General features: G+C 42.9%; 2 protein-coding genes across 2 annotated transcripts; one reads left to right on the forward strand and one right to left on the reverse strand.

Annotated features, from left to right (window-relative positions):
- Positions 1 to 849: 849 nt before the first annotated feature.
- Positions 850 to 38,132, reverse strand: DPCD (deleted in primary ciliary dyskinesia homolog (mouse)). Its single transcript, XM_089683271.1, has 6 exons — positions 37,920 to 38,132; positions 28,439 to 28,519; positions 26,336 to 26,460; positions 25,206 to 25,339; positions 3,048 to 3,150; positions 850 to 1,044 (listed from the first exon to the last, which is right to left on the reverse strand). The coding sequence occupies exons 1-6, from the start codon at positions 37,981 to 37,983 to the stop codon at positions 940 to 942; spliced, it is 612 nt and encodes a 203-aa protein (XP_089539397.1). The 5' UTR covers positions 37,984 to 38,132; the 3' UTR covers positions 850 to 939.
- On the forward strand, positions 38,035 to 95,062 carry POLL (DNA polymerase lambda). The gene is made up of 9 exons (XM_089683270.1): positions 38,035 to 38,180; positions 45,680 to 45,797; positions 48,910 to 49,207; positions 53,026 to 53,191; positions 60,954 to 61,268; positions 62,688 to 62,861; positions 66,929 to 67,057; positions 70,955 to 71,123; positions 90,317 to 95,062. The coding sequence occupies exons 2-9, from the start codon at positions 45,689 to 45,691 to the stop codon at positions 90,676 to 90,678; spliced, it is 1,722 nt and encodes a 573-aa protein (XP_089539396.1). The 5' UTR covers positions 38,035 to 38,180; positions 45,680 to 45,688; the 3' UTR covers positions 90,679 to 95,062.
- Positions 95,063 to 115,213: the final 20,151 nt, after the last annotated feature.

A 115,213-nucleotide genomic window follows, 5' to 3' on the forward strand; every position in this document is an offset into this window, starting at 1 on the left:
GGCAAGTCTTATAAGGATAAAGCACTATGTCCACATTTCTTTTTTGCTTCATGACACTGAGGAACATCTAAGAGGAGTGAGTAGGGGATCCTGAGCAGCTGAAGGAGGGAGAGATCCCTTCAGGGATAACGAGTGTATAAGGAGAGAAGCATTGTGGAGTACATAGGAGGTATCCAACATCCATTCCATGCTGCAGCAAATTCTAGCAGGTTCCATGTATGTGAACAAAAAGTGTATTAAGCCTGTTAGGCTTGTAAGGAGGTGAGCGCACATCTTTAATGATTTAAGGATTCACGAAAAGTCACAATTGGTGTGTTTTGGATGACGTCATCACAAATCCTTTTTTGGACTATTATTTGAATAATGGGACTGTTTATTTTATTCGATTCACATCACATTTAACTTGATATTCATTTATTTATGTATGGTATATTGTTTGTTTTTCATGGATATATAATTTGAAGTCACTAATTTATAAGTTTGTTAGAGATTGGGAGCGCAACATTTTTTAGTTATATGGTCTTTTATACACAGTTTGAGTATGTGATAAATGTTAGCGATCCAGAGGAATATTTTAGTGGCTCGCAAGTTACACACACATTTTTTATTTACTTAGGGATGAAATGTTTTTTATACTGTAGAATGTGTACTGCAGTAAATATTTATATGATGTGTAAGTTATTAAAAATAGTTGGTATAATGTTTTTCTATTTTTCAGTGTAAATAATATAGTGAGATTAATATGAAGTTCTTAGTAATGAATGACTATTCCATTGTTTATATTGGTAAACTGTTTAAACTTATTTCACAATCAATAAAAATATTTTTAACACAAAAATAGGCACATAATCATTATACTAAGTACATAAGTATTTATTTTTTTTTTTTTTTGTAGAAAAAAAACTATAGACATAAATTAGAATTCAGCTCATTTTCAGGTCATTGAGTCTTACACTCCACATCACCCTCCGAATTGGTCTTCAATGAGTTGAGCTCCTTCTGCAGCTCTTCTTCCACTGCCAGGATTTCCTTTGGTTTCTGATACTATATGATGAGACAACAGTTACTAAATGTTATCCAAAACGCATAACATGCTCAGGCATTAAGTCCCTAATCCAAAAAGTTGCTCATATAGTTAAATGCTGTCATACAAACCGACATGATCAGAAGGCGATCTTGTGCATTTCCAAATGGGTCAGTTTATGAGTGCATTTTAAAATGTTTTACAGGCAGCACTATGAATTCCAGCTATAACCATTATCTGGAAAGTCCTAGTCTCTGCAACATGCCGTTGTTGAGCAGCTGCACATCTCTGTAAGACAGGGGTAGGCAACCTTGGTACTCTAGCTGCTGTGGAACTACAAGTCACATGCAAGACTAGCAGCCACAATAATGACTCCCAGAAGCATGGTGGGATTTGTATTTTCACCACAACTGAAGTGCCAAGGTTGCCCTGCTCTAAACTGCACACTTATAATCAAAGCAGTTAGAGATCAATCATACGTTTGCGTGCTTTTGTACGTACAGATGCATTGCATTAATCCAACCACTCACTTTAAATGAACTCTCAACACACAGAAAAATGCACCAGTGCTATATTTGAAACCACAGCACACAACCAGCATTTCCATCTGTGTGTTGTGGTGTTATGTTTTCATTATACATGCTATGGGGTGCCATTCAGAGTGATAGGCAATGCACTAAATTGTACAGCAATGCAAGTATGATAATATATTACCACAAAGCAAAAGTGTGAATTTCCCCATGTACCATGTGGTGGGACTAACAATTAGCCATTTCACATACAAAAATACCAGCTTGGATGTGAATATCGACAAACTCTATTTAAAGGAACTTGTTGAGGATGGAGACTGCCATTGTTTAGCTCTCCTTTGAAAATGCCTCAGTGAGGGACTCAGAAAATATTAAAGTGACTGCCACTTCCGGTGTATCCCTGTGTGGACAAACAAAGCCCTTGCACAGGTATGTTGTATGTTGTAGTACACCCATGTTAATGAGGCTTAACAGCCAATGAATGAGAATTTGCAGAAGGAGGCCAGCACTGATAGCCCTGTATTCTCTTCATGACAGATTTACCTTTTTTGGGCTAATATATATATATATATATATATATATATATATATATATATATATATTAAAAAAAAAAAAACTTATTAAAAATACTTAAAGCGGAATTTCAGTCTACAACTAACCAATTCTAAAGCTGCTTCCACCCCCTTAAAACTCCTATTATAACTACCTTGTAGAAGGAAGATGTATATACTTACCTATTCTCAGGGCGCTCCAGTCTGGTCACATGATCACAAGACAGCTGCAGGGAAGAAGAGGGACAGCTGACAACGAATGTCCCATAGTAAGCCTATGGGTGACATCAACACCCAGACATTTCAACCTTTGTCAGGGATCTCTCCTCTCCTCTAAAGCTGGCTGCTAGGGATCAAGTGACCGGGCCGAAGTTCCCTGAGAATGGGCAAGTATAGGTATCTTCAGGGGCGGACTGACCATTTGGAAACCCGGGCACTGCCCGAGAGCCCAGGGTCAGTAGGGGGCCCCATGAGATGCTCCTGGTACCTTTTTCATAGGCTATTTTGAGTTTGGGCAAGGACACGGGCTCCATGATCCCCTATTGCCCGGGGGCCTCATGAGTCGTCAGTCCACCCCTGGGTATCTTCCTTCTACAGGGTAGTTGGAATAGAATAGGAGTTGGAGGGGTGCGAGCAGATTTGACTGTAGAGTCTGGAATTCCACTTTAAGTCTTTTTTTAATAGTATATTTTTATATACTGTCCTGGAAACCTGCTATGTGTAGAATCTGTATAGTTTCAAAACACATTTTCTAATTTAAAAATTCATGGTCAATTGTGTCTAAACTGCCTTTGCTTTTTTCTACCAACCCCTATTAATTCACCCAAGCACTTCGATCCTACTGGCAAATTCCAGAATTGTGGTTTTGACCCGGTTTGAACATCTGATAACATGTGCGTGTGCGTATATATACAGTATCTGGTTACCATAATCCAAACTTACTGTTATAATTAGAGTGTTGTTTGCATGGGCAAAACTTAGAGCGCTCTCATTCAGTTCCAAGTGACATCGATCCAGGTCTGGAATGGTGAACTTTTTATAATACCTGCAACAGAAATACAGAAGTAGGAGAGATTCAGCAAGAATACTGACAGAGGTGAATAGGTGGCTTAGTAATTAGCAGCAGATACGTGTAACACCCACAGCTTTATTACAAGACTAAACAGCAATCTGTATAGCTGCCTGGCTGCTCCCTCACATTTGTGGTATCAGACGTGGAGGCAGATATTTTAGACAGAGAAGAAGTCTGTGATTTCTCAAACAGAGAAGAAGGGGGAGAGTGGTCGTGTGGCAGGAATTTGTACTCACTGACACAGCATTACACAGAGAACAGCACAGTGGGGAGCAGAACACAGACAGAGGACTGATCAGCAAAATCTAGTACTGGGACTTGTAGTTCTTAAATAGGCTGCAGCCTGCTCTACCTTGGAGTTTATTCACTATAAGCTGCTGCTTACAATTACATTCAACAAATTTAGACAATTTCTTATTAGATTTTCTGAATCTTCATCTGTTGAAGAAAAAAATATCATGCATGAGAAATGGCTTTTATTGTATCGTTCCTCTTTTCAGGCAAGGATGACAGAATGGGATATAGGATGAGGGAAAAGACAGATAAAATGTGTACAGTACACCAGGTGAATTAATGTACCATGAACACAGCTAACGTATGCATATAGAATAGAACATACAACTGCTTGCATTCTAAAAGAGCCATTAAAGGTGACCAGTTATTTTCATCATTAGTTTCAGTGGGGGGAATAGTGCCCCATCATTGGTGTCAGTGGGAAGAATCGTGCCCCATCATTGGTGTCAGTGGGAGGAATAGTGCCCCATCATTGGTGTCAGTGGGGGGAGGAATAGTGCCCCATCATTGGTGTCAGTGGGGGGAGGAATAGTGCCCCATCATTGGTGTCAGTGGGGGGAGGAATAGTGCCCCATCATTGGTGTCAGTGGGGGGAGGAATAGTGCCCCATCATTGGTGTCAGTGGGGGGAGGAATAGTGCCCCATCATTGGTGTCAGTGGGGGGAGGAATAGTGCCCCATCATTGGTGTCAGTGGGGGGAGGAATAGTGCCCCATCATTGGTGTCAGTGGGGGGAGGAATAGTGCCCCATTGTTGGTGTCAGTGGGGGGAGGAATAGTGCCCCATTGTTGGTGTCAGTAGGGGGAGGAAAGTGCCCCATCGTTGGTGTCAGTGTGGGGGGGGGGAGAAATAGTGCCCCATCATTGGTGTCAGTGGGAAGAAACGTGCCCCATCATTGGTGTCACTGGGAGGAATAGTGCCACATCATTGGTGTCAGTGGGGGGAGGAATAGTGCCACATCATTGGTGTCACTGGGGGTAGGAATAGTGCCCCATCATTAGTGTCAGTGGGGGGAGGAATAGTGCCCCATCATTAGTGTCAGTGGGGGGAGGAATAGTGCCCCATCATTAGTGTCATTGGGGGAGGAATAGTGCCCCATCATTAGTGTCAGTGGGGGAGGAATAGTGCCCCATCATTAGTGTCAGTGGGGGGAGGAATAGTGCCCCATCATTGGTGTCAGTGGGGGAAGGGGATAGTGTCCCAACATTGGTGTCAGTGGGAAGAATAGTGTCCCATCATTGGTGTCAGTGGGAGGAATAGTACATCATTGGTGTCAGTGGGGGGGAATAGTGCCCCGTCATTGGTGTCCGTGGGGGGGGAGATAGTGTCCCGTCATTGGTGTCCGTGGGGGGGGAGATAGTGTCCCAACATTGTCAGTGGGGGGTGGAATAGTGCCCCATCGTTGGTGTCAGTGGGGGGGGAGGAATAGTGCCCCATCGTTGAAGTCAGTGGGGGGGGAGGAATAGTGCCCCATCGTTGAAGTCAGTGGGGGGGAGGAATAGTGCCCCATCGTTGAAGTCAGTGGGGGGGAGGAATAGTGCCCCATCGTTGAAGTCAGTGGGGGGGAGGAATAGTGCCCCATCGTTGAAGTCAGTGGGGGGGAGGAATAGTGCCCCATCGTTGAAGTCAGTGGGGGGGAGGAATAGTGCCCCATCGTTGAAGTCAGTGGGGGAGTGGCTGGAGTGAATGAAGGAGCAGCGCTTCCTGGACTGGATCGTCGTGGGACTGGGACCGGAGCAAGGTAAGGTACAGCAGCCCCCTGCCCACCCCTGTACTTAGTGTCCCTTCCTTGCGGAAAATACGCCCCTGCCGGTTGGCCGGATAAATGGCCTTGGCGGGCCGCATGTGGCCCATGGGTCGTAGTTTGAGGACCCCTGAGCTAGTGCAATAGATACAGGAAAAACCGAAACCAGCATTACACCGAGTGTGTACTACATCCAAGGAGGTATTCCCATGTTTTGTAAAAAGCACATTAACCGACAAAAGGAAGTCTAAGGTATAAGTAAATACAAAAATGATGTTTCTGTAGCAAATGCAGAGCAGCACACTGGCATCCAAGCAATGCTGCCAATGGAAGAGTTTTACAAACACTTGTTTTTTGTCAGTAGAAGGCTGCATGTACACTATCCTAACAGCGTTTGCATGCATTGTTGCCACATTTTGCGCTTTCCCATGGCCGGCGTTCAAAACGTTCCTATCCTGGACGCAATTCTTCAGCATTCAGGAAAAGGGAGGTTTAACCTCACCTAAACTTTGCTAAAAGCTTAATTGTACAGGGATAGACACATAGGCTTTTATGGAGTTGGGTGTAAAAGCTTTGACAAAAAGGCACAAGGTTCTAAACTCAAGTTTAGGAGCTGCCAGTGTACATGAAGCCTTACTGGTGGACACATGACCACTATAGCTCTGTTTACATCCAGTACCACAGTGGCTGGGGATGGTTCTAGACAAAGCCCAGCACTCTCTAAATGCTGACACTGCCTGGGCAATAGCATACCCATGCTGAAGAGAGAGGGTAACAATTCTTCTGGAATTTCAGCAGTGACCAGGAAATACTTTCAGCTCTCTTCCAGAAATGTCTAAGTAGGCTTAAAACTGGCAGGAACAGCAGACTGAATCAAGCAAAAATATGGGGACATCATAATATAAATGGGTTCACTTTAACACATGCCAGATAAGGAATTGTGTATTCATTTTCAGAACTCCAGGAGTGATCTTTTTTAGAAGTTACATTGGGCCAGCCTATAATTATTAATTTGTCATATCCAGAGGGCTACAAGGGAGTCTCAAAATCACAACAGTAATCTGTGCCACATACAAGAAGCACTTTCCTGTTCCGGCAGTGCTGGAGAGACTTCCCATGTGGTACACTGAACATAAGGGCACCTCCTCTATTGAGAAAATGTGTTGGATGCTTTTTATCAAATACAAAGCGTTCTCTTTTTACAAGGGTAGATTGCAACATCTTCAGCCCCTTCTCTCCACCTCGTCCAATGCAATTACACATTACTTTCTGGTTTTATTGAGACAATTTCATTAATGGAAGATATTTCAGGTAAGCATAAGATCCAAAAAAGAAAAGAAATCATGAACATTATTTATAAAGGCATGGAGTAGAATGTAAATGAGCCAACACATAAATGTAGGTACACGGTTACCAAATATAGTTTAGTGACTTAAGAATTAAGACAGGAGGCTGGGTGCAGAATGTGCTCTGACAGAGATTAAAGTCTTCTGTGATGTAGCTGCTTTTGGTATTTGGCAAAGGTGGCAGACATGGATAATAAGGGAGATGTCAAAGGTTAAACAGCAGAGATTAGATGAACACAAAGACATGTTAAAGAAGTGTTAACTCCTCAATGATAGATAAAAAAAGACTATACAAAGCAGGGAACTCTGCTTGGGACAGGGAGGAACTGAGCAAGTAATCCAATGAATGAGTGTTTCTTACGAAATCATATATCCCATACATTGTTCAAGCTGATAACTTGCAGCAGAGCAGAGGTGCTGAGACATGCCATATCCTCATCTTGAACCATCCTGTATTAGACCTGGTTTATTTTCCTTTGAAAACCTGTTCTAGCAGGCGTGTAAAAGACAAAACCGGATAAAGGCAGAGCTTTGACATGGAAGGATGTAGCTGGCAGTTTACATAGCCAAGTGTGAAGTCTAGAAAGACAAGGTGGCAGGATGGTATAAAACACACTAAATGCCAGACATATACATATGAAAACGTCATGCAGTTAATATGATTTGTAATAGATACTGTAGTTCGTGATTATGAACATTAGGGTTGTATTGAAAACTAGTATATATTTTAATGGGGGAATTAAAGCAGTTGTAAAGGCTCAAGGTTTTGTACCTTCATGCATTCTATAAACCTTCTGTGTGCAGTAGTGCCCCCAGCCCCCCAATATTTACCTGAGATCCAGTGATGTGCACGACGGCCTCGGCTATCCCAGGTCTCTGCCTCCTCATTGGCTGAGACAGCAAGCAGGAACCATTGGCTCCTGCTGCTATCAATCACTGCCAGTTAGGAGAGAGAGAGGGGGTGGGGCCAAGCCACGGCTCCGTGTGTGAATGGACACAAATCAAAGCAATTGGACAGCACAGCGGCTAAATGGTTAGCACTTCCGCCTGGCAGTACTTGGGTCGTTGGTTCGAATCCCAACCACGGCACCACCTGCCTGGAGTTTGCATGTTCTCCCTGTGCCTGCGTGGGTTTCCTCCGGGTACTCCGGTTTCCTCCGACATTCCAAAGACATGCTGGTAGGTTAATTGACCCTAGTATGTGTATTTATGAATGTGAGTTAGGGACCTTAGATTGTACACCCCTTGAGGGTTAGGGACTGATGTGAATGTACAATATATATGTAAAGCGCTGTGTAAATTGACGGCACTATACAAGTACCTGTAATAAAAAATAATATTTATTTTCTAGGAGACAATATTCCTTTTAAAATGTATGGTCACTGTAAATAATAACAAAACTCATTGGCTTGTCTCAGGAAATCCCTGCTTAAAGAATTCATTGAGGATCGCTGGGGAAAAAGCCCCTTACACTGAGAGTCAGTGGGAAGAATGCCCCCCTTACAAACAGATAAAAAGATCATTGTAGTCAAGTGGCGTTAGCCCTGGGACTATGCAGGCAGCACAAGAGGGGAGGTCAGACATCTGCAACTCAAGGAACCCCTGGAAACCTCTGGAGGAATCTTAGTTGACTATGTCTGGTCTATACTAAAAATTCAGATTTTCTAATTATCTTCCTTAATAAGCAGTAAAACCTGTACAATTGTGCCCTACAAAGTAATGTACAGTTGTGTCCAAAATTATTCAACCCCCACTGAAATTGAGTGTTTTGGCCAGTTTGACATTGCTTTTGATCATTCAGTCATCTTGCTTACATTTACATTAAAGAGGCACTTGTAGGTCAGACAAATATAACATAACAGTTATAATGAAATAACCACAAATGTCTTTTCTGTGCTCACAGCATTATCAGTTTTATTCAACCCCCAAGTGACATTCAATCTTAGTACTTAGTACAGCATCCTTTTACAGTTATAACAGCTTTTAAACGTGAAGCATAGCTTGACACAAGTGTCTTGCAGCGATCTACGGGTATCTTCGCCCATTCTTCATGGGCAAAGGCCTCCAGTTCAGTCACATTCTTAGGCTTGCGCACTGCAACTGCTTTCTTTAAGTCCCACCAGAGGTTCTCAATCGGATTTAAGTCTGGTGACTGCGATGGCCACTCCAAAATGTTCCAGCCTTTCCTCTGCAACCATGCTCTAGTGGACTTGGAGGTATGCTTGGGATCATTGTCCTGTTGAAAGGTCCAACGTCTCCCAAGCCTCAGGTGTGTGACGGACTGCATCACGTTTCCATCCAATATCTCCTGGTACTGAAGAGAATTCATGGTACCTTGCACACGCTGAAGCTTCCCTGTACCTGCAGAAGCAAAACAGCCCCAAAGCATGATTGACCCTCCACCATGCTTCACAGTAGGCAAGGTGTTCTTTTCATCATAGGCCTTGTTCTTCCTCCTCCAAACATAGCGTTGATCCATGGGCCCAAACAGTTCTAATTTTGTTTCATCAGTCCACAGAACACTATCCCACAACTTTTGTGGTTTGTCCACATGGCTTTTGGCATACTGCAGTCGACTCTTCTTATTCTTTGGAGACAGCAAGGGGGTACGCCTGGGAGTTCTGGCACGGAGGCCTTCATTACGCAGTGTGCGTCTTATTGTCTGGGCTGAAACTTCTGTACCCACATCTGACAAATCTTTTCTCAGTTCCTCAGCAGTCACACGGGGACTTCTCTCCACTCTACGCTTCAGGTAGCGCACAGCAGTCGAAGTCAGCATCTTCTTTCTGCCACGACCAGGTAGCGTTTCAACAGTGCCCTTTGCCTTGAATTTGCGAATGATGCTTCCTAAGGTGTCTCTTGGTATGTTTAACATCTTTGCAATCTTCTTATAGCCATTGCCCTTCCTGTGAAGAGAAATCACCTCTTCTCTTGTCTTCCTGGACCATTCTCTTGCCTTCACCATGTTTGTAACCACACCAGTAAATGTCTAGAAGGAGCTGAGTATCACAGTCATTTTAAAGCTGCCTAATTGGTGCTTATTATGCTTGATTGCTGCTCGGTGACATCCACAGGTGTTTTCAATACCTGATGGAAAGCACCTGTATGAACCTCTGTTCTTCAGAGTGGTAGTCTTTAAGGGGTTGAATAATTGTGGCAATGAAGAAACCACATAAGAACCATTTACTACTGTATTACATAAACAATTGATGTCATTTTAGTTGCATTTGGGTAGTTACAACGTCCTTGTAGGATTTGATTCTGAATACAATTCCAAATGTACACTATAGTCCCTAAACCCCTTTACAGCATTGGGGGTTGAATAATTTTGGACACAACTGTATATATTAAAAATAAAAAAATAAAAAACACAAAGTGCCCAATTTTTAGTCAGTTTGTGGTATCCTTAGAAAACCAGCAGTTACCCAAACTGGACTACCGACAAGCTCCTAGTGAATGCTTTGATGTCCTGGACGTTCTTTTCTGCTTCAAATCTATCTATTCAGGAAAATCTCCCTATACTTATAAGCTCTACAAAACAAATTGGTCTGCATGTATTTTCTGTAGTAAAAGTCACATTGAGCTATTTTTTCCCCTCTCCCAACTAAATCTTTTATTTCCCCAGAGTAATAACCTGAATTAACATAGAAGAGAATTCTCTGCTGGTGTTGTATGTGTTTATCAGGATGTCTGTAGAATGACAATGTGCTAATGTGACTTATCTAGTCAGGATTCATGAACTGCAAGAAATGAGACACTTCAATGCTGGCTATGTGGGATCCACTCCAACAGCGCCCTCTCTTGGTCTTGGATGCAGAATACATAACATTGCTGAAAACAACTTTAGATAAACTGTTAGGCGATAAAATACAAAGATAAATTTGAATGTATGCAATTCATGCAAGACAGGAAAACCTATAACCATTCTTCTACTAGTCAACAGTGGTTATATTACTCTTGTACAGTAGATTTGCAAACAATGAACCTTTTTTTGGCAGTTTTTCTTATTACTATGTTTTGGCCAGAACACCAGACAGCTGATGTTACTGGTGCCACATTCAGTCCTTTTCCCAGTTACTGCCAGACAAAAACAGAAGATCCAATATATGGGCTCTCATTGATGACCTCTTATTGGAAATACTAGCCGTCTGTCTGTCTCATCAGGTGATGTCAGAACTCCTATTTGTTCCAGCTTGGTGATGTAAATTATTGACACCACTGGATTATTCGAACATGCAGGATACAACATCTTCTAAGTGAGTCAACAGCTGAAGCCTCTCACTGTACAAGTTTCAGTTAATATCACGAGAAAATAAGCAGTGTTGTGTTTTACGAGAGAAGACAGAGAAGCCCCATGAAAGCCATCATTTTGTTGTTATGAATAAAGCGGCCCATAAACATTAGTTGCTCAAGGCAAGTACAGACACAACAAGCCCTCAACCAATAGCAGAAGAGTGCTTTAATTGTTCAAAAAATAATCGCACAATAGCCAACACATTTCGGGGACAAACAAGCTGTTCACTGGCACAATTCTGCTCCATCTCATTGCCTTTAGTGCAGTACACTAGCCTTGCTTCCCGAATCCTTTCAAACATTTGCTAATATCGTTGAGCCCTGATGAAGGGGGAGCATGTTTGCCCAGAAATGGGTTGGCTGTTGTATGATCATTTTATGAACAATTAAAGCACTTCTGGGTTCTTCCACCATTGATCTGGTACTTGTTAAGTTTGTACATGCCGGGGGGGCGCATGCACGACCAGGGATGAAGACGGACATGCAGCCCTACAGCTCCGCTCATCCCCAGCCTTTCCGGCTCTCCCGCACAGCATTCTCAGCTTCCACCGACATTCAGGTGAGCCGCATAAGCTCTGCATCCGGCCCGGCACTTGGGGGGAGGAAAAATGGGGAAGATTGGGCGCTGGAAGCCCCCTTTCCCGCCGCCACAAGACCCGCGGCCTTCTCCGCTCCCGCGGTTCCTTTCTAGGCTTCAATCTCTGGCCTGGAGTCCGAGGAATGGTTCCGGACCCCCATAGGCGATGGGAGGTACTGCAACTCCCTCCACTATGGAGCAGCCAGCATCCCCAGCTTCTACATATCCCCAGATAGAAGATCCCGAGCCCCTGGCACTGGTAGGGGGGTGCAATAGACCACCCTTCTTCAGGACATCATTCTGCATTATTATCTTCTAAACCTGTGTCTCAGCATGCATCGTCTTCTCTCACAGTCTCTGCGCTAGATAACAAATTGCAAGTATTTCTATGCAACATTACCGCTTCTATATCAGCTGAAGTTGGCAAATTGGCTTTAGATCTTAGAGGGGAAATAGCTCAGATCGGAGATCGTGCAGATCAATTAGAGAATATGTTTGATGAACTGGTGTAATACGTTCATGTTTTGGAGGAAGACAACGCGTATCTGAAGAATTCTATGTCCCAAATGCAGCTGCAACAAGAAGATTTGGAAAACAGGGAACGCTGCCAGAACATCCGTATTCGCGGTATGTCCGAATCAATTCCTGATTCTCAACTCCACCGACATCTCTTATCCTTCATCGCAACCGCCCCCATGGTTCCAGAAGCAGATTGGCAGCTGGAGAGGGCTCATCGATCTCTGGGCCCGAAACCTGTTGACGGCACCAGACCATGCGACGTCATAATCCACTTCCATTTTTTTAAAGCAAAGAAGCCTTGTTATCCTCAGTACGCAACAAACCTTCCTTGGAATTTAAAGGGGACAGACTCCATCTCTTCTGTGATCTCTCTCCAATTACCCTGGCTAAACGGCGGGCACTGAAACCGATCACCATACAACTTCAGCATCACCGCGTCCCTTATCGCTGGGGTTTTCCCTTCAAGCTGGTCGTCTCTAAAGATAACTCCCAAGTTATTTTATGTGACCTTCATGAGGCGGACTCTTTTCTAAAGCAGCTGGGACTCCCACTTTTAATCGGAAGACGCATCGTCATTGCCACCTACTCCATCTCGTCCTTCCGCCACCCCCAACAAGATTTGGGCACCAGTTTGTGGGGGCCGGAAGCGACTTTCACATACCCCACAATGCCCACGTCCTCCTCGATCCAGCAATGTGCCTACCTGATATCCTTCTGGGGTGTTCTCCCGTGGATACTCCGGGGTTGACCCCTCCCCCTTTTTTTTGCTGGCCAAGCCCTCATTGGGTGCACTCATCTCTTTTGGTTTTTTTTTTTCCCTGGCCGGGTTTGACGACTGTTATGTGTCGGTTGTCGTGTTGCCCCTGATCCCGTATAGCCATTGGCCTAGACGACTTGGGTATAGTTATTACCATTATTATTATTACACAGTGTTTATATAGCGTCAAAAAGTTTGCTCAGCGCTGTACAATATAGTGGGGGACAGTACATGAGACAATACAGTAACAAAACAATATACAAGAGGTTCGAGGGCCTTGCTCTTTCGAGCTTACAATCTAGGAGATGTCACCACCATATACTAAGGCAAAATGAAGGGAGGGAATATGGCAATAAAAAAAACATGTGATAAGAGACTGCAGCCCTTTCTAGAAGTTTTACAGCACTGTATTTTATACAGTTTTAAAACTTTTTTTTTTTTTTAATAAATCCAAGATTAAAAGGGGCAGTTCTCTTTAAAAGCATATCTAAATTTTCAGATAATGAAAAGTTAAAAAAAAAAAAAAAAAGTGAAAAGTTCCTTTTAAACTTGTGGGACTGACTCCATTGGGGAGATATCTTCCCTTCTGTTCCCTGATCTATACACTTGCTGTGACCAATATGATGGGCTCCCACATTACCCATTTGATTTACATTTACTTTATATCATGAACAATGGAAAATCAGTGGCTGGAATGTACAAGGTAGGCGGAACCACCCAAATCTCCAAGGTGGCCAGAGGTTGGAGAACCTGCAGCAAAAAGGGCTCTATAAGCCAGAGGTACAAGGTACATGGTATTGCCCAGCCAGATGACAGTACATACAAGGATTGCACCTGATGTACCATCAAATGCAACATTTCTGTCCACATTCTGAGCATGCCAGAATTAGACTGTACTTACACTGGTCCCCCTCAACTGCAGGAAGCACTGCAATAGATAAAGGCTTTGGATCCTATAACGGATCTGCACTTTGAGGACCAGGCTAATGCCCATTACATACAATGTAATACACACATATATATTATGTGTGATTATAATATATGTTATTATACACATAGTGAGCTGCATAGATTAGAAGGGTCCTTTGCCTTGTTACTGGCCTCCCCCTGCTCCGACAGACCTTCCTAGCCACCCACCACCCTCGGTGGCGACTCTGTTTGTAGGGTAGCGGGGGCCCCTCCCTTGGTCCGGTCAAGCTGATGTCCCCTCACAGCCGCAGTGGATCCAGGAACGGCTGTGGCATGGGGCGAGTGTATGGATCGCTGCCCATTACCAAGATGGCAGCGATCCCCTTCCTGTTGCCCGAATGCCATCTGCGCACGGAAGCGACATCACATGTGGCCAATGCACCTGGAAGTGACGCTTGTTCCGGAGGTCGGCTACTCCAGCTTCGAGAAATGACGTCACCACCACGAGACATGTAAATTAGGAAATGTTGGTGTCATGCTTTCACCAATAGGAGGTTACATAGTTACAGTTAGTCTGGGTGAAAAAAACAAAACAAAAGTCCATCCAGTTCAACCATAAAAAAAAAAAAAAAAAAAAAAAAAAAGTTATAATCCTATACCCACAGTTGATCCAGAGGAAGGCAAAAAAAAGAAAACAAACCATGATCCAATCTGCTCCTGCAGGGGAAAAATAAAAATTCCTTCCTGATCCCTCGAGAGGCAATCAGATATTCCCTGGATCAACTTTACCTATAAATGTTAGTATCCAGTTATATTCTGTGTATCTAGGAAGAAGCCAGGCCTTTTTTAAAGCAATTTACTGAACTGGCCAGAACCAACTCTTGAGGGAGTCTATTCCGCATTTTCACAGCTCTTACTGTCAAGAAACCTTTCCATATTTGGAGATTAAATCTCTTTTTTCCCCAGACGTAGAGTGTCCCCTTGTCCTCTGTGATGACCTCAGGATGAATAACGCTACACCGAGTTCACTATATGAACCACTGATGTATTTATACATGTTGATCATATCCCCCCTTAATCTCCTCTTCTCAAGAGAGAATACATTAATTTAATCTTTCCTCATAGCTGAGCTCCTCCATGCCTCTGATCAGTTTGGTTGCCCTTCTCTGTACTTTCTCCAGTTCCCCAATATTCTTTTTGTGAATTGGTGCCCAAAACTGGACTGCATATTCCAGATGAGGTATTACTTATGATTAGTACAGGGGTAATATGATATCTCTCCCTCTGGAGTCTATACCTCTTAACCTCCCTAGTGGTCTGATTATGTCAGTATTTCTGTGCTCAAAGTGGCACATTGTTTTCAATGGAAATATGTTGTTTTTTTATTGTAGGCCTGTAATTCTTAGGAATAACGAACTCACTGAAATCTGTCCGAACAAGAGTCTAGTAAACATCCCGGGTATGATAAAATTTGAAAAACATATGATAAAACATGAAATCATAAATAATATAATAATCATAAAAAAATATTATAAGAATAATAAATTTAATTCAATAATGTAATCAAACCAAAAACACTGAAATTTGAAATAGAGCGCCAAGTTCGCATATCACTAAGCTTAGTCACAAAATCATTTTCAGTGTCTGATGACGAATTTCCCCACGAATCATCACCCTGTGCCTGCGTGGGTTTCCTCCGGGTACTCTGGTTTCCTCCCACACTCCAAAGACATGCTGGTAGGTTAGTTGGTTCCTGTCTAAATTGGCCCTAGTATGTGTATGTATGAATGGGAGTTAGGGACCTTAGATTGTATGCCCCTTGACGGTTAGGGACTGATGTGAATGTACTATATATATATATATGTGTAAAGCGCTGCATACATTAATGGCGCTATACAAGTACCTGAAATAAATCATAATAAATAATCACTTAATTCTGCAAGTGGTTCTAATTTACTATCGCTGTTCTCTAGCTGGTCTAAAACCACTTTTGACCTAAAGGGACACTTTTTGGACGCCATGGACATTTCTCAGTTTCCAGGCAGAAAGAATAGTAAAAATGCAGGCAGGGCACAGGACAAAGCACTCGGGACAAAATGTATGTGAAATGGTTTGATACAGTAATGTAATACTATCAGATTTTAGTGTATTGAGTGAATGTCAAATTTTTACATTTTTTAAAATTTCCGCCGGTTCCGTCCCGACGCTCGCAGGGAACGGAACCCGGAAGACAGATGCCGGCATCAGCCGGAGGACATGGCCGGGGACGTTGCGGGGGGGGGAACATCGCGGGAGCGAAGGACAAGGTAAGTGCTTGAGGCATCCCAGAGCAACGCTGCAGTGTATTCCTGAGTGTAGCTCGGGGTTACCGCTTCCGGTACTGAAAGTTAACCCCGAGCTACACTTGGGAATACCACCAGGGAGGTTAATACAAGAGAAGATTTTGCCTGCTCAGCTTGGCATTGCATGTCATTATTAAGCATATGATCTACCAGAACTCTCAGATCTTTCTCCACCATTGTTTTCCCTCAGTAGTACTCCCCCTAGTATGTACGATGCATGCATATTCTTAACCCCCAAGTGTACAACTTTACATTTATCAACATTAAACCTCATTTGCCACATAGTTACCCATTTAAACAGTGCATTGAGGTCGTAAGCTGGAGACATCCTGTAAGGACGTTATTCCACTTCACACCTTGGTGTCATCTGCAAAGACTGAAATGGGATTTTTAATCCCAGACCCTATATCGCTTATAAATATATTAAAATGTAAGGGTCCCAACACTGAACCTTGGGGTACACCACTAACAACCCTAGACCATTCAGAGTATGAATTATTAACCACTACTCTGTGAATACGATCTTTTAGCCAGTTTTCTATCCATTTACATATGGATTTTTTGGACTTTACCTTACATATTAGCCGTGTGTGGGGAACTGTGTCAAACGCTTTTGCAAAATCCAAATATACCACGTCCACCGCCACCCCTCTGTCCAAGGTTTTGCTCACCTCCTCATAAAAATAAATCAGATTTGTTTGACAACTTCTGTCTTTCATGAATCTATGATGTCTGTTGCTTAAAATATTTTTTTCCAGCAAGAACTCATCTATGTGGTATTTTATTAAAGTCTCCAGTATCTTCCCAACTATAGAAGTTAAACTAACAGGTCTATAATTACCTGGTAAAGATTTTGATCCTTTTTTAAATATAGGTACTACATTGGCCTTCTGCCAATCCAGTGGTACTATGCCAGATATTAAAGAGTCCCTAAAAATTAGAAACAATGGCTTTGAAATGACAGAGCTAAAATTCATTAAGGACCCGTGGGTTTATGCCATCCGGTCCAGGTGCTTTATTCACCTTTTGGTACCAAAAATACTTTATTGAAGACTGCTCCAGAGGTTCAAAAGGGACAAAGGACCAAAGCTTTTAGAACCAAAGACAGATCCCAAACTAGACAGGACCTGACCACCGCTGGTCTGGACCTGGAAAGGGCCCTGAAAAATATAAAAAGGGACCCTGCTGGAGGGGGACTTGAAGGAAAACACTAAGGGCCAAGGCTTGCACCTTTAAAGTGCTAACCGAAAGGCCATGATCTGCCCCATCCTGGAAGATATCTAACACCGCTGGGATATCTGGAGGGCTCCACCCCTTATCAGACAACCAGCGGTTAAATCTTTTCCAGACCTTAGTATAAACAGCTCTGGTTACTGGTTTTCGGCAGTTCACCAAAGTCCTTACAACTCTGTCTGAAAACCCCATAGCTTTCAAGAGTCGTTCTTCAGTAGCCAAGCTGTCAACTTCAAAGTCTTCCCCTGAGGGTGCAGCACCGGACCCTGAGAGACCAGATCCTCCTTCTCTGGAAGAGGGAACGGGGGAACAGAGCCCAGGTTCCACAGCAGAGAGAACCATGGTTTCTTCAGCCAAAACGAGGCCACCAGAATGAGGTTTGTCCTTTGCAACAAAAATGTCTGCTATACTGCTGGAATCAGCCTCACTGGAGGCAATGCATAACAGAGATTGAATTCCCACACGTTTGCGAAGGCATCTACACCCAAGGCCTGATCCCATGGATTTAGAGAGAAGAACCGGCTGACTTTCCTGTTTTCCTGGGAAGCGAAGAGATTGGCTTCTGGCATGCCCCATCTCAAAAGTGATGGTAACAAACACTTCCTGGTTGAGAGACCATTCGTCATGTTTGACTGGATACCGACTTAGGAAGTCTACCAGGGAATTCTGCACTCCTTTCAGATGGATGGCAGATATCAAACAAGTTTTGTTCGGCCTAAAACAGTATGCTGTCTGCGATTGCTTGGAGAGGGATTCTTGTACCCCCGTTTTTTGATGTATGCCACCGTAGCCATATTGTTGGAACGGATCTGCAGGTGATGGTCTATTAGATCTGCTTGAAAGGCATCCAGCGCTTGCTGGACTGCAAGAAACTCTCTCATTCGAGGATCTCCAAGCTTCCCCCAAAGACCACAGACCCCTGGGCCATTCTGTTGCCTAGATGGGCTTCCCAACCAAAGCTGCTGGCATCGGACGCAGTGATAACCGGATAAGGAGGGGTCCATTTCAGACCCTTGGCTAGATTGTACAGTATTTGTCGCCACCAAACGGATCTCTTGATCCTGGACGGGAGCCGGACTGCAAGATCTAGAGCAGACCTGTCCCTGTTCCAAACCCTCAGAAGAAAAGACTGCAGTGGACACTGGTGGAATCTTTCCCAGGGGACAGCCGGGAAGCATGATGTCATGAGACCCACTGCCCTCATTATATCCCTTATTGTAATGGACAAATTGTTCTGCAGCTCTACCAGCATCTAAAAATTCTCATCTATCCTGAGAATTTTTTCCCGTGGAAGGAAGATCTTTCTTTCTACCAAAGAAATCTTGTACTCCAGATAAGCAACTCTCTGGGAGGGAGCTAAACAGGACTGGTCTCTGTTTATGAGCTACTCCAGACTCTGAAGGAAGTCCTGGACAATCCACAGATCCTCTGTCAACTGTTAGTGAGACCAGGCCACGAAGAGGAGATCGTCCAGATAGGGAATGATTGTAATAGACCTCATTCTTAGGGGAGCCAAGGCCTCCGCAAGCACTTTTGTAAAACTGCTTGATGCTGAGGCCAGACCAAAAAGGTAGAACCCAACACTGCCAGTGGTGGATCTCTGTACCAATCCTTACCACTATTCTTAGATATTTCTGAGACACATGTTAAATGGGGATGTGAAGATACACATCCCTCAGATCTAGCGTAGCCATGAAACAATCTGGGTAAAGGATATTTTTTACAGAAAAGATCGATTCCATCCTGAAGTGGTTGTATCTTAAAGATGGATTGAGAGGGCACAGGTTTAAGATAAGGTAAAACTTGCCTGAGGGCTTTTTTCACTACGAAAACATGGGAATGAAATCCCATCTCCTGCTTGTTCCGAGGAACCCGAGTAAGGACCCATTGATCCACTAGGTCTCCAATTAGGCCACACAGAGCCTGTGCTTTCTCCTGATCCCTGGGAAGGTTGGTTACCAGAGATCTGGTGGGGGGACTGGAGTTGAACTCCAATCTGTACCCTTTTTCTATCAAGTCCAGAATGTACAGGTTCGAGGAGAAGCCCACTGTGGGAAAAAGGTCCCCAGTCTTCCTTTCACTGGGACGCTTGAGTCATTGAGACTTGGAGGTGCCCTGAGGAGGATTGAATAAGATCCCCCCCCCTTACCCTTGTTCTTGTGCCCCATCCAATGTTTCTTGGACTGAACATCCTTACTTTGCTGGACCTGCGTTTTCTGACGGAAAATCCACCTAGAGTAAGATCTCTTTTTACTCTCTGGAAACGCCCTCTTTTTATCAGCTGTACGTTCCAATGCCTCCTGGAGACCTGGACCGAAAAGGTTATCGCTTGTAAAGGGTAAGGCACAAGGGCGTAGCTTGGACGCCGAGTCTCCTGCCCAGGTCTTAACCATAATGCCCTTCTAGCTGAATTCACCAGGGCAGATGTTCTCGCAGCTAGTTTAACTGATTCGGCCGAGGAATCCGTGACGAAACCTACCACTTTAAACAGCAAAGGAAAGGACTTTAGTATCTGCTGCCTGGAAGTCCCTGCCAAGAGATGCGTCTGTAACTGGGTAAGCCAGCATTCCAGATTTCTGGCGACGCAGGTGGCCGATAAAGCTGGCTTAAAGCGGATAGAGGTAGAATCCCAGGCCCTCTGGAGCAAGATTTCTCCTCTCTTATCCATAGGATCCTTTAGCGCCCCCATATCTTCAAATGCTAGGTCTGTCTTTTTAGAGACATTAGATAAGGGGGCGTCCAACTTTGGAACTTTGTTCCATGGCTGGGATCCGTCTTCCTCAAAAAGGAAATCTCCTTTTAAGATTACCAGGAAAAAAAGGGCTTCCTTGCAGGGTTTTCCCGCTCCAGCTTAATGGTATCAACCAGGGAGCTATGGACTGGAAAGACCCGTGTCTTTTTAGCATGTAGACCCTTATACAGGATGTCATGCTTAGACAGACATAAGTCCTCCTCCTCAATCTCTAAGATTTCATAGATAGCCTTAAGGAGGTCATCTACATCATCAAGGGGCAATTTGTACTTGGAACCCCTGGAGGAGCAACCTTCTCCGTCGTCCTCCTCTGAGCCTGACCCTGCCTGTGAGGAAACAAGGGACCTAGGATCTTCTTCTGGGTTCTCCTCCCTTCTCAATGCCTCCAATACCGCAGTTCCCGCAGACTGGGTCCAAGGCCCCAGCAGAGTCTGCCTTCTATCCAGCAGGGATCTAAATGACTGAAATGTAGTCGTCATGTCATCTTTAATGGAGGTGAGAACCCTATGGCTGGCTGTAAATGACTCATCCTTAATTAGACTATCCACACAATTGCGGCACAAGGGCTTTTCCCAAGCTGAACCCAATTTTCCCACACAAACTGCACATTTCCTGTTGGGGGCCTGATTCGGTGTCTTGTCCTGGGTTTTAACCTACAACAAGCAGAAAAACAACACAGAAGATATAATCATTCCGGGCTCTTCGTTCCAAACACCACTGTGCTGGGGGAGAAAACGGGAGTGTGCCCCACCATCACCTGAGACTCAGAGACTGGGAGAAAAGATCACCCCCAGGAATCAGCAAGAGGGAGCCAAAAGTCCCCAAGCTTACCTGAGGGTAGCTGTTTTTTGTTTTTTTTAATAGAAAAAATGCTATTTAAAAAGTGCCAGAAAAGGGAATTTAAAAAAGTAAAAGCTGCTAGCGAGACCCCAAAGAAAACAAAACAACTACAAGCACCAGTAATCACCAGCAGTCAAAAGCAAAACTGTTTTTCACTCTCCACTCAAATTTCCCACTCATTTTAGCCTCCATCCAGCAAAAATGTGCCAAAAAGCAGGTAAGCTGCTTGCCCCAAAGGGTTGTGATCACCCGGTCATGTGTGTAGGTCTCTGCCCCTTGTCCTAGCCCGACATTTGCAAAATAAGGAGTTCTGCCTCCCCCAATTCTTACTCAGTTATTGGGAATAAGTCCCTAGGGAACAGTTCTGAATGAAGCCAACAGGAAAGTCCCCTGCGTTGCTTGGCAAAAGGGTAGCTGCATCCAGGAGACCTCTGTACCCCGCCAGACAGCCTGACCAAAATAACAAAAAATGGGGGTAAGTGTCTGTACTTGCCAGAGGAAACACCAACACTGAGGACCCAAAGGATGGAGAGGCTATTTATTAAAGAAATGTGGATCAGGTGTTTCCTGGTGAGAGGAGCCCCTCTCTCATGTGAAGCTGTCCTGGAAGATGACTTGGGAAAATCAGATGAACAATTGTCAGATTTTCCACAAAGGTGCATATCATGATGTAACCGAGAATGGTATAAACTTGTATGAAAATTCTTGACTGACAAAGGCAAGCGTAGGCAAGCTACTAGCATAGTAGAAGAGAAAGTGTATGGTCATACGTTGCTCTTGATCATGAATGTACTTTTCGAATTGATATTTTCCATACTATTACTGTACACATTGAATGAAAATCTGATGTTGTGAGCACTATAATAACAAATAGATAATTGACTGATCCTTCCTCGTACAGAAAATTTTCATACAATTTTCTTATGTGTACAGCTGTAAAAAGGACAAGTTCACTTTTCATAACACGTTACGTTATATTCACATTCAGGGTGAAACACTTTACTGTAGACCGGCCCCCCCCCCCCCCCCCCGATAGCTCTAATAAATAAAAATAAATAATAAATGCAGCTGTGCCTGGCCGTGTCATTCATTCACAGAGTTCTGTGAATTGGAAACCAAAAGTCCCAACAGCCTTTGAGCTGTCAGCTTGTAGTTCTCAATGAACTAACATGGTGCTGTTGATGATTCTTCCTGTCACTGTAAAACTACTTGCCCATACAAGGTACAAGCAGACAGATTACACTGACAGTCTGCAGAAGACCTGCATGGCACTCATGATCAGCAATGCTTTGCAGGCTCCTAAAACAAATAGTAAAACTGTAAAATTTTTTTTACCTGCAAAAAAAAATTGTCCATTTAATTTTTTTTGTCAAAAGGTGAACTTATCCTTTAACACAGAGGCTGTACAGTGTCAGGCTGGAGGGAGAGTGCAGACCGCCGACCGGAGAGGGAAGCTTCCCATCACCACAAATGAGATGGCTACGCTGCAGCCACAGTGACAGAATCAGTCCCTCTGCTTTTCTGAGCACCTTTGGATGTGGGCCATGCAGTCAAAGTTACAGTCATGGAGAAGGACAGTGGTATGGACATAAAAATGGTAAGCCACCTATGCACTGCATTATGACAGTGGGCTAAAGGACTAAATAGAGATTCCATGGGAATGGAATGAGAGAGGCTGGGATGAGATTGCCACATCACAGTGCTTCTAGGCGCAAAACCCATACTATATGCCTTGTGATGACACCCAGGTTTCACCAACTGGACCCTCCAGACATACCAAGGTACCTTGTAAAGACGTGGGTTTCACACCGGGACAACTTGGAGGAAAAGAAGAAGTTGGGAGGAGGTGCACAGTAATAGTTGAATCTGATGACAGTGTATTGCTGATGTTAGCCGTCACTTGTAGTGCTGTAAAGGCTGCTAAGGTACAGTCTCTGGTTATATAGAGCACGGTTATGACACCCATAACCCCTTTCTTTGTGCTGACCCAGTGTTGTTATTGCTTGCCACAGATCAGTTGTCTGGGAATTCTAGTGCCACCTCTGAGCAAGCACCATTGCACGCAGAGCAAGTGGCTTGCTATGGGAGCACTTGGCAGGGGGCTGGAGGCCAGAGCGCTGGCAGGGTATCCGAGAAGATACATTTTGGGAGTGTTATCAAACGTGGGGTGCCATTAAGAATTAATGGCGCTATAAGAATGAATGGCACCCCTGCATGTGGATTTTGCCTGTGGGTCGGGAACATGTACGTTTTTTGAGGGTTCCTGACCCCCACCAACTATGAACCTAGCCCTAATGTTGCTTTTGTGTGTTTTGTAATTTTTAAGAACTATTTTCTTTCACTGTTTTTTCATTTCGTTTATTAAAAGGATATTTAAAAACTGCTAAGATGAATTTCTGAATGCTCTAAATAAATTACATCCCTGCTGGGCGTGACAGCAAGCAATACAGATGATTTTTTTTTTTTTTTTTTAAGGTCAGATTTAAAAACAGCAGATGCTGTAATTGGTGTTTCTGTTAATACATGTGTTGGGACAGTCACCATGTACGTGTGTGTATAAAGGGTCAACTGCACAGTTAACCTGCTCCAGTATTGAATACCCTCAGTCTGTTGGTGTTTAGATTGTTGTTCCAGAGCAGGAAAATCTCTACACACTACACAATAGAAGCCACGGTTTACATACACTGTACTAATAATAAAACAAAACGTCTGAAATTACTGTATGCAGTTTGGAATAAATGGTGCTATAATAATGAGCTATCTGCATTATACATCAGCGGTTCCCCACACAGATGAGTACTGCAGCCTATTGCCTGCAGCACAGATTGAGTGGCTTCTGACAGGGCCGTTGTACAGAAGTCAAAAGATAGATCAACTTCTGTTCAACTGCAGTAGCCACACACAGATCAATATTCAGCCAGTCCCTCTCTGCTGAACGTTGACGCAGGTTTAGGGGTTGACTCGACCAATCAGGCTCCAATTATTAAAATATTTCTGCTCTTCTCTAACACTAGACCGCCCCACAGACTTAGAGAGGATAGCTGCTAAAAGGTCCCTCCCAACAACATCTTATTACCTCTTTATATAAACTACTCCTCAATACAGGTTCCCTTGTTGAGAACCCTCACTGTTATATGAAGAGATAGGAAGAAGAACTTCAATGTCCAATCTCTTTGCAATGTTGGCAGATGATTTGGGACTCTGTTACGAAGACCTCTCGTTGTGTACAAAGAAAATCTATATAAGATATTGATGCATTGGTAGAAGATCCCTGTAGTGCTTCATGCGTTCAACCCAAACCTGTCTGACAGGTGCGGGAAGGTGCATGGGAGGAGTAGGCACCTTGGAGCACATTTTTTGGTTTTCTCCACAGATTATGGGTTATTGGGTCATGGTTAAGATGGTCTTGGAGCAAGTGCTCAATGTTAACCTTCCCCTAGACCCATTACACTACCTTTTGGGACTAAATATTCTGACGGCTGCTACACGGGTGATACCACGACATTGGAAATCAGTCGATATCCCCACACTAAATCATCTCTCAAGAGCAATCTCTGACATCAGAGAAATGGAATATCTTACAGCTCTAGTGGGGGATTACTCAGGTCATTTTCGATCTTCTTGGGAACCATGGGATCACTCTCTCTTTAGTAGACTTCCTCCCCCCCCTTTATATAGCTCAGACACATTTCTACTTGTTAAGCCTCTGACAAATAATGTAACCCAACAATGTACAAGTTTATGTCGTTTTGTGCTTATGCATTGTACATTTTACCATGCTGTCTAATTATTTTACGTTCACATTTCTTTTGTTTATGTTCTTCTTTATATTGATTGTGATTTTCTATTAATGCAATGTTTACACCTAAAGTGTTGTTGTAACTTTGTCTTGAAAAATGGGCTTTGGCCGTTAATAAAAATTTACAATATTTAAAAAATATATAATTTCTGAACCTAACAACAGCTGCGATGTTTCCTACTTGATTTTACTCACCAAATTTGCACTGCATTCAGCATACAAAAAAAAAATTGGCTCACAAGATATTTAAAGTAATATAGTTCTTAGTACCCAAAGAAGGCAGGTGTGAGACAACCAATTCATAGAATAAAAGGGACTGGCACATTTCCAGGAAAAATCAATAGTGTGGCCTTCAATATTTTAAGCATAAGTCACCTAACCATTGACTCATGGAGACTTCTAATTATCCATTACAGTTCTGACCCTTTGAAAAGGTATATCACACTGACATGCAGGGAAGAGTAATATAGGGCCTCATGTATCAGAATGTCAGGGTTACGAACTGGAACCACTAATCAGATTTATCCAGTCACAAAAGTCTGGACCCAATTCCTCGCTGTGGGGAAAGAAAAAAAACTAAACGCATTGATACATCAGGCTATGGTGAGCAGTATATCAGCTTACTTCTTGTTGGTTGTCCGTATAATACAGCAACGCTCAGTCTTGTCTACCGTTACACTATATACATCTTTGGGGTAAGGCAGATTACGGATTCTCCACTGAAAGCTTGTTTTGGTGTCCTTCCGCATAAAAACAGGCTGGGAAAAAAGAAAGACACATATACATGAAATAGACAATTTAACTCAACATACCAACAATAACAGGTAACAACTTTTATTAATAAACTGATAGAACATATATAAATAGTCACACAAGTTTTTTTTCCTTTTATTTGGTCTTTTCTTTTTTTAAAATAGAAGTAACAAAATTCACCTTTCAAGTTGATCTGACATTTTCTAAAACTGCCAAAAAATGCAAATGTCACTTCCTTGCATAATGGAAAACTGGAAGTATTTTATACATTACTAGGAGCATTATGTACAGTAGTGTACTTCATTTCCCCAAAAATCTGATTTCCTGCCTGTGTGATTGGCTTATTGGTTTAAGTCAGGACTGAAATAAAAGTCAAATTTCAGCCATCTCCTGCAAGAAGAACTTTTTGTTTTTGTTAACTGAGGATTATCAGGGGATGCAATGGTATTGTACTGGATAGATACAGTAAAGTGAAGGCCATCCCAATCAGAAATCAGTTTGCAAAAAAAGTAAGGATTTGCAAAAGTTTTGTAGGCACAGCAGAGTCTTTTAACAGGGCATACAATGTGAAGCATGTCTTCTTCAATATTCACAGCAGAAGCACTGACATTCTTCCTATTCAGCCCCCACCTGCTCTGTTGACATTTATATGGGGTGCCAGGAGTAGCCGGGTAAGCTGAGCTGCTGGGAGATCGAGATTTCAGTGCTTCTGCTGAAGAAATGTTCAACAAAATCTGCAGCTAAAAAGGTCAGTGAGGTCTTCTTTAAAAACCAATTTACTGCTTATTAAGAATATGTAAATATTTAAATGGGTGTTCACTTTAAATTTGCAGTATTTAGGATGTGGTTTTCATGTCATCAAGTCACATAGTAACTACATAGGAAAATACACAATGTAAGTCATAAATAACATAGGAACAGTTTGAGAAATTATGCAATAAAACGAACACATCTAAAACAGTATGACAAGATTAAGGTCAGCGGTTATGCTACATACATACATTGGAACTGTCTTCTTTTAAGAAATCATTTTGTAGCACTCCGACCACTGGTGGTGGCGTTTCCCCAACTTCTGTCTGCCATTCACCATGGGCACCCAGAGCTGATTTCTGTCTCCATTTTCTTACTGGAAGCAAGATTAGAAAGCAAATGCTATTAAGACTGCTGTTATTGAAAAGAGAACCAATTGCAGTATCTACCTAGCAATGTTCACTCTGAACAATGCTGATTAGAGGAGAAAATGGTGACAAGCAGCTCATCAGTTTATAGCAAGCAATATGACACATGTAGGAGAGCAAATACAGCCTGTTTCATGGATATGCAGAATATAGCTGGCTGCTATTGGCATCACTTTAAGTTTCCAGTACCAATTTACTTTTGTTTCTTTTTTTAAATTTAAGAATGAGCTAACTTGTCACCATGACACAAAGGCCTTGTTCACACAGGTGTAATTAAGCATACACTCTTGTTAGAGCCATGTTTGCCTGCACATGATGCACAGGTGTTCCGTGCATCTGCATGCAGACAGTCCCATTCAAGTCAATTGGGACGCATGTGTGCAATTTGACGTCGGTGTGGGTGCGAATCCACAAACTCACACTGTCTCCACATCCTCATACACCCGCACCCACCTGGATGTCAAACTGGGAGTAGCAGCTATGTCCATGTAGCACTGCGCCCCAATTGACAAGAATGGGACCGACCTGCAGGCAGATGCACCGGAACACATGTGCAGCTCGTGCAGGCAAACGGGGTGTACGCTTAAGTATGCTTGTGTGAATGAGGTATTTTATTGATTTAATTTTTATTTTTTTAACTGGTTTTGTACTGGCAACAAAGTGGTGGGGGAACAGCAGATTTGGGGGTTTATATTTCCTTTGCATTGGATTGTCAAAGTGAGTGATTCTCTCTAAAGCCAAAATATTCCTTTCATTGAACGTTTAGAATCTTAAGGGCTCATGCAGCTTTTATAGGTGTTTGGGCATTTTTTATTCCTGCCTGTAAATGTGTGTGTGTGTGTGTGCGCACACACACACACACACACAGGCGTACTAGAGGAGGAGAACTTACAGGCAGAAGTTAAACGATCACTAGTGCGTTCAGGAGAGGGGTTTTTGGGTAGAAAAAAACATAGAACTCGTCTATGCATAAGCATACTAATGCACTGGCCAAAATAAATTAATGTTCTGGCTAGGAATGCACCAATACTGGTATCAGCATGAGTGCCGACACCGAGTGTTTTCATGAGTACTCGTGAAAATGTTCCTGATGCCTGAAACCGATACTCTGACGTGCAATTTGCATCCATACAAAAATGTATGGATGCAAATTGCACTGCAAAGAAAAGCATGCGATTTGAACAGGAATGCAATTCCTGTCCAAATCGCATGTGGTTTCCCCACTGCTCCTGTGTCAACCCAGGCATGTCAGTCATGAACCCAGCCTAAGTTCACACAAGAGCGGTGCAGGAAACCTATCTGCAGCAAATTCATGTGGTCACAGAAGGAAAAGCCAGATATTTGAAATTCCTACAGCTTTCTCTTCTCTAAGTGCAGAGATGACAGTATGGACTAGACAGCTTTTAATTGGCAAGCACCGTCACAGCTGCTTGCTATGAGAGCACCAGCAGGAGGGAGGAGCCAGCAGCTCTGACGATGGACCCTAGAAGAGGAGGATCCAGGCTGCACTGTGCAAAACCACTGCAAAGCGCAGGTAAGTATATGTTTGTTATTAAAAAAAAAAAAAAAAAAAAAAAAAACACACACACACACACCACACAAGACTTTAGTATCACTTTAACTTAAATTTTATTCATTCACTTTTTTTTATTAAAAAAACAAAACAAAAAAAATAATTTCTTTTGGCCTGCAGATATTTGTAAAAATATTAAATGTGGCCCTTGGACTAAGTTTGGAGACCTCTACATGAATATGGTGGAACATGGTGATTCCTGCGCAGAGCTCCAACTCGCTAGGTAGCACACCTGTCCTCTGCAGTGCTAGAATAATGTATGTAACTGCGCTGTGGACTGTTTGTGGTCCAGAATAACATATCTTTATTATACCAGTATGATTTGATGATGTACAGCTATGTACTTTCCTTACCCAATAGCTCATGTGTCTTGTGGTCATACTCTTCCACCATCTCCTTGCCATCTGAAAATAGATAATGTATTTTTCTTCTGCCTAGAAATAAAATTTAAAAAAAAAAGTGTTTAAACAGGAATGATCTGTAATATGTTTAGCAGTTCCTAAAGTGTACCCAAGCCCCAAACCAAATGTTACTGTGCCTTGCCAGTCCCAAGATGCAGTGGCCACATTCGTTGTATTTTTGTCCGATTTATTTTCCCCTGGTAATCCTACCAGTAACCCACTTCCAGTCCTAGCAGGGCAATATTCACTCACTGTGCTGTATCTTTGAAGAAAGCAGCTTTGTCACCCTAAGACAGGGAGTGTGTTAAGAATACAGAGCACCTCCCCCTCTCCACAGAGGGATGATGTATTTTTTCACTTCTTGAACAGGTAACAAAAATATTTCATACAGACCAAAGAAGTGAAAGCAAAATCAAACCTCTAAAAAAACAATGCATGCTGAGGTGCACATGCGTGGCTCAGTGCACACAAACACTGACAGATGGAAAGAAGTAGTTATAACAGAGGAGACCAACAGGGTCTCCTCTGTCATTAAAATCTTACTGGTCAGCCATTTTTTAATTTTTAAGTTTATTTTTGCTTGAAGTTCACCATTAGGGCTTATATACACTTCAAATGTATGGATGGTATATGCCTCCATACTGCGGATACATGGGAAATCCTGCAGATATCCATCTCTCATCACCAAAATGGTGGCCATCCTTGATGAGGATGGTGCTGATCCAGCTCAGCACCTCCAGCAGAATAATAAGAGCAAGCAATAGATCACCATTCCTGTTGCTGCAGACTTGCCATCTGCACTGCAAGGTTAATTGCTCGTTATGTCTAGGGATCAAGAATTAAATAGAAAATACCTTATTCCTTGCTCCTGCAGTGTCCCCCTAGTGCTGTGACCGGTCTCCTGTAGCCCCTCCGTAAGCTGTGACTGCCTCCCATCACACTCCAGCCTCCAAGTACCAGGGGCATCTCATGGGGCCCACTACTGACCCCGGACTTCGGGCAGTGCCCGAGTTTTCAAATGGTCAGTCCGCCCCTGTTTAAGTGTTAAACAGAGTTGGGTGTAAAGTGTTACATGACTCCAAAATGGAAAAAGAGGGAAGGTACTTTATTAGGTACCAATAATCGAAAAAGATTGTAATAAAAATACATTGCTTTATTAACAAAGTTTAAAAAGAGTTATCATACAGAAAGCAATAAATAACCCTGTACATCAATGGTTATCTGCATTATAGAAGTACTATCTAACAGGGATCTTCAGATGGCAATTTGAGACCTCAACGAGTTTCAACTCAGAAAGTCTTCATCGAGAGGAAAGCAGCATACGTATGGGTTTGTCCCTCCCTCTACTCTACTATAGGACCCCACTCCCATAAATCTTTGCTGCTCGTCAGAGGCTGTGTTCCTTTTTTGTCCTCCTCCTATGGACCTAGTGCAAGTCTTACCTGGTTCTCACATGCAAGATGGTCTGCGACCAAGGCCTGGCAAGCCTCTCCGGGAGATGTGAAGTGCCGCGCCATGCCACTTGCCAATTCCATGGGTCCCTAGCAAAAGGCAAGGTATTGGACGTGGCAGATGGATGCGGTGCCGGGAGTGGTGAAGATGCGTCACCTCATTAAATTCCAGCATTCCCCAGCTAATAGCGGGGTGGAAATGGGCGAGCAGGAGACAGTGCCTGAAAGAGCTGAGGTCTGCCAATGGCGGGCGAGCAGCAACTTGGGCCGGATAGCTTGCTAACAGCAGGCGGCCATGTTTCGCCCCAAACGGAAAAGGTGGCCTCCAAAGTAGGAGGTCGTGGAAGTGCGGGGTCGGCAAGTGCTCTCTGTGCCCCCGTTCGTGTCTCATTTTCCTCCTTTTTTCTTTGCTTTCCCTTGTGCTAGTGGGTGGCTGAAGTGCCATGCTGCTCTCCAGGCTGCCGCTTCCTGGTCTGCGGTCCTCCAGGGCACTGCACATGCGCAAGCTGGCCTCAGGACAAAGCTTGACTTTGCACTCACGCAGTACGGCAAGATGGCACTCGCGTATGGGCGTCATGGGGGTTCCGGCGCATGCGCAGTACAGCGGAACAGCAGTGAAAGCGGTTTGCATTAGGAAATCCTGCAGGCTGAATACGGCAGCTTCCCCAAGCACTGTGGTCCACTGTGAAGGTCAGTACCTATTCCCTCCTGCCTCCCTGGTGGTCTACTGGGATTCTGCATGTCATGTTTTTGTTTTTTTAACAGCTTGATTGTCTTCGCAGCTGACCCAGCATGGATGTGTCACCGCCTCCTTGTGGCTAGTACCTGCGCAGTAGGTACAGACATGCAGCTTTATCCACTTGATCCCCCACTGATGCCTTTTTGAGGCTTTTAACTATTCCCTGTTTTTTTTTCTTCTTTAGCCCTTCTAGGTCTGATCTGCACTATACGGCACACGATGACAGAAGTGCTTCCAGGTCTCGATGCAATCACTCTTCCTCTAGATCCGGACACCACAGGTCTCCTTCCAGCTCCAGGCATCATAGGAGGTGTTCTCCTTCCTCCTCAAAGCATCACGTTAACAGGCTCTCCAGCCACTCCAGCCGGAACTCAGGTTCCCGATGACAGGTCATTATGTGACTATTTTACACAGGCGACTGGCGAGAGAGAAAGTGCCAACCAACAGGTAGAGGCTTTGGTCAGACAGGTCGTTCAAGAGTCCCTGAAGCAAATTGGGACTAGTTGCGCCCGCAGGCCACTGGTTGGGGTGTGCTCCCCTCCCAAAGAGCCTTCACAACCTAGTCACTTGTCAGCCGGAGCCTCAGACAATGAGGCAGAGAGTGAGGATCCGTGTGTGGGCTTCAACTTCGCTTCGGTCTTGCCCATAGTCAAAGCAGTCATATAGGCCCTGAAGTGGGAAGAAGCCGTGGAGTCTCCTCCTAAAACAAAACAAATTCATTAAACATCTAAGGAAGGATCGTCCAAACTTTTCATTCCTGGAGGAACTTGGGGAAATTTTCACCGAGGAGTGGAGCAATGTTGATAAGAGGGCCTCCTTGCTGAACAAAGCAGCCAAGCTTTATTCATTAAAATCAGAGGACATCTAAGCAGGCATGGTGCAAGATCCCCTTTAATGGTTCCTCCCGGTTTGAGAACATACTGGACAGCACTATAGCCTGGGCTACAGGTGGGAGTATCTGGTTTCCTATCCCAGGATCGGCGTCTGCTAGGCCAGAAGAGGGCTCAGCCCAGAAGTCAAGGCTCAGAACGAGCTAGGGACACGCACCTCTACAAGCCAGGATGTGAATTCAAGAGGAGCTGGAGGAGAAGCCGGCCATCTTTTCAGAAGTCCTCCAAGGGCTCGACCTCTGGAGGTCATGAGGTCACAAAGTCCTTTTGAGATTGGACCAGCTCAGGCAGGCCAGGTGGGGACACATCTTCGCCATTTTCTGTGTGTCTGGGCAGCTTCAATCCGAGACATCTGGGCCGTCAGCATGGTATCTTTAGGGCATGCTTGGGCGTTCAAGAGCCCTCCTCATCTCAAGTTAACCCCTACGACCCTTCCACATTCCGGAGAAAGGAGGAAGATCCTGCTGTCCTATGTGGACTTTCTGCTGGCGCAGGGTGCTGTCGTGCCAGTTCCGGAGGGTGAAGAATTTGAGAGCATGTACTCCCCCTCTTTTTAGTCCAGAAAAGAAACGGGGTCTGGAGGCCGGTCATAGATCTTACCCATCTAAACTTCTATCAGGAAGTCAAAATTCAAGATGGAGACGCTGTTCACAATTCAACAAATTCAACCAGGCAACTGGCTCCTGTCTATTGATCTGAAGGATGCCTAACTTTCATGTGCCCATTGCAAGAGATTTTCAGACATTTCTCCGGTTTGCTGTGGACCATCAGCATCTCCAGTTTGTAGGTCTTCCCTTTGGGCTTTCGACGTTGCCTCGTGTGTTTTTAAAAGTCTTGTTGGCAGTCGTGGCCCTGTTCAGAACCAGAGGCATTCACCTGCACCATTACCTAGACTACCTGCTCCTACTATCCCAGGACAGAGGAAAGCTATTACTGCACAGGGCTCATGTCATCTCGACCCTTCTCAAGTTTGGGGGTTGCTAAATACGGAGAAGAGCCAGTTGGAGCCCATGCAGTCTCTAATATTCTTCGGGGCTCATTTCTACACGGTCAGTGCCACCATCTCCCTGCCCGTGGAGAAGATTCTGGTAATCCAGAGCCGAATACTACCTGCCCTGTCTTCCTCGCATCTTTGGGCCCTCCAATGCTTGAACGTCATTGGCACCATGGTGTCTACATGGTGAAGTGGGCACAGTGGAGAATGCGACCCTTTCAGAAGGGTTTTCTTCAACAGTGGAATCAAGGCAACATGGGCAAGGTCATTTACATATCTCCGTCCATGAAGGAGAACCTTCCTTGGTGGCTACAGTGGAAGAATCTGATCAGCTGCCACTCCATTGCCCCCATCTCCTGGGTCACACTCACAGCGGATGCCAGCAACTTTTGCGAGAGGTACAGTCAATGATGGCATGAGCTCAGAGAAACGTGTCCAACATATCGTCAGTATACGTCCCCAGAGTCCAGAACTCGCAAGCAGACTTCCTTATCCAGGGTTCAATTAGACGAGTGGTCTCTCAACACAGAGGTTTTTAAGTAGATACTGACCCTCGGGATCAGTCTGGAAGTTGACCTGTTTGCCTCTTCGTGCAATAGCAAAATGAAGATGTACTACCCCAGGAATCGCTGTCCCCATGCTTTCGGAGTGGATGCTCTGACGAATCAGTGGAGGATTCGCACAGCTTATGCTGTTGCAGGGGCCCATTCTTCACCCTTGCCCAGCCCGGCTTCATCTAATGGTCTGGTTCTTGAGAGGGAAAGGTTTGAGGCCTTATACTGCCCTAAAGTCATCCCTACCCTGATGAATGGCAAAAGACCAAGTACCAACAGGGTCTATGGAAGAGTCTGGTCTAAGTTCGTGGACTATATCTGGACCATGGGCAGATCCTTTAGTAATTTGAGGGTTCAGGATGTCCAGGGACGCCTACAGTCAGGCCTGGACTTGCCTCTGTTGGTCAGTACCCTCAGGGTTCAAGCACAAGCCATCTCGGCCTTCACTGGAGTATCATGGGCCGACCACTCTCTGGTCTAGCAATTCTTCAAAAGGGGCAGTAAGGTTGAGGCCCCAGAGGAAGCCGAGGTTCCCGAAATGGGACCTTCCGCTTGTCCTACACTTCTTCCCTGGAAGTGTTCCTGAATCAGCTGGTCCACCCATAGCGAGGGAGCTCTCCATCAAAGTGGCCTTTCTGGTGGTGGTTACATCAGCAAAAAAGTCTCTGAAATCGGGAACCTTGGCTGCAAAGAACAGTTTTTGACATTCTTCCCAGATCAAGTGGTCCTCATCCCTATGCTAGGCTCTAATCCTAAAGTGACCTTGATCTTCCCTGAGAAACAGGAGATTGTCTTGCCAAGGTTTAGAGCCTCGGGAGTCGATGACATTCACCCCCTGGATGTGAGACCTTAAGGCTATACTTGCAGGTCACAGCATCCTTTGGTAGGTCAGACCATCTATTCATCCTTTTCCATGGGAAGAGTAAAGGAGACAGGGCTTCTCCCAGATCAATTGCGGCCTGGATCATCCAGGCCATCCAAATGACCTACAGAGCTAAGGGCTTGGCGCCTCCAGAGGCAGTGACTGCACACTCAACCAGAAGTGTGGCTAAGTCCTGGGCAGCTTCCCAGCATGTCACCCCTGACATCTGCAGAGCAGGATCATGGTCCTCAATCAACACTTTTATGGCTCATTACTGTATAGATCCTGCCTCCTTATCCTCTGTTAATTTTGGTTTGAAAGTCCTGTCAGTTGATGGGGCAAATTAAAGTCTTTGTTTGAGTAACTGCCCACCCGTGTGTGTATGGTTAGTTATTTCCCATACGTATGCTGCCATGGAGTATATTGGGAAAACAGAAAATTTCCTATCAAATACTTACCGTAATTTTCCTTTCCTGATGGACTCCATGGCAGCAGGAGTACTCTCCCAATGCCATGAGTAGGCTAATTATGGAACATTGCCTCTGGCAAGGAGCAAACATTTATGGGAGTGGGGTCCTATAGGAGAGGAGAGGGTGGGACTAACCCATACGTATGCTGCCATGGAGTCAATCAGGAAAGGAAAATTATGGTGTTTGATTGGAAATTTTCCGTTATTCCAAAGATGCAAAGTAAAAGCAGCTAGATGAATGCATGCCGCAAAAAGAGAGGCCCTTAGGGTGGGATCGGATAGAGTGCAAGGGAGAAAGACCCAGCTGAAAAAAACCTGTCACCAATAAATCATCAAACACCAGGGCTTCTGGGATCACCTCAATAGCATCAAATAGACCCACAGCAAGGACAGCACTGGGTTTTAAGTGTTAGGGTTGCCGCACACACTACAACCTGATTTCAATTTAACAAAACTATATAATATGAGAACAAACCTAAACAATCCAATCAATTTTTATCACAAAGCACAGATCTTTACATTACACACTTTTTGGTAGATCTAAAGGAGATTGTACAATCAGATTGCATAGTGTATAGTTTCACTTACAAACCTGAACAGACCAATCAGAATTCACTGCGCTGAAGCCAGCTAGATTCTGACTGGTTGCTCTGAGTTGCTGCTCTAGTTACACCTATAGGGGTAGCCGCTGAAAGCGTAAGAGGATCTGTATATGTTACGGAGCAATCAATGCCAACTTGTCCAAGCACCAGTTCTGTCACACACAGTTGATTGCATGTAAAGTTGAAACCTTTTTTTTAATTATTATTAGATAAAGTGGAAAAAGATTAGACCCTCTGCAAAGTTTTCGTTGTGTTCTGGGTCTAGGAGTGAGGCAGCGGACAGAAATGACACTTAGTGCTCTGAATTGAGCCTAGGTTCACATATGTGCAGGCTTGCAGTCTATTTATTTTAATGGGCTGCCGTGCCTGCGTTTCCTGCAAAAAAAAGCTGCTTGCACCTTTTTAAAAACACAGCTGCAGGGAAAACGGGTTTACAACCACTTTAAGGCAGCCCATACATGGGTAATTTTTTTCGTTCAACCAGCAGGCTGAAGGAAAAAAACAAATATGACTTGATGAGCCTTTGCATTCTGATAGCAGGGAGAGTTCCCCGCCATCATAATATATTGCTGGCTACAGCTGGTGGTGCTGGCTGAGCAGGGAAAATCAAGCAGGCTGACTATAGAGAAGTTGATCAGTAGGATTGATATCTCTGCAAGCAGCCTGCCTATACATGGACATGACATTTGGCTGGTCCTTGCTGAACCAGCTGAATTTTGATCCATGTATGGCCGGCTTAAGATGTGCTGGTTACATTGAGCTGGGTAAACACTGTAAGAAAATTGACAGAAACATTCTGCAAATCGGTTGATTTTCGGTTTGTTAGTATAGTGCTTTTGACAGCCGGCTCTGACTGTTCACACAAAAGTTCAGACGGTTTTTGTAGCTGCTTTTTTTAGCTTTGACTGGAGCTCCACTTTAATGCCATTATCGGTTACATCATGACTTGTACCTTTCTGAAAATTGGATGATGGTTCATCAGATTTTCTCATTGTGTGTACCCCACTTTAGTCTTCATATTTTAGGCCTTTTCCGTATTTAATCCTGTGGTCTGGCCAGTAATGCTGTTATTTTTAAATGTTCTTTAAAGCTGAACTATACCCATCGATTTAGGCTTGGTTTTCAACTGGGTGTTTTGTATTGTGGACGGAATTGCTGCGATTCTGCCCACGATCCCAAAATGGTGAGCAAAAATGACAAATCGCACCATGCATGTTCAGGCGCCATTCATTTTCAATGGCGCCTACAACGCAGTGCAATTCTGCCGTGACAAATCACTCTTCAATTGCACAAACTGTATCGCGCGAAGCTTGTCGACCCAAATAAAGCTGCTCCTTTTTGGCCGACAAGATTTGGCACGACAATACTGCACCACATTTTTGATGCCATTGAAAATGAATGGCACCTGAACACGCGTGATGTGATTTGTCATTCTTGCAACAGCGTTTTGGGATTGTGGGCAAAATCGTGACAATTCTGCCAGTGATGCAAAACACCCAGATGTGAACAAGAACCTTAGGGTCCATTCACACTTGTGCGACTTCAAATTCGTGTGATTTTCAGTGCGACTTGATATGAGTTTGATGCAACTTTGGACAAGGGCGATTTTGGCTTTCACCAAGGATGATGGTTTGTGCTGTACAAAGTCGCACACAAGTCGCATGTACAACATTCAGGTGCGATTTTCATGGGACTTTGGAGGGTTTACATTGAAGTCTATGGCCCTCAAGTCGCATGAAAGTCAGACCAAAGTAGTGCAGGAGCTACTTTGAAGTCACACAGATATGAATGGTACTCATTGGGAAGCTCGGGGTGCGACTTGTCATGTGCATTTGGACCCCAAAGTCACAGGACAAGTCACACAAATGTGAATGGGCTCTTCATGGTTTCTCAAAACAGTTACATTCCAGGCATTCCATGAATGATAACTGTCACAGTTGCCTGTGCTCTCAGCTGAACTGTCACGCCATCAACTGGCTGGTGTCATAACTGGTGCAGCACCATGCAGCAAGCGCAGATCAAACAAGAGGCCAAGATGGCAGCTCCCTTAGGTGGAAAGGATAAGAGGGTTTAGTTCCAATTTTAGTCCATCTTACTCTGCCCTCTCTCCAGACTGACAATGCTGCTTTCCACAGGTGTCTCCACTGCTCCCCCATCCACAATGCAGACACCCCAAGACAGGAAGTGTGTTACTGGATATATCACCAGGTGAAAACCAAGAAAACAAATGCAGCCACCACATTAAGGCTAGGCTCACACCTATGCACTTTGCGTTTCATCCGTTTCTGTGGTGCGTTTTTGCCGAGTTTTGCGGGTTTTCTTGTTGCTATGCAGATTAAAATACAAAACGCATCAAAAACGCACTACAAGCTTTTCTGCAGCGTTTCCATTGAACTCTATAGAACCAAAAACACACCTTTTTGCGTTTAGAAAAGTCCCTGACCCTTTCCAAAGACGGCACCAGGTGAAAACGCGAGATGTGAATGTGTCCCATAAGAAATCATGTTAAATGGGCTGTACTGCGCTTCTGAACCCACACTTAGGGATTGGCAAACTGCAATATATTACACATCACAGAACACACGATAATATGGAATTGCCAGGAAAAAAAATAACTTGTGAGGTCACAGTCCTGTAGCTCTGGTGTGGGGGCTCAGTCCCCACCAAGTACAATATATGTCAATGATAATGAATGGATGTGAGGATTGTATGCCTGCCAGTGCTGGACATAGAATGCTCGGTCTGATGACAGCCAGACAGCATGGAGTCCTGTACAGGCATCTCAGAGGAACACCTGTGCGCCCTCCATGCTGCCGCAGCCACGTGACCCCGGTCCGCAGCCCTATGGAGGGAGGACACACACAAGCATTACCGTCCTGCAGGATACAGGTCTTCTTAGCCGCCCTCAGGCTCTCCAGCCACAGCTGCACCGCCATTGTTCCCGGTCCCTTCTCTGTCCCTATAACAGCCAGGGAGTCACCATAACAACCCGCACCGGCCTCTGCTTGTTACTATGACAACCCTGTCCGGGCCCTTCCTGTCAGCGGACTGATACGGCCTCAGAGCAGACCGCGTGACCCACAACAACATCCGGGTCAGCCGGAAGCGGTAGTGACCCAGACAAGTCCGGGCAGTAAGTGGGGCAAATATTAATATAATTACTACCGCTCATGTAATAGTAATGATTATTATACCGGTCTGCTCTGTGTGCACCTTGTATGGGGGGAGAGGAGAGGATGTGTGTTCTCCTCGTACACGGGGCTTCCCACAGTTCTGTCCAGGGTCACAGCTTCTATCAGACCAGACCTGTATGTGGTGTGAATTGTATGGACTGGTCCACTTTAGGGCTCATTTAAACCAGCCTGGGAAGAGGTGTGTTCTGTTGCAGTGTTGGTCAGTTGCGTAGCCATGCGTCAGTAGGCATTTTTTTTGTGCGTTTTCAGGCTCCATGCACATTAGTGGTTTTTTTTAACCCCCTGCCCACCGAGCACTTTTACCCCCTTCCTGCCCAGGCCAATTTTCAGCTTTCAGCGCTGTCGCACTTTGAGTGACAATTGCGTGGTCATGCAACACTGTACTCATATGACATTTTTATCAATTTGTCCACACAAATAGAGCTTTCTTTTGGTGGTATTTAATCGCCGCTGGGTGTTTTATTTTTTGCACTATAAACAAAAAAATAGCAAAAAAATTAGAAAATAAAAAAAATTTTCCTTCTCTCTATTATAAAATTTAGCAAACAGGTAACTTTTCTCCTTCACTGATGTGCATTGATGAGGCTCCACTGGTAGGCAGCACTGATGGGCACTGGTGAGGTGGCATGGATAGGCAGCACTGATGGCCACTGGTGAGGTGGCATGGGTAGGCAGCACTGATGGGCACTGGTGAGGTGGCATGGGTAGGCAGCACTGATGGGCACTGGTGAGGTGGCATGGATAGGCAGCACTGATGGCCACTGGTGAGGTGGCATGGGTAGGCAGCACTGGTGAGGTGGCATGGGTAGGCAGTATTGATGGGCACTGGTGAGGTGGCATGGGTAGGCAGCACTGATGGCCACTGGTGGGGTGGCTTGGGTAGGCAGCACTGGTGAGGTGGCATGGGTAGGCAGCACTGATGGCTACTGGTGAGGTGGCATGGGTAGGCAGCACTAGTGAGGTGTCATGGGTAGGCAGCACTGGTGAGGTGGCATGGGTAGGCAGCACTGATGGCCACTGGTGAGGTGGCATGGGTAGGCAGCATTGATGGGCACTGGTGAGGTGGCATGGGTAGGCAGCACTGATGGCCACTGGTGAGGTGGCATGGGTAGGCAGCACTGGTGAGGTGGCATGGGTAGGCAGCACTGATGGCTACTGGTGAGGTGGCATGGGTAGGCAGCACTGGTGAGGTGGCATGGGTAGGCAGCACTGATGGGCACTGGTGAGGTGGCATGGATAGGCAGCACTGATGGGCAGTGGTGAGGTGGCATGGGTAGGCAGCACTGATGACCACTGGTGAGGTGGCATGGGTAGGCAGCACTGGTGAGGTGGCGTGGGTAGGCAGCACTGATCGCTACTGGTGAGGTGGCATGGGTAGGCAGCACTGGTGAGGTGGCATGGGTAGGCAGCACTGATGGGCACTGGTGAGGTGGCATGGATAGGCAGCACCGATGGGCACTGGTGAGGTGGCATGGGTAGGCAGCACTGATGGCCACTGGTGAGGTGGCATGGGTAGGCAGCACTGGCCACTGGTGAGGTGGCATGAATAGGCAGCACTGATTGGCACTGGTGAGGTGGCACGGATAGGCAGCACTGGTGAGATGGCACTGGTGGTGGCACAGATAGGCAGCACTGGTGAGGTGGCACGGGTAGGCAGCTCTGGTGAGGTGGCACGGGTAGGCAGCTCTGGTGAGGTGGCACGGGTAGGAAGCACTGGTGAGGTGGCACAGATAGGCAGCACTGTTGAGGTGGCACAGATAGGCAGCACTGGTGAGGTGGCACAGATAGACAGCACTTGTGAGGTGGCACAGATAGACAGCACTTGTGAGGTGGCACGGGTAGGCAGCACTGGTGAGGTGGCACAGATAGACAGCACTTGTGAGGTGGCACGGGTAGGCAGCACTGGTGAGGTGGCACAGATAGGCAGCACTGATGGGCATTGATAGGCTGCACTGAAGAGGCACTAGTGGGCATTGATGAGGAGGAACTGATGCTGCTGCACTGATATGCAGCATTGGTGAGTGACACTGGTGGGTAGCACTGCTTGGCACTGATCATCAGTGCTGACCTGCTCTGTGATAATCAGGTTATCAGTTATCTGTTATCAGTAGTACTTTCCTTACACTGTGACAGCATGAGGAATGTGCAGCCAATAGCCGGCAACTGCATTTACTCTGTGATATGCTGTGTCATTGGACACAACTGATCACGTGGTAAAAGGCCACTGCAATTGGCCTTTTACCTCATCATGGGATCAGCTGTGTCCATAGGACACGGAGAACATGGGGGGCGTGTTCTGGGAGGACATCATATGACACCCTCCCAAAACTGGACAAGCGCTCTGTAGCCGTCATTTGGCTGTAGCGTGGTTATGAAGTGGTTAAGCTCCTAGAAGCCAATAGTGTTATCCTATGTGTCCAGGCACACTACTTTAGGCTATTAACATTTTTTTGAGCTTCAGCGTATAGGAGCAGAAAAAAATTGTTTTTGTAGAGTTTTTTGGAGTGTTTTTCCAGCAGAAAAAATACTAAATGCTACCAAAATGCTCCTAACAGCTTTTTTCCCCCTCTATATGTACTGTAAAAAAGCTAATAAAATGCTTATGTTTGTAAATGCTACTAAAAATTGCTATTACCAGAGTTTTTTCCAGCCTTTTTGTGAGCTAAAAAAATATGTTAGTGTGCATGGAGCCTAAGGGCTTGTTCACAGCAGAACATGTGTGGCTTTGCTCATTTGCAGCGGACCATTCTTTTCATCGGGCTACCAAATGCACGGGAATGTGCAAAAAAGTGAGGCAGACACAATTTGTAAAATCAAACCAAGCCGCATGATTCTGTGGTCCCTTGCAGTTTAGTGGCTGTGAATGTACCCACGTTTGCCAGATGCATAGGGGTACTAGTAACAATTAATGGCACCCGCACATATCTAAAGAGGGCAGCATGATCTCGTGTGGTGCAGGAAGCATGCATTTCCCGCACTACAGGTGGTGTGAATGGGCATTTTGAATGTAAGATTTGGAGTGGATGGAGTTATGGCAAGAATACACAGTAAGAAAATATACCAGTCGGTCATCTTCCTAACCCCAGAAACCACTAAACAGCTCATCCACTCCCTCATCATATCACGACTCGACTACTGCAACTCCCTCCTCACTGGCCTGCCTCGCCGCTGGCTATCCCCGCTTCAGTCGATCCTGAATACGGCTGCCAGACTCATTCACCTTTCCAACCGCTCCGTCTCCGCCACCCCCCTCTGCCAATCCCTCCACTGGCTTCCGATTGCGCAACGGATCAAATTCAAAATCCTAACACTGACGTACAAAGCCGTCCACCATATTGCCCCAAAAAACATCACTGACCTAATATCCAAGTACCGCCCAACACGCACACTCCGCTCCTCACAAGACCTCCTTCTCTCTAGTTCCCTGGTCTCCTCCTCCCATGCCCGCCTCCAGGACTTCTCCAGGGTGTCACTCATCCTCTGGAACTCCCTGCCCCAACCCATCAGATTATCACCTACTCTCCTCTCCTTTAGGCGCACCCTGAAAACCCATCTCTTCAGGGAAGCCTACCCCACCCCCTGCTAACTTGCCGACCTCCTCCACTCTTCCTACCACTCCATCCCCCACAGCTATCTCCTCCTGTGCTACCATCCCCTCCCTTCTAGATTGTAAGCTGGAAAGAGCAGGGCCCTCAATCCCCTCATGTTTTGCATTGTATTGGTATTGTTCTGTCACATGTTCTGTCCTCCTTTGTAATGTACAGCGCTGAGCAAACTATTGGCGCTTTATAAATGCTGTATAATAATAATCTGACAACCGATCAGCATTCGTTCGTTGGTCAAAACCCTGGCCCACATTAACCAATCGAAAAAAAATCGTTTGTCGAGCAATACGTAGTGTTGACGTCTTCCGTACCAGTGGAAGTGATGCAGTGTGCGTGTGACCTTGAAGCCACGCCCTTCCGCCCAGAACGAGTGTCAACGCCCTGCCACCCAGAATGAGCGTTATCCTTTGTGACTGGCATTAGAACATATTATTAATAGATACTTTGCGAGCTCCGAAGTGGAAGCATCTTCGTACACCCATTGTAGGCCAATCTACTGTTAGCATTTGGATTTTTCGTTCGTGTTTTACGAAGATTCCTTGGACATAAACATCCGGGTCATCTTCTGTTTCCACTCGTGTGATAGCGATTGATAGATTTTTTTCGGGCGACCATCATACCACCGCATAGAAAATTGGTCGTTCGCATGCGAAATTACATTTTTCACAGTTTTTTTTTTTTTTTTTTTTTTACTCTTAGAAGCCAGCAGCATTTAGCAGAAAAAAATGCCTGAAGCTTGTAAAAGTGTTAAACACTTTTACAAGTTTTTAGGTGCATTTACAGGTTTCCAATTTCATTGGCCAGAATAAATAATTTATTGTGGCCTTTGAAATGAATTAACGCTCAAGCGCTAAATGGGCCTAGCATTAACATGTGTTTACAAGCGTTTTCTTCTGCCCAAACTTTTTCTGCTCCTGGACGCACTAGCAGTGGGGTTTTTTCCTGCCTCCAAACTCTCCTGCCACTAAACACTGCTAAAAGTCTATGTGCATGGACACATAGGGGGTTATTTACTATAACTGGAGAGTGCAAAATCTGGTGCAACTTTGCAGAGAAACCAATCAGCTTCCAGGTTTTATTCCCAAAGCTTAAATGAACAACCTGAAATTAGAAGCTGATTGGCTCCCATGCATAGCTGCACCAGATTCTGAGTGCTCCTGTTTTAGTTAATCTCCCCCATAGGATAACATGCACGGCAGGAAAAAAACATCAGACTCCCCTAGGAGCAGCTGCAAAATCGTCATGTGTACATGAGTTCTATCACGAAAAAGGTCAAAATGGACTTAATACTGTTGAGGCTGCAGTCACCCAGCAACTGGGGGGACGGACGGACGAACGCGGCCTTTCTAGTGCATGTGTGGAGAAAACCTGTCTCCATGCAAGGTTAGTGGGGTCACTCTCTATGACTTGGGCTTTCCCATCCTGGGAGCTCTGTAGGGTTCTCAGGTGGGTGAGCAAATTGGTAGGAAGAGTCAATGTAAAAAAAGCCCATCGGTAATTCGATTGGCAGAGGCACCCGATGTGGTTCAATGGATATGCACAAGTCTTCTGCTTTAGTAAAACATCCAACAATTTTATTTCACCAAATAGGACATGTTTCTTGGCTTTAAACTACCACTTCCACAGTTCAAAGTGATAAAATTGGTGTCTGCTCCAGTTGATAAACCTGTGAAGGCAGACTGATTGTGACTCTCAGAAATTGTTTTTGACAGAAGGGGGGCAGCTTCCAGGGGTCCTGACAGCAGGAAGGGAGTAACAAATCCATGATGAGGATGGTAGTCACCTTTTCATTTTCTTTAAACTTCCACAGTCAGCTTAAAGTTCATCAGTAAAAAGCAGAACAAAAATTATGTTCTTTAGCCAGGAACATGCATTCCACATTAATAATTATGCCACCAAAATTAGTGTGAGCTGTAAATTGCCTCCAGCATTGTCCCTATTTCTTCTTGCTGGAGGCTGCCATTTTGTTGAAGCCCAGAGCTCCTGAGCAGCAGTTATAGCAGAAGTAAACCCTCTTATCCTTTTCAGCCAAGATCAGTTATAACTCCAGTCATTTGATGGTTTGACAGTTTGGTTGAGAATTCAAGCAAACGTGACAGTTAACATTACTGGTATTCTAGGAATGTAACTTTTTTTTTTAACTTAAATCAATAGGTTTAGTTCCGCTTTACACCCCGGTCACATCAGGTGTGATTTGGTGTGCAATTTGCATGCCATGCAACTTGCAAATCGTATGCCAAGTTGCACCCTGTTGTCCGCTATTAGAGCGGTCATATCAGTGCAGTTCTGACTTGGTCGGAGCCGCACCGATTTCTAACGTAGTACATGCACTACTTTTGTTGCGATTTGCATAGACATCTGTGTCAGATGTCTTGCAAACCACAACTGAAATCGGCAGTTCACCCCGATTTTGAAATCGTGTGACTTCACTGTAAGTCGCACGATTTCAAAATCGGCTTTGATGTGACCGGGGGCTTAGGCCTCTTTCACACGGGTGATTGTTCTGCTACTTGTAAATGCTGTTTTTTTTATTTTGAAATTCTAACACTCCTGGCACAGAGATCACTTGCGTTTGTATATTGCGCTCATCTGGGATTACATGCATTTACATGCGGCTGTGGTAGTAAATTCTTGCCTTTTCTATAGCAACTGTTGACTTATTTTTTCTTTGTACTGGGATTAACTGTGTTTATGTACAGATAGCTGTGGTACATCACTCCTGGACGCTGTCAACTTTATTTTTCCTAAACTCACTCCAGTTATAAAAATGTTGCTAAATGCAGTGTGTGAATGGAGCCATAGAGATGCATTGTCTGCATTTAGCTGCGGTAAATACCTTTCTTTAACTGCAGCTAAAAGCTGAAATCTAACTGCCCATGTGAAAGGGCCTTAGTCTGTCAGCAGATTGACCTCTACAATGGCAGTGCCTAAAAATACAAAGCAACTGAGCATGTGCAGAGCAGGAGGAGACAGTGTATTATTGGATTTTAAACAGCACAGACACTTATTTTTCATGTTTTACTTAGCTATACCTGCAAAAGGGGCAGCTTGAGGTGATCCAGCAAGACTTAATTTTCCAACTAAAATTCCACTTTAAGATTTAACTGCACAGAGCAGAAATTCTCTTGCATCAAGCTTCTTTAGGATGAGAAAGTATTACGGAAAGTCTTTAAAGACATGCTTCCACTCAGTCATGTATCTCTCAGGCTTTCTTCATATGTTGATGTCAGGTATCCTGTGAGCCTTAGATCATTTTTTTGATATGAGCTGGAAGCTTGTAACTTGGTTGGGGCCAGCTGTGAACACTCCACTCATCATGTACACTCCAGCACATTTGCTTTTTGCGGAAGCTGCTCACCGGAGCTCAGAGTAGAGAATGTCCCCCCCAATCCTTACCTGAACCCTTCTGATCCGGTGACATTCTTGACAACCTATGCTGTCTGAGGACTCTTCCTCCGTATTGGCTGAGACAGTAGCAGGAGACTATTGGCTCCTGCTGCTGTCAATCACAGCCAGTTAGCCAATGAGAAGAGAGTGGGGGCAGGGCCGAACCACGGCTCTGTGTGTCTTATGGACGTATGGAGCAGCGGCTCAGGGTTGAGCATGCAGCAGTGCCCCCAGGTTGAGCAGCTTTCTCTGGGGGCACCGTTTGAGGGGAAGGACCCAAAAGAAGAGAATCAGGGCTGCTCAGTGCAAAATCACTGCACAGAGCAGGTAAAAATAGACATGTTTGCCTTTGCATGCTTTAACAAGAGATGTTAAGGTTCAACATGGAATGACTAATTTGTAAGCAGGAAGGACCAACTGTTAACAAACTTCTTTTTTTTTTTAAGATAATTTGCATGGAACCGAAAGGAATTGTTAAAGCATTCCCCAAAGTAAAACGGTTGAGAGAAAGTAGCAATTCAAAACAAGAAGCAAAAAAGATCAAAGCAGATGTTGATGTTCAAGGTAAGATTAAAAAAGGGTGTCCAAAAATCAGACTGGCTGTAGGGTCGTCTCTGGTATGCTCATATACAGGTCTTTATTTATTATTATGGTGGGGGAAAAAAATTATTTTCACTTGCAAACAGTAATGTTCACAAAATATGAAAAAAATCTTGTTCTCTTAAAGTGGTTGTAAAGACTGTTTGTTTTTATTAAAATAAAAAAAGATGTTATACTTGCCTGCTCTGTGCAATGATATATCACATAGCGATTCCTTACCTCTTCTTTGGTGGTCCCCTGCCAAGCGCTGTCTTCATCTTTCTGTGGGTGACCCCATAGCTAGTCATGTGCTATGGGGCACCCGTGTGGTGGCACTACGGAGCCAGGCTGTGACTGAAAGCTGAAGTTTCTCTTTAATGTTTTGGATAGAGTGGGAAAGAGTTAGTTTCTGTGTCTATTTTTTATTGCTGTCCTTACTGGAGTTCTGGAGGTCATTAGGACAGTAAATACAAACTGGCCACCCTGCGTCCCCTTTTTGGAGTGCTTTTTTTTTTGTGTCCATTTGGAAATTTCATTAGGGGCTGTTAACAGTGGATGGAGTTCTACTTTTAAATGAACTCTTCCCATATCAATAGGGTGCATCAACATAAAACAGCTGCTGTTCTGCAGCCTTGATCACATGGACTCTGTCTACCAATCATTACTGCAGAAAGTTTATTTTCAGTCAACATAAAAGTGTTTCTGCAGTGCTTCGTTTGTGTGTATAGATGTTTACAAACATATAAACAGTGTGGTTGATTTACTAAAACTGGAGAAGGCAAAATCTGGTGCAGCTCTGCATATTAACCAATCCGCTTCCAGGGTTTATTGTCAAAGCTTAACTGAACAAACTGAAGTTAGAAACTGATTGGCTACCATGCAAAGCTGCACCAGATTTTGCATCTCCATTTTTAGTAAACCAACTCCATTGTGTTTGATAAAAATTTATATCTTCATAATATTGTTACCTAAAAGTCCAGTTACCCTTTAACTCCATTGTCCCCAAATATTTATACTCAACTCTCCTTACCCCTGCCAGATTTTCACTGTGTGGTTGGGAAGTAACTTCTGTGTGAATAGAAAAACCTCTTATCCTCTATGGATAGTTTTGTTCATTGTTGGAACACTTAGACATCTTCTCCATAAGAATGAATAGGTATTTTACATGCTTGCATAGAAGAAAAATCTTCCTGAACAAGGTTCCTAGTGAAGATCTATCATGAGCAAGGGCAGGTTAGTACAATATTTAGAAGAGGTTCTGGGGGTAGGGGGATCAGGTAAAGAGTGACTGTTCTAAAAATACAGTGTTATTTTAATTAGATCTATAAATAAAGAAAATAAATTAAAAAAACAAATCCGGTTTTATTAATATGCAATTTCAGCCAACCAGTCCTTAGCAAGGGAGAAGGTCAGAGGAATATGCTAGTTCTTAACTCTACAAAGGAATAAACAATAAAGCTGTATTGGAGAAGTTAGGTCAGGGTAGGTCATGTAGAAGATAAAAACCATATTCCAGGGTAGATACAAACTCCCGCCAATAGTAATAGTTTTTCCTGAATTTCCTCCCCCGAATGGCACATAGAGGCCGTTAAAATCCTCCATCTGCATGATTTTGTTGATTTGAGGGAAACATTGTTTCAGAGTGGGGGGGGGATCTGTTTCCATAGGATAGAGATACTGGCCACACTTACGAAGTGGATCAATAGCGAGGTTTTCTATCTTTTGTCTTGGGTTTGGTGCGGGGGGAGATGAAATAGGAAAGCCAGAGGGGCATTGTCTATTTGGACTTCTGTTAGTTTGTTGCACAGTGTCTGAAGTGAGGACCAGAAGGGGATAAGAAGGTGGCCTTTTCAAAATATATGGAAAAGAGTGCCCCTGTTTGCTTTACAGTACCAGCACTTAGGTAGACTTTGGGGGTACATTCTGCTCAGTAAATCAGGGGTCCTATACCATCTCTTAAAGAATATGTAAACCCAGCATTTCGTATTCCTGCTGTACTATGTATTTGTATAAAAAATAAGCATTCTGTTCTGACAGTCCCTCTGCTTTCCTATTACAAACTGACCACACTAGGGATGAGCACATGAGAGCACAGAGTGGTCTTTTCTCTAGCTGTGCTGGGAACTCAGCCTGCTCCCCTCCAATGATCTTGTGCTGACATGCTTGCCCCTTCCCGCACAGCCATTCATTGAGAATCAGTGTGCTGCTGTTTCTCCACTCCCACCTTTCTGCAGCTGAGTACAGAGGGAATGTGATCACTTATAAAAAAGGGGGGAAACAAAGGGATTTATAATGTTTTTTATATGTATATACAAATGTTTTACCTTTCATATCTATTTCAAACTGAATGGGTCCTTTTACAAGGTGAGGGTTTGCACATAAATTATAGTCCACTTACTGAATTATCTTGGAAATTGAGGCATCATGTGCTAAAAGAAGAATACAGTCTATTTAGTTTTGTGTAAAAGTACGATTGAGGTTTTTTTTTCCCAGACTCGAATGTAGAGTGGAAGGGAACAAGTTTCTGTGTCTTGGATAATTGGGTATGCCAAGGAGAACATATGTCTGTCCTTTTATTTTTACATAGTGATCCTACCAATAACACAAGTTTGTCTTAAGGTGACAATGTTTGCATCATTACCGTTGACGTACTACAGAACATTTCCACCTGTCCTAATCTCCACAGCATTGAGGGAGGTGTTGTGCAGTGCACATAAAAACCAAGGGCAGGATTGATAATGTTGTTTCATTGCAGTATTGTCTGCTCACTATAGGAATTTACAAGGTTACTGGATTTCCGGCAGGATAAACTGTTTTTCTTTTATTTTTAATAAATGAATAAAGCCAAACTCTGTCAATGATATAATTAACAGACAAAAAAAAAAAAAATGTTCATTGTTGGGGTTTGCATACCTTTTAAAATTGAGTGGTGAATTAACACAACTAAAATTGTTACAAGAAACACAACTGACCCTTTATTGCATTAGAGCCTGTATGTTTGACTTCAAATGAATCATGTAATCAAACTTATATATCAAGAATGCTAATCTAATCTTCTTTTTGTTTTGTTTTTACTTTTGTTTATACATCTATTCAGGAGAATGTTTTGCTGGAGTCTGTGCTTATATCCTTCAGGCTGGAATTGGTCAAGCCAGGTCTGGGATCTTTCAGAAGCAGATCATTCAGAATGGTGGCCAGGTTGTCCCCGAGTTTGGTCCAGAGGTGACACACATTATTGTGGATGATGGAATGGATTGTGGCCGTGCTTTTCGACTTTTGAAGTTGGAGAAACTGCCCACAGGTGTACAGCTAGTGAAAACCAGCTGGTTAAGCCTGTGTATAAAAGAAAAGAAGGTTGTAAATACAGCGGGGTACAGCATATTTATTCCAGACAGGTATGTGCCTTGAAAATCATTGCTTAAAGAGTAACTTTGCTTTTGTTGAAAAAAATAAGAATTCCTGCTGTGAACCAGTCATAGAAGCAGGAAATGACATTTGTGAAGGCGTTCTGTACACCAAGTGTGTACTGAATGCCTCCAGAGTGCCATATTGCCCTGAAGTTTACAGAAAATTACAGCACTGCAGATTGAAAAGGTCATTTTTAAGAACATTAAATTACACTATGGCTTGTGTAGCAGTTACCCCTTAAAGTATTACACAATAAAGTGTATGTAAGGGCTCACTCATATGGCCATACACCACCCAGAACAGTGTTTTTCTGCTTGAGGTATGATCGGGTGCTTATTCAGATGTGGATGGCAAGCATGTACAAATCAATGACAGGCTGACACTGTCTGTGGCTATTCACATGTAATTACTCACGGAGTGATTACATGCAGCTAGGAACAGAGGACTGGCTATGTTTGCGGATTGTTTGTGTCCAAGGCTACTCATCTGTTCCTAACTGCAGGTAGTTGCTCCATGTGCAACTGCATGTGGACAACTGTGGAGCCTCTTAGCCTGTCATTGATTTGTACTAGCTAAGCGGCTACATCTGAATGTAAACACCTAGCCTTACCCTCCGCAAAAGTACACTGTTCTGCACTGTGACCATGAACGGCTTTTAGAGTAAGGAACGGTTAGAGCCTCTAATAGGTTTTTGTTGCTGTTCTGTTCATTTCCCGATATGGAGCTTCACCATCTACTGGTGCCCATTATTATTGGTCCCCAAAGTAAAAAAAAATCTGAAACTTTGAGTTGTCATTGATGCAGGAATACAGGGGGAATTTTCCAAAGACACTTGTTTTAGTGAGACCTGTCTAAATGGGGACTTCCTTGCTTAAGTGAGATTTCCTTTACAGTATTGTGTCTTGTTAAAGTACATAAAAGGAAGGAAAATCTCTCCAAAAGGACACAGACAGCGAAAAAGGGGTTTATCCACTTCAAGTCCGGACATTTTTACCCCCTTCCTGTCCAGGCCAATTTTCAGCTTTCAGTGCTGTCACACTTTGAATGACAATTGCACAGTCATGCAACACTGTACCCATATTAATTTTTTAGCATTTTTTTGAGACAAAGCTTTATTTTGGTGGTATTTATTCTCCACAGGGATTTTTTTTTCTATATAAATGAAAAAGTGCAAACATTTTGAAAAAAAAGTGTTTTTCTTATAAAATTTTGCAAATAAATAATATTTCATTATAAATCTTGGCCAAAATGTATTCTGTTTATCTTTTTAGTAAAAGTAAAATAACCCAAATTAGTTTATAACCAAAAATTATAATTTTTAAACATTTTTGTTTACATTTTTATTTTATTTTTTAGATTATTATTTGTTTTTTTTTTGTTTTGTGTTTTTTTTTTTTTTTTACATACTGTCACCCTAGCAGTACAGTGTCATGATGGTGGACGGTGATGAAGATTTTTTCCTTTTTTTTACTCTTGATTGCTTTTACACCCATAAAGGCTATAAAAGCAATCATTTCTCCTTCTCTCTGGCTACATTCTTGCAGCCATTGAGAAATTCTGTGTGAGCTGTGATTGGTCACAGCTTTTCACATGGTACAAGGCTGTTGTGAATAGCCTTGTACCATGTGACCTCTGTGATCATTCACAGATTTCACAAGTAGTAAGCAATGATGTCAGAAGTGACATCTTGCTTACTACTGTGCATGTGATCACTGATTGGCCAATCAGTGATCACATGATCGGGACCTTGCACAGAGGTCCCGTACGACGATTGGTGTTCCACTGTGTCCAGAGGACACAGCGGGCACCGGATCGCAGTGCTGCACGCTCCCAGGGAGCACGCACAAGCAGGGGGCAAGGAGGCCGTTTATAAACGGCCACCCGCCCCTGCACTGCCACCGTCCAGCTGTTTATATACAACGACCGGACGGGAGGTGATTAAACCATTCCCTAGTCTATCCAAAACTAAAAAAAAAAAAAATTAGCTTTAGATATACTTTAAATATTTGTTGCCTGATCCTGTGAGCCCTGTTAGAATAAATTTGGATAACTTTACACTTTAGCACTACCTATTGGATCTTAAAGACCAAGTCCACCTTTTAAACAATAATAATAAAGGCTCTTGCATTGCTTACCCTGATCCCCAGCTCTGTACTTAGATATGTTATGGTTTGGGCTGGAGGAAATTCTAAATATAAGTGTGGTGACATCACTGACCTCCTGCCAACGTGCTGTGTGCGTCCCTGTGCCACAGTGGATGATGGGACTTGTGGTATCTGCCGTTGATACATCCCCATGAATAAATAATGCACTCATACAGGAGGAGCCTTGCACAAATATGCTGAATTCAAAGAACAACATTCACAACCAATGAATAAAGCACCCTGCGTTTATGGTAAGGGGATGTTCAATTGGATTCAGGGAGATGGTGTATGTGACAGGGCCTCATGGTCACAAACATGGACAATGCTTTTAAAGTCTATTGCCTATGAATATTTTTTTAGATTGTAGCTGTTCTGAAATAAGTGTGGCCCTGAAAGGAGTTGATGTACACATAGGCATATGAAGTGGGAATTCACAAAACTCATATAGGAATGTTGTTTTCTATATTAAAAAAGCATTTATCAAACCTGGTGAAGTAAAATGCTTACATTTTTTAAATTAGGTCCCATTCATACGTGTGCATTGGGGCAGATTAAAGTGTACCTGAGCTTTGCCTATGCCCCCCCTCGCTGCTTTTCTTCACCTTCTGCCCTGCCTGCCTCTGTTCAGCCACTGAAGGAATATCTTATGCCCGGTATTTATGGGTACGCCTCCCCTTCCTCCCATGAGGCAGCATTGTGTTCCTGGACTGTCACGTTGGGGGGAGTCTTTAGCTTTGTGTAAGCTCCTACCAGACCAACATGCACCAGGCTTTTTTGTTACTTTGCACCAGTGGATGAACAGGACATCAGGAAAAGTGAATGGTGATGAGGTTACGTGGCATAGGGGGTGGGGGGCTATCAAGTGTATCTGTTACTTTCTCTGGCATAGGAAAAGCAAAGGCTTTCTCTAAATAACCGTGTTCATATGCACTTTCAACAACATTTTGGTATGTGTTAAAAGGTAAGCTGATTTCTAGTGAGAGCTTCCTTCACCATGTTGTATGTATAAGTTTTCAACCATGTGAATCCAGTAACATGCATGGTAACATTTGTGTTAAAACCTCTGGATTTTCATTTGCACTAAGCTGTTATGGGGTATAATGTATTCCTTTGCCACACAGCTGTGACTGGCACGTGAGTTAGTTATAATGCAGTGAGTACTCCTAGGTATTCATGCATATGGCCTGAACTGTTTGAAACCTGTAATAGCATTTCCCTCAGGAAAGGTTTGTTTTTTAGGCCTTTTATTACCATTTGTATCCTCCCAAGCAAGATTGTTAATGTTTTAATACAGGCCCAGTTTATCAGCTCTTTAATACAGATCAGTGTATAATTTGGGGTTTATATGGACTTTAACAAGGAATAATATAGGAGTAGGTTAATCGTTCTGCACAGTAAATAATGCAGTTGTATTGTCACCTTTTGCCTTTATACTGACAGCTGTAACTGTTTATAAATTATTTCCTGAAAGCTTCTTTCTTCTACTTACCAGTTTCCTAGAATTTGTTCCTGAAATCTCCTGTTATCACTTAATAGCTATGTTCCTGCCTCCCCTTACTTTCAAGTATTTGCCCCATGGGCATGCAAGTACTGTATGTCTAAAAACTTCAATAAAACCACATGTAAAGGTGTATCTTAAAATAACTATAATCGTATGGCAGGTACCTGGATGTGAAAGACCAAGGAGAGCCTGAACAAAGGCACACGGGCATTGTGGATGACAAGAAAGAGCATGATGAACTGCCAAAAGCTACAGCCAGCTGCACCCACACGGAAGAGGCTTGTGATGTTTCTAAGCTGAGTGATGGCAAACTGCTTAAAGTACAGGTGAGGAGGATGATTTTCTTTATAGGTGGAAAATCAGCTGCTTAGCCCTAACTCATGCTAGAAATTAGTATACAATTTAAGCTTTTATTAATGCAAGCCATTTACTTCTACAGTTGCCATTCTTATCTTTATCCTTATATCACTTTAGTTATTTCTGTGTCAAAGTTGGTACTCACATAAGGCTCCCTTCAAAAAGCATAGTGCATGTAGGATTATCATAAATATGCATTATTGGTTTTTTCTTATTTAACACATTAACCAAGAATACAATTTAGAGGCACAATTGATCATTACAAAACGTGCTTGCATGGAATACTTTGTAGAGGATGGTCATTTGTCCAAATATTGATATCGGGGGACAGCATCCAGCAGGACACACAAAGGACAACCCACTGGAAAAGGGTTTATATATGAAGATGTAGAATTAGGATATTACTCAAACTATGTATGCCATATAGGTGTTTTTAACCATATCTTTGGTAAGAAATGACTGAAATTCATCAAATTATATCCTACATAAAGATGTTTTCCTAATCATCCTCTGGTTTGAAAAATCCATGTTTATTATACCCTCCCACTACAGTAGGTGCATTGGGAACTCTTGGCAACAAACTTCCTTGACTGACAAAATGTTATGTATATGTATTCGGACACATTAATTTCCAAGAGAAAATATTGCAAATGTTGCCAGCGAACATAATCTTATATTTATTGTGACAGCAATTTCTTTATGGTAATTTGGGATTCTTATCATTTGATCCGAAACAGTCATTGAAGATTGATCACAGCATCATGGCTGACCTAGAGATCACTTGACAGTTGATAAACAAAGGGTTATTGTTGGTGCTAGAATTCTCTGTCCCAACATATCCAACATCATGTCCTCAGCTAATGAGGGGACTTTAACCTGACCTGGCTCTCCCATGCGATTGGGGAGCCCAGTAAAGATGCAGCTGGTGGCATCGGCTCCCCTGGATGTAGTGGGAGGAACTGATATTGCTCCTCCCAATGTGTGATGTCAGAAACTGGAAGTGATGAGGATTTGGTCACTTACGGATTCAGCTCTGTGTTTACTGGCCAGTGAAGCAGCCGATCAGACTGATCTGTGTCTGATCGGCTGCATTGGAGGCCAGAGGAGAGATCTGGGGTCTAATAGACCCCAGATCTCTCCATAAAGAGGACCTGTCATGGACCATGCTATCATAAGTGATGTTGTTCATTTCTTCTGTTAACAATAAATGTAAAAAAATAAAAGGTACAGTGTAAAAGAACCCCCAAAAAACACAATAATAAAAAAATTAAAGCGCCCCTGTCCCTTGCGTGTACGGTCAAAGGTGAACTTAGGCGGTGCTCTCACACACATATGTACACAGTGATTGCACCACACATGTGAGGTATCACCGAAAATGTCTGAGTGAGAGCAATAATTGTAACACCAGACCCCCTGTATAACTAAGCTGTGAAGCTGTAAAGGCTTTTAAAGCATCGCCTGTGGATAATTTAAAGTACAGTAGTTTCTTGCCATTTCACGGGTGTGTGCAATTTTAAAGCATGACATGGTTGGTTGTTTGGACATGTTGTATTCACTAAAATTCATTAAAGTGTATTTTTTCAAAAAAATTTGCAACCGCTGTGCAACTACCATGTGACAAAACAAATTGCAACACCCATAATTTTATTCTCTAGGGCCTTTGCTAAAACAATATATACTGTTTGGGGGTTCTAATAAATTTTCTAGCAAAAAAAATATAATTTTTACATGTAGGAGAGAAATGTCAGAATTGGCCCAGTAGGCAAGTGCTTGATGAATGGTGAAATCTATAATTTTCTCTCATTCCTTCTGTCTACAAATAAAAGACATGTATGGTTTGGAGTGGGTACTCCCAAGTCCTGCAGGACCTTATCAATAACTTTCTTCTACTCCTTATGATTCCATTTGGAAAAACAATAGACTGGTCAGACCCAGCCATTCCTTGCTTGGGCAAGACCATTATTAAGGCTTCTCTCATTGAAGGAGGAAGAACAAAGCTCTGTTTAGCTGCTTCCTACAACTTTTTTTAAAAGTGCCACTAAGTTTTTTGTGTAACTCTATTAGCAGGCTCTCTAGCCTGTTTCTTTACTATGTGGTTTTTAGGAAAATACATTTCTGCATTATAGGCCTAAAGCTAGTTGGTGTATGTCATGTGCTGTTACTGTTGTACCTAAGATTGTTTTGAATCTAGGGCTTACAGAAGGGATTGCAGTATCCTATACCTTGCCAACCATATTTTAATTTATATTATTCATATTCCCATTTAATATATAATTTTGTATTTGCAAAATTAGTTTTTGATCTATTTTCTTGTTTGTGTGTCGTAATAAAGGGACAGTTAACTTGGTTGTCATACTGAAATGTTCTGTTCATTAGCATAATTTATACAGCTAGCTTATATGGCCCTTGTAATTCAAGCCCACATTTGCAGAGGCCATTTTTTAGTAGCATGTGGTGTCCTCATACATATCGAAATGTGAGTGCTTTATTATGGCTTTAGTCATTAGTAAATGAAAGTTCAACCAGTAAACATTGTTATAAATTCTTTTGTTCTTGTACTTAAAAAGCCCAAACATGGGCTCAGTCCCACATTTCCCAGGCACTTCTCCCCACCCCATGGTTTGTTTTAACCCCGGTCACTGGTCACTTTTCCTGTCACATGAAGACAGCTTGCCAAAAAAATATATAACACATAGGCATGTATATCACAAAAAATACTTATTGACAAATAATGCTAACAGTACATGTATTAATTGCATACAGTAATTGGAATACAATATATGTTGCTATAGCGGATATTTAATTTCTTAAGTCCCCTCTAAAATCTGTAACACTCTAATATACATATTGTAACTTTCTCAGGAAAAGTCAAGAGCTGTCCTGTTCCCTTTCATCTAATGAAACTTTGTGTTGGACACTGAGGCTGGCCATCACAATGAAAAATCTAACAAGATGGTCAGGAAGGGAAGAGCCTGTCCTTGACTTTGAAAGTGAAGATTTGCATATCAGAGTGTCCTGCAGTGCTTGTGAGCAAAAGACAATGTACATGCCATCATACTCTCATTTAAGAATATTGTTCTAATGGAATGAGTTAAAGAGACCCTCGTCAAGTACCAAGCATATGAACATGATGGCATCCGTATCTTCTCTATTAGCACATTGCACTCATTTTCATAAAATGTGCAGACTGAACAATCCTGATACAGGTTTGCAAATTTAACTTTGTTAAAAGTCATCAGCTAAGTCCCCCTCTTCACTTATAACAACTTCTCCTTGTTTTTGGTGTATTTAGTGAACTGCAACACAGAAAGGCAATGGCCTTACATGTGGGTTGTTGCAGTCTGCTGTGGAGGAGGCAAGTGGTAGCGCCCAGTAGCAGCATAACTGGGTCTGAAATGATGAACTTGACAAAGCTCTTGTTCATGCTCTGCTGCATTGTTTAAAAGCTGCATTTTTATTTTACAGCAGTTTCTGTAAACTTTAGCAAATGGAGGACTTGCTTTGAGGGATTTATTCATGTTTAGGAATAACTTTAGGGTAAAGGTTACTGTTTAAGGGTTAAAATTACTTTTTTTGGCATTCAAAATACTCACCGAGTGATTTAATTTAAAACTACCATACTATAAGTTACTGCAGCAATAAAAATACCTTCTGTGTGCAGCAGTCCCACCAGCCCCCCCCCCCTCCCTCTTAACACGATCACGCCTTGTGCATGAGTGCCTTGGCTTTCCAGTGACTCTCCCTCCTCATTGGCTGAGCCAATGAAGAGGAGGGGGCAGAGCCACAGCTTTGTGTGTGTGAATGGACATGCAGAGCAAGCGGCTCGGGAGCAAGCCTTCTAGAGTGCCCCCATAGCAAGCTGCTTGCTCTGGGAGCACTCGGTAGGAGGCAGGGGCCAGGAGTGCTGGCAGGGGACCTGAGAAAAAGAGGACCAGGGCTTCTCTGTGCAAAACCACTGTACAGAGCAGGTAAGTACGACATGTCTGTTATTTTTTTAAATTGCCTTTAATATCACTTTAAGGGACTCTGGACCTCTTATTAAGCATTGCACATTGGGATAATCTCATGTTGAACTTTGGTCTCTTTTTCAGCTTTCAATATGTTTCCCTGTGTTGCCTCTTATACATATCTCATCAATAACCTGATTTGCAAAGGCACTTTTATAGCCAAGTGTGGTTTCCACAAATATTTGAAGATGTTTGCCACGGAGACTTTAGAAGTAGGTTATACATTAGATCCCGTTTGCAAACTGGCATGGCAGAACATTAGAATATTTAAGAAGACCACACAAGCAACGTTAATTCTTACCACATGCGTAATAATCAGACTTGGCAGTTTTGTAGTTCAAGCTGTGCCTATGGGTCAGCCTTCTCTGCCCTGTGTCATCATTCAGTTCCCGTCATGCCTCCTGCAGTGCCTGCACTCTGTAGAAACTTGAGTATTGGCAGCTCCTTCACCATGTCATACAACTACCGGGAGAAACTTGATTCAAAGTGTAATGGAGTGCTCACCATGTGCGGCATGACAAAATCTATACTTTGCTACCTGGTACTGTGGTAGCCATTGTAACTTATATGATTGTTAATAAATGTAACTTTCTGTTTTTCTGGCTATCAGTATTCTTTGTAACTGCCAAATAAATGTCACGCTTATACTCAATTAAAGATGTTGAGTTTAGCCATAAATTTCCAGAATACTTGTGCACCTATGACATCTCAGTTCTCCTCATACACGCCTATAAACAGGGGATGGCCAATTACATGCAGATTATTGTAGTGTAGAAAATTCTGCAATATTGTCAATATCATTAGTTGTAAATATGTGTTTTGTTTTTGAAAATTCTTTTTATTGAATTTCAAAAATGTAGGTACAAAACCAAGCCTATTGGGCATACCCAGGCTCGGCACAACAAAGTGTTACAGCATACCTTACTCAACAGTAACTAAAAGGTATACTCAACTCCATGTAGGAAGGGCTAGTTGAGAATGATGTGCATCTCAGGGGGCTAAGAGAGAGGAGGGGTACATTTCAGATCAATATTAAGATATCAAAATATTGAGTAAATATGTGTTTATAGAGTGATTGGCTTTCACTGTTGCAGCTTCAGAAATCTATTGCTTTTAATGACATTTCAAGGCCAGGAACTGGTAACAATAGGAGATCTCCCTACTAGAAAACTCCATGGTAACCTCAGACCTTTTTGGAGGCTTTTTTAAAACGGCAGATCGGCTGAAGATCCTGACCGATCTACAGCAGGTTGGCATGCTCTCATCCTGGAAAGACTGACTACAGTAAAGGTCCCAATACTGTAAATCTTTCTGATAAACCAGTTCCTTAAGGGTGTCTTTGTTAAAGTTGCGTTAAAAATAATAGCAGTGTGTTTAAAAAAGTGAGTAAAGCTCAAAATCCTTATAATAGCTTTAATTTCCATACACGTAAATGCATTGGGAACACTGCACAGTCTTTTCCAAATCAAAACATGAAGAAAAATGTTTCAAATGTGTTATTACTTTACAGAAAGTGAAGAAAAGGAATGTTTAGACTGTTCAAAATAATAGCAGTGTCTGCATTTTTCTTTACAAACGCAAACATTTACTGTATAAACTGAAAAATGCTTGAAGATATAGCTTTCTTGTGAATCACTGAACTAGTTGTATAAGCACTGTTTCTGAGAATTGCTGTACATCTGTGTTGCATGGAGTTGACCAACTTCTGGCACCTGTGAACAGGTATTCCAGCCCAGGATGATTGGACTACATTCCACAGTTCTTCTCTATTTCTTGGTTTTGCCTCAGAAATGGCATTTTTGATGTCACCCCACAAGTTTTCTGTTGGATTAAGGATTATATGGCCACTTCATAATGGTAATTTTGTTGTTCTGGAACCAAGACGCTGCTCGCTTACTGGTGTGTTTGGGGCCTTGTCTTGTTGAAGCAGCCATTTGAGGGGCATTTCCTCTTTGGCATAAGGCAACATGACCTCAAGTATTTTGATGTATTCAAACTGATCCATGATCCCTGGTATGCGATAAATAGGCTCAAAACCATAGTATGAGAAACATCCCCAGTTGGTTTCAATATAGTTAGTTACAAGCATTGCAATCTACCCTGATGGTGTTTTTATTTACTTAGTGCAAACCTGTCAAGGTCCTACCTTTCCTCAGACCTTGTGCTGCTCCATGTGCTGGCATCCATCTTAGGTGTCTGCAAAGCATTGTGGGATCCTTTATGCTTTCAGCCCTCTGTGGCTCCTCCCCCAGGGGGTGGCGGCTTATCACATATAAATCTGCTGTTTGTGGCTGTCCATTGCATTCGTGTCCTGTCTGTTGCACAACAGCAAGCTCCTGTTTAGCTACTCATTGCTTTCCTGGATACCGACTTGGCTTTGGCTAAGACTCCTCCTGGCTCCTGACCCCGGCTCTGGCGACCATTCTTCCTGGCTCCTGATTCCGGCTCTGGCGACGATTCTTCCTGGCTCTTGACCCAGGCTTTGGCTATGATTTCCGCTGTTGGACTCGCATAGACTTTTGTCTTATTTTTATATTAATAAACCTACCTTTAATTGCACCTCCTTGTGTGTCTGGCTCCTCGCTCCCTGACAAAACATGTGTGAAAAGAAAAATTGGAAAGTGTTGCTTGCTCCAAAAAAAAAGGCACTGTTAGGTGCCTGATATGCTACCTGGGTCATCAGCCTTGTTTTTGAGGTTGAATTTGTCCATCATAGTGATAGGCGAATCATAGGATGTTCAACTCCCCCATGGTTGCTCCTTGTGCTAACACTTTAAAAATTCAACCTGTTGAAAGTTCTTGCATTAACTAAACATACACACGTTTGTATGTATATACACCGATCAGCCACTATGACTCTTGGAGGCATGGACTCCTCTAGACCTCTGAAGGTAAGCTATGGTATCTGGCATCAAGCCGTCAGTAGAAGATTCTGTAAGTTGCAAGGTGTGGCCTCCATGGATCAGACTTGTTTTTTCAGCACATCCCACAGATGCTCAATTTGGATTGATATCTGGAGAATGTGGAGGCCAAACCAACATCCAAACTTGTTTTTGTCCCTCAAACCATTATTGGATTTATTAGACCAGGCCACCTTTTTCCATTGCTGTGTGGTCTAGTTCTGATGCTCACATGCCCATTGTAGGCACTTTTGGCTGTGGACACAGGTCAGCATGGGCACCCTGATTGTCTGCAGCTACTCAGCCCCATACAAAAAAAACTGTATTCCACTGTGTGTCATGACACTTTTCTATTGGTGCCAGCTTTAACTTTTTCAGTAATTTGAGCTACAGTATCTCTTCTATTGGATCAAACTTCACAGGCCAGCCTTTCACTTCACATGTACATCAATGAGCCTTGACAACTCTAGACCCTGTTGCGGTTCTGTTTTTTTATTTTGGACCATTATTGGTAGCTCTTAACTGCTGCAGACCGGGGACATCCCACAAAAGCTGTATTTTTGGAGTTGCTTTGACTCTGACCATTACAATTTTGCCCTTTTGTCACCATCTCCCAAATCCTTACACTTGCCCATTTTTTATGCTTTCAACACATCAGCTTCAGGGACACTTACTGCCTAGTATAATCCACCCACTTTATGGCTGATCAGTTTATATAAACTTACATATATAACTTTTTTTAAGAAGTGCATGCTTCAGCGTTGTTCTTCAAGAATGTATTAGATGCTGTTAATGAATAATGATCTCATTTTCTCTCTGTAAAGGAATCTGATGAGGGAAGTGATGGAGAGGATTTTGGTGTAACTCAAGGTGACCTGGATGCATTGATGTTTGGCCAGCAAATTACAAAGAACACAGAGCATGAGAAGACTGGTAAAGAAGCACCAACAGTGTCTGGAAAGTGGGTATGCGCCCAATCATCTGAGACCAAGAAAGAGAATCACAATCAGTTTATCACTGACAAGCTGGAGGTGCTCGCAAAGGCCTACTCTGTTCAAGGAGACCGCTGGAGATCTCTGGGATATTCAAAGGCTATAAATGCACTAAAAAGTTACCATAAGCCAGTTACATCTTCTCAGGTGAACAAAAATCTTTATGGATATAACCAATAATGTATATTGATTTTAGGGAGATGTTGTGAAAGAATTCAAAGCTTTCACATCTTAAAACAGAAGGTCTAGTGTATACAGATCTTCCCTTTCATTACAAATTAAAGATCAATCCACAGCCATGCAGATCATTCCTTTAAAACCTTGTGGAAAATTTAGCTTCCATAACCACTTCTTTTTAAAATTTTTTTAAATGTTTTGGTTCTATTTGGCATTCTTACCATAACCTGATTTATAATACTGTGGCTTTAAGAATTAGGCTAGGTTCACATCTCTGCGGATGGTGAACGCATGCAAAATTGCATGCATTCCTAACCTGCAGAGAAATGCGCTGCATTTTAGCACATGCAGGCAGGTGTCATTAATTCTTAATGGCACCACAGGCATCGAGAACCCTGGCACAATTTTGGTGAAATTTTAAAAACAGATTGGGGACTTCTTTTCCCATGTTTCTACTGGTAGAGCAGCCAATTGAAATGAATGGGCTGCCTTACACAAAACTAAGCTACAGAGGCTCGAACCAAAAAATGCAGAGGTGTTTACTAAGCACACCATAAAATATTCCAGTGTAGCTTACAAGTAAAGTCAAGCATGTGATGCCATCAAATTTATAGACCATCATACATACTGATGCCATCAAATTTATAAAACTTAAAATAGTTATTGTTGGCTTATGTAATAAACTGCATGTTTTCTAAAGAATAAAGAATGTACGGTAATCATTGTAAAGTCTTTCCCTTATCTGTGTGAAGTGTGGTGGTTATTCTTTCCTATTAGACTAGGTCTATGATGGAACAAAATGCTTAATGGAAAGTATATACTCATAATGTTAGTTTATATTCTGCAATCATTTACAGTGTTGCTATGGTAAAAAAAAGAGGTATTGCTGGTATATTGTAATAAGATCCCTAACAATTTAAATATAATTTACTAAAACTACAAATGCTTTAAATGATGTAAATATTTAAAAATACATTTCAGTCAAAATTAAAATTAAATCTTGAGTTTGCCTGCAGAGTAGTTTAGTTTTCCAACCAGACATTACTGTAGTGGAGCAGTCTACCCCATTTAATTTTATCTATAGTCTGGTGATCCTGGAACGCATCTGTTGTTAATGCTAGAACAGTCGCTCAAAGCTCTTTGCTGTCATTCACACACAGAAATGTGAAAAAAAATAAATCTGATTGGTGGGTGTGAGAAATCATCCTGAAACATGTCTTGATAATTTGAACATGACTGCTGTGTTTACTGGATAGCATTACTAGTTTTTGGAAATTGCCTACTTGTGTTAAATTGCTCTTTAAAAATCTGTAAACTTTAAAGGATAGACATTGGTGATACCTTTTTGAAGTGCAGTGTTCTGTTTATTCATGCTTGTGTTACTTTTAGGAAGCTGCCAAAATTCCTGGTATTGGTAAGAAAATGGCAGAGAAAATTGATGAAATATTGGACATTGGGCATCTGCGCAAACTAGATCACATTAGTGACAGCATTGCTGTCCTAGAGGTCTTCTCTAACATCTGGGGGGCAGGAGTGAAGACAGCCCAGAGCTGGTACCAACAGGTATGTAATAACAGATAAAGCTGCTTCATTAAAAAGGTGATTTCTGTTATTTTTTATTTCTTTTTTTACAGGCTGCTATTTTTGACCTTTGCCTTATTTAAAAAAGGATCCACAAAATACCAAAATTGTGGGTTAAGCATCAGTGACTGTAAAATTATAGGGGAAATGGGTTAAGATTTGTGTCCATGCAGAGTTTTTGCAAGCATTTTTTTTCTAGTGTTCAGGTAGCAGATCTTAAATTAGAGGTTTTGTGAGACATAAGGCTTGGTGCCAGGCTTCCAAGTTAGACCTGTGCTGGTACCTATCAAGTAGTACATTAATAGAAGCAACTTTTGGATATGGGATCCAGGAACAGGGTTCTTTTGCAACAATGGGGACAATTCACTAAACGTTATCACATGCATTATATTGGTCATGTGACCACATATCGCATGTGACACTAAAAATGTCACTTCACTGTTGCTCTTGTGCAGTATTTATCACAAATAGCAAAAACGCTAAGAAAATACTGCATAAAAAGACGTTAAAATCAATTCACAGAAGGAAATTGTCAGGGATCCAGGTAAGACCAGAGGTGTGTGGCCCGACACAAGGAAACACAGACTTCAGGTATAGCGTGTAAAACAATATAATTTATTAAGGCGACACAGACATAAACGCAGTGCAACAAACCAAACCCAAAACTAACACAAATATGTACAACAAACCCAAACCTTAACTGATATACAGTCATGGCCGAAATTGTTGGCACCCTTGATATTTTTCCTGAAAATCAAGTATTTCACACAAAAAAGGTATTGCATTAACACATGTTTTGCTATACACATGTTTATTCCCTTTGTATGTATTGGAACAAATATAAAACAGAGGCAGAAAAGCAAATATGACATAATGTCACACAAAACCCCAAAAATGGGCTGGACAAAAGTATTGGCACCCTTAACTTAATATTTGGTTGCACACCCTTTGGAAAACATAACTGAAATCAGTCGCTTCCTATAACCATCAATAAGCTTCTGACACCTCTCACCCGGAATTTTGGACCACTCTTCCTTTGCAAACAGCTCCAGGTCTCTCTTATTGGAAGGACACCTTTTCCCAACAGCAATTTTAAGATCTCTCCACAGGTGTTCAATGGGATTTAGATCTGGGCTCATTGCTGGCCACTTCAGAACTCTCCAGCGCTTCTTTGCCATCCATTTCTGAGTGCTTTTTGACGTATGTTTGGGGTCATTGTCCTGCTGGAAGACCCAGGATCTTGGACGCAAACCCAGCTTTCTGACACTGGGCCCTACAGTGCGACCCAAAATCCTTTGGTAATCCTCAGATTTCATGATGCCTTGCACACAGTCAAGGCACCCAGTGCCAGAGGCAGCAAAACAACCCCAAAACATCATTGAACCTCCACCATATTTTACCGTAGGTACTGTGTTTTGTTCTTTGTAGGCCTCATTCCGTTTTCGGTAAACAGTAGAATGATGTGCTTTACCGAAAAGCTCTATCTTGGTCTCATCTGTCCACAAGACGTTTTCCCAGAAGGCTTTTGGCTTACTCAAGTACATTTTGGCAAACTGTAGTCTTGCTTTTTTATGTCTCTGTGTCAGCAGTGGGGTCCTCCTGGGTCTCCTGCCATAGCGTTTCATTTCATTTAAATGTCGACGGATAGTTCGCGCTGACACTGATGCTCCCTGAGCCTGCAGGACAGCTTGAATGTCTTTGGAACATGTTTGGGGCTGCTTATCCACCATCCGGACTATTCTGCGTTGCAATCTTTCATCAATTTTCCTCATCCGTCCACGACCAGGGAGATTAGCTACAGTGCCATGGGTTGCAAACTTCTTGATAATGTTGCGCACTGTGGACAAAGGCAAATCTAGTTCTCTGGAGATGGACTTGTAACCTTGAGATTGTTGATATTTTGCCACAATTTTGGTTCTCAGGTCCTCAGACAGTTCTCGTCTCCTCTTTCTGTTGTCCATGCTTAGTGTGGCACAGACAGACACACAATGCAAAGGTTAAGTGAACGTCTCTCCTTTTTATCTGCTTTCAGGTGTGATTTCTATATTGCCCACACCTGTTACTTGCCCCAGGTGAGTTTACAGGAGCATCACATGCTTGTAACATTCTTATTTATCCGCAGTTGTGAAAGGGTGCCAATACTTTTGTCCAGCCCATTTTTGGAGGTTTGTGTGACATTATGTCGAATTTGCTTTCTTTCCTCCCTTTTTTTGTTTTGTCCCAATACACACAAAGGGAATAAACATGTGTATAGCAAAACATGTGTTAATGCAATACGTTTCGTGAGAAATACATGATTTTCAGGAAAAATATCAAGGGTGCCAACAATTTCGGCCATGACTGTATATATACAGTGGGGATCGAAAGTTTGGGCACCCCAGCTAAAAATTTGTATTAATGTGCATAAAGAAGCCAAGGAAAGATGGAAAAATCTCCAAAAGGCATCAAATTACAGATTAGATATTCTTATAATATGTCAACAAAAGTTAGATTTTATTTCCATCATTTACACTTTCAAAATAACAGAAAACAAAAAAATGGCGTCTGCAAAAGTTTGGGCACCCTGCAGAGTTAATATCTTGTACTGCCCCCCTTTGGCAAGTATCACAGCTTGTAAACGCTTTTTGTAGCCAGCCAAGAGTCTTTCAATTCTTGTTTGAGGTATCTTTGCCCATTCTTCCTTACAAAAGTCTTCCAGTTCTTTGAGATTTCTGGGCTGTCTGTCACGCACTGCTCTTTTAAGGTCTATCCATAGATTTTCAATTATGTTGAGGTCAGGAGATTGTGAAGGCCATGGCAAAACCTTCAGTTTACGCCTCTTGATGTAATCCCCCGTGGATTTCAAGGTGTGTTTAGGATCATTATCCATTTGTAGAAGCCATCCTCTCTTTAACTTCAGCTTTTTCACAGATGGCATCAAGTTACCATCCAAAATTTGCTGGAATTTTATTGAATCCATTTTTCCTTCTACTCGTGAGATGTTCCCTGTGCCACTGGCTGCAACACAACCCCAAAGCATGATTGATCCAACCCCATGCTTAACAGTTGGACAGAGGTTCTTTTCATTAAATTCTGTGCCCCTTCTTCTCCAAACGTACCTTTGCTCATTCCGGCCAAAAAGTTCAATTTTAACCTCATCGATCCACAGAATCCATACCAGACTCTTACCTGAGGATGCAGCCCCGCACGTCACAAAAAGGAGGGGACGAGTGAGACCCCCCATTACCCCCCCAAACCATACCAGGCCACATGCCTTCATTGGCAACAAGGGCCTTTTCCCCACAATCCTGGCCGGTGGTTGTGGGAGTCTGCGGGCAGGGGGCTTATTGGAATCTGGAAGGGGTCCCCAGATCCAGCCCCCCCATATGATTGAGTATGGGGTACATGGTACTCCAACTCATTGACTCAAAAGAAGTGTAATGTAACCCCCCCCAATGTCAAGGGCATGTGGCCTGGTATGGTTTAGGGGGGCGGTGGGCACTTGCTCGTCTTTGCCCCCCCCCCACCTTCCTGCCCTGCTGGACTGCATGCTCGAATAGGGGTCTGGTATGGATTATGGGGAGACCCCGTGCCGTTTTTTTTCTTAATTTTTAATTTCTGGAAATTATTTATTTATTTTTTTTACATTCAGCTGTCAGCAGGGAACCCACTGACAGCTGATCCCTCATTACATTACTGCATGTTTTCACTACTAAAATACTGCATGACTTCATAAACTAACTCATGGTATTTTAGTAGCGTTTTATAGTGAATGCCAGCAAACGTTTGGAAAAACGCTGTGCGGTATCTTACTGCATACTTGGATTCAGTAAAACATCACTTTGTGAATAGTCCCTACTATTGTCAATGTTTTTAAGGTAAAACTGTCTGATTTGCCTAATATTTACAAAGTGTATCCGTTAATGTTAGCGGTTTAGATTTCATCTCCCATTTCTAGTGCGTTTTGGAATATGAGAGGTGTAAACATTTTAACATATTTTGTATCGGTGAGGTGTAATATGACTATATACTGTACATAGTGCACTTTTTTGATTAATATGCTTTTTCAGGGATTTCGAAGTCTGGAGGAAATCCGCTCCAAGGCAAACCTGACCACCCAGCAGGCCATTGGCTTGAAACATTATGAAGACTTCCTAGACCGCATGCCCAGGGAAGAGGCTGGAATGATTGAAGACACTGTAAGGCCCTTGTATTGTACTGTCGTAGAGAATGATTAATGTTGATTTTGGTCTTTATTTTGCTTTGTTTTTATGAATTGATGAAAATAGTGACAAGTTGCTTGTGACTGCCCTTCTGTCTGACACTAGTGTATTTGTGTATCTTTTATGCATTTTGTGCAACTAAGTCTTAATTGATTATATTAATTACTCCTTACTGGACTGATATTTGGTCTGATGAAGAAACTTTAGCCCTGATTTGTCAATAATTGTTGTATGAATTTTCCCCACCCAAATTTACACTCACTTTTATAAGGTTGGATGGAAATTTGATGACAGCCACATCCATCTTATTTATGCGCTAGCTCCTCGTTCATCTTGTTACCAGCAAGTTCCAAAGTCTGAAATCCAAGTCTTTTTTCCCATACTCATGTCAGATGGGTTGATATCAGTATGCCCATGCATTTAAGGTGAATGGAAGTCCTAGAACTTATGGATAAGTAGTGCTGGGTCCCGGAGGGCGTGTTGTGTGCATGTTTGCCACGTAGTGATCATGTATACCACACAATGCAACTGAAGGACAGCAACTACAAAGCACAGAATGCTGCTGCAACATAATGGATTGTCACTTTGTTAATAAATAGCTGGCAATCACTGAACAAATTCCCGGTCTCCTTTTTTGCCAAAGCTAAAGTTGATTAAAGTAAGGTTAAGCAACATGTGAGATCTTTGGCCGCTGGGAATGGAGCTGGAAGACATGATCAAGCTGTGCAGATAAACTCTGCTTTTGTTTTCAGGGTATTTGTGCCTTTTGCCTCTGCAAATTTCTTTCTCTTCTATTATTCGGGGCACAACATAATATATTCTGTTAAGAAAGGGTTCTCTCTCCCACAAGCTTCTGTAAGAGCACAGCTCTTTGTAATGATCATCAGGACACACTATTTCAAAGACAGTCTGTTTGAGAAAATGAAAAGCGGCGGAGTTGGAAAAGTTGCTGTTGAGTGACAGGATCCCTCGGGGTGGGTTGGAACGAGCTGCTTTATGTTACACCTGCATACCCCCATCACCGTGGAAGCATCGGTCATTGCGACGCTGTCACTCAGCCACAGAGCCTGATTTTAAAGAATGCGCACCAAACCGGACCCCACTGAGAATCTTGTTCCCATGCGTGTGATTAAAGGCCAAAGACTCATTCCCCCCACTGCCACCCTCCCTTTTTGTTCAAACACGGTTGTCACGTAAAGGATTTTCAAGAATGACTTTCCAATTTCAAGTACCTTTCTTCTCCCCTCCCCATCTTTTCAAAAGTCAGCCAGGTTGTTGTGGCTGCTGCAGGGGGAGGAGCCATGGCCCATTGTTGTTGTTGATTGGATTACTTGTCCTGGGTCTCTAGGCCCCTGTGGGTGAAGCCCAGGAGAAAGAGGGGATTAAGGGATTAGGCACTGTCCTTGCTGTATGTTGCATCAAGAGCTTGGGGGAGCTTTGCACTCCGTGGCAGTGTAGCAGGTCTTCAGAAATCTTCATTAAAAAGAGACAAAATATGCATGAGAAAAGAGTGGTGACCTTCTTAGGCATGTCACTGGCACACACAGGACAGAATTAATGGGTTTATTCTACTAATAGAAGATGATCCTTAATTGTTATAAAGAGATAAAAAGAAAAACAACACAGAAAAGGCAATATTCGGAAGCTGCAGACCTTTTAGTATGTCATTGTTATACAACATCTGGAGAAACGGCTTACTGACGTATGTCACTCTGGATTTGTGAGGGTACGTTTTATTTAGTGCTGCTCCACTTGCCATACATCTTAAGTGCTAAGAACCTCTTATATTGGCAAATCTGTGTTGCTTTCTGTTTGCAGATAGTGACCTTATTTCTGCCATGGAGAAACAAACAAACAAAAAATTAAATATATATATATGTTATATACAGTGTGTGTGTATGTGTAAATATACTGTATATACAGTGTGTGTGTGTATATATATATATATATATATATATATATATATATATATATATATATAAATATATGTATTCAGTATGTACATGCACAAACAGGTCAAGAGTTACACTGGTTAAATTGTCCGGCTGCGCAAACGAATACGGGGCAGTTGGCTAACAATGCAGTTGGTACAGTGCATCCAGAAAGTATCCACAGTGCTTAACTTTTGCAACATTTCGTTATGTTACAGCCTTATTCCAAAATGGATTAAATTCATTTTTCCTCAACATTCTACAAACAATATATCTTTGCAATTTATTAAAAATAAAAAACGAAAAAAACCCCACATGTACATAAGTATTCACAGCCTTTGCTCAATACTTTGTTGAAGCACCTTTACCACCAATTACAGCCTCAAGTCATTTTGAGTATGATGCTACAAGCTTGGCACACCTATTTTTTGGCAATTTCTCCCACTTTGCAGTACCTCTCAAGCTCCATCAGGTTGGATGGGGAACGTCGGTGCACAGCCTTTTTCAGATCTCTCCAGAGATGTTCAATCAGGTTCAAGTCTGGGCTGGGCCACTCCAGGACATTCACAGAGTTGGCCCATAGCCACTCCTTTGTTATGTGGACTGTGTGCTTAGGGTCGTTGTCCTGTTGAAAGATGAACCGTTGCCCCAGTCTAAGATCCAGAGCGCTATGAAACAGGTTTTCATCAAGGATTTCTCTGTACATTCATTTTTCCTTCGATCCTGACAAGTCTCCCAGTTCCTGCCGCTGAAAAACATCCCCACAGCCTGATGCTGCCACCACCATTCTTCACTGTAGGGATGGTATTGGCCAGGTGGTGAGTGGTGCCTTGTTTCCTCCACACATGACGCTTGGCATTCAGGCCAAAGAGTTCAATCTTTGTTTCATCAGACCAGAGAGTTTTGTTTCTCATGGTCTGAGAGTCCCTCAGGTGCCTTTTGGCAAACTCCAGGCGGGCTGCCATTTTGCCTTTTTCTGGCTTCCATCTGGACACTCTACCATACAGGCCTGATTGGTTGAGTGCCTCAGAGATGGTTGTTCTTCTGGAAGGTTCTCCTCTCTCCACAGAGAAACGCTGGAGCTCTTTTAGAGTGACCATCGGGTGCTTGGTTGCCTCCCTGGCTAAGGCCCTTCTCTCTCGATCGCTCATTTTGGCCAGGCGGCCCACTCTAGGAAGATTCCTGGTGGTTCCAAACTTCTTCCACTTATGGATGATGGAGGCCACTGTGCTCATTGGGACCTTCAATGCTGCAGACATTTTTCTGTACCCTTCCCCAGATCTGTGCCTTGATACAATCCTGTCTCGGAGGTCTACAGACAATTCCTTGGACTTCATGGCTTGGTTTGTGCTCTGACATGCACTGTTAACTGTGGGACCTTACATAGACAGGTTTATGCCTTTCCTAATCATGTTCAATCAACTGAATTTCCCACAGGTGGACTCCAATCAAGTTGTGGAAACATCTCAAGGTTGATCAGTGGGAAAAGGATGCAGCAGAGCTCAATTTTGAGTGTCATGGTAAAGGCTGTGAATACTTATATACATGTGGTTTTTTTTCATTTCTTATTTTTAATAAATTGCAAAGATTTCACAACGCACTTCTTTCACGTTGTCATTATGGGGTATTGTTCGTAGAATGTTGGAATAAGGCTGTAACATAAAATGTGGTAAAAGTTACTTTCTGGATGCACTGTATAACCAAACTGTGTAACCAATGTTCATGAACTTCTATGCCAGTTTTCACTGTATTGAGGTGGTGATACACCATGAGAACACCAGTAACAAAGATAAGCATATTGAACCAGGGGCTAGAACCACCATCTGTTTTCCCAGGTTTATATAGCTCCTGTCTTGTGCAAACCCAGCAGAGCTATATATCTCTATTTTATTAAATAGTAGAATAAAACTTGTGTATCTAAATTGTTACTTCTCCCATCCAGGTACGAAAAGCAGCCAAGGACATCAATACAGAGCTGATGAGCATAGCTTGTGGCTCATACCGGCGTCAAAAATCAACATGCGGAGATGTAGATGTCTTGATCACACATCCAGATGGGAAGTCTCATAAAGGAGTTTTTAGCAAACTCATTGACAGCCTTAAGTCCCAAGGTAAGAATTGTGTCCTTAACAGAGAATAGAAATGCACCTACTGAGTTTACACAAACTGTAAGTGTGGATAGAAAATCATTTCAAAACAATGTCAAATGATTCCGACCTGTACTTATTTATAAATCAAAGACCAGGAACCAGCTATCTCCAATCTGTGAACATAGAGGCCTATAATTTAGATATGTTAATAATAAAGTGTAGCATTCCAGAACTTGTATAGGTTATTACTTTCTGGAATGCTACATTTTTTTTCTAGTATACTGTATATTTCAAATTAAGTCTTTAACCACTTGCCTACCGGGCACTTTTACCCCGTTCCCGCCCAGGCCAATTTTCAGCTTTCTGCGCTGTCGCACTTTGAATGACAATTGCGCGGTCATGCAAAAAAACATTTTTATGTTTATTTTTAGACAGAGCTTTCTTTTGGTAGTATTTAATCACCACTGGGTTTTTTATTTTTTGATAAACAAACTAAAAAAGACTGAAAAGTCTGAAAAAAATAAAGTGTTATAACATTTTTTAAATAAGTAATTTTTCTCCTTCACTGATGTACGCTAATGAGGCTGCAGTGGTGGGCACTGATGAGGAGGCTCTGATAGGTGGCACTGATGGACATTGACAGGCATCACTGGTGGGCATTGACAGGCAGCACTCATATATGGCACTGATAGGCAGCACTGACTGGCACTGATAGTCGGCAATGACTGGAACTGTTAGATGGCAATGATAGGTGGTACTGATATACATCACTTACTGGCAGTGATAGTTGGCACTGAAAGGCAGCTCTGATGGCCACTGATATGTGGTATTGATGTGCACTGGAAGGCACTGATATGTAGCTTTGATGGGCACTGATGAGCACTTATATGTGGCATTGATGGGCACTGATGGGGCTACACTGATCATCAGGGCACTGATGATCAGTGTAGATGTCCCCTCTGAGGAATGCTGATTACCGGCTTTTCTCACGCGCTGTCATCGTGAGCAGAGGACTGCCGATTACTGGCATTTCCTTGTTTACTTGTGATTGGACACAGCTGATCACATGACAGAGCTGACATCATCAGCTCTTTAGTGTGATCGGTGATTCGCTGTGTCCCAGGAATACAGTGCACCGCCAATCGCTACACGCCCCCGGGGGTGCACATGTGCACTTAGAGTGGGGGGACATCATATGACGTCGTCCTAGAACAAGAGCTGCCGCCCAGCCGTCATTTCCTTATATGGTGCACGGAAGGTGGTTAAAGAAACTCTTAACTTATCTTGCAAGCTGTATTATATCAATAACAAAGCGAACATTTATCCAGGCTTAGTTTTATATGTTACTTTTATAAAAAAATATAAAATAGAATTTACAAATATATAAATGTGTTGTTTACATCTTCAAGGATAATGGGATACATCTTTTTACATTGTTATCTGCGATTGTAGCCTAAATGAGCCTTGAAGGTGTAATCTTATTTCCACTATTCTACTTGCATTACTACAGGGCTATCTATAGTGTCCTCAGTTAAAGAGTATATCAAGCTAAAACTTTTGTTTTGGACAGGGTGAGGAAGGTTAGAAGCTCTGTCAAGTTTTTACTGTTACCTGGGTTCCTTTAGATTTTTCCTCACTTTCCCCCTTCGCTGTCCCAGTGAGAATGGTTTAACCATTTCAATACCGGGCAATTTTACACCTTCCTGCCCAGGCCATTTTTCACGTTTCAGCGCTCTCACACTTTGAATGACAATTGCACGGTCATACAACATTGTACCCAAACTAAAATTTTATCATTTTCTTCACACAATTAGAGCTTTCTTTTGGTCATATTTAATCACATCCGGGGTTTTTATTTTTTGCTAAATTATCAAAAAAAGACCAAAAATTTTGAAAAAAACACATTTTTCTTTCTTTCAGTTATAAAAGTTTACAAATAAATAATTGTTCTTCATAAATTTAGGCCAAGATGTATTCTGCTACATGTCTTTGGTGAAAATAACCCAAATTAGGATGTATTTTTTTAGTTTGTAGGAAAGTTATAGAGTTCACAAACTATGGTATAGATCTGAATATTGATCAATCCTGAAGTACTGACGGCCAATCTAATTTGTTGAGGTCCAAGAAAGTCAGAATAGTACAGATATCCCCCAAATGACCCCTTTTTGCAGAGTAGACAGTCTGACGTACTTCATAAGAGGCATTTCGAGTTTTTTGAAGTTGTATTTTTTTTGTCATCATTTTTCGGAAAATGAAAAAATTCAAAAAATTATTTTCACTATTTTTTTTTACATACTGTCACCAGTGCAGTACAGCATCATCATATAACTGGCATGGCGGTGATCAGGGACACTGACTGGTGACAGTATGAAAAAAAAATTATATAGATTTTTTTTCATATTTCACTATGTCCAAAGTAGTACAATGTTACTGTCAGGAATGGACTTGCCAGTGGTGGTGGGACTCACCTGCCTTGTGGGCTGCAGTACCAGGGCTGGCCAGCGGGTGCTCTCAGCAACCAGAGGCTCACTCCTGCAATGAGCCATCACCTGAGGCTGATTGCAGGAGGTGTATTTAAGGAATGGCCAGGCCTGTGATCAGGGCCTTGGTGTAATGTTTCCCATGAGCCCCTGTACCTGCATCCTGTCTGCTTCCTGATTCTGCTTGATCCTGACTGAGTGAACTCCGCCTGTCCTGACCTCGGCTATTCCTGACCACTCTTCCGCTCTCTCCTGGTACCCTGTTTGCCCGTTTGCTACCGACCCGGCCTGCCTGACTACGTTGTTTTGTATATATGGTTATCTGTTGGAGTTTGGGTTGTTTGCACTGTGTTATGTTTACCTTGCACTGCGTTTGTGTTGTTTAGTCTTAATAAATTGTCTTATTTACACTATACCTGAAGCCTGCGTTTCCCTGTGTCAGTCCACACATTTCTGGTCATACCCGGATCCCTAACAGTTACCATAGTAACCTTGTACTACTTTGGGGAAGTGATCAGTATTTTGTTTTGTTTTTTACACAATTTGCTTATAGCAAGGAATTACTTTGCTATAAGCAAGCATTTACCTGAATGACATTGATTCATTCAGGTTTTTGTTTTTTTTTTTTTTTGCTTAGCTGTGATTTGGCCACAGCTAATCACATGACATGTGCATGTGATTAGCTGTGACCATTCACAGCTAGACAGTAGTATACAATGGATGGCATGAATGAAGCCATCCATTGTATACAACTGTTATGTGACCTGCTATGATTGGTCACAGCAGGTCACATGGTACCGGCAAAGGGGCCGATACTCAGATCTGTCATCGGCCGTGTCCGAGGTACACGGCCAGTGACAGATCGCACCGCTGCGCGTCTCTGCAGGAGCGCAAACTGCGCATGTGCGGGAGGACGCCATTTGGCGTCCAACCCGGAAATGCAGTACATTTTGCCGTCCGCCTTTTGGCTATTGGCTGGGCGTGTACTGGTTAAACAGACCAAAAGTGAGGAAAAAACTGCAATAGGGGTACAAACAGAATAAAAGATTTGGAAGGTTTCTAGCAACCCACTACTTTTGTAAACACGCATTTTCTTTTTCATCCATTAAGAAACTTGGGAAGTTATTCACCTTTGGGTTATACTGCTGCCTGCAGCAGGATTGGATACCAGCAAACAAACAAAACTGTAGTGCAGAATGAAATGAAAACGAGAAGCGCACCAACCTTGCGCATTACCTCAGTAACCAAAATTTATTAATTGTAAAAAATATACTCACAAACAGCGAATAAAATCAGGCATGTAAGTCCTCACAGGGACTTGAAGCTAACATGAGTCCCATCAGGGGAGTGGGTGTTCAGTACAGCTGACGCGTTTCGAAGGGGGTCCCTTCTTCCTCAGAGCTAACTGAACTGTGAGTGCTCTCTCCTATATATACTCCTGGACTGAACCTAGGCCCTCCCCACTGGGTTGGGCAGTCTCAGGTTAGTAGGAGGGGCCAAGATATCGTCAACAGACAATCACTATTTGTAATGCCATCAGAGAGAAATGATATAGACAAACGTAAAATATAAGATATAAAATATATAAAACCACATTTTGCATACACCACTTAGTATGCATGTAATATATCAACTTAGCGATGAACACCAATGGGAATGATGATAATAGATAATAAATGATGAAACATAATATATAGTAAATAGTTAGTCTTATTCCATGATTCATTAGTGAGCGATGTATCAAATGGACAATTCATCCAGAGGGCTTGTCATGATGCTGGATGAGTATATAGCAATTAATGTAAAAATAAATTGTTAGTCAATGGATGTCTTAATGGATAGGTGTCCGTAGTGACACAAACACATGTATATATATGTAGACATATAAACCCACACACAAACCTTCAACCAGAAGCTGTGTGATGTGTGCTACCAGGCAGCTGCATGTGCTTCATGATCGGATGATGGAGAGGATTGGATCAGTAATCTTGGATCCGTAATAATGTATGGTCAGCAGCAGAGGGAGATCTTATACTTCTCTCTATAGCTGCAGGTTTACCCTGTGTGTGGAACGCACGCTAGTATGGCATGGTCATGACTGCGCATGCGTGGACCAACATGCGCATGCGCAGTGTGAGGAGGGCAGGTCCGTCGGCGCGATCACGTGAGCGCGCTTCACGCGCATCTGACGGCCACTCTGTGCGCGTACACCAACACCGCTCTATTGGGCAAGATACCAGACCTGCCACCCCGCCCCCATCCTCTGACGAGGCTCTAGTTGGGGGAACTGTCTGGGGATTCCCCTCTAGCGAACTTGCTGTTGTGTGCACGTCATAGCCAATCAAATGGGGTGGTCAAACGGCCCTGGCTGCCGCACTCCAGAGGTGTATTGAAGTGAAAAGACATCAGCATGAACATATGTATACATGTGTATACACTACATACACATGCGTGTATCTCCTTAAGTGGATATGACAGTAGTGTTGCCGGTGGGTATAAAATATAAGACATATAGGCATATGTTCACATGAACGCCATCTATGCATCATGTATAGAACATATGTAATATATGATGATAAATACAATAAGATAAAATAATAATATAATATAAGATATAATACATATAATACAACTAAGACTCTATACACATAATTGCACATTAGATATTGAGGTAAAAACCACGATGTAGGCGCTTATGCACCCTAGTACTGATAAAAGACATTAAAATGATCCAATGATAATACTACTGATAGTGAGAGAGTCTAATATTAGGATACTATGATCCAGCATACAAGGCCATCACTTGCACCTCAAACCTAAAGCAATCTATTATTTTTGGTTTTTGGTTTTGCTTCTTAATAGGGTGAATGGTAATAGCAGCATATGTAACGAAACCCTGTATGGAAGATGTATATATTAGGTGTAACCATATAGGATAATATACATGCAAAAAAATATATAAAGATATGATAGACTTCATATCTATACATTTAAACATTTAAAAGATCGATGAACCGTGGGCTTGCAGTATGTTAACAGTCTTAGGGAGTCACTAGTTAGCACCAAACTACTGAAGGGACCATATGTGTACTTGTAGTATGGTAGAATGAAAGATTATTATTGTCAGGGCTAGTAATAGGTAACCACATTCCTTACACTCAACACATTCCTGATGGCAGCAGTATATGTATTAGTAGATATGATTGATATAATAAATCGCAGGATGAAAATATGTGGAAAAAAGTAGAGATAAACTAATTGTATTTGCACTACCTAGTGGCTAGATGAGAGTATGAATCTCAAGGTCATCGTTTAAACCTCTAGGAGACAAGGTACCCAATGTAAAGATCCAAAAACTTTCTCTTCTGCAGAGCTCTTGGTATCTCCTCCCACTATCTAAGTCCTTTGTAATTGCCTCAATTCCGAAGACTTTCAATCCATCGTGATTACTCAGATGTTTTTCTTTAAAATGGCGGGGGACTGAGTATTTATCTTTTACCAATTTTATGTTGCTTTTATGCTCGCTGATGCGTGTCCTTAGGCACCGCGAGGTCCGGCCTACATATAATAGGCCACAAGGGCAGATTAGGCCATAGATGACAAAAGACGTCCCACAGTTTATAAACTGTTTGATGGGATATCTTTTGCCGTCTGTGCTCAGGAAATCTTTTTTTCGATCTAACTCGGGTTAGATGTCGGCTGGTAATTACTTTTGCGTACTCTACTTGGCGCTATTATGCTCCTGAGGTCTCTAGGTTTCCTGAAGATTAGTGTAGGTTTATCTGGGAGTGCGTTTCCTAGAGTTGGATCGTTTTTTAAAATGTTCCAATTTTTGGACAGAGTGTGTTTGATGTCCCAGGCTTTTACGTACGTTTTTGTACTAGATTTAGCAACAAAGCCTGGGACATCAAACACACTCTGTCCAAAAATTGGAACATTTTAAAAAACGATCCAACTCTAGGAAACGCACTCCCAGATAAACCTACACTAATCTTCAGGAAACCTAGAGACCTCAGGAGCATAATAGCGCCAAGTAGAGTACGCAAAAGTAATTACCAGCCGACATCTAACCCGAGTCCGTGGTCAGTGTTATTTGACCAAAAGGGTAGCTACAGATGCAGTGTTCCCAACTGTGGTACGTGTGGAGTCATATGGCATCGAAAAAAAGATTTCCTGAGCACAGACGGCAAAAGATATCCCATCAAACAGTTTATAAACTGTGGGACGTCTTTTGTCATCTATGGCCTAATCTGCCCTTGTGGCCTATTATATGTAGGCCGGACCTCGCGGTGCCTAAGGACACGCATCAGCGAGCATAAAAGCAACATAAAATTGGTAAAAGATAAATACTCAGTCCCCCGCCATTTTAAAGAAAAACATCTGAGTAATCACGATGGATTGAAAGTCTTCGGAATTGAGGCAATTACAAAGGACTTAGATAGTGGGAGGAGATACCAAGAGCTCTGCAGAAGAGAAAGTTTTTGGATCTTTACATTGGGTACCTTGTCTCCTAGAGGTTTAAACGATGACCTTGAGATTCATACTCTCATCTAGCCACTAGGTAGTGCAAATACAATTAGTTTATCTCTACTTTTTTCCACATATTTTCATCCTGCGATTTATTATATCAATCATATCTACTAATACATATACTGCTGCCATCAGGAATGTGTTGAGTGTAAGGAATGTGGTTACCTATTACTAGCCCTGACAATAATAATCTTTCATTCTACCATACTACAAGTACACATATGGTCCCTTCAGTAGTTTGGTGCTAACTAGTGACTCCCTAAGACTGTTAACATACTGCAAGCCCACGGTTCATCGATCTTTTAAATGTTTAAATGTATAGATATGAAGTCTATCATATCTTTATATATTTTTTTGCATGTATATTATCCTATATGGTTACACCTAATATATACATCTTCCATACAGGGTTTCGTTACATATGCTGCTATTACCATTCACCCTATTAAGAAGCAAAACCAAAAACCAAAAATAATAGATTGCTTTAGGTTTGAGGTGCAAGTGATGGCCTTGTATGCTGGATCATAGTATCCTAATATTAGACTCTCTCACTATCAGTAGTATTATCATTGGATCATTTTAATGTCTTTTATCAGTACTAGGGTGCATAAGCGCCTACATCGTGGTTTTTACCTCAATATCTAATGTGCAATTATGTGTATAGAGTCTTAGTTGTATTATATGTATTATATCTTATATTATATTATTATTTTATCTTATTGTATTTATCATCATATATTACATATGTTCTATACATGATGCATAGATGGCGTTCATGTGAACATATGCCTATATGTCTTATATTTTATACCCACCGGCAACACTACTGTCATATCCACTTAAGGAGATACACGCATGTGTATGTAGTGTATACACATGTATACATATGTTCATGCTGATGTCTTTTCACTTCAATACACCTCTGGAGTGCGGCAGCCAGGGCCGTTTGACCACCCCATTTGATTGGCTATGACGTGCACACAACAGCAAGTTCGCTAGAGGGGAATCCCCAGACAGTTCCCCCAACTAGAGCCTCGTCAGAGGATGGGGGCGGGGTGGCAGGTCTGGTATCTTGCCCAATAGAGCGGTGTTGGTGTACGCGCACAGAGTGGCCGTCAGATGCGCGTGAAGCGCGCTCACGTGATCGCGCCGACGGACCTGCCCTCCTCACACTGCGCATGCGCATGTTGGTCCACGCATGCGCAGTCATGACCATGCCATACTAGCGTGCGTTCCACACACAGGGTAAACCTGCAGCTATAGAGAGAAGTATAAGATCTCCCTCTGCTGCTGACCATACATTATTACGGATCCAAGATTACTGATCCAATCCTCTCCATCATCCGATCATGAAGCACATGCAGCTGCCTGGTAGCACACATCACACAGCTTCTGGTTGAAGGTTTGTGTGTGGGTTTATATGTCTACATATATATACATGTGTTTGTGTCACTACGGACACCTATCCATTAAGACATCCATTGACTAACAATTTATTTTTACATTAATTGCTATATACTCATCCAGCATCATGACAAGCCCTCTGGATGCATTGTCCATTTGATACATCGCTCACTAATGAATCATGGAATAAGACTAACTATTTACTATATATTATGTTTCATCATTTATTATCTATTATCATCATTCCCATTGGTGTTCATCGCTAAGTTGATATATTACATGCATACTAAGTGGTGTATGCAAAATGTGGTTTTATATATTTTATATCTTATATTTTACGTTTGTCTATATCATTTCTCTCTGATGGCATTACAAATAGTGATTGTCTGTTGACGATATCTTGGCCCCTCCTACTAACCTGAGACTGCCCAACCCAGTGGGGAGGGCCTAGGTTCAGTCCAGGAGTATATATAGGAGAGAGCACTCACAGTTCAGTTAGCTCTGAGGAAGAAGGGACCCCCTTCGAAACGCGTCAGCTGTACTGAACACCCACTCCCCTGATGGGACTCATGTTAGCTTCAAGTCCCTGTGAGGACTTACATGCCTGATTTTATTCGCTGTTTGTGAGTATATTTTTTACAATTAATAAATTTTGGTTACTGAGGTAATGCGCAAGGTTGGTGCGCTTCTCGTTTTCATTTCATTCTGCAGTGTTGATTGGGCTTCCCCAGCCTTGTTTTGGAGCCGCACAGCCCTTTATGGATTGGTGGACGATCCCTCCAGGCCTGGTTCCATCTGTTCGCCACCTGTCTGAGCCCTAGAGCGCAGGAGAATTCGTTTTTAAACAAAACTGTAGCCCTGTGGCCTAGCCATGGATAACCCCTCCTTCTCTGAGCATGCTTCAGTTTTTTTGCTCGTTTTCTAGGAGGATGGAAATATTTTCTTTAGCTTTGCAAGTAGACAGTTAACTTGTTTATTTTACCAATATTTTATTTTTTTTTTTCATTTTTCTTCCAGCAAGTTTTTTCTCTACATTTCTTCTGTTGCAGCTATTCAGTGCAGCCTTCCTCAGCCTAGCCTAGCTAGGAGTACGATGACTGGACACACTGCACTGGACTTTGCAGCGCCAACATGGAAATTACCTTTGGGTACTGGGTTCCATGTAAGGTGCTTTCCAGTTCAGTAGTTGTTGGCATTGTGAATAGGCTGAGCATCTGGAGCTACTTAATTTAGGATTGTTGTGCACATTTAAAATTCCAGTTTTTATCTGGTTCCTACCGCAAAAGCACTGAGGGACTGAGCACTGATATCTTCCTCCAGCCATTCAGCATTGACCAAGCATCGTCCACTGCTGCTTCTTCAATGCAACATGTGGAACCCCAAACTTTAGTTTGTTACTACTGCCTACCTGCAGTTATTTTTGGTGACTTCTGGCCGTCTGACCCTTACCAGCTGTGTGGGTGTTCTGAGTACCTGAGGCCCTGTTTCATACTCTGAGCTTAAGTTGCCTTACCACCATATGGTCACAACATCTCTGTTTCTAGACACAAAAGGGATGATCCCCCTGCAACGGGTGACCCCAGCTTACACTCCACTAATAGTTACGGGAGCGATTGTTCTGTGCCCTTTGAAGGTGCCGGCATCAGTAACCTGGAATTTTGTTCTCCTGTGATTATAGAGTCTTGCTCATCATCAAAGTCTTTCCTAGCTCTGCTGGACGAGACCGAGACTCCGACCCCTGCCTTTTTGACCAGGGTCTCAACTATAAGGCTTTGAGGCCCAATTTACCCAGCTTCTGGCACCACAGAGATTTTAAATGTGTTCCTGTGGCTTTACTTCTAAATTGTATAGCTGATTTGCCCACAGCCCTAGCGGCTTCTGACCTGTTGGTCACAGTAACTATTTCTGATTATGATTCTGAACTGCCCCAATCTCTACAGGACAAGATTATTCTTGAGGAAGCTCAGTTTTTTGATATTACTCCTGAATTAAAGGAGACTGTTTCAGCTTCTTTTGATGCTATGTGCACTACCCTGGGGCTCGAGAATCAGCCTACTATCTCCAGCCACTGCAGCTGCAAAGATATATGCTTTACACCTGCTCTGCAAGAGCTTCTTCTGTGGGCATTGGAATCACCCTGACATGCCCTTAGCACCCCCAGATGCTTACTAGGCTTGTTCCCATTTGGAAAGGATTTTGTGAAACAGTGGTCTACACCTACTTTGTATCTTCCAGTGACCAAGGAAACCACCAGGGCAGTGGAGGGAGTTCCTGCATACAAAGATCCTACTGATCAGTAGGTAAAATCCCTTTTTTAAAGCTCCGCACGGGCCCTGTCCTCTAACCCATTCTGCTGTGACCTTAACTTGATCTCTCTACTACAGCAGTGGATTCCTCACTGATATCAACTATGTAGAGTAAATGGATGGAGCTTTATGCTTCAGCTGTGATAGCCTGCTGCAACTCTCTCTTCTTATCTCCTATGTTGGTTTTTTTGTTAATGCACATGCACAAGGCACTCTGGTTAAAGTTCTGGTCTCCAGTGAACCCTGCATTCATGGAGCACTTGACCTGCATGGTCTTTGAGGACCAATGTCCATTAAGACCAACCCTTGATGTTATTAATGATTTGTTAGTGGAGGCAAGAGTACCCATCTGTGAAAAACCTAAGGAAAAACCTGCCAAGTCTCTTCCCTCTTGTTTCTTTACTCCTGGAGTATTAACGTCTAGGCCTCCAAAACTTGGTTCTCTCGTCTACGGTAAGTAGCCTGCTAAACCTTCAGAAAAGCCTTGCATCCACTTTGCAAAACTGCATCAATTGCCTCTTAGGTGCTTAAATACAGAGTGATAATCCAGGGATATAAATGGAACCTTCAGCTCCAGCTCTCTCGTCAGCTCCTCACTTTCATTCTTCCTTTGTCACCACACAAATTAGCAGAGCTATCTCTGCTCCTTTTGGGGTCAGGTAGTTCCTGGTATGGTGTCTTCCAGCTCTGGAATTGGATAGGCCTATCCTTCTGGAAGATCCTCTCATCGGAAGTCAGCCTGACTGGACTGCTCCGGATGATGTCCTGGATGGCAAAATGCATTGGTTGGAACAAAGCAATGCAACATCATCCCTCAGAGGTGGTCTGCTATTCTCACAATTCTTTCTACCACTGGGAGGTTGTGGTCTCATCTGATGCCAGCTCTGCAAGGTAAGGTCTTCCTGGCAGCTCTTTGAGCTGTAGGCAGTCCTTAGTTCTCTGTTGTTCCTTGGTTTGTTTTGTGTTGCCTACCCCTCAGTTGCACTGTTTTTGGATGCCACAAAGGTGAATGACTTGCTGCGTCCCTAAATGGATGAGAAAGACAAAATAGCATACTTTTCTTCCATTGACGGACACAGGAAGTCATGCACCTTCTGGAGGAGGATTGAACACCGACAAACAAAAAAAAAAATATTGACTACCTGATTATAACCCCTCACACTCCCAGCATGGTTCAGTTTTGTAGCAAAGCAGTACCAAGAGCACATTCATAAGCAAAGAAGGATGAGCCCTGTGACCCTCAATGGATTCCAAGAAAAGTGCAAAAATCCTCTTGCTCCTTTTGCTGTTGGAGATTTCCCCTTGCTGTCTGTTGAAATTGTCAGCAGGGCAGAAAGTGAGGTAAAACTTCTCTAATTAAGCCCCTAAATAGCAGTAAAAGCTCAAATGGGGATGTAACCCTTTCCCTCACAAACATTTTGGCTGAACATACACTTTAATTGTGACCCTGCTATGATCCCTGTCCCTGGTCTAGGAGCAGCATTTAGAAAGGCTTCTACTTAAAGCAGAAGTACAGCCAAAGCTCTTTTGGCTGTACATCTCCTGTGGATCACAGGAGTGCAATTCATTCAGTTTTCTGAAGCCCACTGCCAGCTGACGTCACCCAGCCATTCCAGGCTAGGGAAAGATCCCAACTTCAAAGTTGGAATCCACCACAGTGTCTGGAGCTGCATTTGTCTCCGCAAGACTTTACTACCATTTTAAAGTGAAACCTGAAGGCAACACTTTTTTAATTTTGGAAAGAGTGAGAGAGAGCTATAACCCCTGTCAGTTTTTTTTGTCCTATCTGTGTCCCATTGAGGAAATTTCCCTACACTTCCTGTTCCATAGCCACAACAGAAGTGTGAGGAAAGGCATCAATAGTGAGGGACATCCCTGGTAGTCACTAGAACTAGTGTCCTCATTGGATGATTTCCCTTCTATTCTCTTCTGGTGACCATGCAAAGTTTGGGATTTTCTTTCCCTTTTTGTAATAATGGTAACCAAGACAAATAGGGTAAATCTCTTTACCAGGGACACAGACAGCAATAAACACCTGATCAGTGTTCTAATCCCTCTGAAATCTAAATTTTAAAAAAGTTTTGGCTTTAGTTTTACTTTTGGGCCAACCGAACTTTCAATTTAAGGGCCCATTCACATTGGACGTTTAGCCTCAGTGAATGGGGTTTAGGCCAGGTTCACACCTATGCAGTTTGCACTTGGTCCGTTTCTGGAGTGCTTTTAGCTGTGCGTTTTTTACGCATTTTCGATGCGTTTTGCCTTTTATTTATTTTTTTTGGGCCAACTTGTTGCTGGGCAGATTAAAAAATGCAAAACACATAAAATATGCAAGCAAAATGCAGCACTTGCATTTTAGATGCGGTTCCATTGAAATGTATTGGACTAAAAACGCAAACTGCTGCGGGAAAAGAAGTCCCTGATTCTTTCCAAAAATGTGCGCGCAGAAAACACATAGATGTGAATGTGATCCATATGAAATCATGAAAAAAAGCATGCACTGCATTCCTGCAAAACGCAAAATTCATAAAAAAAGCACAGGTGTGAACCTGGCCTTAGCCTCAGGTGAAGGGAAGAGCTTTGCCTTCCAGCCCCACTGCCAGCAGCCTGTCAAGCAGTATGTTCCCAGGGACGAATGCCTGAAATGCAGACTGCCCTGTCTAGCTGCACTAGCTGTCAGACTCTCAGAGTTTGACAGGCTGCTGGCAGCAAGACTGGATGCGCACCTGTGCTGTCCACCCATGCCTAAATGCTGGAACTCCCTGCATTGAGGTTAAACTCACAGTGTGCATGGGACTTTAGGCCTCATTCACATTGGCAGTGTCAAACCTGCATTTAAAGGACATTTCTGAAAACATATCAATGCATGTAATGATTTTTAATGGTGCCTTTCACACTGAGCATTTACATCTGTTTAAGTGCAGTTAGTTTAGCTGTATTTAGAGAAAATAGAATTCTATGTGTTCAGGATCCAATTAGACACTCTAAACTTGGCTAAACACATGTAAATGTGAATAATTGCAGTTAAAGCAGGATCAGTTAAATGTAGGAAAAAGAGAGACATAAAAGCTGTTTATACTTCTCAAATCAATTCTCCTGCATTTTGTATGGCTAAATGCAGGAGTGCCAGTGTTAAAGTGTTACTAAACCCACAACATAAAATCAGCCTGTACAGTATATGCAGTAAAGCATGCTTATTATACTCACTGTGGAACCTAAAAAAGCCGTGTGATCCTTTCATCTGTGTCTCCCCTTTTTCAAGTGACCACCTCTTATCTCCTGAAAAGACAGACTGAACCGTAGTCATTTTGCACAGTCATTTTTGCTCAGTTTGGTGTGTATTGCTAGAGAGGTTTTTGTTTTCTTGGGAGAATGCATGTGATCAGCACAGGGCCAATCAGCACTAGGAAGACAGAGGTCAGGGGTTCTGCATCCTCCTAGAGCAGAAAGAAAACTCCTCCTACAAGCTTTAGCTAGTGCTTGGCTGAAAACTGATAGAAGCCACAAAACTGCTCTAACTGCTGATGATAAAAGGTTTATATTTACTACAATAATTGCACTTCCATGTTGTTTGTACTGTGGGAGACCAGATATAGTGAATGCAGGGTCCTGGGTTTAATAGCACTTTAATATAAAGCTGCAGTTCATTTTGTTTTGTTTAGAAAGCCTGAGTAGAAAAGCCTGCCCCGTGGCAGCAGCATGCTGCACAGAATGACCCTTGCTCTCTGTGTGGAAGCAGTGGTCTGTCTGCCAAGTTCTGACATGCCCTTGCAGGTCTCCAGTCAGCAGGAGTCATATCCTTTGCTGATTGCAGAGATATCGGCGTCATCTGCTCAGTCACGTTTTTGCTAAGAAAAAAAGGCTTCAGTTTATCCATCTTCTGTTTATCTGTGCCATTTACATACGTTTTTCACCCATTTGCATCTGTTTTCTTCCGCTTCCCTTTTTTAAATGGAACAAAAATGCAGATTTGCTCCTTAAAAAAAAAAGAAAAACAGACCTTAACGGAAGCGAAGAAAAAAACGAAGTCTGTTTACATTCATTTGCCCATAGGAATATATAGCTGTCCGTTTTTCATTCGTCAATAGACAGGTGAAAAATTAACAAATGGAACTCCAGTAGGTCTGACACAGAGAGCAAGGGTCCTTCTCCACAACATGCTGGCAGAAAGACAAGCTTTTCTACTTGGGCTGTAGCTGCATTCTAAAGAAATATGTAAGACTGTCTCGATGCACATATTGCAGCTAATATTTAGCTGATGTTTATTTGATTTAAACTGCAGTGTTAAAAAAAAAAAAATCTAAGTTCCGTTTTCTTCATCAATATACAGCTGTCACATGACCAAGCTATCCCAGATTGTCTGCAGGGAAACTGTGGCAGGAGGAGCTTCTAGTCCTCTGCTGCTGATCACATGTTCTAAAAAAAAAAAAGACAGCCTTTAGGATACATAGTAAAAATAAATATTTACTATCAATAAACTGTTTTAAATTGTTATACAAATATACTTGAGATTAAATCTTTATTAATTTGTGGAAATAACTTGGTATGGCAAATTTCTGTGTCACGCCCCTCCAGCCTGTGTCTTCGAATACCAGAGGTTAAGCCTCCATCAATCAAGATGTACTATTCCACCTCCATTGTGCTTAGCTGTTAGTGGGGACGGAGGAGCAGGGAGGGTGTAGGCTATCATTTAACATTGTGTATACACCCAGATATGTGACTCTGTAGTTACATGGGCTGCTCAGATGTGATAGGGAGGAAATGCTCAGGGTATAAAATACACTGGAAACTGAGCTTGTGCACTAGCTGCCAACACTGCTCAGCAAAATCCTCAACTGTGATGGGGACATGGACAGGGAGTGGGAGACAGTGAACAGCTGGATCAACCTGAATACAGAAAAGAAATCCCATAATGAATGAGCATGTAATACAGCATTTGATAGTTTTTAATGTGGGTTTAATGACACTTTTTAATGCAACACACATTTGTCAGCATCACAACGTTAACGTGGGTTCAGCCAGTTGTGTTTATAAGTCAGCGAAACTTTGTAAAGTTACTGCAAATGCACAAAGCATTTACTGTCAATGCAGATCACAGGCTTGTTCTCTCCTAACCATGAATAAATCAACAAAAGAATGGGTTGTAATCTGTTGCACAAAGTGGTGTACCTCCATCCATATTCAACACTACACAGCACAATTTATTTAGCCCATGGGACTTTAAATGAGGCACAGCACTAAATAAACAGGTCTAACCAAGATAATTCTGTAATATATCAATATAAACTATTCCAGATACTCTTAATACTATCTCTTTATTGTACATCTTTTTAAAACCATTAAAACAATTGTATAGCTAAGTAATTGCACCAGGTGCTGGGTAGTGCAAAAGTTTCCCCTCTACCTGCAAATATTAGTATACATAAAGTCCGGTTTAGTATATCACAGCGGGTGGTTCCTCAAAGGTTTGTCCATAATCTACAATTCATATAGCTCATCCAGTAAGTCCTTAAAATGGGGATATCAGCCACAGCACCACAGGTCAGTATAACATCCCAATTCCAGGTTTACTAGCTAGTCTAGATATTCTGCAGCATTCGTTGACTAAGCCAAACACAGCACACTGCTGCCACTAAAGTGAATAAATGAAGCCCGTCTACAAAGTGAGTTGTCACTTCTGATTTGTGCTTCGTTTATGTTGTTGTGCACACGTTTACATTGCATCTGTTTTATATTGTTGCGTTAAAAAAAATCCATTCTCAAAATTTTTAAGGCCTGTTTATATGCCCCGGCGTGTCTAGGTGTTTTGTCATTGTGGGAGAGGAAGTGTGTTAAGACTGAAGAACATTTCTCCCTCTTATCTCCTATCCAAATGGGGGAGGGGGTCCTACCACTCTTTCAGATGACATTGTCTTAGATAAGACTGCAGATGCACAAAACACAGGACAGCAAGGGATTTCTGGAAGGATCAACAGATGTTTTTTAACTTATCGAATAGATTTAACACAATGCTTTTATCAGTGGATTTAAAAGAGAAGTATGGATTAAACTTCTTTTGGGATTTGGTTAGTGTGGCAGCCAAAGGGCACAAGGTAAAATATGGGATGAAAGTCAGTAGGTAGGCCATGTTACAGTCTTTTTCTTGTAAACCTGCTGCCTTCACTAAGTGCTGATTCACATCAGTGCGGTGCAGCTTGACAGCTCCGGTTTCAGTTTGAATTGAAAAGTAGTTGTTCAGCTCCGGTTCAGGTCAGGATCTGAAGCGATAAAACTATCCTGAAATTCTGTTCACAAACTCATGACATGTGTGATTCACAATCTGTTCTCATAGAGGTCAGTAAGCCTGTAATCCGCACTTGAACTGGACCGCACTGCTTAGAAATTGGACAGGACTCTTTTTCAATCCACACTGAATCCGACTACCAGTGCACTGGACATATGTCAACAGAAGCAATGTTGTTTTACATGTCATGCGGATTGGATGCGGTTCAAACTGCATCCAATCCGCATATATGGGAGCCAGCACTGAAAACTGCATGTCAGGCCAGCAGATACACTATATTGCCAAAAGTATTGGGATGCCTGCCTTTACACGCACATGAACCTTAATGGCATCCCAGTCTTAGTTTGTAGGGTTCAATTTTGAGTTGGCAGCTACAACAACTTCCACTCTTCTGGGAAGGCTGTCCACAAGGTTTAGGAATGTGTCTATGGGAATGTTTGACGCATTTGTGAGGTCAGGCACTGATGTCGGACGAGAAGGCCTGGCTCGCACTCTCCATTATAATTCATTCTGAAGATGTTCTATTGGTTTGAGGTCAGGACTCTCAAGTTCCTCCACCCCAAATTCGCTCATCTATGTCTTTATGGACCTTGCTTTGTGCACTGGTGTGCAGTCATGTTGGAAAAGGAAGGGACCATCCCCAAACTGTTCCCACAAAGTTGGGAGCATGAAATTGTCCAAAATGTCTTGGTTATGCTGACGCCTTAAGAGTTCCCTTCACTGGAACTAAGGGGCCAAGCCCAACCCCTGAAAAACAGCCCCACGCCATAATCCCCCCTCCACCAAACTTTACACTTGGCACAGTGCAGTCAGGCAAGTACCGTTCTCCTGGCCTCTCCCCAAACCCAGACACATCCATCGGATTGCCAGACAGAGAAGCATGATTCATCACTCCACTGCTCTAGAATCCAGTGGTGGCGTGATTTACACCATTGCACCCAACGGTTTGCATTGCACTTTGGAATGTAAGGCTTGGATGCAGCTTCTCAGCCATGGAAACCCATTCCATGAAGCTCTGTATGAACTGTTGTGCTAATATGAAGGCCACATGAAGTTTGGAGGTCTTTAGCTATTGACTCTGCAGACAGTTGGCAAATAGTGCGCTGATCCACTCTGTCATTTTACATGGCCTACCACTTGGTGGCTGAGTTGCTTCTACTCTGTTATATTACCACTAACATTTGACCATGGAATATTTAGTAGCAAGGAAATTTCACGGATGGACTTATTGCACAGGTGGCAACCTATCACGGCAGCATGCTTGAATTCACTGAGCTCCTGAGAGTGACCCATTCTTTCACAAATGTTTGTAGAAGCAGTCTGCATGCCTACGTGCTTGATTTTATACACCTGTGGCCATGGAGGTGATTGAATACCTGAATCCAAGGATTTCAAGGGGTGTCCCGATACTTTTGGCCATATAGTGTATGTGTGAAACTAAAGTTTTTTCGTCCTGTGTGATTGATGCTATAGTCTGTGTTTTTTCTTATCTAGGTGCTTACTCAGACCAGTGAAGGAACAATATTCTTTATATTCAGTTCTAATAGTTAAATGGTTTGGTTTATTTCTCTCATACTAGCTCGCATCTTTCTGTTCTGTGCACCACTTTTTTCTTTTTATGTTTTTATTTTTTCCTCTAATATTTTGTAGTGGATCTTGCTGTGGCACAATAAAGTGCCACAGAGCATGAATGTGGAAGCATGGATTTGTAAAGGGACTGGAATAGCAGTGATCTGTATCCATCTCATGTAATGTGTCCTCAGTCTATGAGAGTGTCCTAAAACATGTCACTAGGCTATGACCGTCTTCTAAAACATGTCCCCAGTTCATGGATGTCACCTAACATGTTCCCAGTCTCTGTCTCTCAATGTAATTTCTGCAGTCTCTGACTATGTCCTTATGTATGTCTGTAGTAGTACTTTCTCAGAATAGTATGGGCAGCCCTTGGTGGTGTCAGGCCATGCTTGAGGCACTGTATATCAAAGTTGACCAATGACCTTCAGCACATCTCTGGATCTGTTTGTCGTTTTGACATAGTTTTCACTAAGGGTAACCTCTACATACAGTATGCATGCATAACACTTTGGTATGAATTTCTTAAGACGGGTTTATTTTCAAAGAAAATTATTTCATGTTTAACTAGAATGTTATTATCACTTGGCAATTTAAGTTTAATGTTTTTTCCTCTGGCCTCTTTTTGCTTGACCCTCTCAGGATTCCTTACTGATGATTTGGTGAGTCATGAAGAAAATGGAAGCCAGAAAAAGTACATGGGGGTATGCCGCCTGCCAGGACCAGGGCAGAAGCATCGGAGACTTGATATCATAGTTGTGCCATATTCAGAGTTTGCATGTGCACTGATGTATTTTACTGGCTCAGCACATTTTAACCGTTCCATGCGTGCTCTGGCCAAGACAAAAGGGATGAGTCTGTCTGAGCACTCCATAAACAAAGACGTAGTGCGCAATGGCAGTGTGAAGGTTAATGCTGGCCATCCTTTGCCAACGCCAACTGAGAGCCATGTATTTGAAATCCTTGGGCTTCCTTTTAGAGAACCTCATGAAAGAGATTGGTAGACTGGAAAGTCTTGCAAAAGTGGTTTCTATTCTTTTTTGTACTTGTGTGATATATTTATTGTCAGATTATAGGAGTTTAATTTAATAAAAATGAAGGCAAATGTAGATGACTGCTAAGAGGCCTCCTCAGCATTCGCTCCTGAGCACTGTGTCCCTTGAAGATGCTTTACACCACGCTCGAGGAAAAAAGTGAAAAGACCAGTGCAATGCAAACACAAGGACCTCTTAAGCGATCATGTATACTTAATTTTACAGTGATTTTATTTTAACCCTGTGCACAAACCTCCTGCTGCTTGATTTAGCAACTGTTTTAAATAGAATTGACACAATTGATTACTATTTGTGATACATTTCTAATCTGCACTAACAGTTAAAATGTCAGGACAAGCTTTTGGGATGTACCTCCTTCTGGCTAAGATCCAAGGATTGTACTGCTGGTTTCTTAGAGAAGAGTGTGTACCCTAAAAGCTTGTTTTGAAAATGTAACTGTCACATTAAATACGTATCATGGACAGTACTCATCTGTATTGTAGCAAGCGCACGAATATGGCTACAATCGTCCTAAGCAAAATGGAATGCTGCTGTGCATTTTCTTTTTTTTACAAAACATCACACAAGTATTCAATGGCAATTCAGCTGTTAGCTTTGATTTTAATAGTTTTTACTTTAACATGAAATTGTCTGCTGTGTGTAAAACATGAATGTATGCTGTGAGAGTAGAATATTTATTTGATGAGATTCTTATCGGTGCAACACATTAGCTGTCACTGTACGTTTGCTTTCTTTGAAGTGTATTCTACTTATTTTATCACACACTAACATATCTTACAGAACTTTTAAGATCCTTTATTATTATTATACAGGATTTATATAGCGCCAACAGTTTGCTCAGCGCTTTACAATATAAAGGGAGACAATACAGCAACAATACAGTTCAATACAAGAGGGATAGGAGGGCCCTGCTCCTCGGAGCTTACAATCTTGGAGCCATTTATAACCATGTTTAGTATCTGAAAAGCTAGGTCCACCAAAAATTGCTTAGATGTTATCATGTTAGGGCAGATAACAGCTGCCTATATTCTGGACCTGTTTTTGTAAGCCAATATGAAAATAATGTCATGGAGTTCCTCCAGTGATTTCTTCTCTGCTCATGTGTGCTAAAATTCTTCTCTGCTCATGTGTGCTGAAATTCTTCTCTGCCCTAGTAACCTTAATAATGAAACTTCTAACACCGAAGGCAGCGTGAGCATTTAGGATGGGGACTTGTCCAAATTCAGCCTTCTAGAACTGGGTTTTTACATCAAGGCCACATGCTTCCTTTTTATATATTAGTGAATACATAACATTTAGGATAAACAGTCATGGCCAAAAATATTGGCACCCCTGCATTTTTGTCAGATAATGCACCAATTTGCCCAGAACATTTTTGCAATCACAAATGTTTAGGCATTCTCATGTTTATTTCTTTTGTTTGTATTGGTATGACACAAAAAAGTGGATCAACAAAAATCTGACACATTCCACGCAAAACCCTAAAAATGGACTGGACAAAATTATTGGCACCCTCAATTAAATATTTGGTAGTATGCCCCTTGGAAAAAATAACTGAAATTAGTTGCTCCCTGTAACCATCAATGAGATTTTTACAACTCTCTACTGGAATTTTGGACCATTCTTCTTTCACCTGCCCCAGGTCTCTTAGATTGGAAGGGTTCCTTTTCCCAACTGCTGTTTTGAGATCTCTCCAGAGGTGCTCTATGAGATTGAGATCTGGACTCATTGCTGATCAGTTCAGTACTCTCCAGTGCTTTGTCTGAAACCATGTCTGCGTGCTTTTTGGAGAGTGCTTTGGGTCATTGTCCTGCTGTAAGACCCATGACCTCTGACGGAGACCCAACATTCTACCACTTGGCCCTACATTGCACCCCAGAATTCTTTGGTAGTCTTCAAATTTCATAATGCCATGCACACGGTAAAGACCTCCAGTGCCTGAAGCAGCAAAGCAGCCCCAAAACATCAGTGAACCTCCACCATGTTTGACTGTAGGGACTGTATTCTTTTCTTTAAAGGCCTCATTGCTTTTTCTGAAAACAGTAGAATGATGTGCTTTACCAAAAAGCTGTAATTTTGTTTCGTCTGTCCACAGCACATTCTCCCAAAAGTAGTTTTGGCTTCTTCAGGCAAGTTTTGAACTCCAATCTGGCTTTTTTATGTTTCTGTGTTAGCAGTAGGGTCCCCCTGGGTCTCCTACCATAGCGTCCCTTTTCATTCAGATGGTGACGTATAGTGCAAGCTGACACAGTTGTACCCTGTGCCTAGAGCTCAGTTTGAATTTCTCTGGAAGTTGATCAAGGTTCTTTAGCCACCATTCAAAAAATCCTTTGTTGCAATCTTGATCAATTTTTCTCCTTCGCCCATGTCCAGGGAGATTAATTACAGTGCCATGGGCTGTAAACTTCTTGACAGTGTTGTGCACAGTGGATACAGGAACATTAAGATCTCTATAGATAGACTTGTAACCTTGAGATTGTCCATACTTTTCCACAATTTTTGTTCTCAAATCCTCAGACAATTCTTTGCTGTTCTTTCTCTTCTCCATGCTCCATGTGGCACACAGAGACACACCACATAAAGGTTGAGTCAATTTTGCACCATTTTAACTGTTTGCTGGTGTGATTTCTATGTTGTCAGCACCTGTTAATTGATACAGGTGAGTTTCATTACAAATCACAGGAGCATCACAAACTTGGAATGCAATTATTTCATACAATTTTGAGAAGGTGCCAATCATTTTGTCTAGCTCAGTTTTGTGTGGAATATGTCAGATTTGGCTTTTTGTTTCTGCACTTTTTTGTGTCATACCAATACAAACAAAAGAAATAAACATAAGAATACCTAAACATTTGTAATTGAAAGAATTTTCAGGGCGAAGTGGTGCATTATCCAACAGAAATGCAGGGCTGCCAATATTTTTTGCCATTACTGTAGAAATGTCTGACCGCTGCATAGCCTATACCAAAGAGCAATCTCAAGGTTGGTCAAATAGCTTCCCCAGCACACTGGAAAATCTTTTCTGACCATTACTACTGTATATGATTCCCCTTTCTAATAGATCTTTTCATTACGCACATAATAATAAGCACCCTGGTATAGTGTCCTTGCAGATCATGGCATTCTGTGATCACTTAGAGCAGTGGTTCTTAACCTGTTTTGAGTCACAGACCCTTCCCTAGAAATATTCACATAAACACAACTGTGCAAGCAATGAATATGTGTACCTTGTTTAATTGGAGTTTGTTTGCCTCATACATATATGAAATACACAAAGTTTAATAAAGTGAACATTTTTAACAAAAATAAAAAAACCATACTCCTTTTCAAGGAAAAAATGATGGCTGCTCATTACAAAAATGAAATTCTGCTCAAATCTACTACTACTACTAGAAAATGAGAATTAACACTTGCAATTATGGTGTGGCGCAAGATGTCAGTTGTGCAGAGAATGAAACAAATTTAAATGGTAAACATGGGCCAACATTGATTCAAGAGATGTTTAGCAGTTGGCCCTATAAGCAGTGGCAGGGTGCGGTTTCTTTAATTTCTCTCAATGGAAAACCATTGATTGGGATGACTGTATAATGAAAGTGTTATTTTTTTATCTTACCCTCACGGACCCTCTGAAAGCCATTCACTGACCTCTCAGGGGTCCATGGACCCCAGGTTGAGAACCTTTGATGTAAGGGATACTAAGATCTTGTAGTCACATATGATGCTCATATCTTGATGCATTGACCGTTCACACAGACTCAGAAATCTAGAAAAAGGAATACACAATGTGAATTAAGTCTCTGCAAACAATCATTTTGCTGCTTGAAACTTCTTGTCACTCTGTTTTAATATATTTTTATTAAAGGTTTACCGCATGGTGGCAATGTAAGAATTTCTAGTCGTCAAATAAATTGAATCGTTTAATCACCGGAAAATGAAGACATGCATCCATAAATCTCTTTAAAGTCTATACAGTACAACTCAGTTGAACCGTTACGTCATACATTTGACCTAATAATGCCATTGCAGTTGACCAGTCTAATAAACATTTATTTAGCTCTGTTTGTGGAACATCATTGCTGTGCAGATCATGTTATTAAATTGAGCTTGGCATTTTGAAGTCAAATGGAAATATGGTTGTTGAAGTATGTTGCTTAGTTTTACTCTTTGCACATTTGGTCTGTGCAGCAAGTCTTCTGAAAAATTTTATTTAAACTGGTCAAATGGTTGATTTTAGACTGTGGTAATGCTAAAGTGCTTCTTCATTTATAACAATAACGTCAGCATGTTCCTTTTTTATGTGTGCTCAATAAATTATTTATATTTACATTCAGAATCTGCATATTGTCTTTCTAATGTGAACTTACAGTGATGACTTAAAATGTAATGATTATTTTAATGGCTCTAGAAAAGGAAACCTATATACACACACTGGTGGTTTTTCAATAAGCATTTGCAGCACATTTTTTGGTGGTGTGTATCTAGTCCAAAGCTTTGCATTAAACCCACGAAAACCTGCAACATTTTTATTGATAGCACCAACGTGACAAATTCAAATAGTTCCTATTTGCGACACATTTTAACTTTATGGAAATACCACCATATCTGTGATTTAGTCAAGGATTGAATCGTCCAGTGCTTATCTGTTCCTGTCCTAATTTATGATGCTAGCTTTGGAATGTGTGCACACTGGAAGAGACTCACGCTGACACACAAGTTCAGTCTATGAACACTTCTAGTTTATTATAATGAGAAAGTGAGCTTATATATGCAAAATAATGCGAAAGTCATGTGACAACAGCATAAGCATTATATTAGTCTTTGATTGGTCATTTCCACACGAAAACAATCTCAGTCATGGTATAGGTGTGATCTTCTTCCAAGTCTTATCTTATAGGAAAACATTCTTTTGTCTTCCAAATCACACGGTGGGAGGGGGTCTGTGTGTGTGAGCAGACATTTCTTAAGCAAGGATTTCTTATAGTACCACAAAGCCCAGCAGGCAGAAAATATTCACACAACATATGTATTAAAGTATAAAAGTAAATATTTATAAAACTTATAGAAATAGCGTATATATATATATATATTCAATAGGAAAGGAAATAGGCATTTTACCAAATCCATCACATCTGTGATAAGGTAAGTGGAGGTAAGTAATTCATTCTTACACGTATAGTAATTTGTTGATTGTGTAACATCATTGAGACAATTCTAGCATTTTTTAAGCTCATCTGGAACTGATAATTGATCCATTTCCATTACTCTCCAGCTTCTCCAAATAGCTTCTCTGCCTGTAAAACTTGCGACAGTTCTATCAGAGTTGCCAAAAAAAAATTCAGAAACATCTTAATGACAAATACAGTCTTTTGCATGTTCTGCCATTTTTCATACTAGTAAAAGATTCCAAGTTTCCATTCTATTGCCAGAGATGAGGATTCCTGTAGATTGTGCCGTATGTGGACAATGTAACATGAAATCATTATTCTACGTGTGCATCTGGATCTATTTTTTTTGTGGTTGGCTTTCCTGACTGCATAAATGTTTATGCATTATGCCACCTACATTAAAATGACCAGAACCCAATCTATGATGAACAGTTTTGTGTCCGTTTCAACCAGCTTTAAATTGCCAAAACAAGTGAACTACTACTGACATTTCTGATCCTTTTATATTTGCGATTAAACCACTGGTGGCGGGATGTTTCAATGCATGTGTTTTTTTTTGGCAATCAGCACGTTGAAAAAATTGTCAGAAAAACTGTATAGTGTATGGCCAGCCTTAGGGGCCAGTGTTGTTGCAGTTACTGCACAGTGAACATTATGCAGGCTATATGCATTGCCATCTCACTGTATGTGTATAAATATAGTCAGTAAATTGGATCGCTCAGGGTTTTTAAAGTAGAATTCCAGCATTATGAATTTAAGTAGTTAGCTTGAGCCAATTTGGTTCAAAGGAACTATTTCCTTTACATAATGATGTGTGCTGTAATATACTGTTGCAGTATTCGCTAGATACAGTATGCAGCGCTGTGTTCTGGCAGCAGTACAGGTAGTTTACTGTCTGCTTCCGGAGCTAAATAGACTGCTGTGTTCTGTAATATACTGTTGTAGCATTAGCTACATACAGTATGCGTCACTGTGTTCCTGCAGCAGTTTTCCTGTCTGCTGCCGTAACCAAATAGAACCAACCTGAATGCGCCTCCACCATTCAGGAGAAGTCTTGTATTTTTATAAATGAGTACAAGGGTTCCTCTGATAAGTCATGTAGGAATTGTGATACTAGTCCCCCCCCCTTCCTTGTCTTTCCACTTCAGCCAATCAGAGGAAGCCTTGTATTCATTCATACGAGACTTCTCCTAAGTGGAGACTCATTCAGATGAACTCTTATTAATTCCAGCAGCAGACAAGAAGTTGCCCATACAGATGCCGAGACATACTATAGTGCCGCTTACTGTATGTAGCTAATTCTAGAACAGCATTTCACAGCTCACACAGCAGTTACATTTTAATGTAAAATAAATTATTTCTTTGAGCCAGCTTTCCAAATGTTTTTATTCTGGAAGCTAGATTTCTACTTTAACCACGTCCATACAGGGCACTTTTACCCCCTTCCCTCCCAGGCCAATTTTCAGGTTTCAGCGCTGTCACACTACGAATGACAATTGCTCGGTCATACAACACTTTAACCACGTCCATACAGGGCACTTTTACCCCCTTCCCTCCCAGGCCAATTTTTAGGTTTCAGTGCTGTCACACTATGAATGACAATTACGCGGTTATACAACACTGTACCCAAACTAAAATTTTATCATTTTCTTAACACAACTAGAGCTTTCTTTTGGTGCTATTTAATCACCACTGGGGTTTTTATTTTTTGCTAAATTAACAAAAAAATACTGAAAATTTTGAAAAAAAAACACGTTTTTGTTTGTTATAAAAGTTTGCAAATAAATTTGCAAATAAAAATTGTTCTTCATAAATTTAGGCCAAGATGTATTCTGCTACATTTCTTAAAATGAAAATAACCCAAATTAGTATTTATTATTTAGTCTGTAGGAAATTTATAGAGTTCACAAACTATGGGATATATCTGAAAATTTATCAATCCTGAAGTACTGACAGCCAATCTAATTTGTTGAGGTCCAAGAATGTCAGAATAGTACAGATATCCCCAAATGACCCCTTTTTGCAAAGTAGACTGTTTGACGCACTTCATAACAGGCATGGCGAATTTTTTGAAGTTGTAATTTTTTTGTCATAATTTTTCAGAAAATGAAGAAATTAAAAAATGATTTTCACAATTTTTTTTTTTACATACTGTCACCAGTGCAGTACAGCGTCATCATATAACTGGCATGGTGATGATCAGGGACTCTGACTGGTGACAGTACAAAAAATAAGTGATAATTGTTTTTATTTTTTTTTAAATTTTATATTAATTTTTTTTCTCTAAGATTTTTTTTTCATATTACACTATGACCAAAGTAGTATAATGTTACCATAGTAACATTGTACTACTTTGGGGAAGTGATCATTATTTTTATTTTTTTTACTTTGCTATAAGCATGCATTTACCTGAATTAAATCGATTCATTCAGGAGTTTTTTTGTGATTAGCTGTGATTTGGCCATGGCTAATCACATGACAGCTGGGCTGTGATTGGCCCAGCTTCTGCATGTGATCGCTGTGACCATTCACAGCTAGACATACTTGTATACAATGGATGGCATGAAAGGAAGCCATCCGTTGTATACAACTGTCATGTGACCTGCTGTGATTGGTCACAGCAGGTCACATGGTACTGGCAACGGGGCCGGTACACAGATCTGTCATCGGCCATGTCCAAGGTACACAGCTGGTAACAGATCACGCCACAGCGCGGCTCTGCGGGCATACACAATGCACACTCTGGAAGGGACGCCATATGGCCTGCACCCGGAGGGACGAGCTGTTCGCCTGGCCACCATCTGGCTATAGGCTGGGCGGCAACAGGTTAATAGATGAGTTCACCTTTGGGAACATGTTACATGTTCCACCCATTTTTAGGGTGAAAGATGTAACATGTTCCCATAGCCGCAGCAGCAGTCTCTCCGTACTGTCAAATGTGAAAACAGCGGGGCTTCACCCACATGGCCACATCATTCATTCACAGACTTCCGTGAATGAACTGCAAGGGAGAATGCCACCAGCAGACCTAGGATCACCAATATGGGTCCAAACTTTTTAATAAACAATCACATAGTTACAGCAAGGCAACATTTTGGAGTCTCGCAGGACCCCTTCATCAGGCATGTGACAAATTGTGACAAACTGGAGAACTAGAAAACCATCCACCAATCAAAGTGAAGTAAAATGAGCCTGGCCCCACCCCATGATGTCATTTTCCCTCAAAAATGCATTCAAATCAATGTAAACAGAAACATTATAAAGTGCAAAAATAAATCAACCATAAAACAATAATCAGATCTGCATAAACGGCATTCCTGGGGATATAAACATTGTGGTCATGTGTATCATAGTACTCCCCGGATTGTAGCTTTGTAGATAACTTTTGGTTTAGATTGTTCACATTCGCACTATTCACAGCGGTCTCTCTTTATCTCTGCAAGCAGGTGAGCTGTGTCACCCCTACACTTTTTTTTTTTTTTCCACTTTCATTTAGGTTTCATTTCCTTTTTCCCGCTATTATTTTTTCGCTTCCAGCCTCTTTCCCATTTTTAATCACTTTCTTTTCTTCCACTTATCCCCAGCTCCATTCATGGACCGATTATCATCAGTCTCAGGGCCGGTTCGTACTATGGAGATGCAGCCCAGATGCGTTCCGAATGCGTTTTTGGCACGTACTGGTGTGTTTTTGATGCCTTCCAATGCCTTTTTGTATGCATTCTGGTTCGTTTTCTCCCCTCTCTTTTTCTTCAATTTAGATGGTGGATGGTTTTATTAAATAGTTCTCCAGTTTCTGTCCCAATTTGTCACATGCCTGATGAAAGGGTCCTGCAAGACTTTGAAACATTGCCTTGCTGTAACTATGTGATCGTTCATTAAAACTTTTGGACCCATAATGGTGATGCTCGGTGTGCTGGTGACATTCTCCCTTGCTGATTCTGTTCGGTTCCAGCTGATGGTCGCTGCAGCACCCACTTATACCCACAGCCATTTTTAACGCAGGAACGTGTGTTTGGATTGTACACTTTCTGAATGAACTGCAAGTCCCGACAGCCTTAGCCACTTTTGGCTTGTAGTTTTCAATTAACTATCATGGCGCCATGGAGCCCCATGGTAGTTCATTGAAGCTTCCTGTCAGTATATCTGCTTGGCTGTACATTCTGTATGGTAAACAGATATTCTGACAGCTATGCAGAAGACCTGCATGGCATCAGCAATCTACGGATCCCTGGTGCAATGCTTTCCAGGCTCCTGTGTACAAAAATAATAAATGCACATTTTTTTACCTGCAAAAAAATGTGCATTTATTTTGGTCTAAAAGGTGAACTTATTTACAGTGGGGCAAAAAAGTATTTAGTCAGCCACCAATTGTGCAAGTTCTCCCACTTAAAAAGATGAGAGAGGCCTGTAATTGGCATCATAGGTAGACCTCAACTATGAGAGACAAAATGAGAAAAAAAATCCAGACAATCACATTGGCTGATTTGGAAAGAATTTATTTGCAAATTATGGTGGAAAATAAGTATTTGGTCACCTACAAACAAGCAAGATTTCTGGCTCTCACAGACCTGTACCATCTTCTTTAAGAGGCTCCTCTGTCCTGCACTCATTACCTGTATCAATGGCACCTGTTTGAACTTGTTATCAGTATAAAAGACACCTGTCCACAACCTCAAACAGTCACACTCCAAACTCCACTATGGTGAAGATCAAAGAGCTGTCGAAGGACACCAGAAACAAAATTGTAGACCTGCACCAGGCTGGGAAGACTGAACCTGCAATAGGCAAGCAGCTTGGTGTGAACAAATCAACTCTGGGAGCAATAATTAGAAAATGGAAGACATACAAGACCACTGACAATCTCCCTCGATCTGGGGCTCCACGCAAGATCTCACCTCGTGGGGTCAAAATGATCACAAGAACGGTGAGCAAAAATCCCAGGACCACACGAGGGGACCTAGTGAATGACCTGAAGAGAGCTGGGACCAACATAACAAAGGCTACCATCAGTAACACACTACGCCACCAGGGACTCAGATCCTGCAGTGCCAGATGTGTCCCCCTGCTTAAGCCAGTACATGTCTGGGCCCGTCTGAAGTTTGCTAGAGAGCATTTGGATGATCCAGAAGAAGATTGGGAGAATGTCATATGGTCAGATGAAACCAAAATAGAACGGTTTGGTAGAAACACAACTTGTCGTGTTTGGAGCAGAGAGAATGCTGAGTTGCATCCAAAGAACACCATACCTACTGTGAAGCATGGGGGTGGCAACATCATGCTTTGGGGCTGTTTCTCCGCAAAGGGACCAGGACGACTGATCCATGTACAGGACAGAATGAATGTGGCCATGTATCGTGAGAATTTGAGTGCAAAACTCCTTCCATCAGCAAGGGCATTGAAGATAAACATGTCTGGGTCTTCCAACATGACAATGATCCCAAACATACCGCCCGGGCAACGAAGGAGTAGCTTCGTAAGAAGCATTTCAAGGTCCTGGAGTGGCCTAGCCAGTCTCCAGATCTCAACCCCATAGAAAACCTTTGGAGGGAATTGAAAGTCCGTGTTGCCCAGCGACAGCCCCAAAACATCACTGCTCTAGTGGAGATCTGCATGGAGGAATGGGCCAACATACCAGCAACAGTGTGTGCCAACCTTGTGAAGACTTACAGGAAACGTTTGACCTCTGTCATTGCCAACAAAGGATATATAACAAAGTATTGAGATGAACTTTTGATATTGACCAAATACTTATTTTCCACCATAATTTGCAAATAAATTCTTTCCAAATCAGCCAATGTGATTGTCTGGATTTTTTTTCTCATTTTGTCTCTCATAGTTGAGGTCTACCTATGATGCCAATTACAGGCCTCTCATCTTTTTAAGTGGGAGAACTTGCACAATTGGTGGCTGACTAAATACTTTTTTGCCCCACTGTAACTTCCTAGGAAAAGAAGCTGGTGAAAGTGACCAAATCTACAAAAAAAATTTTTTTTTCTTTTGGGCTCTGTAATCCATGTCATCACATATCTGATGTCACTCAGACAGTAATCAAGATTATGCTCATGCATACTAGATGGAGTACATCATTAAAGATGGCTATAAATCCTAATTGAATGACAATTGGCTAAAGGACTGTGTAATATAATTTATGGCCACTTTTTAAAATAAAATATTCTTTCACCTTTTTTTCATTTTTTAGCATTTCAGTGCTGCTAAACTCCCACAGCTTGTTTCTGTCCACATACATGCACTAAAGTGATGGCTGCTTGGCATTTCTCCTGTTGGTGACAACAGTAGGCCACGCTTGTGCTGTGTGTTGGACAAAAAGCCACTTTGTAATCTCCATCAGAAGCTTATGTGACAGTTGATGAGGTCAACTGAGAGAGTGTTGTCACCCTATATCCTTCATGACAGGATCACCAGGTATTGTTTGAATGATAGTGGCAAATAGAGATGAGCGAATCGAAGTATCCGAAGTGGAATTCGAGTCGAATATCGGAAAAATTTCGATTCGTGCCGAATCCGAAAAATAGCCTAATTCGGACGCGCGAATCGAAATTTTTCAGAAAATGGCGGCTGACATGTGCGGCGACGGAGCGGGGATGTCTGGGAAGGCGCGCAGACAAGGCGCGCTGACCCATAATGCATTCCTCAACTACATGTGATCGCATCAGCCTATCAGCAGCCAGCCAGCCAGCACTGTGTAATGGTCGAGCTATAAATAGCGGCCATTTTGGAATTCTTCATTTGCCTGCAGTTATTGAACAGAGGCAGACCGCTCTGTACTAGGGACAGGGACAGAGTTAGGGCCACAGAAACGATAATTGGGGACAGAGAAAAGTTACTTAGGGACAGAGAACCATTACTCAGGGACACAGACTTGTTAATGAGGGCCACAGAATCGTTATTTAGGGACAAAGAAACGCTAGTTAGGGCCACAGAATTCATAATCAGGGACAGACAGAATTGTTACTCAGTGCCAGAGAATTGTTACTTAGGGCCACAGAAACGTTATTAGGGCCACAGAATTGTTACTCAGGGACAGACAGAATTGTTACTGAGTGCCAGAGAATTGTTACTCAGGGACAGACAGAATTGTTACTGAGTGCCAGAGAATTGTTACTTAGGGCCACAGAAACTTTAATTAGGGCCACAGAATTTTTACTCAGGGACAGACAGAATTGTTACTCAGTGCCAGCGAATTGTTACTCAGGGACAGACAGAATTGTTACTGAGTGCCAGAGAATTGTTACTTAGGGCCACAGAAACTTTACTTAGGGCCACAGAATTGTTACTCGCACAGACACAGAATTGTTACTCGCACAGACACAGAATTGTTACTGAAGGCCACAGAACTGTTACTTAGGGCCACAGAATTGTTACTCGCACAGACACAGAATTGTTACTCGCACAGACACAGAACTGTTACTGAGGGCCACAGAACTGTTACTTAGGGCCACAGAATTGTTACTCGCACAGACACAGAATTGTTACTCAGGGCCACAGAACTGTTACTTAGGGACAAAGAAACGCTAGTTAGGGCCACAGAATTCATACTCAGGGACAGACAGAATTGTTACTGAGTGCCAGAGAATTGTTACTCAGGGACAGACAGAATTGTTACGGAGTGTCAGAGAATTGTTACTCAGGGACAGACAGAATTGTTACTGAGTGCCAGAGAATTGTTACTTAGGGCCACAGAAACTTTAATTAGGGCCACAGAATTTTTACTCAGGGACAGACAGAATTGTTACTGAGTGCCAGAGAATTGTTACTCAGGGACAGACAGAATTGTTACTGAGTGCCAGAGAATTGTTACTCAGGGACAGACAGAATTGTTACTGAGTGCCAGAGAATTGTTACTTAGGGCCACAGAAACTTTACTTAGGGCCACAGAATTTTTACTCAGGGACAGACAGAATTGTTACTGAGTGCCAGAGAATTGTTACTCAGGGACAGACAGAATTGTTACTGAGTGCCAGAGAATTGTTACTCAGGGCCCCAGAAACTTTACTTAGGGCCACAGAATTTTTACTCAGGGACAGACAGAATTGTTACTGAGTGCCAGAGAATTGTTACTCAGGGACAGACAGAATTGTTACTGAGTGCCAGAGAATTGTTACTTAGGGCCACAGAAACTTTACTTAGGGCCACAGAATTGTTACTCGCACAGACACAGAATTGTTACTCGCACAGACACAGAATTGTTACTGAAGGCCACAGAACTGTTACTTAGGGCCACAGAATTGTTACTCGCACAGACACAGAATTGTTACTCGCACAGACACAGAACTGTTACTGAGGGCCACAGAACTGTTACTTAGGGCCACAGAATTGTTACTCGCACAGACACAGAATTGTTACTCAGGGCCACAGAACTGTTACTTAGGGACAAAGAAACGCTAGTTAGGGCCACAGAATTCATACTCAGGGACAGACAGAATTGTTACGGAGTGCCAGAGAATTGTTACTCTGGGCCACAGAAACTTTACTTAGGGCCACAGAATTTTTACTCAGGGACAGACAGAATTGTTACTGAGTGCCAGAGAATTGTTACTCAGGGACAGACAGAATTGTTACGGAGTGCCAGAGAATTGTTACTTAGGGCCACAGAAACTTTACTTAGGGCCACAGAATTGTTACTCGCACAGACACAGAATTGTTACTCGCACAGACACAGAACTGTTACTGAGGGCCACAGAAACTTTACTTAGGGACAAAGAAACGCTAGTTAGGGCCACGGAATTCATACTCAGGGACAGACAGAATTGTTACGGAGTGCCAGAGAATTGTTACTCAGGGCCACAGAAACTTTACTTAGGGCCACAGAATTTTTACTCAGGGACAGACAGAATTGTTACTGAGTGCCAGAGAATTGTTACTCAGGGACAGACAGAATTGTTACGGAGTGCCAGAGAATTGTTACTTAGGGCCACAGAAACTTTACTTAGGGCCACAGAATTGTTACTCGCACAGACACAGAATTGTTACTCGCACAGACACAGAACTGTTACTGAGGGCCACAGAAACTTTACTTAGGGACAAAGAAACGCTAGTTAGGGCCACGGAATTCATACTCAGGGACAGACAGAATTGTTACGGAGTGCCAGAGAATTGTTACTCAGGGCCACAGAAACTTTACTTAGGGCCACAGAATTTTTACTCAGGGACAGACAGAATTGTTACTGAGTGCCAGAGAATTGTTACTCAGGGACAGACAGAATTGTTACGGAGTGCCAGAGAATTGTTACTCAGGGCCACAGAAACTTTACTTAGGGCCAGAGAATTTTTACTCAGGGACAGACAGAATTGTTACTGAGTGCCAGAGAATTGTTACTCAGGGACAGACAGAATTGTTACTGAGTGCCAGATAATTGTTACTCAGGGCCCCAGAAACTTTACTTAGGGCCACAGAATTTTTACTCAGGGACAGACAGAATTGTTACTGAGTGCCAGAGAATTGTTACTCAGGGACAGACAGAATTGTTACTGAGTGCCAGAGAATTGTTACTTAGGGCCACAGAAACTTTACTTAGGGCCACAGAATTGTTACTCGCACAGACACAGAATTGTTACTCGCACAGACACAGAATTGTTACTGAGGGCCACAGAACTGTTACTTGGGGCCACAGAAACGTTAATCAGGGACACAGAATTGTTACTGAGGGCCACAGAACTGTTACTTAGGGCCACAGAATTGTTACTCGCACAGACACAGAATTGTTACTCAGGGACACAGAATTGTTACTCAGGGACACATAATCGTTTAATTAAAGAGTATGTCAGACAACATGCAGAGGAGTGGCAGAGGAGGCAATGTTTTAGGAGTGAGCAGACGTGGCAGCAGAGGAAGGGGTCGAGGCAGCACTATTCGCAGCCAGAGGCCAGTGCTCCCGGTGTCATCCAGCGGTCGTGTCTCCACCGACAACCCTGCCGTCATCGATTGGTTGGCTCGGTCGTCTTCCTCTTCCCAGGTCACCTCTGACACCTACAGCCAACGGTCGGTGGGTACGTCAGACACAACCGTTAGTTGGCATGGCCCGGGACCAAGCCCACTGAAATCACGTGTCCTCTACCTGCCCCTGTCCTTTGGTGTTCCCTCACCAAGCGAAGTATCGCATGCTGTGGGCTCAGCCCCACTGTACAGTGAGGAAGAGCTAACAGAGGGCGGTCAGGAACGGGGGGAGACATCCGCCTTTTCAGCAGCTAGGCGAAGAAGTAGTGGCGAGGAGAGTGGCCCGGTAGCCGGTCTAGAGACAGGTCTGTCTCCTGACCCAGACGCAGCCGAGGGGGCTAGTAGTGAGGCGGAGACCCTACTTGATGATGAGGAGGTTGATCGCACTTGGCAGCCTCGTCGTCATCAGGCAATTTCTTCCGCATCATCAGGAGAAGAGGGTGGCAGCTTGGCAGTGAGCGAAACAGTCGGTGGGTTGCCCAGGAGACAGCAGCAGGGTCGCAGCAGTGTCAGTGGAAGCAGTGTCAGTGGAGCCAAACGGCCACGGAGTAGAGCACCAGCTCCACTGCAGCCTACCACCACGGCCAGTAGTGGTGCCGGTGTGCACGGAGGAAGCAGCAGTCAGCCAGTGAGGAGTATCGGGGGCAAAGTTTCCTACTCGGCGGTGTGGCAATTTTTCGTCAAGCCGCCCGAGGAAGTAAACGTAGCCGTATGTCGACTATGTGGCCAGAAAGTCAAGCGTGGCCAGGGGGCCCATGTTGGGACTACTTGGGCCATGTTGGGACAATGGGAGACCTCCCATTGCTGCTGTCTCCATCGCCACACTCTGCCATGTGCCACTTTCAGGTCTCACACACTGCTGGTGTGTAGAATTTTTTGACATAGGGTGCTGGCAGATTACGGGCCTCCCATAGCTGCTGCCAGGCCCCTAATCTGCCATAGGCCCCTATATACCGCCTCCTCATGCTGCTGCCAGGTCCAGAGTCTGTCATGGGTCCCTGTACGGCCTCCCATTGCTGCTGTCTCCATCGCCACACTCTGCCATGTGCCACTTTCAGGTCTCCTCACACACTGCTGGTGTGTAGAATTTTTTGACATAGGGTGCTGGCAGATTATGGGCCTCCCATAGCTGCTGCCAGGCCCCTAATCTGCCATGGGCCCCTATATACCGCCTCCTCATGCTGCTGCCAGGTCCACAGTGTCTCATGCCATGTGCCACTTTCAGGTCTCCTCACACTGCTGGTGTGTTGAATTTTTTGACATAGGGTGCTGGCAGATTATGGGCCTCCTATAGCTGCTGCCAGGCCCCTAATCTGCCATAGGCCCCTATATACCGCTTCCTCATGCTGCTGCCAGGTCCAGAGTCTCTCATGGGTCCCTGTACGGCCTCCCATTGCTGCTGTCTCCATCGCCACACTCTGCCATGTGCCACTTTCAGGTCTCACACACTGCTGGTGTGTAGAAATTTTTGACATAGGGTGCTGGCAGATTACGGGCCTCCCATAGCTGCTGCCAGGCCCCTAATCTGCCATAGGCCCCTATATACCGCCTCCTCATGCTGCTGCCAGGTCCAGAGTCTGTCATGGGTCCCTGTACGGCCTCCCATTGCTGCTGTCTCCATCGCCACACTCTGCCATGTGCCACTTTCAGGTCTCCTCACACTGCTGGTGTGTTGAATTTTTTGACATAGGGTGCTGGCAGATTACGGGCCTCCCATTGCTGCTGCCAGGCACGTAATCTGCCATGGGCCCCCGTACCGACTCCTCATGCTGTGACGTTGCAACAAGGTGGAATTCAACCCTACATATGTTAGACCGCCTTTACGAACAGCGAAAGGCCATCACCGATTTCCTGATGTTAAAAGCGGATAAAGGTACTCCCTGTGTAACTTAGATGTCAGCCATTGGCAGCTCATGCGTGACACCTGCGCTTGCTCAGGCCCTTTGAGGAGGCCACGCTATTCGTGAGTCGGCAGGACTATGGGATGAACGACGTCATTCCTCTGTTGCACGTCCTGGAACAAATGCTGTTAACAATGGCTGGTCAGGGTGCGGTAGACGTGGCGCACAGATCTCAACGCCACATGACCCCTGTGGGGGCAGGACAGGAAGAAGAGGAGGAGGTAGAGGAGGACATTGGTGCTCAGGAATTATTGAGTGAAATGGGTGGTTTTTCCACTCAGCGGACAGGAGTGGAGGAGCAGGAGCATCTGGTAGAGGAGGAGGAGGAGGAGGAGGAGGAGACAGAGGACCCAGACGCACCGTGGCAGTATGCTGTGGAGATGGAGGCAGGGAGTCCCTCGCATTCCTTGGCACAAATGGCCCATAGCATGCTCGGTTGCTTGCGTAGCGACAGCCGAATAATAACCATCAGACAGAGGGATGACTTTTGGCTGTCCACCTTGTTGGACCCTCGCTACCGTTCAAAAATGGTGGCCTTTTTCACACCTGCTGAGAGGGAGGCCAAAATAACGTACTATAAAAACCACCTATATAGTCAGCTGGTCTCTGCCTGTCTGCGCCAACGTCCATCCTCAGACACTGTGGGCCCTGTGCGCTCGCGTTCCGCTGCCATTGCAGCAGGGGAGGGGTGGGGTGGTAGGAGCAGTGGCAGCTCCACCAGCAGCGGCTGCCTCAGTCTGCAGTCGATGATGAGTAGCTTTCTTCACCAGCGCAGTGAGGAAACTACTAACCAGCCGCAGCAGCAGCAGCAGCAGCAGCAGCAGCAGCAGCATCAGGTGGACCTGGAGCAGGACCTCAAACAACAGGCTTAGGCCTACTTGGACAGCACCCTGCCAACCGAGGTAGACAATCCCCTTGACTACTGGGCAACGAAACTTGACCTTTGGCCCCAACTAGCTGAATTTGCCCTTGAAAGGCTGTCATGCCCGGCCAGTAGCGTGGCATCGGAGCGCGTGTTTAGTGCGGCAGGAGGTATTGCAACTCCGCGGAGGACACGACTGTCCACCCAAAGTGTGGAGAGACTGACGTTTGTGAAAATGAATCAGGCGTGGATTAGTCTGGATTTCAAACCACCAGTTCCTGACACAACTGACTAAATCCGCCATGAATCATGCCCCAAACATGTGCCACTTTCAGGTCTCCTCACACTGCTGGTGTGTTCCATTTTTTGTCATAGGGTGCTGGCAGATTACGGGCCTCCCATAGCTGCTGCCAGGCCCCTAATCTGCCATGGGCCCCTATACCGCCTCCTCATGCTGCTGCCAAGTCCAGAGTCTCTCATGGGTCCCTGTATGGCCTCCCATTGCTGCTGTCTCCATCGCCACACTCTGCCATGTGCCACTTTCAGGTCTCACACACTGCTGGTGTGTAGAATTTTTTGACATAGGGTGCTGGCAGATTACGGGCCTCCCATAGCTGCTGCCAGGCCCCTAATCTGCCATAGGCCCCTATATACCGCCTCCTCATGCTGCTGCCAGGTCCAGAGTGTGTCATGGGTCCCTGTACGGCCTCCCATTGCTGCTGTCTCCATCGCCACACTCTGCCATGTGCCACTTTCAGGTCTCCTCACACTGCTGGTGGGTTCCATTTTTTGTCATAGGGTGCTGGCAGATTACGGGCCTCCCATAGCTGCTGCCAGGCCCCTAATCTGCCATGGGCCCCTGTTGTCGCTTGTTGGCATATTCCGCTCGTTCAGATGCTCCTTCTCCTGCTACTCCTCTTCACGGATTCCGTCAGCAGTCTTTCTTGGAATCCGTTTCCAAGAGACAACAGTTTGCGAGCACGCACCAGACGGTGCAGAAACTGAACGTCCTCCTGTCCAAGTTGCTGCTGCCAGGCTCGTAATCTGTCATGCGCCCCTGTACCGCCTCCTCATGCTGCTGCCAGGTCCAGAGTGTGTCATGGGCCCCCGTACCGACTCCAAATGCTGCTGCCAGGCCCGTAATCTGTCATGGGCCCCTGTACCGCCTCCCCATGCTGCTGCCACGTCCAGATTGTGTCATGGGTCCCTGTACGGCCTCCCATTGCTGCTGCCAGGCCTGTAATCTGCCATGGGCCCCCGTACCGACTCCTCATGCTGCTGCCAGGCCCGTAATCTGCCATGGGCCCCTGTACCACCTCCTCATGCTGCTGCCAGGTCCAGAGTGTGTCATGGGTCCCTGTACGGCCTCCCATTGCTGCTGTCTCTATCGCCACACTCTGCCATGTGCCACTTTCAGGTCTCCTCACACTGCTGGTGGTTTCCATTTTTGTCATAGGGTGCTGTATGGCCTCCCATTGCTGCTGCCTCCACCGCCACACTGTGGCTCCACACTCTGGTTTTGGCCCCGTGACTGGCCAAATGAGTGAAGTGTGCGGTGATTCTAAGATCGACGGCACTCATCTGCATGTCATACTGCCTGACAGTATTATTTCTCTTCCCCAGCAGACTCCAAGGGCATTTAAATTAAAGGTACAGTGTTCAGCACTAATATTAAGTCTCTCTGAAGCCTAGAAACACCCTTTTTTAAGTTAAATTCACAGCGAATATATTCGACTCGAATCGAAATTTTTCTACGAATTCGCCGAATCAGTCGAATCGAATTTTTGAATACTTCGCTCATCTCTAGTGGCAAATTTACAAATATTGAAATTACATTAAAGTAGAACTTTACTTAACCACTTCTGTGCCGCCCTATAGGAGAAATACTGCTACAGGGCAGCACATATATACATACATACATACACGTGATTTGCGCTCCCATGGTTTTTGTGCCGGCCTGCGTGTGCCGTGATTTGATCCCCCAGGGATCAAACATCCAATTTACAGTTACACAGGTACAGGAAGTGATGACATCTTCTCTCTGGGCACATTCTGTCCCAGAGAGAGAAGAATCAAAAAACACATAACAGCACACTTTTCACAGAACACATTTAACCCCTTGATTGTGCCCCCCAGTTAACCCCTTCACTGCCTTGTCATCGGTGTCATTAGTACAGTGTGCAGATTTTTTGCTGATCACTGTTTTAGTGTCGCTGGCAACTTCAGATAGTGTCAGTTAGCACCCCTTCCAGATAGCATCAGATTGCCCGTCAGTACACCAGTAATCACATTTAACTCCTTGATTGCTAGGAACACTCTCACATACACAATAAACCTCCATTGCCTGTATAGTGTCTGAACGGATCAATATCTTTGATCAGATCAGCACTATACCAGAGTTCACATTAGTATAGTGTCCCCAAAAACGCAGTGTTAGCGGGATCAGCCCCGGCACCTACCAGCACCTGCGTTTAGCCCCTACGCTTAACCCCGCCAGCAAGTGCAATGTCAGTAGATCACTGTCACTTGATACATTGCACACACGCAGTGTTCGCAGAATCAGGCCTGATCTCTGTTAGCACTTGCCGGTAAATTTTTTTGCAGCGGTTCAAGCAGTCCTTGACAGCCAGATGCTCTTTTTCCTGTGAGTCGCACTAGGTACCTATAAATTTAGTGACCAAAATGTCAATGGAAAGGTACTCTATTAAAGAGGCCTACAGGATTCTGAGCATGTCAGGTGAGAGCGAAGGCGAAGACTCCCTGACACAATCAGCCTCAGAATATGAACCTGTAGACAGCAGCGGCACCCTGACAGATAGCTCAGACAATGGAGAAGAAGTCCCTGCTAAGATCAGGAGTACCTGACCCCATTCCCAGGTTGCTGTGATGTTACAATCGGATGCTGACTCTCATATGCAGCAGAGTGCCAGTACTAGTGCCACTCTACCTTTTGGTGAACTGGCGAGCACCAGCAGCCTAGTATATCCTGGTCTTTCACATACCAGCACTGCAGTATCACTTGGTGACATGGTGAGTCCCATAAGTGCAGTACAAGCTGGTGCGGTCCCGCAGCCACCAAGAATTCGTACGCAGACCCATAAAGCCCCTAGTATCCTTCCGGATGTGCTTGCAAGTCCCGATTGGCAGCCCACAAATTCTGCCTCACCCGTACTTCCCCCATTCACTGCCCAACCCGGAGTTCAGGTGCAAACAGCAAATTTAAATACTCCCTTGATTTTTTGGAGCTGTTTTTCACGGAAAATCTGTATGCATTGATTGTGGATCAAAGCAATTTCTATGCACAACAGTTTATCGCCTCCAACCCAAATTCAAACCTTGCCAGACCATTTGCATGGAAACCTATTACAGTTTCCCAATTTAAATTTTTTGGGGGCATAACCCATGGGCGTTACTAAAAAAAAAATTATTTGTGGTTGTATTGGTCCACAGACCGATTCCTCATATGCCCGTGTTCTCTGCTGCCATGGTCAGGCATAGAGTAAAATTCTTTTTATGCATTTCAATGACAACACACTGTCATCCTCGGGGTGACCCTGAATTTGACTGGCTCCACAAAATTTGGCCTGTCGTAAATCACCTTAACCAAAATTTGCAGATATCTACACTCCCCAGCAAACTTTTTCTGGTCGCCTTGCATTCAGACAATTTCTCCCCAGCAAGCATGCCAGATACGGGGTCAAGATGTATAAGACCTGTAAGAGGGCAACAGGCTATACATATATAATTTGGGACTTGGTGTCATCATTTTTCCATATGGGGTACCACTTATACGTGGACAATTGTTATTCAAGCATTGCACTATCTAGACATTTGTACAATCTTGGAATTGGCGCATGTGGCACCGTGCAACCTAATCACTGGTGCTTCCCCCAACAGCTAGTAAATACCCGTCTTAGGGGTAAAAAGCATGCTTGAGAAATGAGGAATTGCTCGCAGTGAAGTGGAAGGACAAACTGGTTGTTTTTGTCCTGTCTTCCATTCACGCAGACATGACCATCCAAATTGCCACATCAGCTGGTGTTGTTGAGAAGCCCCTCTGTGGTCACGACTATAACCTTAACATGGTCAACGACCAGATGATGAAGCCGTACTTAGTTTCCCGAAAAGACAGACACTGGTACAAAAAAGTGTCTATTTCAGTTGGCTTTATATAATGCTTTTGTGCTTTACAAAGCAACTGGATGAAGTGGATCCTTCCTAAAATTCCAGGAAGAGATCATCACAGCCCTTTTGTATCCAGAAGGTGCTGTGACCAAAACCCCCAACACAAATGCAGTTAGCCGGTTGCATGAGAGGCTTTTTCCCGATGCCATTCCTGGTACCCCAACCCAAAGGACACCCCAAAAAAAAAATGTGTCTGTAGCAGACATGGAATTAGGTGTGAAACCCGCTTTTTTTGTCCCTCCTGTCCTGACCAACCTGGTCTCTGCCTCAAGGACTGCTTCCGTCTCTACCATGCACTAGTGGAGTATTAGCATAGGGTACAACACGGCACAGTTCAGAGCACATATTTGCACAGGGCCTCGAAAGATGTTAGGTAGTCAGGAAACTGGCTATCACATTTTGAGAGACCCTACAATCTGTTTTAAAAAGTTAGTTAAAAAAAAAAAAGCATAAAAAGTGCAAATCCCCCCAAAAATTGTAGTTTTTTTTGTTGTCGTTGTTGTTACTGTTACAATTTTACTGTTTGATTGTTAACCATTGTTTTTTTGCAGGAATGCCATTCAGCTGCAGCACCGACCTGTTTATTCTGACAGCAACAGGAACTTGCTCTCAGAATATACATAAGTAGGTGTGTGCAGAGCTGTTGGATGAGATTTTTCATCTGCAGTTAAAAAAAGAGAATATATGCTGAAGCATGGGGGGCCTGAGGTGGCCAGTGAGTGGATGACCCCTATGCTTCTGCATATATATATTTTATAATATTTTTTGCCCACCATTAGAAGTGGGTGGATGCAGGGCGGTATATTCTAATGGTGGGCATACCACACACTTTTTTTGGCAGAGATTTCTTCTCTTTTTTTCATTCAGCCCACAGGCTGCATAAAAAAAAAAAAAGAACATAGCATATACACCCAACAATGACCAGTGATGTACTGGTACATCACTGGACTTTGAGTGGTTATACCAGGATGATGCCTGCAGCTACAGGCATCATCCTGGTATAGTTTTTTTTCGGCCGGCGATCGGCTTTCATGTAAAAGCAATCCTAGTGGTTTATTAGCTGCAGGATTGCTTTTACAAGCAGTGGGAGAAGATTCCCCCCTCCCCCGTTGCCTTCCACGGCCTTCTCCGGCAGTCCCCTGCCATCAGGGGGAACCTGAGATTGCAGCCAGAGTTTCTGCCAGCTGACCATAGAGCTGATTGGAGACCGGAATGGTGCCAAGCATCTCTATAGTCTAAGAAATCGGAAGCTACGAGCATTTCATCACTTAAGTTTTGCAGAATGTAAACAGCGCCATTTGTAAATTGCTAAAGCATCTGATCACACCGATCTTGGTTTGATTAGATAATGTAAGGGCAGAGGAGATATCCAGAGTCTGATGGACCCTAGATTTCTCAAAAAAGAACATATGACAATGCATATTAAAGTTATAGGGGATATTTGCATTCCCTGTGATAGCATTAAAAGTGATAAAAAAAAAAAACTGAAAAGGGACAGTGTAAAAATAATTAAAAAAATCAATATAACTTAAAAAAAAAAAGAAAAGCACCCTCGCTCCCCCCATTGACCCTGCGCAAGTATGTTAACAGCAGTTGCACCATGCATGTGAGGTATCGCCGCGAGCGTCAGATCAAGGGCAGTAATTCTAGCACTAGATCTCTTCTGTAAATCTAAAGTAGCTTGTAAAAGCTTTTAAAGAGTTGCCTATGGATATTAAAAATGTACGCAGTTGGTCGCCATTGCACGGGGCATGCACAGTTTTAAAACATGTCATGTTTGGTATTCGGCATACCCTCATCTTTTATATTATACCAAATAATTGGTCAATATATTGTGTTTTTGTGCTTTAAAATGAAAATTAATGTGAAAAATCGCTGCTCGAGTACTATGTGACTTAAAAAATTGCAGCACCCACCATTTTATTCACTGGGGTGTCTGATTTAAAAAAAGTATAATGTTTGGGGGTTCAAAGTAATTTCTAAGGAAAAAATACAGATTTTTTTTCATGTTAACAAAAAGTGTCAGAAAAGGCTTGGTCTTCAGGTGGTTAGAAGAGTGAGTGATGTGTGGCATAAACTTCTAATTCTGGGTATAAAATGCCCTTACCCCCAAAAATTAACCCTTTTTGGAAAGTAGACACCCCAAACTATTTTCTGAGAGGCATGTTGAATCAATAGATGAATTTATTTTTTTACTGCAAATTTTTGGAAAATGACAAAAAAAAAATTTTTTTTTTTTTTTTTTTACACAAAATTGTCAAATGATATATTGCTCACACATGCCATTGGTATATGAGGAATTACCCCCCAAAATACATTTTGCTACTGGGGATACCACATGTGAGAGACTTTGGCAGTCTAGCCAAGTACAGGGATGTCTACTTTCCAAAAAAGGGTAATTTGGGGGAGGGTTTGG

The sequence above is a fragment of the Staurois parvus genome, unplaced genomic scaffold, assembly GCF_062004578.1.
Source record: "Staurois parvus isolate SC_StPar_1 unplaced genomic scaffold, SC_StPar_1.0 ptg000303l, whole genome shotgun sequence".
NCBI lineage: Eukaryota > Metazoa > Chordata > Amphibia > Anura > Ranidae > Staurois > Staurois parvus.

What these genes read in the sequence shown, in the direction of transcription:
- POLL (XM_089683270.1), top strand. Translation starts at nt 45,689, where the DNA reads ATGGAACCGAAAGGAATTGTTAAAGCATTCCCCAAAGTAAAACGGTTG. An exon ending in AGCATATTTATTCCAGACAG is followed by an intron (nt 49,208 to 53,025) that starts GTATGTGCCTTG and finishes ATCGTATGGCAG; the next exon opens with GTACCTGGATGTGAAAGACC. An exon ending in TGACAGCCTTAAGTCCCAAG is followed by an intron (nt 71,124 to 90,316) that starts GTAAGAATTGTG and finishes TGACCCTCTCAG; the next exon opens with GATTCCTTACTGATGATTTG.
- DPCD (XM_089683271.1), bottom strand. Translation starts at nt 37,983, where the DNA reads ATGGCGGTGCAGCTGTGGCTGGAGAGCCTGAGGGCGGCTAAGAAGACC. An exon ending in CAAGACACATGAGCTATTGG is followed by an intron (nt 26,461 to 28,438) that starts GTAAGGAAAGTA and finishes TCTTGCTTCCAG; the next exon opens with TAAGAAAATGGAGACAGAAA. An exon ending in TAAAAGAAGACAGTTCCAAT is followed by an intron (nt 25,340 to 26,335) that starts GTATGTATGTAG and finishes CTTTTTTCCCAG; the next exon opens with CCTGTTTTTATGCGGAAGGA.